Raw genomic sequence first — 144179 nt, forward strand, 5'->3', positions numbered from 1 at the left:
TACGATCGCGCAGTACCGTATGCCTCTCCTCTTTTTCTGCAGCGCAATTTCGGCCAATCCAGTCACCGACCTAATGGCATCCACTGTCGATCTACCTTTGCGAAACCCGTACTGGCTGTCTGATAGCCCCGCGTTGTCCGACCTCTCGGTATAGACCAATAACCTTGACAGAATGATCCGCTCTAGGAGTTTCCCGGCCGTGTCTAGGAGGCAAATTGGTCTATAAGCCGACGGGTCGCCTGGTGGCTTCCCGTGCTTGGGCAGTAGAACCAACTTTTGCCTTTTCCACCTCTCCGGAAACTCGCCTCTATCCAAGCATCTCTGCATAGCCGATCTGACCATGTCAGGGCTAGCCTCGATGGCCGCTTTAATAGCCACCGTCGGAATGCCATCCGGGCCCGGGGCCTTGTTCAGCTTAAGTGATTTCGCAATTGCGGCTAACTCCTCATTCGTCACTGGGGGAACCTCACTCGGACCAGGATGGTCTTGTGGTGTGGGTGCCCATGGTCTCACCTCGTGGTGCGGGAACAACGTTTCCACAATCCTCTGCAGCATCGCGGGAGAGCGTTCCGGTGGTGCAGATGTGCCTTTCGTTTTGCACATGACTACGCGGTACGCATCTCCCCAGGGGGTTGTGTTGGCCGTCTGACAGAGATCGTTGAAGCACGCCCGCTTACGCGCCTTGATCTCTTTGTTCAGTGCCAACTTTGCCGCCCTGTATGCCACCTCTCGCTCCGCTCTCGACTCATCGATCCGGGCTCTCTGCATCCTTCTCCTTTCCCTGTGGCAAGATGCACGGAGCTCCGCGATTTCTTGACACCACCAGTACACCGGTCTTCGTCCATTCCTGGGTATGGATCGCCTCGGCATTGCCGCATCACACGCTCGTCTCAAGGTACCAACTAGACCGTCGCTAGACAAGTAGTCTGTATTCTGCTCCATGAGCATCCGCTCCACAAATGCCGGCTTATCGAAACTCGAGGTTAGCCATCCTCGGTGAGTGTCGCTTATCCTCGACTGCTGCCGTCTACCGCCCTGTTCGATACTGTATCGAATCGCCAGGTGATCACTATGCGTGTACCCGTTATCAACTCTCCAGTCTGAGCTAGGGTTAAGCCCTGGGCTCCAGAAGGTCACATCAATGATGGACTCCGCACCGTTTCTGCTAAAGGTGCTTACACTGCCGACATTCGCGATCTCAACGTTCAATCCCGCCATAGCTTCGAGTAGAGCCCAACCTCTCTCGTTCGTAGAGCGACTGCCCCACTCGACCGCCCACGCGTTAAAGTCCCCACCGATGACCAAGGGGCTCAGTCCAGCTAGAGCGCTTGACAGCGAATCTAGCATGGACGAGAACTGACCTATCGGCCACCTAGGTGGGGCATAGCAGCTGCAGTAGTAGACTCCGCCGATCTTCGCGATCGCGAAGCCCTCGCACGTCGTGGAGATTATCTCCTGGACCGGGTACCGACCGGTCGTACAGATCGCCGCTTTCTTGGCCTTATCCGCAACCCAGTTCCCGTTATTGGGGGGGGATGCGATATGGGTCCGAAAGAAGCGCGATGTCTATACTCGACTCCGAGGCGGATTGCCACAACAGCTGCTGCGCGGCTTCACAGTGATTCAGGTTCAACTGTGTGACTTGCGTCATTTTCGGCCGTTACGTCCACTTATGCTTGGGCACTTAGGCCCACCCGTCACATGGCCCTTGTTCGTCGTGCATATCAGACACTTTGGCGCCGATTTACACTCCCTGACGAAGTGGCCTTCTACTCCGCATCTTCTGCAGAGCTTGCTCCTATCCGGGCCTTTGCATGCCCACGACTTGTGGCCTCGACCGAAACACCTGAAGCACACTTCCGGCGGCTCACATACACTGAGCGGGCACTGCGACCATCCGACTTCAACCATGCCCTTAGCAGTCGCTTTCTTCGCTTCCCCGACTGGAAGCTTGATCGTCGCGATCTGCGTACCTGCTGGGCCTCGCCTCATGCGGATCGATGCGCATGGCGCGTCCACATTACACTGCTGTTTAGGCAAAGCAGAGAGCTCCTCCGCGGTGGTGATCTCATCCAGGTTCTTACACTGGATGGTCATCTCCGGCGTCAGAGCCCTCACCCGCACTTTTTCACCAAGCACCTCTTGTGCTAGAGCCGTGTAGGAAGAGCCCTTGTTAACGGCATTCTTCTTCAGCTCTAGCATCATCTCTCCAGTCCTAGTGCGCCGGATGCTTTTAACATCCGCACCTAGTCCCGAGAGACGATCCTCGCTCCGCATAGCCCGCAGCACATCTGCGTAGCTATTGCCCTCTGCTTTGAGCACCAGTGCGTCGCCTTTCGTACGCTTACGCGCCGGCTTCGCCTTGGTTTTGCTCAAAACCTTCTCTCTTTCTACGCGCCCTCTCTTGCCAACCGTGATCCAAGGGTTCACCTTCCCTTGGACCGGTTGGTCACTGCTACCGCTCTTAGCAGTCTCGCCTCGGGGTTTCGGCTCTTTGCCCCGAGCCCGTTTCGCGACCGGCTTGGCGTTAAGCACACAACTCTTAGCTGGCGGTCTTTGTCATCGTTTGACCCGTGGAAGCATGAGGTAGGAACTTGTGAGGAACAAAGCTATGTTGGACGCTCTCCTTATCGACTCACCGTTTTGCAGCCCATTCACTAACGAATTTATAACATTTACATTTTTTGCAAAATAAGGGACGGCCTATTCCACAGCTTTGCACTGAGAGATTCTTCTGCCAACGATCGTTTTGCATAGCCTCGTGTGGCAGACACGAAGATGTTTGCTATGCCCAAGGAAGTCAAGGGCATTTCCTTTACGAAAATTTCCTGGACCGACCGGGAATCAAACCCTCACTCTCAGCATGGTCAAGCTGGATACCTACACCTTTATAACTGTGGCTATAAGAGCCCCACAAGCCCCCGCCAACCCATTGAGACGTCAACAAAACCTGTCGAAACCTGTTGAAGGCTCCTGAAATCCCCTGAAAAGCCCCAGCAGCCCCTTGAACCTCCCTGGTTTCGAACTCTGTGAACTTTCTGGAAATCACCTAAAGCTCTAACTTAATGTAGGCACAAAACTCAAAAGGTAGCATGAAATTCATTTTGGCACTGTATAACGTGCTGTCAATATTAATTGCTTACGTAGTACTGTTGTACTGGATAATAGAGCTGTAAATTAGGTTGAGAGGTTGAGAATATGGCCCATTCAACCCATGCGGTAAGCACACGGGAATTCAACATCTGAAGATGATGGGTTCGATATCCGGTCAGTCCAGGAACTCCTAAATTACATTTCTTTGACTTCCTTGGGAAAAGGATATCTCCATGTCTGCCACACGGTATTAACATACAAAATGGTCATTGTCAGAGACAGCTCGCAGAGAATAGCTGTGGAAGTGCGCACAGAAAAAGAAACAGGCTTTATCTTACTTAGATCAGAAGGTTACGCCAAATCTATTAGATAAATTTTGATGAGTGTCCTTAAGTTTCCCCAATCATCTTTTTCAAACACAATTCGACGGCTCTCTCCAAACCCCACAATCATAAAAGACAAGAAGCCGAGAAATCTAATAAAATTCATTTCTTAATTGCAAGCGTCTACGCTGCTGCTGCTGCTACGGAAAGGATGACACTTGCACGATAGGGTGGTGCGAGGTGTTTCAATTAGTGTCATGTTTGCAGCTCGATACGCTCGAGAATCCTAGAAGTGCAGAAATGCATTCGCTTCGCTCCGGTAAGTTTACCGCACTTCTTACTATGTATGGGCTGGGCTTCTTCGCCTTCGGAGCCATCTTCCGCATCCGGAACAGTACGGATGTCGCATGCACACATATACATCCGGTTCCGTAACAAGCTGGGAGGTATATAATTTGGGGTGCTGCTGATACAGACGTATCTATATGTGCAGGATCGGTATTCGTGCAATCGTACCGATTGGTGTCCTCCTGCAGCATTGCTTCTGTGGCGATGTGTTTCTCCCTCAGGAACTGCTACCATACCAAGAAGTATCTCGCTTAGTGCCGCACATACTTCCTTCCACGACTAATGAAATTGTAGCAAATTGCAGGTTTCGTTAGCGGCGCAAGCGACATGCCAAACCACAAAGAGCTTCCGCCCCGCCTTGAAGATCTGAAGAGAGGGCATAGAACTAAGCGGTAGATAATGTAGTGCGTGTAGCCTACATTCCTGTGAGGTTAAATATGTCGTCATCAAGAATGAATCATAAATTAGTCTTAGGCTCAATATACGGATTGTAAATGGGCCAAGCATAATATGTATCTCAGAATATGTCGCTGTAGAGTGTGGGTTTTTTCAAGTCCTGAATAAAACTTAAAATGTTTAAATACAGATTTGCAAACATTTATGGTGTAGCACAAGGTTCAGGACTCAAATGCGTTCAGTGAGGACCATCACAACTGAAACGAAATGCTACAGGATTCTATCTTTCAAACGACGTAAAAACCAATGTGTAAATCGTTATGAATTGCCATTTTGCGTAAAAATCATAACTCACCGCTGCGCTGCGAGCAATACAACTCTCATTCTTATCTTTCATTTCGTTCACCTGCGCTGCTGGTCTTCGGCCGAGAGACCGTTTAACAAATGTGAATTTTATTTACGATCTTATTGGCAAGATTTCCCCTCATAAATAATAATTTTCACGTGTTCCCCGTTGGTCCGTTCGTCCGCCTATGCTTACCGTGTGCGCAAACGATTGCGTCGTAGTCGTTAGGATACAGCACTAGCAGGTACCTGTGGCAAATTGAATTGAAAATCATTTGAAAAAATGGCTGTAGCTTTCGAGCCCGGATGCACGGAAGTCGGCGTGAAAGAAATGTGGCTACCGTAAAGTGGGGGTACATTGTGGGTTTCGAATTCAAATGGGAAGCATCGAATGTAAACTAAGTGATGATTAATCAAGAAACGAGGCTTCGAAGACTTCGCCAGCTTTCGCATTGTAATCAAAGTTGCAATCCACCTCCAGTTCACGGTACTTGTACATCACAGCTTCCGGGTGTTCCCTCCGTAGCGCAATTTTCCGTTGTTCACCTATTAGCAAGTACGCCTCCGCGCAGCAAACCGTGTAGATGGCGAAAATTTATGATTCGAATCTCTCGAATGGGGTACGGAATTAAATAAATCAATTCTCGCCCGTTTCTCCCCCTTGGAAACGCTTTCCCATCACCTCCCTTACCATCGTTTTCGCTCCGGTAGGTAAGATCGGTGGGTCCAGCAGACTGATTTGTTTGATTTCGCTTCCGGACCGTTCCGGTCCGGTCCGGCGATATGTCTGGTCCACCGCCATCAGAGCCGCCAGAGGAGATTTTCCGACTTGTTGAAAGTTTTCTGTTTGTTCGCCGGACTAACGTCGACGACGACGACGACGACGAGGGGCATCGGAAAACGGATGGATCCATAATAGGCCGCATAAATTTCGTGGCTTTTCAGCAACAGATTTAGCGACGGCTCTCGTCGTGAAGTCCTATACTTGCTTCGGAGTCATCACACGGCTTCGGTGGTGAGGACGGCGATGGCGAGCTTAGTCCTAGTGCTGATCTGCACCGGCGTGAAGCTTTGTAGTTTGAAGTGCGACAAGATACTATGAGTCAAAAATTGAAATTGAATTGCAAAAACTGGAAAAAATATTTCAAGAAAATTATTTTACGAAACAGACTGACAGACTTTTCCACTGATGGCGTATAGTACCGCAGCATTTATGTTGTTCTTGGGTGATGTTTTCTTGAACGTTTGGAATTACCAGGTCATTTTTGTTGCCCAGCATCAATTATTACTTACCTTACCGGTCAGGCTAAGGCCGGGGTGGCCTCTGCTGTACATAGTAGCCGCCTCCATTCCACTCAGTCCATGACTGTTTGTCTCCAGTTCCGCACTCTGCGTAGGGTCCGCAGATCGTCCTCCACTTGGTCGACCCACCTAGCTCGCTGCGCTCCACGTCTTCTTGTACCGGTCGGATGACTCTCGAGAACCATTTTAGTCGGGTTGCTATCCGACATCCTGATGACGTGACCCGCCCACCGTAGCCTCCCGATTTTCGCGGTATGGACGATGGTTGGTACTCTCAGCAGCTGTTGCAGCTCGTGGTTCATTCGCCTTCTCCAAGTCCCGTCTTCCATCTGTACTCCGCCGTGGATGGTACGCAACACCTTCCGTTCGAAAACTCCAAGGGCGCGTTGGTCCTCTGCGCGTAGGGTCCATGTTTCGTGCCCATAGAGGACGACCGGTCTAATCAGCGTTTTGTAGATGGTTAACTTCGTGTTACGGCAAATTTTATTCGATCGTAGAGTTCTGCGGAGTCCAAAGTAAGAACGATTTCCTGCCACAATGCGCCTCTGAATTTCTCTGCTGGTGTCGTTGTCGGCGGTCACCAGTGAGCCCAAGTACACGAATTCTTCAACCGCCTCGATTTCATCACCGTCGATACGAATTCGAGGTAGCGGGCGCGGTGATTCCTCCCTGGAGCCCTTTGTACATGATGTAACTTTGTCTTCGACACATTAATGACTAATCCGATTCGCCTGGCTTCACTCTTTAGTCGGTTGTACGTTTTCGCCATCGTCTCAAATTTACGAGCAATAATATCAATATCATCGGCGAAACCAAGCAGCTGAACGGACTTCGTGAAAATCGTTCCACTCGTGTTTATCCCCGCTCTCCTTATTACACCCTCTAACGCAATGTTGAACAGCAAGCATGAAAGGCCATCACCTTGTCGTTACCGTCTGCGAGATTCGAAGGGGCTCGAGAGTGTCCCTCGAACTACGCACATCACTTGATCCATCGTCGCCTTGATCAACCGTATCAGTTTATCCGGGAATCCGTATTCGTGCATAATCTGCCATAGCTGTTCTCGATCAATTGTATCATACGCCGATTTGAAATCGATGAACAAGTGATGTGTGGGCACGTTGTATTCGCGGCATTTCTGCAACACCTGGCGGATGGCGAACATCTGTTCCGTTGTAGCGCGTTCACCCATAAATCCAGCCTGATATTGCCCAACGAACTCTCTTGCAATCGGTGAGACGGCGGCAAAAAATTTGAGAGAGTATCTTGTAGGCAGCGCTCAGTAGTGTGATCGCGCGGTAGTTCCCGCAATCCAACTTGTCGCCCTTTTTGTAGATGGGGCACACGATACCTTCCATCCATTCCTCCCGTAATTCTTCCTTCTCCCAAATCTGGGTAATGACCCAGTGTAGTGCTCTCACCAGTGCTTCTCCACCGTATTTTAGAAGCTCGCTTGGTAGTTGATCTGCTCCAGCGGCTTTGTTGTTTTTCAACCGGCCAACCTCCTCCTCAATGTCTTGAAGGTCAGGGGCCGGAAGTCTTTCGTCCTGTGCACATACTCCTAGATCTGTTACCACGCCACCTTCGGAGTTGCGAAGCCTAGTGCTGTAGCCGAGGTACTACCTATGGCGGATCGGATGTCCCTCCAGCCATCTTCAAGTGTAGCTGCGCCAAGCTGCTCTCCCGTTGGTAGGGCCACTGCTAACTGCTGCGCGTAGTCTTGAGCCACTTCTACGTTACTCAGCTGCTCGATGTTGAGCCGTGGCATTCGACTTCGACGCGAGGTGATAACTGTCGAATGCTTTGAGCGCATGCACACAGCAACTAAGTAGTGATCCGAATCTATATTCGTACTGCGGTATGTGTGGACATTCATATCCGAGAGGAATTTACCGTCGATTAGAACGTGGTCGATTTGGTTTTCTGTTTGATGGTCGGGTGATCTCCAGGTGGCTTTGTGGATATCTTTGCGGGGGAGGAAGGTGCTTCGGACTACCATACCACGGGAGGCTGCAAAGTTTACGTATCGCTGGCCGTTATCATTTGATACGGCGTGCAGGCTGTTTCGTCCGATTCGATTACCGGTCTGTACATTTCCTCCTTTACTACCTGCACGCTCATGTCGCAGACAACGATTTCCACGTCACGCGGCGAACAACCATCGTATGTTTAGTGCTGGAAAACCGTGAGTAAAATCGAGTCAGAAGACACAAAAAATTCCATCGCATCGCTATCCACTGTGGAGCGAACTGTTCGTGCTGCTGTGGTACGCGATCGTCCGACAGGAACACGAGCGAGAGGTTCGCATCATTCTGTACTGTGATGCTTTTTTGTTTCAGTGGTTCACGGCAAATATTACTCTAATGAATTAAAATTTTTGTAAACTTTTTCGTTGATGTGATTTATTGGAATGGTAGTTGTCCAATATAATCATAAAACACCAAAATAATTATCGTTAGGGGCAAAGAAAGGCAACGATCCAAGTGTGAGCAAACTGCGATCCTCCTGGCGAACCAACTGCGATCCGGCTCTTTTTACATTAGTTTTGTATTGGTTCTTCGCTTCGGCGAACCGTGAATCGCTCTCGCTTTTTGTGTTCGCGAGCACGAGTACAAAGTTTGTGTTCGATGTAAACCAAAAATCACGTCAAGCACATGATGCTTTCCTTCCCTGCGTATGTTTGCTCTAACTGCGCGTAGAACGCTTTTTTCTCGTCATCAGGTCTACCTTCGTGTGGGCAGTGGACGTTCATGATGTTGTAGTTGAAGCAACCGCCCTTAACTCTTAACATGCACATCCTTGCGTTGATCGGCTGCCACCCGATCACACGTTGTCGCATCCTGCCCAACACTATAAATCCTGTTCCCAGTTCATTGGTGGTGACACAGCTTTGGTAGAAGGTAGCCGCTCGATGCCCGCTTTTCCACACTTTCTGTCCAGTCCAACAAAGTTCCTGCAACGCCACGATGTCGAAGTTGCGGGGATGTAGTTCGTCGTAAATTATCCACATCCTGCGAAACCTAGCGACTTTCAATTCCATGTTCCAAGTTTCCAATCGTAGTCCCTATTTCGTTGGGTCTTTGCCGATTGTAGCGAGTCGTATTTTCTCCTATGTTATTCGCAATGGGGATTTTTACGGTTGGCTTATTAGGCCTACCCCAACAATCCTGTCTCGCCGGAGGACCATCGTGCCAGTTCTGTTTAACTTCCCAACCAACACTGGAACGACCAAGCTGATGGGGCTACCACCTTGGATCTAGCTGGATGCCAGAACAGACGCTGTTTGAGCCGCACCTACTTGGTGAACAGACGCTCGGGTCGTACCTCCTCAATCTAGCTGAAGTCACAAGGACAACACTGTCCAGGCTGCACTACCAGCTAAGCACACAACTCTTAGCTAACGGTCTTTGTCATCGCTTGACCCGTGGAAGCATGAGGTAGGAACTTATGAGGACCAGAGCTATGTTGGACGATTTTCTTATCGACTGTTTGTTTTGCAGCCCAGATCCTGAGATATACATAATCATATAATGAAAAATCTCACCTTTTTCTGCACTATCGGTGCTTTATTTTACAGAATGCTAGTTGGTATTAGTAGTGTTTAATATTACAGTTAATATGAATTATGGCAGTTTTCCTTCATACTGATCCATAGTGCAAAGATTCGCAGAGGGGCCACAGCAACATTCCCACAATTAATGCGAGCCGAACAATAGCGAGACGGATTGTACACATGTCTGGCGATGAAGCCAATTGTGTTGTGCGTTGTTGCTCCTCTAGAGTGCCGGCGGATATACCCTCCTAGATACAACACTCATCCAAACACCAGCATCAGCCAACACCAACTACCAACTGACAAATCTGGTGCTTTGTGTTGCGCTAGAGTAGAGCGCTTTGATTAATGAATTAAATTAAACATGATTAGCTGTGGGAGGTGGGAGCTACGCAGGGCAAGACAACAGCTTGGTGGTTGAATCCGGCCGAAGCGTTCTTGAGTGGTTTCATGCCGGTCGTTTTGGTTGCGAATCCGGAACGCAACAATGAGTCGCGTAACAGTTATGTGGGTAAAATGTGTGACAATTTCTAGCAAACTAATTTAGTATGTTGTGTTAGCGGACCCAAGTAACACACATGTTATATAAAAGTTACGACAGCGCAAGTTTTGGTTGTATAGAAGTTTATTTTACGTTATTTCAACATAATGTTAGAATTACGTAAAATAAACTTCTATACAACCAAAACTTGCGCTGTCGTAACTTTATTATAACATGTGTGTTGCTTGGGGAAATATCCTTGGACGAAGAGTATCTATCTTAGTGCCTACCACACGATATACAAATGCAGGCAGACACATTCAATTGATAAAGAAAGCTTTCAGTTAAAAACTGTGAAACTACTCAAGGAACACTTGGCTGCGAAGCTGTTTCCCAGTTGGGATTTACGCAAGATATATAAAGAAGAATAGTCAGCTGACAAAAGTAATAAAGAGCTGTATTCAGAAGTATGTAGATTCTATCCTAGTTGGATGCGTTCATTTCCATAATACACACATGTAAATGAATTTAAACCACTTTGTCAACATAGGCTATCTAATTCCTACTTATTACGATTATATGGAACAATATTGATTTACCTTTACCATATCGTTCTAATTCCTGCCGAGGTCTCCAACAGTTCATGAATATTCCTACCACATCATCACAACGAAAATCAGGCTTTTCGGAAGAGCCATAAACTTTCAAGTTCATCTCCATCCCCCCTCACCTTCCTCAGCCTTCAAAAAGCTTTGCCTCATAATCAGCCACCAAGCACATGTAAAAGAAATCCTTCCACGACCAGAGGCGCTTGCTTTTTTTTACATATCTCTTCTCCAGCCATCATACCTCCGGCTCCCGGAGATTCCTCTGCCATTATATTCAAAGAAGCTTCCATCTATTCTGGTTCGCTTACCGTGTCGGAATGCCTTTTCTTGTGCCATCTCCCGGATGTCCGTTGTTATGCCTGCCGGCAGCCAGGCGCACCAATGGAACTGAGTGGGAAGATGAAAAGCAACGAAAACACTCGCTCACATAAAAACGCCCACAGACACAGTCAGTCAGTGGGGCTCTCATACCTGTTGTAGGAGCGCCTCTTCGTCGTCCGTCAGTAGTGGAGGATCCACTTTGGTTCGGACTCTGTTGCGGACCGACTACGGAAGACGGAAATGGCCTTTGCTTGGTGGAGAGCTCTCTGCATACAGCCTTGATAATGGCCAGAAGGGTGAAGAGAGCGAACGAACGAGCGCTCCGGATTATGTTCATGATACTGAATGACGAGAAAGTAGATTAGGCCATCCTTTGCGGCAACAGCAGCCGACCGAGCAACCAACCGACGAACCGGTCCTCACGGGGACACTTGGCTTATGTTCTGACAAGTGGCCCCACTCTTTCAGTAGCCCCTCTAAAGATTTGCCATATGGGTGCCTTGATTTTCTTATGTTTAGAGCAGTGGTTTTCAAACTTTTCAAGGCAATACAATAACACTAAATTTTGTTATGGGATGAGAAAAAAAATAACAGGGGTTTGGGATCCTAGCAGTGTCATAGTGAAAGAATTAAAAAAAAAATTGACCGGGCCTTCACAGTTTAAAACTGAAGTTTGTATGGAGAACTTGGGGTGTTCAATTGATATGTGCATTAGAACGCGCTGTGCATATATTTAGGTGTTAGGCAATGACGAAACTAACCCAAATACCGAAAACGCCTAAAAATATGCACGGCACGTTCTAATGTACATATTAATTGAACACCCCAAGTTCTCCATACAAACTTCAGTGAAGGCCCGGTCCAATATTTTTCAAAAATTCTTTCACTATGACACTTCTAGGGTCCCAAACCCCTGTTATTTTTTTTTCTCATCCCATAACACCAAGTTTTGTAAAATTTTGTCGAGCAGTGTAATCATTTCAACGAGTTTGAATGAATCTTCAACAACAGGTTACTCAAAGTTATTTATTCAGTTACCAGCTCTTTCAACGAAAAAAATATGTTTTTAACTCTCAGTTCAAGGATTTTTCAGAAATTACTCGAGATGTTCCTTTAAAAAAATCCCGGTTTTTTTCTACCGAATGTTTTTTAGATATTTTTCCAGGAGTTCCTTCGTGAATTGTTTCCAAATACTTTCCACGAATTTGATTGAACACTTTTTAAAGGGATTATTCAATCAATTCTCCCAAGGATTATTTCAAAAATTTCAGATTGTATTTTTCCGAAAATTTCTCCAGGAATTCTTTTAGAAAATCATTCAGTAACTTATCAAGGGAGTTTCAAAAAGTATTCCAAAAAACCTTCAGATATTCATTGAGTGGTTCCTATAAAAATAACCCAAAGAATGCATAAAAAAACATAAACTTCACCAGAAGTTTTTGAGGAATTTCACAAAGATTTAATCAATCTTGCAAGGATTGCTCAAGAAACCGTATTGAAAATTCCACTTTAAAACAGGGATTCTTGAAAAAAATATCCATGGAAGTCTTCAGAAATTCCTCAAGATTTTCCATCAGAAATTTCTTCATAGTTTACTATAAAAAAAACTCTTCAAAATTCCTTCCGACTTCGGTTTTTCGAAAAATGTTCTAAACATATCTTAATATATTCCTCGAAAGGTTCCTTCAGAAATTTCTGCAAAGATTTATCAGCAAATCCTTCCAGGAGTTCATCCACGGATCCCTTAAAAATCTTCAAAGAATTTAATCGAAAATATATTCCAGGAACTGTTTTAGGAATTCTTCAACATGTTTATTAAGAAAGAACTCCAGTGACTCTTTTAGTACTTCGTCTCGGTATTCATCCAGATTTTGGTCTTAATTTAAAATATTCAGAAATGGCGCCAGGGATTCCATAAGAAAATGCTTTAGAAATTTCTTATGAATTTTCTTAAAAGTTTTCCAAAATTCCCCCAGAAATTCTCCAAGAATTCCTGTGGAATATTGTTAAGGATTCTTTCTATAAATTCTCCAAGAAATTTGATTCATTCCAAAACTTTCCTCAGAAATTCACTCGAGGATGCTTTCAAAAAACTACATTCTCGTTGATATTTATTCCAAAATTCTTTCCAAAACTTTTTTTTTATTATTTATTCTTGGAGTAGGGAAAAGCCCGTGGGAGTGAAGTTCCTGTTACAATTCGAACCTCTTCTCCCATAGGCATAAAACCTACTCTTCTTTTCATATATTTCAAAAAAGTACAAAGTATTTACACTTCCAGTGAGAAGTTATTCTCTTTAAAGGAAGTGTAATTAAATTAATTAACAGAAAATTTACAACTTATTGGCTAATATTAGTATATCACGTACAATAATCGCTTTAATTCATCATGTATTTGGTTAGTAAGCATTCCTAGATCAATAGCGGCAGCTTAGCATCTACAGGAAATAGTACTTTGTACTATTTGGTCACGGCGCAGTCACAATGAAATTGTCGTAGAAACGTTGACCAGACGCAGACCAGGACATCAGTTCCAATAAAACCTCAGTAACAACTGGTAACAATGTGACGGAATGCTGTTGATGTTAGCTGATTTGGTAGCACGGATTTATCGCGCTCGTTATCCAGGACCTCGAAACATTTGAATGATGGGGTTGGTGTAGACAGAAGGTGGGAGGGCTGTAATTGTAAACGAACTTAAACGGGCGCAGTATCACTGGCTTCGGCCAGACGTATACTAATCATGTTACCTGGAAGATAACTGACGCTACTAGCTGACCGAGTCACCAGGTACGGTAAATCGCAGGAATCGGTGATGTTCAAAACTTGAACGGCCGCGAATCGAGTGATGCGGTTGTTGGATGCAAGGGTGGTAGGACTGGAAGATAACTGATGCTACCAGCTGACCGAGTCACCATGTTCGGTGATGTTCGAGGCCCGATACTTGAACGGCCGCGAACCGAGTGATGTGATTGTTGGATGCGGAGGTGGCAAGACAGACTGGAAGACGGACTGGATGATAACTGACCCCATCTTCAGTTGGTAGCGATATGACGGAATATTGATGATGAGACAAAAAAGTGGTTGGTGGTCGACCTATGTATGTTATGATTCTTCATTTTATCAGTGATGCAATCCACTTCTTGAAGTTTCCCATATTCCTCTCGGCTTTTAAATGAGAAGGGAGAGCATTGAATCGAGAACTTCCAAAATACAAGAAAGATTTTTTTCCAGCTTCCGTATTAGGACGGTTGATCGTTAGAACTGCTTGGCTTCTCAGAGGGTATCGGCTTGACGTTCTATGTAGCGGTTGATTGTGTAAGGCACGTGGGTTTGTTAACATATCGTGCATTTTTATCAGACACTCCTTTTCACGGAGGGCCGGGATTTGCAAGATTGATTCCGCTGCTCCGTTGTATAACAACACGGTTGGGAAAAGCCAGGGGCGTTGGTATATTATTTTCAGACAACGATTCTGATTTCAATGCAGTTTTGGTCGCGGCACCGCAAATCGATACCAGGTATTGTAGTTTTGATTGAATGAATGCATGGTAGATATCCAATAGTACCCTTTTTGGCATGAACTTTGATACCTTCCAAAGTATGCCACACATGGCGCTCAATTCACGCTGCAGAACCGAAATATGCTCGCTCCACCGTAGATTTGGATCGAAGGTGAGGCCGAGATACTTGAAGGACGTCACCTTATCAATTTTTATCGAGTTTATGACTAAGTCCATATGTTGAGGAATTTTGAGTTGCAGGGAATGGCACAGCATAAACTTAGTTTTGGAGAGGTTCATTGATAACACATTTTCTGCGAAGTATTCTTGCAGAATCATTAAATCCTTTTTCATTTGCTAAATTATGACATCAGGCCTAGCATTTCTGTATGACAGAGACGTATCATCCGCAAACAATCTGGGGTTTCCATGCAGTCTTAGATTGTCCAGATCATTGATGTATAGAAGGAACAGAAGTGGGCCCACATTGCTTCCCTGAGGAACACCAAAACTCGTGTCACGCTGCATACTGGTCGCTCCGTTTATAGACACATACTGCATCCTTCCAGAGAGATAGCTCTTGAATAACTCATTTGCTACTCCTCTAATACCATAGTATTCCAATTTTCGCAACAGAATACGATAATCAATTGTGTCAAACGCTTTTTTTTAAATCAATGAATAGGACTCCTTGTATGCTCCGCTTATCTAACGCTCCATAGATCTCATCAACCAGTTCACATACCGCGGTCCATGTGCTAGATCCTTCTCTGAACCCATATTGTCGGTTGTATAGTACATCATGTTGTCGTAGGAAATTGGCAACCCTGACTATCAGTAGTTTCTCTAAAACTTTGCTCAAAACTGATAGTATTGAGATTGGGCGGTAATTGTTGACATCCATGGTACTGCCTCCTTTGTGGATAGGAATCACTCGTGCAATTTTCAAAAAATTGGGAAAAGTGCCCATCGAAATACACTCATTGAACAGATCACAAAGAAGAACCGCAAAGATATTGTGGTGATGCTTTACGAATTCAGGTGATATTCCATCAACTCCGCAGCTTTTGGATTTGTCCAGCTCCTTAATTACCAGTATGACTTCCTGCTCAGTGGCTGGTTGCAAATAAATTGAGTCTCTTAGGGGAACCAATGTGTTGAATTTATTTATGTTACGATTACTATGGATAGAAGTGGCAAGCTGGGGTCCAATCGAGCAGAAAAAGCCATTGAAAGCATTCGCAACGGTGGGACCATCACTAGTAACGTGGTTATCAACTGTTAACTTCACAGTATTTGTCGCCTTCTTATCTTTTCCCAGGATTCTGTTTACATTCTTCCAGACATTTCTTTGGCTAGCATTGGCAAACAATTGTTTGAAGTGCTCTTGTTTGGCGTGATTTTTTGCTCTTTGAAGTTTCTTTGATATATGATCCAACAACTCTTTGCAATGATTATTATTCGGATTCCTTTTATAGTTTCTTAAAACATTTTCCTTGATTTCCATTAGTCAAATGACATCCATGGACAAAACCCCTTAACCAGGCCCGTGCACAGAAGTGGCGCCAAGGGAGGGGTTTTTCCCAATTTCTGCAAAAGGCGGAGGGGCGCCTAGTGTATGAAGCGTCGATGATGGGGAGGGTTTAACCCCCAAAACCCCCCCCTTGTGCACGGGCTTGTCCTTAACTTTCGCTTCCACGCTGACGGTTTTTGAAAATTTTTCCTTTAACAATTTGTAGGTGTCCATAGCGAACTGTAGTCGAGTTTTTTTTTTCAGGCATAGCAGACAGAGAATTGCTGTAGGGATTACTCCTGAGGTATATCTCCAGGAATTCCGTTACGGATTCTTTCAAAGAAGGGAGATTTATTCGGAAAATGTCTTCAGGGGTTGCTGTAGAAATTTCTCCAGTAATGTTTTTAGTAATACGTCCAATGATTCTATCAAAGATTCGTCTAGGCATTTATTCCGAAACTCTCCAGTATTTGTTTTAAAAATCTTTAATTTTTTTCAAAAGGTTTTATTAGAAAATCTTTCAAAAAATCCTACAGAAGTTCTTCCTGGAAGTCCTTCAGAAAAGTCACCAACGGCTTTCCCCAGAATTTCTTCTCCGTCAGTCCGTTTCGTAGAGGAAAATTCTTTGACTTACTTGAGCATAGAGTCTGTCACATGATATGAACTTTTAACCCTAGTAGGATGTTAGGGTTAATATGACCCAGACAGGTACGCCGAGTGTGCACTACACCATCGTGGAGCAAAAAACCTGAAGAAATGCTCCACCAAAATAAAAAAGAAACCTCAGAATTTTCTTAACCTTCCGTAACTCGCGCGGTTGGCTACCTGCGTCAGCACCACGCTAACGCTGAGTACAAAAAGCGAGATTTTTTCAACGTGTTGTACAAAATACAACAGCGCGATCGCTCGAGGGTTAAAATTAGAAAAAAAAAACTTTCAAGAAATCCTCCAGGAATTTATTTGGATTTTTTCTAAAATATCTACCAGAAATTCCTCCATGGATTCTTTGAAAATCTTCAAAGTGAAAATGTTCTTCAAATCTTCATGGATTGCATAAGAAGTTTTTCCAAAGATGCTTTCAAAAATGTTACTAGTTTCTTCAGAAATTCTCAGTGTTGTGAATTCAGAAATTCCTTTAGAAAACTTTCCCTTTTTTTCGGTTGGTTTTCAGAATTTTTTTTAAAAATTCCTCAATTGCTACAAAAATTTCTGCAGGGATTTCTCCTAAAATGTCACCTGGATTGCCTTCACAGATTCTGATTACCTTTTGAGGTTGTTTTAGATGTTCCTCCTGCGATGATTCCAGTATTTCACCCAGGGATTTCATCGGAAATTTGTCTAGGTATTCATTCAGACATTTCTCCAGGATTCGTTTAGTAAACTTTTCAAGACTTTTTTTCGAAAGATTTCACAGAAAATCGGTCAGAAATTCTTCTGGTAATTTTTTTGACAATGTCTGTTATGCTTCCCTTAGAAAATCTCACGAATCTGCAACACATTTCAGGGATACGTAAAATCAACAAAATCTCCCACAAAATCCAGATTCAACAAATCCACAAAAATCCCAAAAAACCTCACAAAATCTCCAATGAATTTCACTGGTTCGTAAAAATACAAGGAAGAGACGAACCAGCCAGGTATCAGGTATCAGTAGGTCGGCTCTAGAGGCACGTTCTCCTCCATTTGGGAAATTTGTGCCATCGCCATGAACACGAGCCTATTCATCATTTACCTGACGGAGAAGGGAAGGAAAAAGGATAGGAGATGGGAAAGGGCAGGTAAGGGAATAGGATCGTCATACTCGCAAAAGCGTACCACAATGGGTTCACATAGCGTCCTGAAAAGGACACTGTAATAACGCATAAGCGTGCCACAATGGGTTCGAACAGCGCCCTGAGAAGGGCACTGTGATAATGCATAAAGCGTGAAGAGAGCCTATAGCTCTTTACCACAGCGGGTCAAGAACAACAGAACGTCCTGAAGATTCAGGCTTCTGAAGTCAGTTTCACTTAATAAGTGTTTCCCGAGTACTCGGAAACGCAATTGCGCAAAAGCTGGACAGTTACATATTAAATGATACGAAGTTCCATAATCGGATTCACAGCTATCACATGCAAATGAATCAGCTTGCTGAATATTCGCCATGTGATAACTGAGTCGGCAGTGGCCAGTCAATGCTTTGACCAGCATGCTGCAATTCTGCTTTGACAGATTTGTTAGATACTTTGCCACCCCTAGAGATGGCTCAGTACAATACAATTTTGTTTGACGACATGACTCCAAACTATTCCAGTATTGTTTGTGCTGAGTGGCAGCCCAGGTGTCAATCTGAAGCTTCACCCAACACTTGGATACCGGAATAGCTGGCTCAGGGCCAATGAAGTCATGTGATGCTCCAGTGCGAGCTAACTCATCAGCCAATTCATTTCCAGCGATGGAAGAATGGCCAGGTACCCATACAAGGTGAACAGCGTTTGCTGAATTCAGCTCCTCAATTTGAGTTCGACAAGCGATAACTATCTTCGACCTGGAGTTGGCCGAAGCAAGTGCTTTAATAGCAGCCTGGCTATCTGAACAGAAGTATATTACTTTGCCCATTACGTGCTGCTGAAGTGCTGATTGCACTCCGCACATAAGAGCAAAGATTTCGGCCTGAAAAACGGTGCAGTGTCTGCCAAGTGAATAAGACTGATAAAGCCTTAGCTCACGAGAATAAACACCAGCACCTGCTCGACCTTCTAGAAGGGAGCCATCAGTGTAACATACGATGCCGTCTGAAATACTTCTCTCCAGATAACCAGATGTCCACTCTTCCCGGGAAGGGAATTTCGTGGAAAATGTCCTATATGGAAAATTACAAGCAATTGTAAGATCACTTGGAGCAAGGACAACTTTGTCCCAATTCACCAAAAGTGGAAACAACGAGGTGTGTGTTGAACTGCGGTTCACAGGAGTTTCCTCTAGTAAACCGAGTACCCATAGACGGTAAGTGCAAGAAAGTGCTTCTTGTTTAAGATGAATGTGTAGTGGGACAACGTCAAAGAGAACTTCGAGCGCTGCCGTGGGAGTTGAAGAGAACGCTCCAGACATCGCCATTAAGCACATCCTTTGGAGATGGCCTAACTTTGATTGGACCGTTCTCACTTCGCCCTTTTGCCACCACACAAGACATCCATAGGCCAATATTGGCCGAACAACAGTTGTGTAGATCCATTTGATATACTTGGGTTTTAGACCCCAAGTTGTACCAAAGGTTCGCCGGCATTGCCCGAAGGCCATACAAGCTTTCTTGATTCTGAACTCAACATGAGGTGTCCAGGAAAGCTTGGAATCAAGAATGACTCCAACGTACTTTACCTGTTCAGTCACATTGATTTCAGAATCAAAGAGACGTAAAGTTCGAACACCATTACGGTTTCGCTTTTCCGTGAAAAGAACAATAGATGTTTTAGTCGGATTTACCGAAAGGCCATATTGGCGACACCAACCCTCAACTACCTGAAGAGCGTTTTGCATCAGGTCGAAAAGGGTGCTGATGCACATACCGACTAACAATGTTAGGTAGTCGTCGGCAAAACCATAAGTAGGAAAACCGCTATTATTGAGTTGCCTCAATAGCGTATCTGCTACGAGATTCCATAAAAGTGGTGATAAGACTCCCCCTTGGGGGCATCCACAAACACTCAATTTCCTAATCGCCGCTTGACGCAATGTCGAGAAGAGATGTCGGTTTTTGAGCATTTGGTGAATCCAATTGGAAATCATTGGAGATATACCATGACCCCGTGCGGCTTCCAATATGGCATCGAAAGGCACGTTGTCAAAGGCACCCTCGATATCTAAGAAAACACCCAAGCAGGATTGCTTTTGAGCGAATGCCTTCTCGATATCGTAAACAACTTTGTGTAAAAGAGTCACAGTGGACTTTCCAGATTGGTAAGCATGTTGGTTCACATGAAGAGGCACATTGGCCAGATAAACATCACGGATGTGATGATCCACAATGCGTTCTAAGCATTTCAGAAGAAAAGAGGTCAAACTGATAGGTCTGAAGCTCTTTGCTTCTTCATACGACGCGCGACCCACTTTCGGAATAAACTTCACAGTAATATCCCGCCAGGATTTGGGAATATACCCTGTAGCAAAACTGCAAACAAGTAGTTGTTTCAAAACATGTTTGAAATGATCAAATCCCTTCTGAAGCAAAATAGGATAAATCCCATCTGCCCCAGGAGATTTGAAAGGAGCAAAGCTATTAAGTGCCCATTCAATCGATTCTAAAGTTATGATACTCCGAGCCGAAGCTAAAGAATCATAACTACAAGAAAAGACATCAGGTTCATCCGAAGATGTAATATCCACACATCCGGGGAAGTGTGTACTGAATAAACATTCTAAAACTTCCTCATCAGAGGAAGTGAAATCACCATTTGGTAAACGAAGTTCGTTCACTTGAAAATCCTTAGATTTTGCAAGGATTTTGTTCAATCGACTGGCTTCACTCAGACTGGAAACATTTGTACAAAGGTTTTTCCAGCCGGATCGTTCAGCAGACCGAAGAGCTTTCTGGTAGGCCTTGCGAGCCGACCTGAAAGCCTCCGATCCAGCCGAACGTCGTCTGTTCCAACTCTTTCTACATTGTTTCCTGAGCTTCGCCAGATCGGAGTTCCACCAAGGGGTTCCTCTTGTGGTCTTCACAGACCGCAGAGGGCAGGCTTCTTCAAAAGCTTCCATGATGAAGGCCGTTGTAGTATCAACGGCATCATCTAAATCACTTGAAGTGTCAATTGATGGTGAGTATCCATGAAATTTGGCTGCAACCAAATCGGTAAAGAGATCCCAGTTGGTTGACCGGGGATTCCTGAAACGCAAAGTTTGCGAAGTAAAATTCACATGTTCAAACAAGATGTAACGATGATCAGATAAAGATTCTTCATCTGACACATGCCAATTGGTCAGCTCATGACTAATTCTGCTAGAGCAAAGCGTTATGTCTAACACTTCCTCTCTACCAGATACCATGAAGGTTGGGCGGTTGCCTATGTTAAGTAATCCAAGATCTGTACTACTCAAGTATTCCATCAAACTGGAGCCTCTCAAATTGATGTCTGAGCTGCCCCAGATTATATGGTGAGCATTAGCATCACTACCAACAATTAGCGGAAAGCCTTTTGAAGTGCAGTATGCAATGACTTGCTTGAAAGCATCCGTAGGGGATGGTTCATCATGCGGTAAATAAACCGAACAATAAACGTATATCCTGTTGAGGTTTCCAACAGATACATCGATTGTGATAGCACATACATCTCTGGTAGTTAGTTCAGAGATAACTGTAGCAATGATTGCGTTGTTGACAAGCACACATGCTCGAGGCATGACACGTGAGTTTGCCATTTCATTTTTACTGAAAGTAGCAAACAGCGGATTCACAAGGTTTCCTAGATAGAAATTCCCCTTACGAAAGTAAGGTTCTTGGACTAACGCCACTTGGGCTGTACCATTTTGCATAAGTCTACAAAGATTGATCGTTGCTGTTCTTTTGTGCTGAAGATTGATCTGAGCTATCCTAACCGTAGCCACTACCCAAACTAGGCAAGATTAAACTCTTAACAATCACATCACAAAAAAGAACAGCAACAATAAAGCCAGATCGGTATCGAATTGAGTGCGCCAAAGGCGAGGATGCACAGAATACACTGTGTAAAACGCATAATGCGAAACCATATAGGTGAAAATCTAAACTAATTAATAACATCTTCATAATCCCGCCCTTATTCAGCCTCAAGTATGAGATTGAAGAAGGGCAGCTGATTGTCTCGGAGAAACACAAGGTCCACCGCGCTATTGCTCCGGTTAGCACAGTAAGGGCAAATACTGTGGAGGGTGCCCTGGTACTCCACAGGCTCCGTTTGCGGTTAGGTTTTTATTAGACCCCCCTAGCCATTCATTCCTAGGCACGGTAAGCATAAAGCCGCATAACACCATGAATTAGGGGTCACCTGATAAGTGGATTCCTACCACTGGAACAGGCGGTCCGTAGTGCTATTCTTAGCCAGTTGAACTAACCGCTACCGACACTACACAGCTATCTAGGCTGATCGGGAAAAGAAGTTGATATTGGTGATCAACTTCATACGGGCCCGAAAAGCCGTTAAAAAACTTTAGAAAACTTTCCCTTTTTTTCGGTTGGTTTTCAGAATTTTTTTTAAAAATTCCTCAATTGCTACAAAAATTTCTGCAGGGATTTCTCCTAAAATGTCACCTGGATTGCCTTCACAGATTCTGATTACCTTTTGAGGTTGTTTTAGATGTTCCTCCTGCGATGATTCCAGTATTTCACCCAGGGATTTCATCGGAAATTTGTCTAGGTATTCATTCAGACATTTCTCCAGGATTCGTTTAGTAAACTTTTCAAGACTTTTTTTCGAAAGATTTCACAGAAAATCGGTCAGAAATTCTTCTGGTAATTTTTTTGACAATGTCTGTTATGCTTCCCTTAGAAAATCTCACGAATCTGCAACACATTTCAGGGATACGTAAAATCAACAAAATCTCCCACAAAATCCAGATTCAACAAATCCACAAAAATCCCAAAAAACCTCACAAAATCTCCAATGAATTTCACTGGTTCGTAAAAATACAAGGAAGAGACGAACCAGCCAAGGGCTGAAAGTCTCTATAATAAAGACAAATCAATCAAAATACAAAGACGCATACACTACCCGTCATAAGTACGGACTCACAAAAAGTATTGCAACAATATTGCATCACCCTGACTCACCTCGGTATCTTCAAAACCTGAGGACTTACAAAGATGCTGTCTTCAGCAAAGTTATTCAGGAGCCCAAAAGCAACAACTTTTCTGAAGGCGGCATTTTTGTAACTGATCTGGTTTTAAAGATATAGTGGTGAGTCAGAGTGATGCAATATTGTTGCAATACTTTTTGTGAGTCCGTACTTATGACGGGTAGTGTACATAATTTTCTTCACCGATCCCTACTGTCATTTCTATAGTTATTTTTTCAGGAAATTTTCCAGAGATTCCTTTAACCCTCGAGCGATCGCGCTGTTGTATTTTGTACAACACGTTGAAAAAATCTCGCTTTTTGTACTCAGCATTAGCGTGGTGCTGTCGCAGGTAGTCAACCGCGCGAGTTACGGAAGGTTAAAAAACTTCTGGAGATTCGTCTATATTTTTTTTTCGAGAGGGTTCCCAAAAAATCTTCCTGAAATTCTGCTAGAAACTTCTCCAAGGAGTCCTCTGGAAATTTCTTTAAAGTTTTTTGCAGGATTTTTTTCCAGGAGTTTTCAAATTTTCTTCATGGTTTGGAGCAAAAAATCTCCGATCGGTTTCTATTAAATTTCCACTAGTCATTTCTCCAGAAGTTGTACAAAAAAATATTCCATTAAATCTAGTATGGATTGCTTTAGAAATTATTTCTTCAGGAATTTCACTTTGGATTAATTCAGAAGTTTGTACAGGGCTTAATAATCAATCCAGATATTTATACAGGCATTTCTGAAAAGCTTTCAGTGAATTCAACCAAAAAACTTAAGATAATCTCGCAGGGGTTTTTCACAAAATCTTGTGAGTGTTCCTAAGGAAAATTCCCAAGAGTTTCCTTCCAGAATGTCTTATGGATTCCTTGAAAAACTATTTCGGAATTCAAAAGAAATCGTACTTGAATTGCTTCAGAAAATTCTCTATAAAACTTTTGAAAAACGTTTCACAATTTCGGTTTTGAAATTTCCCTAGAAAGTGTTTTTTTGGTGAACCTTGAAACCTTGAAAAAATCTTTCATGGTTCATTAGCCCTTCAATACAACACATTGGGAAAACCCAGGTAACTATTTGATGCCGTACAAACGTTACTCCCCCTTAAATCAGCCTTTATTTGAACAAAAGCTTAGCACATCATGTAAAAGCCATCATTCAGCTCCTAAACATCTAATTTTGGTGATTTTATTCTACTTTCAGCTGATTAGAGGTACTTTGAAAGGCTGTTTTAAAGCTTAATAGGCACTTAATCAGTAATCAATAAAATTTATCAATTGTGTAGAAATTAAAATAAAAACACTTTCGTGAGACTATTTTTACCATTTGCTGCTTCTTTTTCTATAAAAGATGTTTCGGAATGTATAAATTAACCTGTGGGAGAACTCGGACCTCCTGATTTATAGTCACTCACCTTAGCACCTATACCATACACAATTGTATACGTATCCTCGAAAATAAGAGCATTACTTGTTGTGTCTGAAACGTGAAGTACGTAAGTTGAACTAAGCCTGTATTAAGGCTGAAGAAGCGATGTGAACTTCACGAAAACATGTTTGGATCTGTTGTCAAAAATTGTTTGATTAAAGGTTGAACAACAGATTATTAATAATGTGCATGTTGGTGCTGTTTTAAAGCTGATTACACAGATGAAGAATATACTATTCAACTTGATATTCAGCCATCTATGTATTGCTGATTATAGAGGTTGAACAAGCCATACTTCAGACGAATATTCAGCTTCATTGTGTTCAGCCACTGACACCATTGACCAGCCACTGTTCAGCTAATACTCTCACTGCTCATCATCCATTGTTACTTGGGAATGTCACTTCATGTATACAGCATCATAGTCGGGCTGACGATGGTGATCAGTTGCCTTCATATATTCTTCCAGGGAGTCTTTCGTTACTTTTTTTTTCTTAACCTTTCAGGACGCGCGCCATCAAGCAACCGAAATTGCACCGCGCTCGCGCTGTATACGGCGAGCGAGGTTTTTTGGTAGCTTTGTACTTTTTTACAGCAGCGCGCGTGCTGAAGGGTTAAGAGAATGCTTCTTGAATTCATGTAGGTATATTTTTAAGAAATTCTTCCTGGTGGCTTCTTTTGAAAATACTTACAGAAACTCCTTCAAGAATTCCTTTGAAATTTTCTTCAGGGGTTTGAACATCAAATCCCCAGCAATTCGTTGGCGGACTCCCTCAAAATGTATTTGGAAATTTTCTTCAGGGATTGCAGTGGAAAGTTCTCCAACGGTTCCTATGGAATTTCCAACAGTTATTTCACCAGGGATTTCACAAAAAAATATATAAAATCTTGCGTGAATTGCTTCAATAATTCCTCCATTTTTTTCTAAAACTTTTTTCAGGGATTCTTTCAGAAAAGCGTGAAGGGTTTGATTCAGAAATCCATTAAAAACTTATGCAAACATTTCTTGGGATCATTTTTTCTTGTATTTTTCAGAAAATCTTCCAAAAATCCAATGAAAATTTCGCCAGGAATTCCTTTGGAAAATTTTTCAAAGATTCATTGAGATTTTTTTAAGATCTCTCAAGGCTCCATTCGGAAATTTAGTTCAAGGATCGTTTCAGAAATTCCTTCAGAGACCGCTACAAAAATTCCGCTGAGAAAAAATTTCATTGATTTTTTTTTTTAGAAAATCTTCCTTGGATTGCTTCAGAAACTTCTACGAAAATTTGTGAGGAAATTTTGCCAGGTTTTATGACAGAAATTCCTCGAAGTTTGCCTTAAGAAAACCCAACAATGGATTTCTACAAAAAATCTTCCAGAGAACTGGGAAAATTTCAAGGATTTTTTTCAAAAATTTGATTTAATTTCTTATTTTTCTAGTAGTGTATCCGAGCCACTTGGACAATGGCTGGCATTTTGGGCACTTTTTCGCTATAACTCAGCCAATCTCAAATCTATTGACTTGAAATTTTGAACATGGCTAGATACACTATACGTATCTCACCGCGTCCCAAAAATTATGTTAATTTTTTAATATTTTAAATTAAAATATTTTTAGTTTTTTGACTGAGTCATAGCAGAAAAGTGCCCAAAATAGACGCTTTGCCGAGATGGTTCCACTTCCCTATTTCATCAATCTCCCATGGATTCCTTAATAATTACCTTATGAAGTTTCTCAAGCAATTATTTCACAAAATCTTTAACCCTCTAATACCCAACCCCGCCTTTAGACGGGGTATAGTTTGAGCATTTTTGTATTTTTTGTTTCGTGGGAAATAAAAATATTTATATTTTTGGCTGATACTTAGGACTGTTTTGTATATCTCAAAATGGTTTTTGGTGTATTTTAAAGCGTATTTACATTTTATAAAAATCGTTGAAAAATTGATGTTTTGGTCATCTTTTAGAAGTCATTGTTTATCTTGTATTGAATCGCTACAATTAACATATTTTAAATTTTTGCCCAAACCATTCTATCCTTGTTTATTAGTTTAAGGGGATCGAATACACTCTAAAATTATTTTCCTCAAGATTACACGGAAAATAAAATTTTATTTGAAAAAAAAATTAATATAAAAATATTTCAACAATAATCATAAAATCTAAAAATGTTTTCATCCCAAAAAATCCGTACCCCATATAGGCTTCCAGGAAAAATATAAAAGTGTGGGGATGTTTAAAAATAAAAATTAGAAATATCAAAAACTGAAATTCACGAAATCGAGAATTAAAAAGAATCATCTTCTAAAACATGTCGTCCCCTTAATGCTAGAACTAGGTAACTAGTATTGCGAAATTGTTAGAAATTTGTTTATATTTGAACGTACACCGCAATAAACACAAGTTTGTCAATTGAAAACTCGAAAACAAATATTCATTCAACTTTTAAGACCAACAAAGAGTATGTTTTATACCAGGATAAGTTTTATCAGCAATTTTTATCCGCATTTTCCGGAACGAGTTACCTAGTTCTAGCATTAAGGGGGCGATGTTTAAATCGATTTTAGATGACAAAAAATGATATTTAGATCAAAATCAAAAAATTGGGTATTAGAGGGTTAAAAGATTCATTCGGAAATTTTCTCCAAAAAATCCTTCAAAATTCTTTACCAATATGTTGTTTTTTTTGTAAAATTTTCCGTGTCTCCAGGTTTTTTTCCAGCTGCTATTTATCTGAAAATTTCTGGAACCAGACATTTCTACAAAAAATTATTTAATAAACCGTCCAGAAATTTCTTCAGTACATCCTACATGTTTTTTTCCTGAATATCCTTCACGAATTTCATCAAAAATTCCTCCAGCATTTTCTTCAAGAAAGTTTCCAGGTACCCATAATACATTAAATACATTCCTTCAGGAATTTTTCAATGGTTTTTTTTTTAATAATCTTCCATATATTCCTTTAGCCATCTCTCCAAAGCGTACTTTAGAAATATTTGTAGAGATTGTATAAGATAAGGTCCTAGGAATTATTTCATAAAATCTTCTAAAATAAAATAAAATTTCTAAAATTATTTCATAAATTCTTCAAAGAAAGTCTGGGTTTCTTTTCTGTAAATTTTCCATGAATTCTTATACAGAGATTGTTTTAGAAAATAATGCCATCATAAATTTCTCCAGAAATTCCTTTAATCAGTCATTAAGAAATTCCCCTGGAGATTCTAGAAATTTAATTTCTCCAAGGATTCCTCTGAAAAAGATTCCATGGGCTTCTTCAAAAATTCCGTTGTGGACTCTCTCCAAATCTCTTCGGGATTCTATTGGAAAATCCTCCATGAATTCCTACAGTAAGATCTCCAGAAAGAAGAAAAATAAGATTCCAAAGACATATTACGTTTTATATTGTGGAATCAGATATAATTCTTTCAGAACTTCATGTAGAAGTTCTACCGAGAAAACTCCTGGGATTCATCATAGTATTCCTCCAAGTATTTTATCAGAACTGGAAAATATCCCCAACGGATACCCAGGGCTCGTTCATAAACACACGCAGACTAAGTTGATTTGTCCGAATGATACACTCCATACAAAATTTTGAAAAAATATGTTTGGACAAAAGTCTACGAGTGGGAGGGGTGGCGAGTTTTGAGACGGGGAAAGTTAAGTCTGCATAGTTTATGGACAGTGCCCTGAGAGTTTTCCTACGGATTCATTTTCCCACGAAATATTTTCCTAGGAATTTTTACCGAAATTCCAATTGAAATTTTTAAAGCAACTCCTTTGAGATTTTTTAAAGTAATATTTACTGGGGTTTATCCATTTGTTTGTCCCGATATTCCTCGAGGAACTCCTCCAGAAAAACATTCAGGAATTCAGAGACCAGGAATTGTTCTAAGAATGTCTCTAGGAATAATTTGAGGAATTTCACCAGAGGTTTCTCAAGCAGTTTTTTACATTCTTTCAAGAATTTCTTCTGAAAATTTTCCTTTGTTTCTTTTTATAAATTAGAGAAGGGATTTCTATAATGAATCATATAGAATTTACTTCACGGGTTCCTTCAGAAATTCCTACAAGAATTCCATAAGAAATTGCTGCAGCGCCTATTTCAAGAATATTTGCGGAAAGTGTTTCAGAGATTCCTCCAATCGTTTTAAGAAGCTTTTTCAGTGCAATAACTTTATTAACGACTGTTCTCTTTTTGCTTAAGTACAGACAACGCATCATTGCTATTATATGTAGACCTAGACGTTTAACTTTCGGCTCGATGAGAAATTGTCCCAAAATCTTTGAGTTACCATTAATTTTATCTTATGTGGTGTTTAGGTGGATATAAATATTGTATTGTATTTTTGTCTCCCACCCCTCTTTAAAAATTGTTGGCGGGATTTTGCATGTTGATCCAATGAGTTTTTAATATTTTTCAGATTAAATGCTTTATTATTTCTATCCCCGTCCTTGATCAGTTAAGGGGCCGTTCATAAACCGCGTAGACTTTTTGGGGGGAGGAGGGGTCTGACCAAAGTATACGCTCCATACAAATTTAAAAATTTTTGTATGTACAAAAATGTACAAGGTGGGAGGGCGGGTCTGAGATGACCAAATTTAGGTCTACGTGGTTTATGAACAGCCCCTAAAGAGTGGTGAGATAAAAAGCGAAATAAATATTTGCTCTTATAAGTCGTGAACAAGGAATTTATAAATTTCACGGCCAATTACTAACAATCAAGCAATGTCAGTTCTAGCACTATTTGGCAACCACTGACTGGTTTGGATACTGCTGTTTAGCTATATTTTCACAAGCATGGAAAGGAATGACAACGTCTCAACAAACAACGGCGACAACAACAGCCATATGTCATCATTTGGAAGACATTACGTGCTCCTGACGCTGAGAAGGCATCATTTTTATAGAAATTATATAGCGTTCTTTTGATCTGTGTCATCTTTTTTTTTTATCGTTGCCAGCGATACTACCTAATTAACGTTGTCCTTGTGCGCTGGGACGCACCTGCAGCACCAGAAGCTTAAAGCTCAAACTCGCACTCCGACGATGATGCTTTCACCTATTCAACCGCCTGATACTGTCACAATTCATTCAAGCACGGCTGAGCGTTATTCAACGCGCGCTGGGTGCCTAGGCTACGGGACAGACGTAGGCGGAGGACAGAAGTGGTTTGATAGAGCGGAACTGATTCTAAAACTATACCTATTCTTTCCCTCGGCAGCTTCATTCAAACGCCAACAGAAATGTGCTAATTAATGGCACAAATCTGCTACTAATTACTCTGTAGCATAGCAGAATCAGTGCGCTGCTGAAAATAGTGCCGTGCAGCTCTCCCACGGGCCTGAAAGTCACAGAGGGTGACTTTTGGTGATGCTGCTGCAGTTTGGCGTGGTTTGGATAGAGAGCCCACGCGCGCTTGCCACAGGACTTCAATTCCGGGCACCTCGTTACCGTCAGTAGTCGCAGCGGGCTCAGACGACAGATGAGGGGCCGTTCGTAAACCACGAAGTCCTTTAGAAGGGAGAGGGGAGACTGACAAAAGTCTATGCTTCACACAACTTTAAAAATATATGTGTATGGACGAAAGTCAACGAAAGGGAACTGCCATTCCTAAAGTGTGGTCTACGTGGTTTATTAATGGCCCTTGAACAGTGCATACATGCGCGATTATAATTGAACACACCAGATTTGCCATATTGGGGGGTATGTTAATCGAGTGTGGCAGGTCGGGTGTTCAATGCAGTGTAGGTCCTACTGAACCAGTTGGCTAGCAGATTGAACCGACGCGGCGATGGATGATTTTGTCTACATGCGTCTGGTAGGGGTTCAGTACTTCGAGGATTGATTCCGGAATGGTAATCCGGGTCATTGAACTACGATGCTTGTATTGCATATCTTGACGGTAGAACAGTAGATACTTAAATTTGTTCATTTGGAAAATATACGCACTCAATGAAATCTTTGTGCATGGAATCCGACTGATTAGAACTTTTTGCAAGTAAATATTAAATACTGAGGGACCAGGGTCTAATCCCTGGACTTATCTACTAAATAACATGTATTCACAACTAATGCATATATATTGTACCGTCAATGGGGGTGACAATGGGTCTGGGGGGGTGAGATTGGGTCAAAACGGAGAAACATAAAATTTGAAATAGCTCATCAACTATCGCTAATTTATATTGAAAACTTTATATTATTTCAAAGAGGGGATGTTTTTACACGACATGGTGCAGAATAAGATGTTTAGCAATAATCGTTTTTTTTGTTAAATTTGTGGCTAAACTTATATGATGAAACTTCTAGTAAATCACCCTGAAAAAAATTCTCCTTCGCAATGTTTCACACAAGCACCTAACCATAAATTTTCTTATAAGTAATTAGCTGTAGGTATTGGTTGATGCTATGAAAAAAGAGGGCTGTCAATGCACTTTTTATTTGAAAATTCAATATTTTCGACCTTATGTTTAAATATTAGGAATGGGGGTGACATTGGGTCAAGCATGTTATCGAGTTCACATAACCTTTTAGTTAAGTGTAGTTTAGTTCAACGTGTTATCCAGTACCCATTTGGGGCTGTCCATAAACCACGTGGTCATTTTTTTGGGACTTTCCAACCCCCCCCCCCCCCCCTCCCCCCACGTGGTCATTTGTCCATACAATTTTTTTTATTTGTCCATACAAAATGGTCATTGGCCGAACCCCCCCCCCCCCCTCCCTCATGACCACGTGGTTTATGGACAGCCCCTTTGACGTTAAAGTGGTGCCATGTTTACCGTATGTTCATAAAAGCACACTTTTTTTCCGAAAATATGTCGAAGAAGTGCCAAGCGAATGTGTTCATACGTTTAGTGCCTAAAATCATTTATAACAATAAACTTAGCTCCTCTAATCATCATCTAGCCCAGTGTTTCCCAAACTTTTAGGAGGTTTCGCCCCCTTGGAGCTCACGAAAAACATTTTCGCCCCCCTAAGTGAGATTTATTTTTCCATGGTAAAAGGCTGAAAATTTGCTAAGCGGAAGCCTTTTAAAGCCCAAAAACGTGCGGCTCCGTGGTCGTGCGGCTAGGGTCACCAAGCTCTTAGTCGCATCGTGCTGAGGAGCGCGGGTTCGATTCCCGCCGCAGCTGTCAGGAAAAGTTTTCGGCTGTGCCACTGGGCGTTGCATGCTAGTCCGTTGTCTAGTGTCGTGCTTCCTTAAAAGAGCGAAAAGCTCACTGGAAGCATTGAACGTGTCCGCGTCTTTTTTTTTTTTTTTTTTTAAATTTTGACGCTGCTGTTGCAAATTGGTAATTAATGTATCTCAATTAGTATCGCTCTCGCTTTCAATGAGTTCTTTTCCAAATGCATTGATTGTCTGCATTTGAAAAAAAAACTTTTATTGCATGTAAAAACGAACGCTCGTTAGCCTCTACCAGATGTTTTACTAGTGTTCTAAAAGGGGGTTCTTCAACACCCGAGATGTTTGGCCACAAGTACTCAAACTATACTGGTGGGAAATTGAAGAAAAAAAACAGCAAAGGGGTGTAAGTGACAAAAACACACTTTCGAGTAAATGAGGTTTAAAAAGTTCAACTCAAGAATGTATTGGTGTATTTTTGAATGTAATCAGCTTTGCTCAGTAATTTAAAATGAAATAAATTGACAAGTTTCCTAAAAATTGGAGAACTTTTTAATGTCAAATAAGCAGACATGCATTACATGGCTTTGAAGGAATTCAACACTGGATTTGAGAAAAAAAATCTAAATAGCTTCTAGCAATAAGTTACGTTAGGAATTCCTTCGGGTAGCTTCTCTGAAATATTTCTAAATAATGTATGACGTCTTTCGTCCGTGCTCTAAGATTAATCTTAAATTTCATGTTTTTGGTTGAAATTTTCATAAACAACGAACCACATTAAATTTAAAAAAAAACTTTTTTATAAAGTAAAAATAAACTCTGTTCCATTCATAATTTTTGCAGAAGTGAATCAGGAATTTTTGCCATAGGAGTTTCTTATTGATTAGATCTCCAGAATCACTAGAAATTCTTTCGGAAATTCGTGTAGCAATCGTCTATTTTTCTTAGATTTTTGCCTAAAAGTCCACATAAACATCGAAAATTCTGTTCATTTAATCGTTTTTGAAACAAACATTAATCAAGAATCCTAGAAACAAGAAATCTTGAAAAAATAATACATTTTGGAAACGTTTGATATTCCTCAATTATTTTAACAATCGCCCCCCTTTTTAGTATTTTCGCCCCCGATTTTGGTTTTTCAAATTTTCGCCCCTTTCGACCTGATTTTCGCCCTCTAAGGGGCGATTTCGCCCACTTTGGGAATCACCGAAGCCTTTAGTGTACTGCAATATCGAAAGCTAACAAAATGAACTCAATAGCGTTTTTCTTCTCCACTCATTTTTGAAATTTTAAGGAAATATCGTGGAACTACCAGACGGTAGTGGGATCCAGGAAATACCGGGCCTATAAAACTTTAACCGGTTAACCGGTAACATAGCACAATGGCGGAAAGCGAACGAACGTCGAATTGTGGCATTAGAGATTGCTTATTGCGTACATATTTGACCCGGGAGCGGTCGCGTCGTGTACTGAGTACACGCACCATGAAAAATGCACGCTTGTGATACACAGCGTGAGCGCGGCGTTGCTACAGGTAGTCAAAGACGCGACTGCTCGAGGGTTAACTTGTACTTCATGAATTAAGAGTGCCATATAAGGATCATTCATAAAATACTTAAAATACAAGAGAAAGAAGAATAAGTCTACCGTTGTGCTAGAACTCATATAAAATTTATTTAAAAATCCGTTTAAATGTTATTGCGAGAGAGGGTCTAATAATGTGAAATATTGTGTAACATAATATTTGAACGACACTCTATCTTGAAGTGGAGTGATTTGCTTTGGAAATATAGAGGCCAATGATCATGTACATAGGAGTTTATAACAGAGGGTTTGGTTAAGCAATTCTTATGCAGTAAACTTTTTCAATGTAATCCCCCCCCCCCCCTCCTCTAATGGAGGTTGAAACTTTAAATGAGGATGATTATGGTGGCTAAAAATGGCGATACAACATAAAAACGTTATATTATCGAATTTCAACCATTTTTTTCGGTTGTATTAGCCCTTTTAGGTGAATTAATCATCTTTTAAAATTACCCAAGTTAACACCCGTCAACAAGTCAGGTTTACAAGTTATGATCAATAAAATTAACTTATATTCTTAGATAGGCGACTTCGAATACGTTGACCCAATCTCACCTCCTCTAAGGGGTGAGATTGGGTCAGTTTTCAACCGTTTGTAGTTTAGTAAGCAAATCATATAATGTGATACTTTCTTGCTAAGCTATCATTACCACATAGAAGAGTATACATACCAAATAAAAAGTTATTCCGACTTCAATTGCATTTGTTATTTAACAAACAATTTTTGGGTATCCTTTTTTGACCCATTCTCACCCCCAACGACGGTATACATATGTATGTATGTTTATATCCATCACTAGATGCAAAAACGTGTTGAAAAGCATCCTAAATTCATCTCAATAAATAAATCTGTCATTTTAACGCCTACCAGACGCACCAACTTGGTCTGGTCAATTTTTTTTTATCTAGTTCATCTATTTATGGCTCAATCGCGTGTAACGCTTTACGGAGCCGCAATTCATTATTTGTATTCAGTAACATACAAATTTCTGACTTTCTTAGGTACCGTAAACCGGGGTCAAATTGATCAGCGGGGTGAAATTGATCCATCAGGGACTACATTCTAGCAACTTCTATACGTCGTTATGATCATAATGTTCTTACGTCATTCGGTTCATGGATGCCTAGAGATGAGTGTGCACTTTTCAGTTTTTAGAAAAGGTTAGTCTTACATTACTTTTTTAAAGGTTTTTAAATGTGTTTATTACTTAGATGAAACCGTTGGTTCTAAACAATCAATTGCCACTAGTATTACCTGTGAACTTTTTGTGTGCACATTTTTATGGAATTTTTATTGTGATGTTATGTACATATTGTAGACAAGAATCAGTTATTAAACTATTGTATTTTGTTTAAAAAGTAATTTAATGTGACTGAACTCGCTAATTTCATAGAAAATTACGTACCTTCAGGCGTTTAAGGGTCAATTTCAAAAGTTAATTTAGCTTTTTAACAGCCAAATCCACAAGTTGTAAGAGTTTTGACACGTTATTCGTGTTCAGGAGGCCGAAATTAAGTGGATAAGGCGATTTAGAATTTTAACTGATGTATGCTGATCAATTTCACCCCAATATGGTATTTTCAATTTTTTAGGGTTTGAAGTTATTTAACTTAATGTTAAAATTTATTGAAATAAAATTGTGTCATGCGGTTTTACAGAGGTCCACCCAGTATTGATTTTTCATAAATTCTTTTGATAATATTTGGATTGGTACTTACGTTATCAGCAAAAGGTGTTTTAAAGTGATCAATTTGACCCCGGTTTACGGTACTCAAGGTTAGTAGTGGGAGGAGGCCAGGGTACTTGTGGCTGCTCGAGGTTAGCGGAACACATAATTTTAAGGAAAGGCATGGTGAGGATAAGGTTTCAGGGTTCTCTGTAGCACATCCGGGAGGTATCTTGGCTTTTGGCGTCGCCTCTGGTGTTGGCATGGGCTTGTCACGGATTCTCATCTGCCGGATGGCCAGGAACATATAACACAAAAAAGACAAAACAAAAAGAAAAAAAAACTGAAGCGAAAAAAAAAACAGAAGATTATATCTTTATACAACACATGCGAAGAAACTCATAAATGGACCGCATATAGATTAGATCGCGGGTTCCCAACACATCTCTTACTGGAACAAAGGGTTGTCTATCTCGGGCTTCAAGGGTATCCAATAGTAGCGCTCTGGAGGCGTCATTATCTGGGCCATGATCTGAGCATTACCAAACTACGTGGTCGATGTCATCATAATCGGAACCGCACTTAGTGCAAAGATTGTCGAGCGCAAGATTTATTCAATGCAAATGCACGCCTAGCGAGTAATGGTTGGACATAAGTCTTGACATCACACGTATGAAGTCTTGACCTTCATCCAAACCGTAATGCCACGCTCGCAAAGAAACATTAGGAATAATAAATTGAACAATGTGAGGGACCCATGCAAAGGTAATCTTGTATGATCTTTCGACCAGTGCATACATCTGCTCTCTTATTTTTGTAAGAAAGTTAGATGCATGCTTTACAGGTTTCATCGACCGTAGTGCCTCAATCGAACTAAGGCTATCCGAGAAGATGAAGAAATGGTCTACGGGCATGTTGAAAATCATCCCCAAAGCGAAGTCGATTGCTGCCAGCTCAGCAACATAAACAAAACAAGGTTCTTCAAGTTTTCGGAAGGCGGTCGAGTTTTCATTGAAGACACTGAAGCCTGCGGATCCATTAATTCGAGACCCATCAGTGAAAAATCTCTTACAGGAATCGACATTTTGGTACTTTTAGTTAAAAATGCGAGGAATAGATATACATCGAAGTTGATCTGGTATTCCATGAATAGCTTGTTTCATGGACAGATCGTATTTAACAGACAAACTGTCATTAGTGAAGTGTACACGAGGAGGGTTATAACTTGGTAGGCTTATGTCAGACGACATGTAGAACAGATAGATTCTCATGAATTTTGACTGAGTGTTCAAACTGAGCATTTTTTCAAAGTTTTCAATAACGCGTGTGTTGCTCACTCCACACTTGATAAGTAACCTTAGCGAGAGTTCCCAGAAGCGGTTCTGGAGAGGTTTCACCCCTGTCAGGACCTCTAGGCTCGGCAATACGCAAACAACGATATTGAATTCGTTCCAGCTTTATTAGGTGGCAGTTTGCTGCTGAGTGGAAGCAGAAAGAGCCATACTCTATAACAGAGAGAATAGTCGTTTTGTAAAGTTTTATGAGGACTTCCGGGTGAGCACCCCACCATGTTCCGGTAATTGTGCGTAGGAAGTTAATCCTTTGTTGACATTTTTGCACCAAATACTTGATTTGGGTACCCCAAGTGCCTTTTGAGTCAAACCAGACCCCAAGGTATTTCGAAGTCAAAGACTGGTCGATTTCTATTCCCAAAAGATTGAGTTTCAGTTGGGCTGGGTTCCGCTTTCTAGAAAACACAACCAATTGAGTTTTTTGCGTTGCGTTGCGTTGCGTTGCGTTGTAACGGAGTAATTCGTAGATTGCATACTGAAAGTTGTCATGTTAAAACTTGAATACTCCTATTCTAATTGCTTATGGAATGCTGTTTGGGAAGGAACAGCTATCCAGACATGAAAACTTCCATTGCCGGCCACGCCCATCTTCACCGTTACGAGGAAAGGAAAGGATATGATGATATGACACCTACTTTATGAAAGGCCAGCGACTCACCGGCGCCCCCATAGGTGTCAAGGAGTTGGATATTAGGAATGGGTTGATTGGGGATTCACTATAAGCGAGTGATGCGGCAAGATTCAGATTGTGTAAGTGTATCTGAGTTGATCATGTAGATGTGTTGATGTGAGTGTAAGTGATTTTTTAACACCAACGTTGGGAGTGACATAGCTAAGAAATTTGTCACTCCATGGGCCTTTTTGCTTCCGGGATGGGGCACAGGCATTTGGACCATGTGTCCTGGCTAACAAGCCTAGGCTTAAGCGCCATTGATCGCTCTCTGAAACGATAAGAAACATGTTATGTGGATGGGAGGGGATAATAGGGTTGGGATGATATCTATCTATCGAGATGCCAGCGACTCACCGGCGCTCTCGTAAATAGAAAGGAGAAGGGATTTTGGTACGGGAAAGGTCGGATATGATTAAATTATGGGACTGAATTGTTATGAAATTAATTTAGTGTAGTTATTTGGAAATATACACAAAGAAGAACAGCAAATCAAGGCGTTTAATTGGGACGAGCTCACCAAGTTAAGTCTCCTGCAACTGCTTGACTTGGAAAGCATCAGCCGAACTAGATAAAAACTAATGTGTAAAACTAACAAAGTCAGCTTACAGCTATTTGAAATTGCATTTATCGCACAGAATTGGGTACAAAACAGAAAGTAATATGACAAAAGGAACATTCTCACCGAGTTTCAACGATGAATCACAGCCGCAGCATCGAAAGAAGAATCCTTAATTCAGCAGGTACAAACTTCAATCTTCTCCATCTTTATTTAACGGTAGTCATAAAACAACACTTTCTTTTGTTTTTCTTTCAAATAAGTAACATTTTCACACATATATCACAAGAAGCCTCAGTCAAACAAAATTTGAAACGTATCGCTTGAGGCGAATGGGAAATTTTCCTTTCTACAAAACAACACTGACTTCCCTGGTGGCGTAGTACTGGTGGCCGAAATCACTAGCGGTAACGTCACCAGCCACTTGAAAATGCTGCCATGCATAGCACAGAACGTAACGGAAAACATTCGGAACACACGGTTTAACATTCGGCGGACTCACAAGCGAACGACCCGGAAGGCATAGCACCAGCCCAATCACCGTTCATAACGCGAAACAAAAAGAAATCGGAGCTCGAAAATAAATCACAACCAATTGAGTTTTTTGTGGAGCAAACTCGATCCCCAAATCTCTTGCCCAGATTGACAGATTATTTAGAGAATTTTGCAATGGTCTTTGCCACATTTCTGCATATGGGCCTTTTAGAGAAACCACAGCATCATCTGCAAGTTGTCTTAGCGTGCATTGTCCTTCCAAGCAACTATCAATGTCTGTTACGTAAAAATTATAAAGCAAGGGACTCTAACATGAGCCTCAAAAAAAAAAAAATGATATACCTCCCCGTACAAATTTTATATGTCATTTTTGATAATTTGAATCTTGTTGAAACATCCCAGTTGCTAATTATAATCTTCAGTACTTCACTTTAGATAACTAAATGAGATACTCTTTTTTTATCTACTCGAGATGCTTAGACGATCACATCCGTTATCCAATATAAAGATCCAGTTCACGCTCAGTAGGTGGATTCCCGCTCGTTATATCCTTGTGCATTTTATTGAACGAAATTTCCTACTTTGGGTAATATGTCCGTTTACACTAGATAGTAAACGAAACAGGAAACCATTTTGAACTCCCCAACCGTACTTCAATTCAAAGCCCGAGTTCCCACCAATTCTATGCGGGCCAAATGTTTCCACCGCCGGGAAAACTTTTCAGCTCTGAATAAACGAACGAGAAAGTTCACTATTCTGCATCGGATAAGATTTATAGCTCTACGCAAGAAAGCCGACAGATAACAGGGGAAGTCAACTTGGCGTAGAGCACTGAGAGAGAAAAAAAAAGAATAACGAATCTCTCGACGCACTCTGCAGCAGCATCAGCACAGCGCCGAGTGTACAAGTAGGAAAAGTGAAAACTTTTCCAACCGAGCCGAGCAACAGAGCAGAAACGGTAACCGCGCGCGTCGGAAGCAGACCTCGGCCGATTTGTATGCCATAAATTGTGCGGGCGCTTATCACCAGTTGCCGCCATATCGCATCGCCATCATCATCATCGCCGTCGTCGTCATCGTCGTCGTCATGATTGGTAGCTTCATCGGGTGAAGGCGTGGGTGTGCAAGCGCGGCAGAGTGGCGGCGGCGACACGGATTCCATTCAGTCACGTTGCTGCGGGCGGCTAACATTGATTTGGGACTCTTTCCGCGCGCGCTCTCTCCCGCCGCCGGGTGGTATCGTACGTGAATGTCGAGGACACACGGACAACGATGTCAGATCTTCGACAATTTCCATAGAGATCTACGCAGTTGAGGCGCAGTTCGTGAGAAAATCTGGCAGCATTGCCGGGCGTACGACCGACGACGCAGTGATACGCTGACTGAGAAGCCCATTCCAGGGAGATGGGAATCTGCAAAACACCACCGCATCGCACCGGAACAGTGTTGGTTGAGGGATGGGATGCGATGCCCACAGGCCACCGGCACCGGGGATGGCAGTCAGTCACTTCGGAGAATAGAAGTTGGGCATAATTTTCCTGTGGCTGCCCGGGAGGAAGAGCCAAACTGCCCGGTCTCCAATCTTGTATTGCCTACCTACCATTCTCCGCATCCATGAAGAGTCCTATCTGTACTCGCCAGGAAAGGAAGATTTATCACCAGCTTTGGTTATGAAGAGAAAAGTTTCCGGGATTTGTGTCGAAAGAATGCCCGGAGAAGCTGGAGGCGAATTTCAATGGCGGAAATTTCCTGGGAAGTTGCTCTCGGCGGAGTTGATCGATCGAATTTATTTAGTTGAATTACTCATGCGTGGATACAATGGTGACGCTGTCGTTGGTGTAGATTGATACTTCTATATTTAGAGGTTGAACCAAAACACATGAAAGGCCGAGGTTGTTAATTGATGAACAATCGGAAGATATTGGGGAAGCTTTTGATAGTTTTGGCGCCCGTAGTTGCTATACCAGATCAGCTACACTCACACGTTCCTTGCGACTATAGGGATCGAAGTTATCCGCGATGATAAGTAGGAAGATAGCTCAAGACGCTGTGGCCGAATCATCTCCACCTTCGCTTCCGCATTTCTGTCTCTTCCGACATTGGTGACATCGACGATAGAGCTCCACGTTGGAGATCCCATAATGAGGCCACAATTAACAAATTATACACCACAGGCATCTGTTGATAAAGGCTCGCAGCCATTGAGTGTTCTCCACTGATACATACCAGGTTTCACTGGCGTACAACAGCACAAAGTTCACGTTCGAATTGAAAATTCAGATTTTGGTGCGTCGACTAAACGGGTTGTTTTTCCATACATTTCTTAAACTCGTAAAAGCAGCCTTTTTTCCTTCTTAACCATAGGGGGAAAATTTGCTCGACAGTCACCCGAATAGGAAGTTCCGGGTAGTGTAGGGTTGAGACCGTCTCCTACAACAAAAGTAAAAGCCAGGACTACTCTCTCCTCGACCCACTAAACAACGTCCCTATGGTCGCCAAACCCTTCGTTCCTCCGGAACCACCAAGAAGGCATTGCTTCAGAGAGGGTCTAGTGCACATCGCACTCTCAAGGTTAGCTGCATAGCCTGCAGCAACGAACATAGATGACTAGCTTTTGAGAGTCCATCACGATAGCATGCTGGCGCTTAGCCAATTTCAGGTGTGGTCCTCACCATTCCCTTTGTCCTCGGAAAGTGGGCAGGGTCAACCCCACGCCCACGCTCAAAAACTGATGCCTACATACAACCAGATCTGACCTGCTGAAGGCAAGGGTATCATTACCCTTCAGGCCCTATCAGCTGCACCAGAAGGTTGCTGACAGTAGGGTCTCCACCTGTCGCGGCCCTTACCGGGGAGTCCTTTCCAACCGCGGGCTCGGATGGTCTCTCCGCGGTCACTTAATCTCTGTAAGAGTCGATATCGACCGCAGGGCATTGGTATGACCTACGAAGCCGACTCCGAGCCTCTGAACCACCTCTTGTACTGCATCTGAACTAGCCGTTCTCCGAGTCCACGCGCCACCTGCTCTGCAGCTCCAAGACGATGTGGGTGATAGCCGTTGAAACAGCACTTCAGCCAAACTCATCCCAACATATCCTCTGGTCAAGATTGTCCGAAGTAGTTTTCTCCCCGCACGCATTGTGCGAAGACCCGGACACATTAACAAATGTGTTCCTCTAAAGCACCACAAACCAGATATACGGGAGAACCCGCATGACCGAAATGGTGTAGATACTGTCGGAAGCAGCCATGGCCTGAAAGGACCTGTGTCAGGTGGAATGTTACTTCCCCATGGCGCCTGCTAATCCAACTATCTAGCCTATGGGTCCTCCTTCCTTTGATGAAACTGTCCCACGCGCGCTGCCATTTGACCATGGAGGCCACCCTGGCAGTCCTGTGTATGCCTCTTGTGCGAGCATTTCGAAGCACTCCATGTCCTCTCTGATAAGGATGCCGATAGGCATCATACCAATGATGACGCAGAGCGCGTCGTATGACACGGTACGGTACGCGCTCGCAACCCTCAGGCACATCAGCCTATAAGTACGTTCCAGCTTATCACGGTAGCTTTCGGTGCATAGCGCCGTGTCCCATGCCGGGCCACTATACCTTAGCATGGACGTAGTGACATTGGCCAGAAACTTGCGCTTACTGGCGTACACCGCAGAGCTATTGGATATCATCCGGCACAGTGCCGCAATAGCCGTGGAGGCTCTTTAACAGGCGTAATCCTGAACCTCATCTACGCCTCAACAACCTTGATCGAGTGGGTAGCAGTCAACTCCACTTCTTCGATCGATTCACCATAGGGGCTGTCCATAAACCACGTGGTCATTTTTTTGGGACTTCTCAACCCCCCCCCCCCCGCGTGGTCATTTGTCCATACAAATTTTTTTATATGTCCATACAAAATGGTCATTGGCCAAACCCCCCCCCCCTTATGACCACGTGGTTTATGGACAGCCCCATAGACTTCCAGCGTAATGTCGTCAGCAAACCCGACGATTTAAACCTCCACCGGGAACTCTAATCTCAACACTTCATCGTACATGACATTCAATAACACCAGACTCTGGATGAAACCTTGCAGGACCCTGAGGTTATGTGAAAACACTTCTGATCCACCTCTGTGTCGTAAACCAGTACTCTTGTACTGGTACTTGGGTATCCGCAAACGCAGCTAACTGGCGCTATTGAACGCGTTTCTTACATTTAGAGTCACTACTGCACAGTAAGGAATCCCCCTTCTCTTACGCTGAAGCGCATCGCAGACCTGAACATCTCGGGAGCCTCTGCAATAGCTACCTTCAAGGCCAGGTTCAGACCTCCGTCCGGACCTGGGGCTTTACCCACGCTGAGGGACATTGCTATCCCTGCCAGTTCCACATCGGTGACCCTCTCCTCATCGCCAGCCCCAGTCTCCGGCTGTTTCACGAAAGGAGGCCAAGGACTAGGATCATGACGCGAAAAAAGCCCCTCGATGATCCCCTCCAACATCTCTGGAGATTGCTCTGCAGGAGCCATTACACCTCTCGTGTTTGCCATCACGATCCTATAGATATCACCCCACCGATTCGCATTGGAACTCTGACAGAGGCCCTCAAAGCAGGCCTTTTTGCTTGCACTTACCACGGTCTTCAGCGCGGCTTTTGCAGCGGTGAACACCAACCGCCGTTCGTTTCGCTCTACCTCAGCTTGCTGCCTGCTGTTGTTGTAGTGGATACTGTTGCGAACCGCCAGGTAGTCGCTGTGAGTGTAGCTATCGTCTACTCCCCAGTTCGAACTACTTAGATTAGGACTACAATAACTGCACGTCAATAACTGACTCCGCTCCGTTTCGACTATTGGTACCGATATTAGCCAAGTCGACATCTAAGATGGCCTGTGTCTAGCAGGATCTGACCCCGCTGGTTCGAAAAATGGTTTCCCCATTCCACGGCCCAGGGAGTAAAGTCACCCGCTATTACCATCGGCCTTCGCCCTGTTAGCACGGTCGTTTGCGGTGCAGCATTTGCGTGAACTGCTCGATCGGCCATAGCGAAGGCGCATAACAGCTACAGAAGAAGATTACGTTTAATTTGGCGACCACGAAGCCCTCATAGGTAGCAGACACCAACTCCTGGACGGGGTTTTACCCGTCGTCCATATCGCCGCCATTTTTTTGGACCCAGTTGCCGGCGGGTACTCGGCATGGGTCCGCTATGATGGCGATATCCGTCTCCCACTCAGAAACTGCCTGACAAAGTAGTTGCTGAGCCGCGTCACAGCGGTTCAAGTTCAGCTGCATTACCTGCACTGTGATTTGTTCACTGTGACTTTCTTGTAGGCCGGGCACCTTGGACCACCCGTCGGATGTCTGTTGTTTGCGGATTGCCCGGTACAGATCATACAGATGGGTCCAGCTTTGGGCCTTATGACCTTCAGCGTCTCATCGCCTACACAGTTTGCGCCTGTCGGGGCCTTTGCAGTCCCACGTCTTGTGTCCTAGTTTCAGACACCTAAAGTAAACCTCTGATGGCTCGTGGAATGTTAGCCCATCTTTATCCTACTTTAACCCTTGAGCAATCGCGCTGTTGTATTTTGTACAACACATGGAAAAAAATTCGCTTTTTGTATTCAGTATAAGCGTGGTGCTGGCGGTGCTAGCCAACCGCGCAAGTTACGGAAGGTTAACGGAATTTTTGACGACCGGCACAGGTAGCTGAACTCAAGCTATCTATGCCTCTGCTGGCCCCTTCCGTAGCCTAACGGCTGCGGCGCTCACCTGCACATCTTACTGTTGCTGCAGCGCCGTGACGAGCTCTTCCACTTCGGTGATCTCGTCAACTTCTTTGATCTTCAGAGCCGCCTGATGTATAAGAGCCCTCACCTTTACTCCATCACCAAGGACCTCTTCTGCCAGCCTCTTGTAGGCGGCGCCATTGTAATGCTTCTCGTACTTCAGCTCCAGGATCAATTCGCCCGGATGAGTACGTCTAATACTGTGTACGTCGGCTCCCAGACCCTCAAGCTTGGCGTCGCTTCTCATCGCCTTCAAGACGTCCGAGTACTTGGACTGTTCCATCTTGATGACGAGCGCGTCGCCTTTCTCGCCAAAAGCAGCCCTTGCCTTCTTGATCAGTGCAGCTACGTCGATCTTGATGACGCCATTTGGCTACCAATATATTCAAAGCTTCCAACATTATCCACTGCTTGCTCAGCTACCGTAAAGCTGGGCGGGTTGACCGAGTTTACATCCATGTTGTCTGGAGTGTGAATCATTGTATGTAATATTGAAGTATCGGTAATAAAGTGTATACAAATAATGAAAACAGTTGTTGAATAATCATTACAGAGAAATATTCTCACGATACGACCTGTCGCCGAGAAACGATCGGCAAGATCATCGAGCCAACACTGCATATCAGAACACCGTTGGGCTAAGAGAGCAACGCCATTAGTCATATTGAAGTCATTTCGGTACTCCATGGTAATGGGTAACCACTGCAACCTACGATTCGGTTCACGGTCAATCTCACCTACAAGGATCGTATCGATAACAATGAAGAACAATAGCCGTGATAGTATACAACCTTCCATCGCTCCATTGACGAGCCGGATTGGAGCGGATTGTGCAATACTCCGCACAGTTATGCCGTGTACTGTGCTTCAATGAGGCCAATAATTTGTCAGAGACACTGTTGCGCCTGAGGCTTCTCCACATGTTTTCGTGATTGAGATGGTTGAAAGCTTTTTCATAATCTATGAGCATCAGGTAGAGAAACTCTTGGAATTCATTGATTGGACGCAAAATATTACGGAGCGTGACAAAATGGTCCACCCAGGAACGTCCGCAACGGAATGCTGATTGATGGTACGTATGGCGTGATTTGTCGGCTTCGTCCATTCCGAACAGCCTAGTCTACATAAATGCTCGACGAATGCAGAAGAAGTATTCACTGAAAACCTAGCCTTATCCCTCAGAAGGCCGGCTCGAGAGGCACGTTATCCTCCATTAGGGACATTTGTGCCTAATCCCTAATGAAATTTACAAAAAAATACTGATGAAAAAACAAGATGAAGTGCTTGCTGGAAAAAAAAGTTTTGAATTCCGATAGTTCCTTCTAAAGATCTCAGAAGGAATGGCAGGAAAAATATTTAGCTGAATCCTTACAGCAGGCACTGGAAGATAATATCGAGAAATTCCAGGAGGAATTTCAAAATAAGGGCTGAAAAAATACAGAAACAGGTGCGCAGTTGTGCATTAGCTAGACTTATAATTGAGAGACACGCTTGCATTACTGGTAATCCTATACACACCTGGACAATAAGGTTACAACTGTATCATTCAACAATCCGCAGCAATGTCATCATTATCTGTCTAAATACCTGCATTTAGCACCGAGCGATGCACATTTATGATTGATACTAACTATCATTCAAAATAGAAATAACCCAGGAAATCCAGTGCTCGTTGTGGCGTGGCCATACCTGGAATTACCGCAGAACAAAGCTTGTTCCAAATAGTAATCGACCCCGTTCGGCGTTGCTTGTTACATCGGTAGTGACACATAGTGTTTAGGTGAGCTGCTGCTAACTGCTAGGAAATACCGGTCATTTAATATATACTGATAATCAAATGGTGCTGATTCCATCCGTTTCGGTGAGAACGTGGCTACTGTTGGTGTAATTTGCGGTTGACAGCAGAAGTGCTTTGGAAGGCACAACCGTTGCACAGTTATGGATCACTCACAATTGTGGATCAATTCAATTGCCTAATTGAGACAGAGTGCCATATAATTGTGCGATGAGTGTTCACGATGTTTAATTTAGCATTGAAGCACGACCAGTTACGCGGGTTTCCTCCATTTGAACGAGAAGGGGTGGGGTTCTATATTGCAGCAATTATTATTATCAACGCTCCTTTGGATGGATAGTTGCTAGCCAAGATCGACGTGATTTTAATTGGAATTGATTGAGGTTAGGGATATCCTGGTGCCTGCTGTTCCACGCATAACTATCCCTTGTAGGTGGATAGGCTCATAAACTATGGGGCAATTGTGCGTATAGACAGAAAAGCACAGTATAATACAGTGCACAATGGGTCCAGAGCCGTATTTACGAAGACAAAAATGTTTGTGTCCAAACCATAAGTTTTAGATACATGGTGTCTTTTGGAAAGTTTCTTCTGGTGGTCCCTCTAGTTTAGCTGATCCAAACATCTGCTTCTTAATAGTTTTATGTACATTTACAAAATGTTCTACAAAGTTGTAAAACAACTTATTTGGAGCAAATTTGCCGAAGAAACCATTATTCTATCTCTTATGGTTCTCAACTTCTATTTTTTTAAGAGATTCATGTTAGAGTGATCCATGAAATTCAGTTTTCTTGAAATAACTTTCAATTCGTTCGTTTCTCGTAAAAACTTTGTTCCGAGCACTTTTAGAACTATCAACGACGCATATTTTTTCCAAAGAGCTCAATGTTCTAACTCTTAAGGTTAAAAATATATTGGTATTTTTCTTTGATAAATCACTTTTTTTTTCAAAAAGTCATATCTCAAAAAGGAGCAAATGGATTTTCAATCTCTCGATTGCATTGAAAAGATAGTACTACTTTCTATTTATGGTGAAAAAACTGCACGTACCTTTTTTGTTTGAAGCTTTTTATTGAATTTTGAAAATACCTTTTTTTTTTGAAAAAAAGCAGTTCTCGCGTTTAGTATCATACAGTGTAGCAAGTACGCTTTATCATTTAAGATGTTCCATGGAAAATTTAAGATTATTTATAATACTCGTTATTTTGTGATTTGTTTTCCGTTAATTTATTAAATATCAATGTTTATTCGTTTTTCATATTTAATTTAAAATGTAATCACCGCCAAAAGCACTCCGTAAGAATATTCGACTGAGTTACCGACGCCTAAATATGAGTACCTTGAGTTCCCTTCGAATCAGCTACCAAGAAAGCGCGTGGCTTGGCATGCCTTTTTCGCGCCATGATGCCGCCCGTTCGTCGCTTGGGTCACGGCCAACGACCCGCATGCAAATTAATTGAAGATGCGTTGACCTTTCTTGTTTCGGCATTCCACGCCTGTCACGAACCTTGGAGGGGAAGTTGACTGGAGGATTTGAATAGGCCGTTGGAAAGAGATGCACGACTTCGGATTCGCAAACTTGACCTTCGGTTAGGTTCGCGAAGTCGTGGGACAAAGCCCAGAAATTTCGCGGTATCTGAGGATTCTCCCAGCTCTGACTCGTTCACTTTGTTCCGTTTCGTGGAAGAGGCAAGAACGGTCAATTTTTGTACCGTGCCGTAGTGTCATTGTGAAGGTGAATAGTGACATAGTTCCTTGGTAGATTGTTAGCTAATGTATGTTCTTAATGTCCCTCTAGTTTAGCCAGTTAGCAAAAGTGCTGAAGTTTTCGTTACCAGTAGAATTGTGTGTGCGTTGGTTTGTGCAGAAAAAGGTAATTTGCTAAGTGAAGGTACGGAAGCGTGATTTCCCTATTGACCAGGAGAACATGTGGCTTGTTTCTGAATAGGTTCGCGGCAAGACAGGTAGCCGACACACTACACCAAGTTCAAGACCGTTTTTTGACCCCACGCGACGGCTTCAAAGAGTCCCGGGGTACACGTGGCCGGAGAAGGACGCGATCGTTAAAATCGCGCAAGCCCGTCGATAGTCAGCGTCATCCGTGGTGAACATCTTTTCGAGCTAACAACCACGCCGTCCAGCAAGCAACCGTTGCGCAGCAGTTTCCACGCGCCGACGGCGCCTTAACGGTTTTCCGCGCCAGCTGCAGGACGGGAGAGCGTTTGTACCGCGCTCAGACGCAAGCCCGCGTTCCGGTGTGGGAGACACCCATCGTCACCGTCGTCGTCGTTTTCATCAATCGCCTCCCGAGGCGAGAGCCCCCGGCAAAGGCCGGGCGTGAGCTCCCTATCCAGCGTCGACTCCCCACCCACAGATAAAACCCTAGGTGAAACCGTGAGTAGTACTATTGCATGCATATTTGTTAGTGTCGTCCATGGCCATGTGACCCGTTAGAGGCACAACAAATTTATGCTAGACCGCCCACATTATTTTCGGTGGCTCTCAACCGGCGGAGATCGAGTGGATGAGATCGCCGTCGCCCAGTCGGAAATTTGCGTACCGAGAGTGAGAACTGTACGTGTCGGAGTTCGGAAGTGAAGAGCGGAGAGTTTGGTTGCGCAGAAGAGGAGAGAGTCGCGCATGCGCAGGAATATAGAACGGAATTGAGCACGCACACATGTAGACTCTAGAGGGAAGATAGAGGGAATGCGAGTAGCCTAGGCCTAGGAAATGAAAGTGAAAGTTCAGAATAAATCCATGTATCTTTGTAAACAGAGTCTCTTGTAGTTTGGTATCCCATGTATGTTGTCCCATGAGCAAGGTCGGAAGGTCGAACGTTATAATTGTTGCCGACCGAAATTTTGTACTTTGAGCCGAGACACGGTGAGAAATGCTCTATGTAGTTTAAGGCTCTATTGAGAATGGAAAATGTTCCAGATCTAAAAAAGCACTTTTTCTCAAAATGATCAACAAATCAAAGAAAATAAGAATGTCCGATTGTTTATTTTGTCAATTATGACAATCGGACACGCTGGTTTTGTTCGCTTTTTCGTCATTCTGGAGAAAAGTGCTTTTTCAGTTTTGGACAATTTGTGATTCTCATTTGAGCCTTAATGTACTTTAGTTGATGTTTATTAAGGATATATGTTGCTTCGCGTTCGTTTTGTAGAGTTTTTGAATATTTTGTGTAGTTTATTGGGTAGTCGGCCCGAATCCGATTTTGGACCGTTCTCTAGTCTTCCGTGGACTGGGACAGGTAAACTTTTTGGACTGGGCCCGTGAAGAAAACCCCCGCATTGGTGGCTTGTTCCCGGCCGAATATTGGAGGGATTTATTCGTAATTTTCTTCGGAGTTCGTCGTATCCACTCGGTAACGAGAAGTACGACGACCTTATTAGAGTCAGCCAGTCAGCTTACCCATCAAGAAAACTGACCCTTCCCTTAAGAAGGTCTCAAGCCGGGCAACGCTATCTTTGTTGGATGGTCTCCTAAAGGAGTGGCGCATAAGCCATCCAATCGTTAACGGAAGCGCGACAGGCTGGCCCCGTTATAACAGGCGTAACTACAATGATCGATTTCTCTCCGTCGATTTTCTCTTCGGATTATTCCGGAAAATACGACCAATATTCGAATGATCTCTCGGTGTATTTCGGTGAAGGACGACTAGGACTAGCATCTAACACAACAAAAACAACCAAAAATGATTTCCAGGCCAAATTATAAGCCGAAGAGAAAATCGATGAAGAGAAATCGATCATTGTAGATACGCCCGTATGATACTGAGCGCGGGAGTTTTTTTTTTATTCTTAATCACTTAACCTAATTTACAGCTCTATTGTCCACTGGGGCACTACGTGAGCAATTACAATTGACAGCTGCACTTACATTTTGTACAGCGCCTATTCTATTTTACTTTATCGAACTGGTTGCCTTTCTGCTGCTTTCACTTTTTCTACTTTATACCTAGTAGAATGATGAGCACAAGGATGATGATGGATGGCCGTTGTTCCTTTCCAGTCCGATTGGGGGTCCATTATGAGTAGCAGTTCGCCGATGTCCAGGTATCCGGGTCCGTTTGAGCCATGGGGCTCAGAAGAGGGTCAGTGTCAGTTGCTCTCGGGGAAAAGCAACTGACGAAAAATTGCAAGTACCGGGGCTGGGAATCAAACCCATGACCATCCGCATATGAAGCGAACGTGTGACCAACTACGCCACGGGCCCCGGCTGCGCGAGAGTTGTACTTTGAAAATCGATGAGGTACAAACTTGGCGTCTTCGACAAAATTGTGAGTTTTTGGCTGCTCTAAAAGTGCTCAAAACAAAGTATTGCAAAAAAAATCAACACATTAAATTATATTGAATAAAAACAGAATTTCATAAGGAAAGCAGAAAAAATTTAAGCAAATTCAACTCGTCTTTGTTAGATAGATCGAAGTAACCATGTCAAAAATGTTTAAATTTGTTTATATTCCATATTTTGTCAATGAACTCTATTTAAAATATAATTTTGAGCTGATTTCCATCAATTTAATTTCAATTTATCACTTCAATGTATGGATAGCGAAAATGTCAATCACTAGTATATGTTGATTTCAACGTAAAAGCCTATCAAAGTTACATGATTCACAATATCTTATCAACATTGTGCCTCAATGGTGATGACAGTATAAATAAACATTGGTTCCAATGAAATGGATGACCATTTACCAAGTTACTTTGATCTATCTAACAAAGACGAGTTGAATTTGCGTGAAGTGTATCGTTTTTCATATGAAAATCTGTTTTTACTCAATATAATTTTATGAGTTGATTTTTTCGCAATACTTTGTTCTTGGCACTTTTAGGGCAACCAAAAACTCACAATTTTGTCGAAGACGCCAAGTTTGTATCTCATCGATTTTCAAAGTTACAACTGCTTTTCCATGAAAAAAAATCGTGTTTTTAAAATTTAATAAAATGCTTCAAACAAAAAAGGTACCTGCAGTTTTTTTACCATAAATAGAACAGAGTACGATCTTTCCAATGCAACCGAGAGATTGAAAATCAATTTGCTCCTTTTTGAGATATGACTTTTTGAAAAAAAGTGATTTTTCAAAGAAAAATACCAATATTTTTTAAACCTTGAGAGTTAGAACATTGAGCTCTTTGGAAAAAAATATGCGTCGTTGATAGTTCTAAAAGTGCTCGGAACAAAGTTTTTACGAGAAACGAACGAATCAAAAGTTATTTCAAGAAAACTGAATTTCATGGATCACCCTAACATGAATCTTTTAAAAAAATATATAAGTTAGGAACCATAAGAGATAGAATAATGGTTTCTTCGGCAAACTTACTCCAAATAAGTTGTTTTACAACTTTGTGGAACATTTTGTAAATATACATAAAACTATCAAAAAGCAGATGTTTGGATCAGCTAAACTAGAGGGACCACCCTAATTTCACAATAATGAGAAAAAAGGTCGAAAAATAAGAAGAAACCTTCCCAAAGATACCATGTATCTAAAACTTATGGTTTGGGCACAAACATTTTTGTCTTCGTAAATACGGCTCTGGACTTTCCTTGACTTCCTTGGGCATAGAGTATCTTCGTGCCTGCCACACAATATACACATGCAAAATGGTCATTGGCAGAGGAAGCTCTCAGTTAAAAACTGTGGAAGTGCTCATTGAACACTAAGCTGAGAAGCAGGCTTTGTCCCAGTGAGAGGACGTTACGCCAAGAAGAGTAAGAGGAGAGGAAATACGGCTCTGGACCCATTGTGCAGTGGCAGTGTACATATTTCAGGCAATTTAAGAAGCATTTTAGAGGAACCGTGGCTGAGACGACACCGAAGATCATGCACCTAGATTTTAGTGGCTATGCGAATAGGGTTGAGGTAGACTTCTACTGAATCTTCTGGGAGCTTCCTTTTGGAAGACGGACAGGGTGTGTTGTGTTTGAAAGGTGGAAGCAGCAGTTCTATGAACATCTGCATTGCACCAAGATCTTAGCTAAACTCATCGTGTTGGGTTCGTAAAGAATGTGCATCTGTTTGTTGTACTGGCTGATAGTCGAGATCTAGTAAACCAAACAGCTATCGGTAGAGTGGAAGGAAAGAATAACCTTCCCATCGACAAAAAAGATGAACATTTGATATTAAAATTCCCAACGAATACCTTTTCTTCATTTTTTTTAAATAGTTCCAAGTTTCATTATTCATCTTAAACTAACATTTTTGGAAAGACTTTTGTACTTGACTTACAGCAATACGGTAGCATTTTTGGTAGTAATGTTGAAACAATCTACAAATAGATATACATAAAAAAAAGAGGTCAAAACTCTATCCCGAATCTCTTGCCCTTCACAATGACCTATTTCGCCAATTACAGAACTCTGAAGTATTAAAGCCATAAGAAACTGAACCTTTTTTCCTGCAGTCAGTGTTAATGAACATTGAATTTCATTCCAATTATCTCTTCCATAATGTCACCATCAAACCTAAACTGCCATCTCCTTATGCACCAACGCAGCTAATAGGATAGAGAGACAGGCCAATAGGCGAGTAACTGCATTCAAATGGACTGAAGCACAAATCAATTGACCGATTTTGCGGAGCAGTAATTTTAAATGATCCAATTAGAAAAGTAGCGCACAGAGCAGAGTCATTCATGTACGTACACACATGATTGGAAGCTCCATCCAACCATCATCGAACGCAACGCGACGCGGCACAATCAACCCACAGAGGCTCATTAGGGACCGGAACCTACCTACCTAGAACCATCGCATCGCCGGATGATGGTGGACCCACACACTTTATGCGGCCAAATGATGATTGTAACCTGATTGGATATGCACCTGAGTAGAGGTACACGTCATCGAAGGCCCACCACGATGATAAATTATGTTAACTAGAAACAATGGGTTTTAATTATCTAAGCGGGTCGATATGCGCTTATGTAAATTGTTCGTGTTTTTTTGGGCAAATAGGATTTACACGTCGTTTGTTCATGTTACCTACCTGCCCGGTTGTGCGATTTTCGGTGACCTGGAATGTTCCTACGTGTTAGTTGATGGAACCCTTCCTGTTTGGTCTGGTGGAGCTTAGATGAGGATGATGGGGATAAGTTGCAGAGTGGGAATCATTATGAACGGACATCGATTTGCATAAATCTCAGTGGCTTTGATCGTCATTTAACATGAACGTTAGCCTGGTACACGGTTTATATGGGAAAATATAAAAAATGGAAAAACTCCAACTCCTGTATAATTTTTGAGCTCCATTTTGGTCCCATATCAACTGTGCAAAATTTCAGATCGATCGAAGGAACTATATTTTAGCGCCCGCCATTCTTAGTTTTTCATACGATTTACTATGGGGAAAACTTACCTCTTCAAAGAAAAATCGCTTGAGGTCAACCATTGATCCCTAAAAATAAGTCATTGAATGATTTCTGTAGATAACTTCACGAGGAATCAGACCACCGAAGACCGCGAAGCGATGCGACATTTGTGGAAAAAGTTATTAAGCATTACCCGATCGATAAAATGACGAGATTTTATTATTTATTGTTATTCCTTACGTGTTAAACAGCGTGGGCATGTCATTCGGTTTTCAGTCAATAACTTTTTCCACATGCCTTCGATCGCTTTGCGGTCTTCAGAGGGTTTGTTCCTCGTAAAATTTCCAACAGAAATCATTCATCGATATATTTTTAGGGGTTAAGGGGCAACCTGTGGTGATTTTTCTTTGGAAAAGTGATTTTCCCCATAGTAAATCGTATGAAAATTTAAAACGGCTGGCGCTAAAATATAGTTTCTCCGATCGAGCTGAAATTTTGCACAGTTGATATGGGGCCAAAATGGAGCTCAAAAAGTGTACAGGAGTAAAATGTATTTTGGTGTCCCACACTAATGAACGTGTTGTGGTAGCCTGCTAAGGCCATTAGAACCAATTATGTACGTGTGGCGGAAACTCAGCTGTGGGTTTTGCTGAAAGTTTACAATAAATCAAACACATCCCCAAGCAGTTTTGTAAAACAAGGAATCTGGCACCGCATCCAAAAATGCTTTAACCCTTGGGCACATCAAGTACGATGTCAGTAATTTATCATAATCTGGAATTCGAATTACGGGTTTAACGCACTTGTTCTATCAACAGAGATACACACTTAACCCTAGTCGGCCACATGGTCGGGCGTATAGGTTAATATGATGCAGGAACTCACGCTAGGCGTGAACTACGTCAGCGTCGTGAGCGTCAGCTACTGCACGAAGAAGATTAAATATCGAACATAAGATGAGATGGTAGCGACGGCAATCCATCCTCTGGATGGATGGATGGATGGGGTGATTATCCTTAACCGATCGGATAACATTGACCTGAAACACCGGGTGGATCAATTTCGACGCCGACTTCCGTCCCGTAAGACCGTAGCGAGGCCTAACAGCAACTAAGTGGAAGCAAGTAACTAGTAAATAACCACTAGGATCACTGGAGGATCACTATTTCGTTTGCAGAAAGGGATAGCGTCTTTAACCTTCCGTAACTCGCGCGGTTGACTACCTGCGTCAGCACCACGCTAATGCTGAGTACAAAAAGCGAGATTTTTTCAACGTGTTGTACAAAATACAACAGCGCGATCGCTCGTGGGTTAAGAGGGTCCCAACAGACATGAAGATATCTAATCTAGAAGTGAAAGTGAGCGGAGAGGCCTTGAGAGATCGCAACAATGAATGGTAAGGCAGGAAACTGAAGAACCTCCCATCGACCAGTCTGGTGGAGCACAAACGGAGGAAGTGCAATTAGGTGTCATAGCCCTCACCGGGGCAACTTGATGTGCTGGTATACCAGCGGAAGAAGCAACATAATCAAAGGCCTGAACAGACCGTAAGAATAGAAAGAATAGAGCATGGTTGACACGCACAAGAAGAGAGAAACACCCAAACGAACAGCTCAATGAAGCCATGGAGGCGAAAGGGCAAACTGCTCTATGGCTCGAGCCTTGAAACAGATGAAACACCCTGGTGTCGAAGCGCAGCAGGCTCTCCAGCAGACGACGACAGACCGTCCAATGGGAAGGCGGTAGCCAGGAACACACCATATGAGCCATTACGGATGAAAATCGGCTCTCGTCGCTGAGTGTAGATGGGAAAAGCATCCGGTCTTGCGACCAAAATCGGAACTGGTGAAGCTTCGTCCAAATCGGCAGTAGATGCGTGGAACGCTCTGGAAAAGTGACTGGTCACCATTTCGTACTGCCGGAGGAGTACGAGACGTTGGGCACCGCTCTTGAAGCATGAGCGGAGGAAGATTGGACTCAATGATACAAGTTAAGCTCATCGACGAGAGGACAGAAATGCAGCTGCGCAACAATGACGGATATAATTCCGAGACCGTTCTTTAAACCGCTTAAAAATCCGAAAAGGATCGTTTTTTTGTCTTTCAAAAAGTTTGGCCACCAGAAGACTAGCTGCAAGGTTTATAATGCTTCTCAAAACCTCTGTAGGACTAATTCGTCATCAAAATGTTACTTGGGAGGTAAGCTCGGAAGGCCATTAAGGTCTGAGGTCACGCTCCTCGTGAGAGAGAGAGGATTCTTCGATTTTCGGAACTTCAATCGTAATATCTCGAATATGAAGCCAAATATTACAATTTCCACAAGACAATCTCTTCAAAATATATTTTAGAATATTCAGTTAAAATTTCATGATCTTAGACTTAGCCAAATTTGAATTTATTAGAAAAGAGTAAACTGTTGTCAAAAGCTGTTTTCGCCACCTTGACACTTGTTTCTAATATTTGAAGTAATTAGAGGCATTTGATCGCAAAATCGTCCCGACAATCTCTGAGGATATTTCTTATGATCATTTTAGTCCAAAAAAAAGTACGCTAACTATGGTACATTTTTAGTAGTCTACATTTCATTTCAGTAAAAATCTAAAAAGTGTTATGAAACTTCTCTCATATGAGAGAAATTATTTTCTCATTTTCTCCGCTCGTAACAGACAAACAAGAGCACATTGAATTGTGGTGGGGTTCAGGGTTACCAGGATTGGTCATGCGCATAACACGCAGAGTTGCATTTCTAACAATAATATTTACATATTACATATAGTTATTTATTTCGCTTTAGAATATTTTTCATCTTTCTAAAGTAACGACCAAAATGGAACTGAGCCTGCTTTAGTTTTCTATGAGAACTTCCTCGGTTATTGGTTGAGAGCTTACTTTGCCAATCGATCATTTTTCGTTTGTGAGGAATTCACTCTATAACCAAGGAAGTCCAGAATATATTATCCAATGAGAAAAGATCCTGGATCGACCGAAAAAAGTTCTATTCCAATCTCGTACTTCGTTTAGCCAAAGATGGCAACCCTATGTTGCTCACAATGATGATCCTCTGTATGTTGCTCTGCGTTTGCTCCCACGGTGCGTTTAGTGGAACACGCTTTGACTGCTCGAATATATACCAAATGCACAACTTACTAATACTAAATAATATATCAAGTTCGTTGGAAGTCAATTCACTTATGACTTTCCTGTTCAGATACACTGAGCAATACCCTAAATTTATGCCCCATGGTATGTGGCCACTTCCAAATGTTAACCGAATTTTGTCATGCGTCAATCAATTTGGATAATATTTGAGTTCACAGAGCTTGCTCGAGGATTCTTGAAAAGTTTGAGAGCATTCATCGATTTTTTGTGATTAATTAGGAATTCTCAATATTTGAGTTTGCTGAGCTTATTCGAGCATTCTTGAAGAGTTTTAGAGTATTCCTCGATATGTTGTTATTATTTGGGAATTCTAATGAATATTTGAGTTTGCTGAGCTTATTCGAGGATACTTGAAGAGTTTTAGAGTATTCCTCGATATTTTGTGATTATTTGGGAATTCTAATGAATATTTGAGTTTGCTGAGCTTATTCGAGGATTCTTGAAGAGTTTTAGAGTATTCCTCGATTTGTTGTTATTATTTAGGAATTCTAATGAATATTTGAGTTTGCTGAGGTCATTCGAGGATTCTTGAAGAGTTTTAGAATCTTCCTCGATAGTTTATGATTATTTGGGAATTCTAATGAATATTTGAGTTTGCTGAGCTAATTCGAGGATTCTTGAAGAGTTTTAGAGTATTCCTCGATTTGTTGTTATTATTTAGGAATTCTAAAGAATATTTGAGTTTGCTGAGCTTATTCGAGGATTCTTGAAGAGTTTTAGAGTATTCCTCGATTTGTTGTTATTATTTAGGAATTCTAAAGAATATTTGAGTTTGCTGAGCTTATTCGAGGATTCTTGAAGAGTTTTAGAGTATTCCTCGATATTTTGTGATTATTTGGGAATTCTAATGAATATTTGAGTTTGCTGAGCTTATTCGAGGATTCTTGAAGAGTTTTAGAGTATTCCTCGATATTTTGTGATTATTTGGGAATTCTAATGAATATTTGAGTTTGCTGAGCTTATTCGAGGATTCTTAAAGAGTTTTAGAGTATTCCTCGATTTGTTGTTATTATTTAGGAATTCTAATGAATATTTGAGTTTGCTGAGCTTATTCGAGGATTCTTGAAGAGTTTTAGAGTATTCCTCGATATTTTGTGATTATTTGGGAATTCTAATGAATATTTGAGTTTGCTGAGCTTATTCGAGGATTCTTGAAGAGTTTTAGAGTATTCCTCGATTTGTTGTTATTATTTAGGAATTCTAATGAATATTTGAGTTTGCTGAGCTTATTCGAGGATTCTTGAAGAGTTTTAGAGTATTCTTCGATATTTTGTGATTATTTGGGAATTCTAATGAATATTTGAGTTTGCTGAGCTTATTCGATGATTCTTGAAGAGTTTTAGAGTATTCCTCGATATTTTGTGATTATTTGGGAATTCTAATGAATATTTGAGTTTGCTGAGCTTATTCGAGGATTCTTGAAGAGTTTTAGAGTATTCCTCGATATTTTGTGATTATTTGGGAATTCTAATGAATATTTGAGTTTGCTGAGCTTATTCGAGGATTCTTGAAGAGTTTTAGAGTATTCCTCGATTTGTTGTTATTATTTAGGAATTCTAATGAATATTTGAGTTTGCTGAGCTTATTCGAGGATTCTTGAAGAGTTTTAGAGTATTCTTCGATATTTTGTGATTATTTGGGAATTCTAATGAATATTTGAGTTTGCTGAGCTTATTCGATGATTCTTGAAGAGTTTTAGAGTATTCCTCGATTTGTTGTTATTATTTAGGAATTCTAATGAATATTTGAGTTTGCTGAGCTTATTCGAGGATTCTTGAAGGATTTTAGAGTATTCCTCGATATTTTGTGATTATTTGGAAATTCTAATGAATATTTGAGTTTGCTGAGCTTATTCGAAGATTCTTGAAGAGTTTTAGAGTATTCCTCGATATTTTGTGATTATTTGGGAATTCTAATGAATATTTGAGTTTGCTGAGCTTATTCGAAGATTCTTGAAGAGTTTTAGAGTATTCCTCGATATTTTGTGATTATTTGGGAATTCTAATGAATATTTGAGTTTGCTGAGCTTATTCGATGATTCTTGAAGAGTTTTAGAGTATTCCTCGATTTGTTGTTATTATTTGGGAATTCTAATGAATATTTGAGTTTGCTGAGCTTATTCGAGGATACTTGAAGAGTTTTAGAGTATTCCTCGATTTGTTGTTATTATTTAGGAATTCTAAAGAATATTTGAGTTTGCTGAGCTTATTCGAGGATTCTTGAAGAGTTTTAGAGTATTCCTCGATTTGTTGTTATTATTTAGGAATTCTAAAGAATATTTGAGTTTGCTGAGCTTATTCGAGGATTCTTGAAGAGTTTTAGAGTATTCCTCGATTTGTTGTTATTATTTAGGAATTCTAAAGAATATTTGAGTTTGCTGAGCTAATTCGAGGATTCTTGAAGAGTTTTAGAGTATTCCTCGATTTGTTGTTATTATTTAGGAATTCTAAAGAATATTTGAGTTTGCTGAGCTTATTCGAGGATTCTTGAAGAGTTTTAGAGTATTCCTCGATATTTTGTGATTATTTGGGAATTCTAATGAATATTTGAGTTTGCTGAGCTTATTCGAAGATTCTTGAAGAGTTTTAGAGTATTCCTCGATATTTTGTGATTATTTGGGAATTCTAATGAATATTTGAGTTTGCTGAGCTTATTCGAGGATTCTTAAAGAGTTTTAGAGTATTCCTCGATTTGTTGTTATTATTTAGGAATTCTAATGAATATTTGAGTTTGCTGAGCTTATTCGAAGATTCTTGAAGAGTTTTAGAGTATTCCTCGATATTTTGTGATTATTTGGGAATTCTAATGAATATTTGAGTTTGCTGAGCTTATTCGAAGATTCTTGAAGAGTTTTAGAGTATTCCTCGATATTTTGTGATTATTTGGGAATTCTAATGAATATTTGAGTTTGCTGAGCTTATTCGAGGATTCTTAAAGAGTTTTAGAGTATTCCTCGATTTGTTGTTATTATTTAGGAATTCTAATGAATATTTGAGTTTGCTGAGCTTATTCGAAGATTCTTGAAGAGTTTTAGAGTATTCCTCGATATTTTGTGATTATTTGGGAATTCTAATGAATATTTGAGTTTGCTGAGCTTATTCGAGGATTCTTGAAGAGTTTTAGAGTATTCCTCGATATTTTGTGATTATTTGGGAATTCTAATGAATATTTGAGTTTGCTGAGCTTATTCGAAGATTCTTGAAGAGTTTTAGAGTATTCCTCGATATTTTGTGATTATTTGGGAATTCTAATGAATATTTGAGTTTGCTGAGCTTATTCGAGGATTCTTGAAGAGTTTTAGAGTATTCCTCGATTTGTTGTTATTATTTAGGAATTCTAATGAATATTTGAGTTTGCTGAGCTTATTCGAGGATTCTTGAAGAGTTTTAGAGTATTCTTCGATATTTTGTGATTATTTGGGAATTCTAAAGAATATTTGAGTTTGCTGAGCTTATTCGACGATTCTTGAAGAGTTTTAGAGTATTCCTCGATATTTTGTGATTATTTGGGAATTCTAATGAATATTTGAGTTTGCTGAGCTTATTCGAAGATTCTTGAAGAGTTTTAGAGTATTCCTCGAATTGTTGTTATTATTTAGGAATTCTAATGAATATTCGAGTTTGCTGAGCTTAGTCGAGGATTCTTGAAGAGTTTTAGAGTATTCCTCGATATTTTGTGATTATTTGGGAATTCTAATGAATATTTGAGTTTGCTGAGCTTGTTTGATGATTCTTGAAGAGTTTTAGAGTATTCCTCGAATTGTTGTTATTATTTAGGAATTCTAATGAATATTCGAGTTTGCTGAGCTTATTCGAGGATTCTTGAAGAGTTTTAGAGTATTCCTCGATATTTTTTGATTATTTGGGAATTCTAATGAATATTTGAGTTTGCTGAGCTTATTTGATGATTCTTGAAGAGTTTTAGAGTATTCCTCGAATTGTTGTTATTATTTAGGAATTCTAATGAATATTCGAGTTTGCTGAGCTTATTCGAGGATTCTTGAAGAGTTTTAGAGTATTCCTCGATTTTTTGTGATTAATTAGCAATTCTAATGAATATTTGAGTTTGCTGAGCTTATTCGAGGATTCTTGAAGAGTTTTAGAGTATTCCTCGATATTTTGTGATTATTTGGGAATTCTAATGAATATTTGAGGCTAGAATTCGTCGGGTACAGCGAGATATCGACGGGATATCTGGTCGATAAAGCAACAGGAAAGGTACTTGCGGGTTCGCTCTAGGCCCCGTGGAGGAAAATCTGCGGACAGACCACGATGAAGTGTTCGCGCCTGTGGTTAGTCACACGACTTTCCGTGCTTTGATGTCCGTCTCTGTCAAGAAAAAGATGTGTGTTAATCAATTCGACGTCAAAATGGTGTTATTAAACGGCAATCTTGAAAAGGAGACTTTGGCGAAGCAGCCTCTGGTGTTAGTCGTCAGCGGAAAGGAAAGCAGAGTATGCCGTTTGACGATCCTTGTACTGGCTAAAGCAAGTGGCTCGTGCTTGGATTCAGTGTCTTCGCAAAGTTCTGGTAGTGGATGGATTCGAGCGTTGTGAGATCCCTGTCTGTATAGAAAGCGAGTTCATGGCACGAGGGTACGTTCTCGTCTACGTTGATGACCTTAGGTATAGGGGCTAGTGACGATGAGCGCATCGTAGGTGTGTCGAAGCGAGTACTGCAGAAGAGTTTAAGATCGATACCAAAGCGGAGACTTCTTCATCAGCAAGCGAAAGTATATCGAAAGTGTTGTTCAATCGGCAGATCTTCGGCCACAGCGTCAAGTGTGTCTATTGATATTATTATATGAATATTATATGATATTATTATATGAAATCAACCAGAGCTGAACTGAAGAATACTGGACGCTGAAAAGTTGAGTAACCACGCGAAACATAATTTGACCAAATTTTATTACGCCGGTCGAATCTATGGCCAGACTGAACGTTGTTGTCACGAACTACAGCAGGAATGGTACAGAGTCCATCATCGATGTGACTTTTTGCAGCCCGGGTCGAAACTCTTTAACTAATGGGGCCTCCCCCTATCCGGCATCAATGAGACCCCCTTCTTCACTGCCTCAAGGTCGGCATATGCGCGTGACCAGTCGCGACCAAGAAAACACTTGAGTACGGAATTGCAAACACACTTTCCCACTTTATTCGATATTCGTGCACACAGGTACCTTTTTCTTCCCACTTCCTTACAGCCTATCTCCTACCTTATCTATCACTTTTTTCTTCTTCTGGCGGGACCCCTACTCCGTTCCGCAGCCACTCCTTTCCACCTTCCTTCTTCGTCGCTGGCTCGCTCCTCTCGACCGGCGACGCTACGTCGGCTTCACTTCCTCCTCTCTCGCTTGATTCCCTTCCGTTGGCTTTACGGTGCCGAGCGTTCGCGGTCTTTGGCTTGACGATGCCGCGAAGCTCCGGGCAAAATGGCGGCACTCACAGCTGGTAACGGCACTGTGGTGGGCGGTACTCTCCCGTCAGGGTTGCGTCCTGCGTTCGCAGTTTCGGGTCGAGAATTGCGCTTGACTGGGAGCCGGTAGGTCCACGCAATGACTTTCGGGTCACTCTACACGGACTCCAAGGACTACACCAAGAAACCAAGGGGTCCTGCGGGCGGTTTGGAAACGGGTTTTTTTTTTTTTTTAATCATTTATTTGAAGGCTCATGCGCCATTAGGCATAACGGAGCCAAGTTCATTTGAAATTCTTTTTTTTACAATTTCGTGTTGTTTTCTTATACATTATGTTAGTTTTGGGGAACCGTAAAACTCGCGGTTTGGTCGAGGTTAGGGGTAACAAAAATTGTTTTGGAAGGGATGGGATTATAGGTAATTCCGTTGACATTCAGCAGCGTAGAGTTTAGGCGTTCGCTGCTGGTCAAAGGAAGAGTGGACAAACGACCTGTAACGATACAAACAAACGGGTTTCGAGGGGGGGAACGAGGTGGACAACCAAAGCGATGACAAGGGATCAAACAACTACATCAATTTTCCTTAAATACTCGTAAACGAGCTTCATGTATTCTAGGTCCAGCTTACCCAAAACATCTCTAATGTCTTCCTTTTCTGGTTTCCCTTGGGCCCTTAGGGATGCATATAAATCGGATCTGGCAATACCGTATTCGGGACATTCCCACACAACATGGTTGATATCCTGATAGCCTGCACCACAGCTACAACGATTGCTATCTGTGAACCCTATTCGATAGAAATGCGAGCCAAGAGAGTAGTGGTTGGACATAAGCCGACACATTACCTTGATAAAATCTCGACCTATGTCCAAACCCTTAAACCACGGTTTCTTCGACACCTGCGGGAGAATGGAATGTAACCACCTGCCCAAATCTCCACCATCCCATTTTTGTTGCCAACTGATCAAGGCTTGTTGACGAGCAATAGAGAAAAATTCTTCAAAGGCGATTTGTCGGTCATAAATATCGCCTTCCATAGCGCCCACCTTGGCAAGCGAGTCCGCCTTCTCATTGCCCGGAATCGAGCAATGCGAAGGGACCCAAACCAAGGTGATATTATATGATTGATTCGATAAAGCACTCAGAATTGATCGTATTTCATTTAGGAAATACGGGGAGTGCTTCACCGGCCTCATTGAACGAATAGCCTCTATGGAGCTGAGGCTATCCGTAAAAATGAAGTATTGATCAGAGGGAAGAGAGGCAATTCGCTCTAATGCATAGTGTATAGCCGCCAATTCTGCGACATATACTGAGCAAGGACTTTGAAGTTTATGGGCGGCGCTATGAAACTCATTAAATACACCAAATCCAGTGGAATCATTTGTTTTTGACCCGTCCGTGAAAAACCTTTTGTCGCAACTGACCTGGCCAAATTTGCTTGCAAAAATTTTTGGAATGTGCTCTGATCGGAGCTGATCTGGGATTCCACGGATTTCGTGCTTCATGGACAGATCAAAAACTATAGTGGAATTGGAGAAGTCGTGGAAGCAACTATGATTGGGAATGTTAAAAGAAGGGTTAACCTCCAGAGTCATGTACGAGTAGTACAGTGTCATAAATTTGGTTTGATGAATTCGTTCGATTAGCTTTTCAAAATTTGCTATTACCAATGGGTTTTGCACCTCACAGCGGATGAGGGACCTTAACGACAATTCCGCGAAGCGATCTGATAAAGGCAATACTCCTGCTAGTACCTCCAAACTCATTGTGTGAGTCGAGTTCATGCAGCCTAACGCGATCCGAATACAGCGATACTAGATACGCTCTAGCTTTAGTATGTGTGTTTTCGCGGCGGACTGAAAGCAAAAGCTACCGTATTCGAGAACCGATAATATTGTTGTTCGATATAGCTTTAACAGATCTTCCGGGTGGGCTCCCCACCATGTTCCGGTGAGTGTGCGCATGAAGTTGATTCGTTGTTGGCACTTCTGATACAGATAGTTAATGTGCTTTCCCCAGGTGCCTTTAGAGTCGAACCAGACCCCTAGATACATATGTGAAAGAGCTTGAGTTAGTTCCTTACCCAAGAATTGAAGCTCTAGATCAGCTGGATCACGCTTCCTAGAAAAGACAACTAACTCAGTTTTCTCCGGAGAGAATTCGATACCCAGCTTTACAGCCCAAGCAGACAAATTGTCTAAGGTATCTTGCAGTGGTCCTTGCAGATCTTCCGCCTCTGGTCCGGTGATAGAGACCACGGCGTCGTCCGCAAGCTGTCGTAGCGAGCAATTTTCCATGAGACATTCGTCGATGTCTCTGACGTAAAAATTGTAAAGAAGGGGGCTTAAGCATGAGCCCTGGGGGAGACCCATGTAACTAATTCGTGAAGTTGCCGAGGTTCCATGAGAGAAAAACATGTGCTTCTCAGACAACAAATTGTACAAGTAGTTGTTTAAAATCGGAGAAAGCCCACACTCGTGGAGTTTGTCTGAAAGGACATCAACGCAAACTGCATCAAAAGCCCCCTTAATATCCAAAAATACTGAGCCCATTTGCTCTTTTTGAGCGTAGGCCAGTTGAATCTCTGTAGAAAGCAGCGCCAGACAATCGCTCGTTCCCTTGCCTCTGCGGAAACCAAATTGCGTATCTGAAAGAAGGCCATTCGATTCAACCCATGTGTCGAGCCGATGGAGAATCATCTTCTCTAGCAGCTTCCGTAAGCACGACAACATCGCAATTGGACGGTACGAGTTGTGATCCGACGCGGGCTTCCCGGGCTTTTGGATGGCAATAACCCTCACTCGTCTCCAGTCATCCGGAACAGTGTTGCTCTCCAAGAATAGATTAAACAAATTCAACAAGCGCCTCTTCGCGACGTCTGGGAGGCTTTTGAGCAAGTTAAACTTTATTCTATCCATTCCTGGGGCAGAGTTGTTACATGACAGAAGCGCGAGTGAGAATTCTAGCATCGAAAAGGGTGCATCCATCGCATTCCTTTCGGGAGGATATCGACGAATATTCGCTTGTACTTGGACCGAATCCGGACAGACTTTCTTTGCGAAATCGAAAATCCATCGAGGCGAGCTTTCTCGATCCTCATTTACCGATACCGCGTTGCGCATTCTCCTTCCGACCGTCCAGAGAGTCCGCATTGACGTCTCCCGCGATAAACCGTTGACGAAATTCCTCCAATAACCACGTTTCTTCGCCTTCACGAGGTTTGTGAATTTGTCGTGAAGAGAGGAATACCGCTCGTAATTCTCCCGTGTACCACGCTTCCGGTATTTTTTAAACGCGGCGGATCTTTCGCGATAAACTCCGGTACATTCTTCATCCCACCACAGTGTGGGAGGTCTTCGCCGTATCGAAGTTCCCGGAACCGGTCGACGCTGCGCTTGAAGAGCAGTTTCGACGATTAACCCGGATAAGAATTTGTATTCTTCCTGCGGCGGAAGAACGTCGACTGACTGTTCGCCTTCGGTGACCAACTCAGCCTATTTACCCCAGTCAATATGCTTCGTGAGGTCATACGCGACGTCGATCTGGCGAGCCTGACACGAATCATTGGTAACTGAAATTTTGATCGGCAGATGATCACTACCATGGGGATCCTGAATTACATTCCACGTGCAATCCAATGATAGTGAATTCGAACATATTGAGAGGTCTAACATGCTTGGAGGATCTGGAGGTTTAATTCGCGTTGCTTCCCCGGAGTTCAAAATTGTCAAATTGAAATAGTCGCAGAAGTCATATATCAGGGTTGCGCGATTGTCGTCCTTGGATGACCCCCAGGCTGTTCCGTGTGCATTAAAATCTCCCAGGATCAACCATGGCGCTGGCATAGCACAGCATATAGCCGCAAGGTCTCTTCGAGATACTTTTGTACTGGGCGGTATATATACACTGGCTATGCTGAAACTTTTACCTTGTATAGTAACATGACATGCAACTATTTCAGTGCCGTTCATCGGGGGGAAATCAATTCTATAAAAGGAATGGAGCTTATTGATCCCCAAGATCACCCCTCCATATCCATCCCCTCGATCACGACGAATAATATTAAAATCATGGAAAGGGACATCTTTATCGGAAGTTAACCATGTTTCACTAAGTGCAAATATGTCACAGCGTGTGCTGTGAACCAAAAATTTGAACGCATCCATATTCTTAATAAGACTTCTGCAATTCCACTGTAGAACTTCAATCATATCTCCGACCTCATTGGACAAATTATCCATCGAAAGATATGAAAGAATCAAGGATCGGCCATTTTGAAGCCAGTTGCTTCAGAAAAGGTTTTACAAAAGGAAGTGCCATGTGTATCAAACTTCTTATTGCGGGTGAGACATCCAACGTTTCGAAGATGAAATCCACTAACCCAGAAAGAGTCAATTTTCCGGAATGATCGGCTGGATTCTGTCGATGTTCTTGTTGACTCGTTTGTTGGATTTCTGGGCGAAAAACTGGGGCAACTGGGGTTTTAGATGCTCCCGGAAGTGACGGAAAATCTCCAGCCGAAAATTTAAAGCCTGGAGGTGATACCTTTTTGGTGTTTCCGCCACTTCTTGATTTTACCAAAGGGCCTCGAAGGGTAGACTGACTAACAGGAACGTTTTGTGAAGCGCGCTGTTGCATGTGCCGTTTTGCAACTGTTCGCTTCCTTTTCGTTCCTGTCTCAATTATATTGTACTCTTCGCCACCCTCAGAGTCAGAACCTTGATCATCATCCGGCAGGGAAGCAAAGATGTTATTACTACTAGCAGGTTGGGCTGATGGAACAGCACCGGAAGCGATCTTTTTCACCATTTCTGCATAAGATCGCCTCGAACGCTGTTTTAAAGAGTTGATATTTTTTTTCTCCCGCTCTACGTACTTCGGGCATGCACTGAGCTCGTGAGGAGGAGATTCGCCACAAGTGGCGCATTTTGGCTCCATATTGCAGGAGCCCTCCGCATGTTGTTCACCGCACATACTGCAACGTGGTTTATTGCTACAGTAAAGTGCGGTGTGGCCCAACTGCTGGCATTTTGCGCAGTGCATTACCTTTGGTTCGTAGAGACGAACAGGTAGTCGAAGAAGCCCAATCTTGAGAACGCTTGGAAGAGCGGAGCCGGAAAAGGTCACCCGGAAAGAGTTGGAAGGCTGTTTTGAGCCGTCCGGCTGTACTTTGTTCATTTGGATGGCTTCGAGTACTGGAACCAGTGGGACGGCACGATTTTTAAACCCACCAGCTCCAGACATGATCGCAGCAGAAGTTAAATCATCGTCGGAGACCACTCCGTAGCACTCTACCTCAAGACTAGGCAAGTAGACTTTATATTCCCGCAAAAAGAGTTCAAAGTTAGCAATCTTGTTTGCTTGGTCGCGGTCATTTACCGTAACACGTAGTTTGTCGCGGCTGGGCGAGTCTATCTCCAGAACCCCTCGAAACGATTTTGCTAGATCTTTTTCGATTTGTAACTTGTTTAGCTTTTTTCCATTCGGTTTGGGCCGAAAGAAAACCAGAAAGGGACCCTTAGATCCGGGTGGATAAGCTTTCGGGCGGGGGGTCGCCGAGATGGGAGAAGAACCTGAGGTAGATGGGAGTACAGGGGGTTGGATGGAATTGCCAGGCAGATCAAATTTAGAATTCAACGTGTTTTGCGCCAAGGATCGTGTTTCGCTCACCGGAGAAATAATTGGCCATTTTCCAGGAGGGACGGTGCTTGACGGTACTTGAGGAACCACTGGTGTAAGAGAAGTAGGATTATTTTCGTTCTCACCAGTATCCATGGCATCAGCATTCTGAATTTGTACTATTTGGTCAGAGGAGTGCCCTAGCGCTGGCTCATCATCAGAAGAAAAAACAAATTCCGGCGACTCCCCGCCGGTATCGTGCGGCTCCATTGCTTAACCAAGTTATCATACACAACGACACAGACAAACTGCAATAATTGTTGCGTGACCAATTTGCTCACTTCTACACGCAACGCACACTACTTAATTCAATGTCACTTTTAATTATTTACAGGGAAAATAAGGGGGAAAATATTTACAAAAAAATATATATACAATAATACTACTAATTCAGGTGAAAAAAGTGGAAAAAAATCAACAAAATATAGTTTATAAAGTACTCCTATGCAACAATTTTGCTAGAGAATCTTTTTGAGAGGAAATGCTAATAATTGGGAACCACTAGCCTATCAAAAGAAGAGACCGAAGAGATAGCGAAACCAATCAATTTGCATACTTACAGCACCACCTCGATGCAGCCTTTGTTGCGTCGTTGAACTGCTTCAGTTAGCGAGCCCGAAACAATGGTCGTCTGGATGGCTTATTTTGTAGGTAGGGTAAACAGGTATAATATGCCCCCCCTAAGCAGAAATGGCAATATATCTAAAACTGGCGCCTAATTTCATCTATTGTCCACTGCAAATCGTTGTTCCTAAAGTCAGTGAAGTGTTGCATGCAAACTGTGCCTTTGGAGGGGCGGCTTTGGAAGCTTTGAAACGTTTTTCGAAAACGTTCAAAAATTGCCTTATCAAAACAAACGGGGCAATACGCCCCACCAAAAGAAAAACGCCCAGCCCCGTGATAAAATTGTCCCAGGGAATAATTCCACTACATGCTTATCCTAGGAGGGTCTTTTAACAAGTGTTTAACTGCTTAAAAGTTGCAAAATAACACAAGCGAACAGAGCTAGCTTCGTTTACAATGAAGTCAGTTTACAAGAGGTAAAATATTACGCCAAAAGCCTCGATTTCAGACTTTTTGATAGTTTTGTTGCATTTCTGTACCAATTCACTAATGGATCAGCTTGATGGCAATTGTTCTTCAATATTCAAGATTTCTAATCGCTCACGCATGCGAAAAGCCCTTGAATCGTTAGAAAATGAAGGGGGGCGTTTTGCTCCGGTGGGGCGTATTATACCCTTTTACCCTATAAAACAGCAGCCGCACGCCGGCGGCCTGATGGTGTGGCTATGTATGTAGCTATAGCAGCTCTTGCCGTGGACGAAATCGACGACGACGACGACGACGACGATGTTGGTGCCGGTTGTTTGATGGGAAGCCGGCTCGCGTGATTAAAGATGCACAGTCCTACCGGTGTGGGGAAATGATCTTCTACTGGTCCGCCTCCACCAGTAAGCTGCTTCCTTCGAAATGCGCGGTCATCTGAGCACAATCACTGCGCGATTCAGCGAAGAATAATCGGTTAAAAACCCTCCGCGGGAGAAAAAATACTCGACTACGTGCCGTATGACGGAGATAGGGAACTTTTCGACCTACTCGTGTAAGCGCACAACAAGGAATCCTTTGGAAACGGGTTGATGGCGCATTACTGATGGGGACGATTAGGACTCTGGTCGAGGGTTTCTTACCTGGATATTTCAATTGGTCTGCTTCTTCCACAATCTAACACTCAAAACATGCTCCTTTAAAGCTCCTTCTGATTTCTGATAGTTCTTTTGAACTTACTACGATCTTCACTTTTTAGCTTGCGCTTAGTTTTTGTATCACGTCTATCTCTATCGAGTTTTGGCTTGCCAATGATCGGGGAGCAATGGCGCAACGTCTATTCAGAACCCCCTTCGACCACGAGTTCCCGCTATCCTGCAATTCGCCCCATCATGGCTCCTTAAACGCCACCCCGCAACCGAGGGTTATCGGTTGCCATACAATATTGTTGATCGGGTATTTACGGGGGCATGTACAAGTGGAAATCCGTGTATAAGTTTTAGAGAAAATGAAAGATTAACCAAGTTGCAAAATAAGTTAGCTACACACCTCCCCCCCCACCCCTCCTCTCTTCTAAGAGCATGAGTCATACGAGAAGTCTATAGCATTGCACTAAGGGCTCAATCGTTAACCCTAAAAGGGATACCTGGGGTCCATTGGACCCCAGGCACCTTTCAGAGCTCGTTTTTGATGGAACACACTCAGCGAGGTGACGAAACTGAGGCCTTGAAGGTATCCCTTTTAGGGTTAAACACGTTTCAAAACTAGGGGTTTTAAGGGGCTTCACAGGCTTTTTAGTGAGCTTCACGCGGGTTTCAGAGGCGTTTCAATGCGTTCCAAAAGGTTTAGTGGGCTTTACAGAGAGCCAGACACATTTCAAGGTGTTTCAGTACAACTGAAGATTTTTTACTGCGTTTCAGTAAATTTAAGAGGGCACCGGCTCTTAGAAAAACTTTAAGGCCGATTTACAAGGGTCTTTAGGGCTTCACAGACTCTCGGGTGAGTTTCAGAGTCGTTTCAAGGCGTTTAGGAGGTTTTGGAGGGGCTTTACAGTCTCTCAGGTGAATTTCGTTGAAGCTTCGAGACATTTCCAAGCGTTACCATATGATTCAAAAGGTTTCGGCTGGCTTTAAGGGGGTTTTGCAGGTTATCTGGTGTGTTACAAGGGGATTTGAGGAGGATTTCAGAGGCAGTTCAATACGTTAGAGAGGTAACAATGCGTTTCAAGGGATTTCAGAGACTTTTAGAAGGTCTTTAGATGGGTCTTTGAGGGCTTCGCAGGCTCTTGGTGGGCTTCTGGGGGTTTCAGAGGCGTTTCTAGGCGTTAAAGTGCATTTTAGGGTGTTTCACGAAGTTTCAGAGTGGCTGTAGAAGGCTTCACAGTTAGCTTCATGGGATTTCAGTAGATTTCAGAGGCGCTTCAAGACGTTTACTGTCATTTCGCGTGAAATTGATCGACGCGAGGAGCATTTTTATTTGTCAAAAATTATGCTCTAAACATGAAACAATATGTGCGAAATGACCATATTCTGGCTCAAGGGTCATTGAATGACGAGTTTACATGTTTTATAGCCAGTTAGTCACATATTTCTGTATTAAATCGAAGACGGCTAATAACAAGACAGACATGTCTCGAATCTCCCCATATACACGGTAAACTTCATGTATTGTGGCGCCCCCGAACGACTTCCAGGAACATTACCTTGAATATGTGTGTGTACAGCAATGTAGGCTGCGACGAGTGTATGTGTGTTTTCATATGCGCGAGAGAAACGTCAAGCATCAAAACAAACATTTGCGCACAATTTTTACGATTAGCATTTTGTTGGAATTAGCAACATATTTTACCTGGTAAATAAAGTTCTTTTGATAAAATAGTTACCGATTAACCAAAACTACTTTGTGGTAAAAGTGCTTGGTTGTGAGTGCAAAAATTCCACCGTAAACTACTGCCAATAAACGAAGACAGCTGCTGGCTGGATGTGTGGCAAGGATTCGCATGTTTTTCGGTAGTTTGGCTGTACTTAGTAGCTGGCAAAAAGTGATTAATCAAAAAAGTGATTTGCATTACAGATGCAGATGTGCTCCGAATACCGTTATCAACACAGTCGAACGGGACCACGAGGCTGATAGAGCGAGTGAAGTAGCTAAAAAATCCACACATGATGTCTCCAGTATGAAACCACGATTAGGAACACCGTTTGGGAAGTTGAACCATCGACGTTTGCACAGGATCCGGTCTTAGATGGATACCTCCTGATGACGTGGAATTGTACCTATGAACCATCATCATCCATACCAAACCAAGAGTGCGCAAAAACACCGAGGAGTTGATAGTTTGTCCCAGAAAGTGCACCACCGAAACCGCGATACCTGAAATGGGGGAAACTGCACAAAGGGGTCTTTCACAAACCACGTAGACGTTTCAGAAGGATGGGGTCTGTCAAAAGAATATACGCTCCATACAAATTTCAAATTTGTGTATGGAGAGAAGCCTTTTGTAGGGGGGGGGGTCGTGTGTGGTGGTTGATGGTTTGTATGAAATGGTCAAAATTTGATCTATGTGGTTTATGAATGGCCCTAAGAGGCTCTAAGCAGATCGAGGACAATTGGTCATATACGATGATTATGATGATGATTGTAGAATTAAAATAAGTTAGATAGATATTTAGCATGCTTAATGGGATTTGTGAATGCTTTTATTATCTAGGGTGACTTTGGGTATTATCGGCAGGTTTGTTCTCTTCGACATGGGGGGGTTTTTATCTGCCAAATTGCCTGAAACTTGGTCGTATAATTCAGCTTGGTTGAGAAAGATTTGAGATCAGCATTGAGTTCAACATGTTTCAAAAAACCATGGCGAAGAGAACAAAACGGCCGAGAATACATAAAGTTCCCATATATCACTGTTACATCTTTCATTGTAAAACGAGAAATCACACGCAAAGAGAAATTTTCAAGATCAATAATGATGTATTTATTTGAATGGAAATTATAAAAAATTTCATATGCTTGTTTGTATTTCAAATGTGAACAATGATTTGCCAAGTAGATGTTTTTCGGGAGAAATAATTCGCATTACAGCTGTGTAGATCATACTATACCTACTTCTGCAAATGAACATGAGTTTGTATTTCTCTAAATAATAATTAATTATTTTACCTTTTTCAAACCCTATTTCTTTTTAACATCTTTTCCCGCGTTATTTGAAGCCATCAGTGTAGACAATTTAGCAATATTTAGTTTTTTCGCTTTCTCACTTTTCTTTGTTTGCTCTCGCTTTTGAATGAGTTGTTCATGGCCCCAAGTCTGCATGCAATGAGCATATTAATATACTTATTCGTAATAATCAGGGCACAAGACTCGCATAATACATCCATTATGAGTTTTTGATGCTCTTCGATGTCACAGTTTTCGTCGATCATTTCGTATGCTACAACGCTTGGGAAATCAAACAGAGCCTGAATGATATCGATCAGTTCTCTTTTCACACCTCGTACATCAAGAGAAAGTAGGTCCATGAAGTGTGTTTCGAATACTTTACAAACTCCTTTAAAGTATTCCAAAACTTTTTCGCCAGGCATTACGAGTCTTGAAGAAGCACGATATTTTTTTCAACTGGGTGACGATTGATACATCAGCCTGGTCATCCACTGGATCGTTAACTGCCGAAGTGACCCGTTCAATGCAAGCTTTGTGGTTTAGCTTACTGCACACCCACCCTGTCGTATAATGAATGTTCGCAAGTTTATTCATATCGAACGTTTCAAGCGGATCGATAGGTTCGTCGGAAACATTTTCCAGATATTCTGGTCGTTTATACTCTGGTTTTACGACCTGAATTTTGATAGCTCCTCTCGGTTTACTATGTATTTGCTCAAGTCCGCTTGAACATTTCCGACTTTGAAACGAATTTATAGTTGATTAGAAGTTCTTTTTTTAAATAAACCGCATACTACCAATGACAAATCATTGCATTCCCTGTCAATGAACCGCATTGCTTTGAGACGCAGGACCATTTGGTCTAAAAAGCTCCAATGTACCGAATCAACCTGCAATGGTCGCATGTATGCCTAGAATGAAAAAAAAAACATGATAAATTATTGAAAAAGTATTGAATTTATTCAGATTTAGGGGTAGGCGGGGCAATATGGACACCCTAAGGTTTTTGCCAACTTTACCTAGCAAGATGTCAAAAAAGTTTAGTTTCATGATACATGTATCCTTTTAAAGTCTATTTAGCATCTATTGCATAAGAATGCTCACGAAGAAAAATGATTTATCCACTACAAAAAATGTTATGAAAAATGTTAGTTTTTCATGACCGTCTTCAATCATACGGGGCAGAATGGACACCCCCATGGGGCAATATGGACACCATGAGACTTTTACTAATTTCGTAAATTATTTACACCTATAAAGTCATTTCATTACAAAACAACTATTATGGATAAATAATACGCCGAAGTAGTTCATTTTCGTCCAGTTAATTTAAATTCAGGCTGTTTTGGATAAAGCTTCGTTTTTGTCGGCATATACAGCTGTGTCTAGACCAACTATTTTCCACTGCTGTCGTTTTGGACCAATTTGTTTCACCCTATGTCTACTATAGTGAACATATAACCGAAAATATACTGAAATCGAAGAATTTGGTTGGTTTGTGATTTAGGTTATATTTTTCCCTTGCCGCTTATTTCAAAAAGATGAGTGTCCATTTTGCCCCGGCAACAGAAGATATTTCCAAACTTGATTTTTGATATAATAGAGAAGAAAATATAAACATGTTAAGCATGTAGATACAGCAAAACTACTTGCATGTGTTCTAGAAATATCAGGTTTTAGTCGACCTGCAATAAATTAATCACTAAATCTTATTATAGATGGTGTGAAAATTATAATTTCCATGCACAAAAAACGGAGGACGCAACTTTTTCGTGTAAAATCAAGTATAATTTCAAATTCGAATGTTTTTTTCCTGAAACTACGTTTTAGACAAATGGACTATATTCTCCATTCATTAAAAGTTCAAAAAAGTTCGCATATTTCAAAATATTGAGGGTGTCCATTCTGCCCCGGGTGTCCATAATGCCCCGCCTACCCCTACCTTTTTCGAATTGAAGTTGGAAGCATTTGCACAATCAAACAATTTATCAAAATCTTCGCAATATGCGGCGGTAGCTAACGATGATTCCGGAAGTTTTTCAGTGTGCACGTAGGCTCTGATTCCAACTGCTACAGACCAGCTTAGTGTCTGCGCAGCTAAGCTCACATTCATCTCCGAGAATTGCGACAAATTTATGTGATTATACGTTAAATTTGGTACAGTGCGAGGTGTGTGCTGGATGTCTTCCCAATAAAGTTTTACGACGTCATCAAAACTGCAGACTTGACCATCGTAAACTGCGTTGTGCTTCAGAAGATTATTTCTGGCAGATTTATACAGATGTGGTGCATCATACATGCAGTATATGCGATAGCTTTTCTCCTTGACTGTTCTATTGAAATAGGGCTGTTCCTCCGTTATTCCGTATTCCTTAAGAAACAAAGCGCGATTAACGGAGTTCTGATCACAGACCAATACTTTAGGGACAAGTCCAGCTTCAAATACCAATTTGATTGATTCATCGATAATAGTTTTGAGGTCATTGCTTTTCAGATCATGGCAAAAAAAATAACCAATGGCCTGCTTAAAGCCCGATTTTATGGATTTTACCATCAAAACCAAAACTGATTTGGCCCGTGAACTGATATCTACCTAATTTGCACCAGGTAACCTCGTTTTAAATCCTGTGAAATAGTCCGGTTGGGCATTCCCAAAGTAGGAAATTCTGTCCGTGATAGCCATTTCGTCGAAAAATATCGAAACGAGCTTCTCGTCTTCCGGAAGGGATTTTGCTTTTATCTTCAATGGATTAAGCACAGTCGTGGAGAAGCCTTCGTGAACATCTACTCTAGCCAGCCAGTTCCGCAATGTACTGATGGACGGCAAAGCAAACACCTGACGCATTTGTTTATATGCCTTTTTTGAACAGTACTGCAATACGAGAGCCAAATTTTTCATATTGTCCGAATATCGAGCACCTCCGCGTTTCCTCAACTTATTTGCCTGAATTTCCAGGAGAACAGGATCCACTAAACCTTCCTCCTTATTTTGACAGAAAGCACTTTTAAGTTTCTTCAGCTCATTTCGAAGGTTCCGGATTATCGACTTCTGTTTCGACATTCCTTGGTTTTTCTTCCGCAGTTCCTTTTTCAGCCTGATGATTTCTTCCTCTTGATCTAGCATTTTTTCAGCTTTCATTATGCATCGTCCTGGATTGTGGAGGTAATCGTGATCGTTATTGACAGCATGTGTGACCGCCACACACTGGGGCAGGATTGAAAATACACGGAAAAAACCTCTAGCTCGTCGAGATGTCGAGATACGTACTTGGTGTCTTCAGAGAAAATATTTCTATGAACAAGGTCGATATTCTGAACGGTAGCATATTTTTCTTACGTTATTCGCATAAAAGTCCTATAAGTCATTTTGGCCATCTTTCATTTTAGCGGTATGGTGTCTTAGGCAAAGTTGTTCGGCTATTTATGCTAAAAAAGTTTGCCGAAGACGTCAAATTTCCAAAGCCTACTGTTCTTGAGATATTAGTCGTTTTATAAAATACCTACCTAAAATCGAGTTTTTTTCATTAAATTACGTTTGTAAACAAATTTAATGTCCGTTTTCGAGTTATAATAATGAAAAATACTAAAATAAAACATATGTAAAAAAAATTAGTTGGAAAAAACAAAATATGCATTGATTTTTCATAGAAAGTTTCTGAAAATCACGCAAAATGTATATAGGACGTTCTTGCAGTCGGGCAAGTTCGGGCAAGTTTTTTCATCGGCGATCACCTAAAAAATACATATGCTTTCATGTAAATTTTTTTCACCGACATGATATTTGATGATTTTTTTTAAATAGCGTTCAAAGTTTACTGTTTTGTGTGAATTAGTGCAACATTTTTGCACATATTTTACCATGTTGTATGTTGCCAAGTGAACCATGAGAAGTATAAATGCAATCTAGTTACAGGTTTAGTCATATTTAAGCTCTAAACAAATTGTAAAACACAAAAATGTCCTAAACACGCCATTTTGCCTTGGTTTTACCATTATCTTATATAATTTTATTTAATAGAAATATTTTTGTGTGTTCAATGATCTAAAAACTCACTTTTATTGGCGTTTCGGACATTTTTGTGTTTTACAATTTGTTTGGAGCTTAAATATGACTAAACCTGTAACAAGATTGCATTTATACTTCTCATGGTTCACTTGGCAACATACAACATGGTAAAATATGTGCAAAAATGTTGCACTAATTCACACAAAACAGTAAACTTTGAACGCTATTTAAAAAAAATCATCAAATATCATGTCGGTGAAAAAAATTTACATGAAAGCTTATGTATTTTTTAGGTGATCGCCGATGAAAAAACTTGCCCGAACTTGCCCGACTGCAAGAACGTCCTATATACATTTTGCGTGATTTTCAGGAACTTTCTATGAAAAATCAATGCATATTTTGTTTTTTCCAACTAATTATTTTTACATATGTTTTATTTTAGTATTTTTCATTATTATAACTCGAAAACGGACATTAAATTTGTTTACAAACGTAATTTAATAAAAAAAAACTCGATTTTAGGTAGGTATTTTATAAAACGACTAATATCTCAAGAACAGTAGGCTTTGGAAATTTGACGTCTTCGGCAAACTTTTTTAGCATAAATAGCCGAACAACTTTGCCGAAGACACCATACCGCTAAAATGAAAGATGGCCAAAATGACTTATAGGACTTTTATGCGAATAACGTAAGAAAAATATGCTACCGTTCAGAATATCGACCTTGTTCATAGAAATATTTTCTCTGAAGACACCAAGTGCATATCTCGACATCTCGACGAGCTAGAGGTTTTTTCCGTGTATTTTCAATCCTGCCCCAGTGTGCGCCAGGTAAACCTTATCAGTCGATACAGTCTCTTGACGCAGATCGGGCGAACAGCTCGACTCAATTTCTAGCTCCGCTGCCACTTCCATAGCATCTCCTGTTTCAGAAAAGCTATCATTTTCTTGCGCGTAACAATTGCTTTCGAAGTCCATTGAATCATTTTCAGTGACATCCGCGAGACAAACTCCTCGGAGGCACGGTACAGCATTCCGTCGTAACCTATAACAATAATGGGAATTGCATTGTCGAATCGTCTGCATAAATTATTGGATTTTCTAATTACCCCTGGCTTTTGTTCGATGCGTTGATGAAGTCCTCGATTGCAAAGTGATCTTCACAAATAACACTGCTTTCCGGTAGGTTTGCGACATTGCAAAATCGTTTCCAGGCAGCCGTATCTCTGTGTTGAAATATTGTAGGTTACATGATAAGTTGTTGAGTTGAATAAAATAATAACGGGGTGATTACCTGTGTGTTTCTACGATTTGAAAAAAAGACTTCCTTCCGGCGGTGGAAGTGCTGAAACATCCCGGCACACAACAAGTTTTACGTCCCATTTTTATCACCGCACGATCAAATAGCCAACCAGCAGAATCAATTTCTGTTTATATTTACAGATGATCGACCACGAGTGCACCCAGCCCAGTGCATGCGCTGTCAAAACAAACACCCCAAGTAACACAACTTGTTATAATAATGTATATATTACATGCATCATACAAACGTCTTTGTTTAGTTCTGAATATGGAAAACTTATTTTCGTACACTTATATCACCGAAAAAGCGCAAAAAATGGCGGCTTATAAAACATCTTTTATGTTACAAAAGATGTTTTTAAATACATTCTTATAACATAACATTAAGTATCGAATATGTTTTCAGCAACTTCGTACATACATATTTCTTGAAAGCAGAAGCGTCATGATTTATCAAACGAACACTGCAAATAAATGTGACTTCTCTCATGTGCTAGTTAATAATGGCTGAAAATAATGTTCAAGCCTTACATTTTATTTGAAATTAAACATCTCGATGTTTGGTCACTATGACTTTATTTCATGTGCCATTCAAAATTTATGGTGCAATTCACCTATTATGAATTCATTCGCTTCCCATCAGATTGATAACAAGAAGGAAGGTTTTTGTCTTTTCTCTAATTTTTGTGAGGTTTTTGAACAAATTTTCAGACATGCAACATGGTGGCTTCTTGTCAGAGTGCCGTCTGGAAGTTTTGGAATGCTATTTTTTATTTAATGTACATAAGATGTGATTTTAGACTGTAGAATTTGTATTCATTACACAAAAGAAAACTAAGTCAATTCATTGAATTTCTGAACTGCCCCAGAAAAATAATTATTCGGATAAAAATCTGTTAATCAACAGACGGCTAAACAGTTATTAGTGTGAACCTTTATAGCAGGTACTGTAATCCCTCTCACCTGAAAGGGAGGAATCCAGAAGATTAGAATTACGTTTGAATAACATCGGTTGTACATCGCAATAACATGTTCGTCGAATACTACTTAAATCGGTTGAAATGCATTAGAATAACATCATAATAACGTATTTACAACATCCTTTCCAAAGTAGCATACAACAAGGTGATTGATGTTTTTTGATACCTGTTTTTAACATAAGTAAAACAATAACAAAATTGGAGTGCAGTTTATGATTCCAATCTAAATAAGTTGATTTCTTGTTGATTCTTGTGTTTCGTAGAATTAAAAATAGTGTTTCTAAGTCAGATTTAGCCCTCACGTAAGTACCCAAAGTGATTTTAGATGGCATTTAAGGCCTGCCATTTAAGTGAAGTACAATGGTGTCTTTCTTCTGCTGACCCATTAGGTCCAAAGTGACTACCACAATCGTCAAGCATTATAATATTCATACCGGTCAGCAAATTCGGAGCCTAGACGACAGCAAAATATCAAATCCTGACCATAAACAATCGCAAAGCATAACAAATTAGTGTTGGATCAGTTAGAAAGTTTTAAGTGTTGATGATATTTCATAGATAATGTTCAAGTGAGTGAGGAGAGACAGCGATTTGATAAACTTTTATACCAACGTATTGAATACGTAAATTAAACATATTCGTAACATACTTGAGCCCAAAGGTTATAACTATGTGCTGCTGATGTATTTCATACCATCTCGAATGGGAGGAAGATAATGATACACAATTCAAGTGCAATCAACGTTAAATTTACGTTACCTTAACTTGTGGAGAGGTTGATAAGATTTTTCAGTGACTTGTTATTGCCAGACATAGTTAACACAGGATTCTAACATAAGATGTGTTCAGATACGATTATAGCACTGTACAACAACATCTTTTTCGAAGTTAATGTTCAAAGATGTTTTCTGTGTTACTTGGGACGGCAAAACACACTCACACATTCGTTTTTAATGTTCCCGGAACTCGCTGAGGGCGCTTCGACCTTGTCGCTCGTTCCAGGGTGGGAGCTGTCTGTCTTGTTATTAGCCGTCTTCGATTAAATTCAATATTTTCCTAAAATGCATGCTAGGCTAAGTTCAAAAACACTTTCAAACTTTTGTTACCGTAACAGTACCGCGCATGTAATGATTACACTGCTCGACAAAATTTTACAAAATTTGGTGTTATGGGATGAGGGATGAGAAAAACAAGAACAGGGGTTTGGTACCCTAGAAGTGTTATGAATTGGTGTATTTAGTGCTAACGCAAGGGGCTGTCCATAAACCACGTGGTCATTTTTTTGGGACTTTTCAACCCCCCCCGCGTGGTCATCAGTCTCAAAATTTGTTATTTATCCATACAAAATGGTCATTGGCCGAACCCCCCCTCATGACCACGTGGTTTATGGACAGCCCCTAAGAACAATCACGACATTCACGAAACGCGACGCGAGACAAGACACGACACGTACGGTTCTTACAATCGTTAAAATAATTTAAAAATTACCTTAATGCCGACCGGTTTCGGGCTCGATGCAGCCCATCTCAGTCAGTCAGTCGTACATTGCCCCGTAGATGGGCTGCATCGAGCCCGAAACCGGTCGGCATTAAGGTAATTTTTCAATTATTTTGACGATTGTAAGAACCATACGTGTCGTGTCTTGTCTCGCGTCGCGTTTCGTGAAACATCGCATTTTAGATCATAAATTTGCAACTGTCAAGGTAAGCACCTTTTTGCGCACTATGCTGCACATTTAAACCGAAATTGCTAGAAAACGCTAAGAGCTAGAAGTTTGGTGTTAAAGAGCGAATTGTAGAGTGGAGCAGGGGCCACAATTTTGGCCAAAGAAAGAATTTTAATTTATTACGCATTTTTCAAAGATAATTTACAAAAACTAAATTAAACACACTACTTTTGAGCTATTTGCTCTAGAAAACTTAGTTATTTAACTAAACCAATCGATTCAAAGATGCCATTTGATAGAAATAAGGGCAAAAAAAAACTGCGTTTGACCATTTCAAAGTTAAAGCCAGTTAAGGCAATAATAATCGATAACATGGAAAGTTCAATAACTACGTAACGCTTGAGATTTGACCGTATGCGTAAAACAATGTTTTCACCATTTATGGTCCTCTATCGCCCTTTAAAAAGTTTGCACTCACGAACCTAACACCCTGTATAAGCTTGAAAGTATATTCACCGTATACTCTAAGTTCAATGTTGTGAGAAACGGGCGACTATTTTCGCGAGTCGGTTGGTTTTCTTGGTAGGGCGATGAGGACGCGAATAATGAATGCGGAATCAGAATCGCGCGATAACTTTCGTCTGAAAGTCGGGTTTCACGGTTAAGTAAACGATCAATGCGGTAACGCATTTAATATTGAACGATTGTTGACGTATGACCATTACCCTTACTATCGCGACCAAATAAATCATAATCGGGATGAAGACCGTGTCGTGTATTTCCATATAACTGGTGATACCAAAGGTGGCTCCAAGATCCACACCTTACCCTACCCTACCAACAAATACTCCTTCCCGAGACAACTGTGGGGATGCTGTGGATTCCACGGTTTGTAGTAACAACGGTTGTCGAACTAACATTCCTTCCCCTTTCCCGATGACCTAAGGACGTGCCCGGCGCCGTTATTGACTTTAAAATATTGAACTCTCGAATTGTGCACATTGAGAGTGTGTGACTAGTGCAACTGCGATTGTTCTGGTCAATCACGGAGTAGCAACTACGATGCTTGCTTTGCTTTGCTTGCTTTGCTTGCTTTGCTTGCTTTGCTTGCTTTGCTTGCTTTGCTTGCTTTGCTTGCTTTGCTTGCTTTGCTTGCTTTGCTTGCTTTGCTTGCTTTGCTTGCTTTGCTTGCTTTGCTTGCTTTGCTTGCTTTGCTTGCTTTGCTTGCTTTGCTTGCTTTGCTTGCTTTGCTTGCTTTGCTTGCTTTGCTTGCTTTGCTTGCTTTGCTTTGTTTGTGGCAGTAATCAATTAGTTACTATAATCGAATGCTGTTCCAGGTGGCTGCGGGTTTCACTAAGGCCCGGACAGAACCTACCGTAAGAACCACATGCCCGTCCAGCCAACCTATCAACATGAGCAATCGAGGGTTAATTATGGCGGCACGTGTGCACCACCGACAAATGATCCTGCAAACAGGTCGCCACTTCTTCCAAGTTATATCTACTCGCGCGAAAATGACCATTAGTGTGTGCCGCCATATGTGCCACCACCACCGATGCTCGCTCCGCTCGTTCGTCCTTGTCGGTAGGCAGGCATTCTCGCTCGTTTTGGGAGCACAAATTAATACACACCACCGTCGTCGGTTGGTCAGTGGATTTTCGGGCCGAATTTTGCTGAATGAATTCATGGCTACGGCTTATCACTTCAAGCTGCTGTGCGATATGCGTGAAGGTTGCTAAGACCACGATGGACGAAGAGGGTGCGAGATGGCGTTTATATTATCGCCCCCAAGGACGGTCCAGGTTGGTGACAGCTGCCAGTGATATTAATTATGACGGACGAGCGGCCTCAGGGGGACCCCGGTCAACGGAGACGATGCGATGTGACCGAGTTTGTTGCGTTGAAGTGAGCGAGCGAACGTTGGATACCCTTGCCAGAAGTTGGGCGAACTTTGCGCTAGATTGACTGCCATTTTGGTTGGGTTGGTTAGTATACTGGATGGAAGTTTATAAATGAATTTACTACGTGGGAGTGTGGCAGAAAAATGGCATGAGGATATCCGAGGAAACTGTGTAGCAAGGAAGAGTTATTACTGTGTTATCAATTAACCATACGGGATTCTGTCTACATTCGGTAGGCTATAGTTACTTTAAAATTGAAGCATATATTATTGAATTTATTATTTTTGATTGAAGTCAAAGTCTGTATGATATAGCTGATGGAGTGTGATGAACACCTCGTTATAAATATATCTTGATTAAAAGGGAACTTTGAATTAGCATACCTCCCTTGCCATGTACCTTGCATATGTTTTTTCCCCTTTTGTTATACATACACACATGATCATAAGTAAATACGTTTCGCTAGAGATCGGCCGCGTTTTTCTATTGCAGTTGTCCGAAACCTTTACCGTTCGCTCCGTTTGTTCTCCGGTTCTGCGCACCTGCTGGTCGTTCCAATCCATCAGGTTATGGGCGCCAGGTTCTCGGGAGTGTAATTCGGAAAGTGTCTCGGTGGAAAACTGGTGTTCCGGGAGGATCCGGCGTTGGATTCCCGAAGAGATTTTGTGCGGCGCGATTGCGAGTGCGGTAGTGAAAAGACAAAATGGCCGACGGCTGGAAAGCATCGTTTGCGAAGCTCGGCAATGGGAACTATGCCTCTTGGAAGTTTCGCATGCGTTCATTGCTGGAACGAGAGGACTTGTGGAACGCGATTGAACAGGCGAAGCCCGAAGAAAACGATGATGGTTATGACGATTGGCGGAAAAGTGATGTGAAAGCGAGAGCGACGATCGCTCTCTTCGTCGAAGACAGCCAACTCCGTTTCGTGAAAAAGTGTGAAACAGCTCGCCAAATGTGGGAAAATTTGAGAGTGTATCATGAAAAGGCCACAATAGGAAACCAGGTTATGTTGCTGCAACAGTTGTGCTCGAAGAACTTGTGCGAGGGCGGGGATGTAGAAAAGCACCTCGAAGAATTTGAGTGTTTGTATGAGCGCCTCGACAACGCGGGGGTGGAACTAAGTGAACTGTTGCGAATAATAATGATGCTGCGCAGCCTACCATCGTCGTACAGCAGCTTTGTGACGTCGTTGGAGAATCGGCCACAGGAAGATCTCACAATGGATTTGGTGGTGGCGCGGCTGCGTGACGAGTACCAAAAGCGGGCCGGACTCGGTGATAACAGTGAGAGTGCGTTGAGGGCTTTTGATAGAGGCAGAAGTGAGAAAAAGTGCTTCTACTGTTCGAAGCCAGGGCACTTTAAGAAAAACTGCCGAAAGTTTCTCGCGGAAAAGGGCGGTGAAAGTGCTAGCGATTCGCGTAAATCGGCTGGTTCGAATCAGCTAGTGAAGCAAAAAGCAAAACAAGCCCAAGCAGAAAACGGCGGCGCTGATCGGTCGAAGCAAGTCGTAGCGGATAGTGTGGTCTGTGGTGCGGTATGTTTTATGGCCGGTGATGTTATTCCGGGAGCGTGGACGATCGACAGTGGCTGTACATGCCACATGACGAATGACCGTGGATTTTTCGTGGAACTCAAACACGGTGTCGTTGTGGATGTAACTCTCGCGGACGGTACGAAGACAAAATCCACCGCTGTGGGAAGTGGCGTGATTATGGGCGTAAATGGCAAGGGCGAACGCATTGCCATCACTCTCGAAAACGTGTTGTTGGTTCCCTCGCTCGAAGGTGGGTTGATATCCGTTCGAAAACTTGCAACGAAGGGTCTCACAGTGGTCTTCGGAGCAACAGGCTGTTCCATCAAAGCAGCGAATGATAGTGTTCTGGCTGTTGGCGAGCTAGTTGACAACCAGTACAAGTTAAAGTTGGCGGAACAGTGCTTGGCAGTTGCGGGCAGCCATGGTGTGAACTGTCAGCACACATGGCACCGGCGAATGGGTCATCGTGACATCAGCGTTGTGAATGCCATTGTGACGCAAGGATTAGCCAGCGGAATCAAGGTGACGGACTGCGGAGAACGGATCGTGTGTGAGTGCTGCTTACGGGGTAAGTTGGTTCGAAAGCCATTTCCACAGGTACAGGAGCGGAAGTCGAAGCGATCGCTGGACATTATACACACCGATCTCTGTGGACCGATGGAGCATCCAACCCCAAGCGGAAACAGGTACTTCATCACTCTAATCGACGACTATAGTCGGTTTTGCGTGGTGTTCCTGTTAAAGTCGAAGGACGAGGCAGCCGAGAAGATTATGGAATATGTCCGGTGGGTGGAAAACATCTTCAATAGGAAACCCTGCGTGCTGCGATCTGATGGAGGAGGAGAGTATATCGGTGAGAGGCTGAAGCAGTTCTGCAGATCAGAGGGCATACAGCAGCAGTTCTCAACTCCCTACTCACCCCAGTCGAATGGAGTAGCGGAGCGGAAGAACCGGTCGCTCCAAGAAATGGCCAGCTGTATGCTATTGGATGCTAACCTTCCCAAACGCTATTGGGGAGAAGCGATTCTCACGGCTACGTTCATCCAAAACCGACTTCCATCCAGAGCAGTGGATAAGACGCCCTTCGAATTGTGGACAGGCAGTCAACCGAACCTGAAGGATCTTCGCATCTTCGGATGTGAAGCGTATGTTCGTGTACCAGACGCCAAGCGCAAGAAATTCGATCCTCGTTCGAAAAAGCTTGTGTTCGTGGGCTATTCCGGCTGCCACAAGGGATATCGTTTTCTCGACGTCGAAACCGATCGCATCATCGTCAGCCGAGATGCGGAATTCTTGGAACTTGTGAACGGATCCGAGCAGAAGGAAGAAGCGAGCGCTCTTCCGGAAATGCAGCGTGAGGAGCAACGTGTTCCGGATGATTCAGCGGCGGAGAGTGAAGAAACCCCAGTGGTAGTGTACGAACATAGTGAAGACGACGTGATGCAACCAGAAGAGCATCATTCGGTGTACGAAGATGCTGAAGATACCATTGAAAGTGACTTTCCTGACATTGAAGAACTGAGTGGAGAACTGGAACTACCAGATGAACCAGTGTTGAACCGCCAAGATCGGCGAACGCGTGGCGTGTTACCGAACAGGTATGAAGACTATATTGTTGGACAAGTGCTACATGGTGAAGAACCGAATGACTTTCGTGATGCTTTGAGTGTACCTGTTTGGCAACGCGCAATGCGAGAAGAAATTGAAGCGCACAAAGTGAACAGTACGTGGGAACTGGCGGATCTTCCTCCGGGTAAGAAAGCCATAGGTGCGAAGTGGGTATTTAAGATAAAACGGGACGAGACGGGCAGTGTAGTGAAGCATAAAGCTCGTATCGTCGCCCAAGGATACTCTCAGTGCTTCGGGGTTGATTTTACGGAAGTGTACGCGCCAGTCACGCGGCAGGCAACGCTGCGTGTGCTGCTGGCGATCGCTGGGAAGAAGCAGTTCATCTTGAAGCAGTACGATGTGCGAACGGCCTACCTCAACGGTACAGTTGATGAAGAGCTGTATATGCAGCAACCCCCAGGATTCGCGGTTCCGGGTCACGAGCATAAGGTATGTAAACTTCGCAAAAGTATATATGGTTTGCGCCAATCTGCCAGGTGCTGGAACAAAGCATTGCACGCGGCCCTCCTTGAACTGAAGTTCAAACCCAGCACAGCAGATCCATGTCTCTACATACGATACGAAGAACCGACTGTCGTCATACTGGTCTACGTAGACGACTTGTTGATTGGTAGCGTGGTAGAATCCGAAATAGACAAGGTATTCGAAGGTCTCCGTAAGAAATTTGACGTTACTTCGCTGGGATCCGTACGACATTTCCTGGGTTACGAGATTGAGAAACAGGGTCGCTACTACACATTGAGGTTGTCAGCCTACATTGACACCTTGCTAGGCAAGTTCAACATGGAGAACTGTCGGCCTTCCAAGACCCCGATGGATCCTGGGTATACATCAACCAACGAAGACAGTAAGCGGTTTGATGACCCGACGCTGTACCGTAGCCTCGTAGGGGCGTTACTGTACCTGGCCGTCAACGCTCGGCCGGATCTATCTTTGAGTGTCGGATTACTTGGGAGAAAGGTAAGCGAGCCTAACAATATGGACTGGTGTGCCGCTAAACGCGTTCTACAATACTTGAGAGCGACAAGGGATTGGCGATTGGTATTCGGACCTGGTGAAGGATGGCGTCTCAGAGGATTTTCCGACTCTGACTGGGCCGGCGATCGCCGAACAAGAAAGTCGACAACAGGGTTTATCTTTTTCTACGGAAGTGGCGCAATCAGCTGGGTTAGCAAAGGTCAAAGCTCCGTGGCTCTCTCATCTCTCGAAGCCGAATATAACGCCCTATCGTTGACCTGCCAGGAGACCGTTTGGCTTAGGCGATTGCTGCTCGAGCTTGGAGAACCAGAAGGCGCTGCAACCGTTGTCTTCGAAGACAACCAGGGGTGTCTCAGCTTTGCGACGTCCGAAAGAACCAGCGGCCGTGTGAAGCACATAGACACGAAGAGACACTACATACGAGAGTTAGCTGAGAAGGAAGTCATAAAGCTGGTGTATTGCCCGACCACTGAAATGGTCGCCGATGCACTAACTAAACCATTGGGACCAACGGCAATGCAGAAGTTCATCAAGCAAGTTGGACTGAAGCCCTAGACTCGGTGATCATCCAGGAGGAGTGATGGAGTGTGATGAACACCTCGTTATAAATATATCTTGATTAAAAGGGAACTTTGAATTAGCATACCTCCCTTGCCATGTACCTTGAATATGTTTTTCCCCTTTTGTTATACATACACACATGATCATAAGTAAATACGTTTCGCTAGAGATCGGCCGCGTTTTTCTATTGCAGTTGTCCGAAACCTTTACCGTTCGCTCCGTTTGTTCTCCGGTTCTGCGCACCTGCTGGTCGTTCCAATCCATCAATAGCGTGTACGCGATCATACACGCACAGGTGTATTAACTGATATGTTGCTCCTTTATCTGCCGTATTAAACGCATGAACAAATGATGAGACTCAAATTATTCTACCAATATTTGGCTAGAACGATCCATTAGAAAAATACCAATAGCGACTTACCTGCGATCCTGATAACGACTATGCACGAGAAAACTTCAATGTTTATTGTCGGTCGTAGCATTGGCGCAGTTTTGCGCAATACGCAATTGGTAGAAAAATAAAACCTCCGCATATTGTTTCGATCCATACTTCCCTGCATTTCAGCCATGACACTCTCGTTGTGTTGTCTTTACTAGCTACCACCGTTTCCTACTGACTGTAACTGCTTGAGTAGTGCCCTTATTAATTTCGAATGTATGAGCTGCTGAAATAGCAGTTGAGACAAGGCGGATAAAAAATGCTGTTCATTGGCAACGCTTCCCATAAAACAAAAACAGGAAACTTTTGGAAAAAATGCATCCAAATGCCGCTATTAATTACAAATTTAATTTAATCAAGGTTGGGTAGTGTCGTACAGCTGGCAATATAGCGTCTCGTTGAAATCGTTTCTGTCAGCCACATTACGCAAACTCCACATAATTCTATTCGTCCCCAAAAATCGCCCACGGTTCAACCTCCGCAGCATCCCAACCCGCAACTCCAAGATAAATTAACTTTATCACAGAAATTTCATCCCGATTGAATCAAACTTTGCGATAATGGTAACACTTTTTGCCCTTATCTTACTTACACTTACAGACAGACAACGTCCATTCCGAGCCGGTGCTGCTGGTAGTGGAGGTGGCCGTCCGTTGCAGTTCATGTCGCAGCACTGACCAGCCAGCCAGCAGCAGGACCAACCAAACGACCGAACGACCATCACAATAGCCAGAGACGGCCAAGGGCGATGGTGGTGGTGGTGGTGGTGGTGGTGATGACCGAACGGCTCTCATCCTAGGCGACCACGGCGACGGAGAAAGGAGAAACTTTTTAATGGAAACGCCAAGTGCAACTTTATCGTTCAACTATGTTTAATCGCCAAAATGATACAGTTCTGCTTAACAGGTGAGTTTTTTCTTCATTCAGAATTAAGGGGAAACTGAGGTTTTGAATCAAACTTGAGTTAGTTAAAAAAAGTCAGTAGCGCACAAAATTCAATGGAACATGTAAATAAGTCCAATAAGTCCAACAAAATGCAAAGATTTGGATCCTATTTAGGTATTTTATTTGAAAAGATTATTACATTGATTTTGATTTAAAAAAATAACAATGCAAATACTTCCAATTAAGTTTTCAACTTGTAGATAAAATTCTAATACACCAATATGTACTACATTATCTCAATTGATGATAAAGGTCACATAATATAAAAATAAGTTAACAAAACAAATATCTGTTGATTAGAGTAAAGTGGGGCAAAAGTTCGAGTGGGGCAAGAGTTTCTTTTGAAGTTTTTGAGCTCAATTCAAATTATTTATTCCGGGTGTCAAGGTTGTTCGAACCCTTTTTGAAAAAGAGTCTTTCACTCCAAAAATTATGAAAATTGATCTTAATTTCGAAAAGTTATGACAAAATGTTGGTTTTTGATCAAAAAATCATAACATGCAATGGTCCTTCCAACGCATGCAATGGATTTGTAATGAAATCGACTACGATATTTTATTTTGGGGCGTAACTAGGTTTATTTTGAAGATGCTTTAGCATGTATAACTTTTTGCAAAAAAGATTTGGAAACCATATTTTACACATAGTGGGGCAAAAGTTTGAATTGTGGGGCAAAAATTCGAGTCATGTGGCAACTTTAGGTAAAAACCTAAAATTCTGCAAAATGTACATAGTATCTCTAAGAGTGATGGAATTAGTAAGAAAATTCGATTAAAGTTGAGAAAAGATGTTGTTTTGTCTGAATTTGACGGAAAATCACTAATTTTTGGTGTAGTAAATTTAACCCTGATTTGGGTAAAATCCAGATCAAACTTTAAAGTGTTTTCCAGTTCCAACATCAAATATCAAGTGGTTTCAGGTACTCTTATTACCAAACTGTCAAAATAGTGTGCTACGGCTAGCGAAATTCCACAAACACTAAATTCGAACTTTTGCCCCAGTGGTGGGGCAAGAGTTCGAATAAAACACACATATACAAAAAGTGTTGTAACTCAAAATTGAAAAGACATTTGGCGCATCTTTGTTCAGCAAAATTTTAGCTCATGGATGATAGAATCACCACACGGTATTTCTTTATTTTTATCCGCTTCGATTTTTTGAAATAAGTTGAATTTTCATCTAGGGTCGAACTTTTGCCCCACCTTACTCTATTTGTTCTACTCAAGATTAGATGTGTTGGAAGCGATGCGACTGGAAAACTCTAGTAGGCTATGATTAGTCGATATGTCATTAATTATATACGTAAAATAAAAATGTATTCATTGTGTTCTTGCCCTCTGTAGAAGAAGGTTTTTCACTACTACGACTAAGGCCCTCCTCCCATAGGTTATGTGCCCAGGGAAGATCACAAGGTCAAGGTCGACATATTGTTAATCCGGGAGAATTTGTGGAAGCTCGTGTCGGAGGCCGCCCCTACCCATCCGACGGACGCTTGGAAGGAAGGTGATGCGAAGGCCCGGGCTACAATCGCCCTTCTGGTGGACGATTGCCAACATCCGCTGATTAGAAACTGCAAGACCGCGAAGGCTACGTGGGGTGAAATGAAGAAGAACCATTAGAAAACGACAATGACGAAAGGTATCCCTGTTGAAGAAACTTTGCAAGGCGAAGAACAACGAAAACGTGGACATGGAAGGCCACTTGTTCCTGATGGAAGAACTTTTCTCCAGTCTGGCGAACTTGATCACGGCGATGGAGACCCGTGAAGACAAGGACCTGACCATGGAGCTAATTAAGGGTAAATTACTGGACGTAGCGCAAAAGAGAATGGAGAAGACCCGTCAAGGCGAAGCCATCCTGCGTGTCGGTACCGAGGAGACGCCCATCGTCTGCCATCAAGGTCGGAAGTCAGGCCACATGAAGCGTGACTGTCCGATGGTGATGAAGAAAGAAGGTTCGTCCACGTTTGCATGACGAGGAGGTACTCATCAGAAGCCCAAGCCGAAGGGGAAGACAGCATAAACCACACCGTTTGCGTTCACGGCATCCTAAAACCGAAAGCAGTTGAAGACGTGGATAATCGTTTCCGGTGCTACTGCCCATATGTGTTGCGATCAATCGTTTTTCAAGGACCTGAAGCAAAGTTCTGGCGTGACCATCGCTCTAGCTGACGGCAACGAAACGGATGTCCAGGGAGTAGGAATCGGTCGTCTGTTCTGCTACGATGACAACTGAGACTAACAAGAAATCATCCTCCGCAATGTCTTCTATGTTCCAGAATAGGACACAACCAGTGAAGTACTAGATTGAAAGTAGTGAGCTGGATTTTTGTATGGTGAGATGATCAATTCTTCATTTCTGTGATAAAACGATGCAAACAGCGTGGGTTATATGATTTCTTCGCTTATTTGATGCTGTTTGAGCAAAAGTTTGGGTAACTGTGTTGTTGTATTATTCATTTCTTGCAACTAGAACAACACAGTTACTCAAACTTTTGCTCTAACATCATCAAATTATCCAAGAAATCGTATAACCCACGCTGTTTGCACCATTTTATCACAGAAATGAAGAATTGATTATTTCGTCATACAGAAATACAGCTCACAACTTTCAATCTAGTACTTCACTGATAACGTCCTATTGGAATCTAACTTGGTGTCTGTCGGAAGCCTAGTCAACAAGGGAGCAGAAGTGACGTTCACGAAATCTCGAGGCTGCGTGATTCAGTATGGAAGCGTTGTTGCGTCAGTAGCGCACAAGGTTGGAGGATTATACCAACTGAAGACCTGTATCGAGCGAAGCATGAAGGTTGCACATCATACGAAGGATTGCATTCATTCGTGGCATCGTAAACTAGGACATCGGGATCCGGAAGCGATCCAACGAGTTGTTCGTGAAGGTTTGGCGAAGGGCGTATTCTTCAAGAAATGTGACGTCTACCAGACCTGTGAGTACTGCGCTGAAGGGAAGATCGCACGGAAGCCGTACCCGAGAAAGACGGAGCGACAATCGAAGAAGATTCTGGAGCTGGGACCGATGAATACTGTGACGCCGGGCGGATCAAGATATCTCCTGACACTCATAGACGATTACAGCCGCTATAGGGGAGCCTGAGGAGACTTGATCCCTGTGGAGACTTGTTCCCCCCATATTTGCTTGGAATCAAAAACATTTTTCTTCTAGCATAATTTTTCCAAAACTACTCCTGGACAAACGACTATATTTTGGCTATAAGTGATTTCGATTGTACATTGCATTATTTTTTAACGGCTGTGGTTTGTTTTCAGTCCTTCAGAAATCTTTTAGGCGATTCCGAAAAATCTCAATAACTTTGTGAAAATTGAACCAAATCGTGTCAAAATTTCACAGCACATAGTTTGAATAAAGTACTTTCAAACTTATTTATTCAAATAAGGCTGTTGTTAACACATTTTAATTAATTCAGCTTAGTATACACAACAGTGACATGGGGAGACTTGATCCCTCGATTATTACACACTTTATACATGTGAAAAATAAAATTCTATTCGGAAGCTTCTATTTACTTGGAATTCTAGTATATTCAACGATAAAATGTGTCAGATAATTATAACTTTGGTACAAACCAAGAAAAGGGGGATCAAGTCTCCCCATTTTGAAAATACGGCATATCCTTAAAAATTTAAGGAAATCTTACAATTTCAAACACTTCATCGAAAATACAAGAAAACTCGAAAAGAAAATGAATAGGAAGACTCTGGAATTATTTTCCCTTTAAATAAACCATGTGCTCAAAGGGGGATCAAGTGTCACCCATTTTTGAAAAATGCATCATAAGACATGCCTTAATGAGCACACAGTTTTGAAAACTTTAACAATAATTCAAAGGCCTTCTGTTGTGTATTAACTTGCAATAGATGTTTACCTGCCATTTTGTACGGAAATCGGATCTAGTTTTGTGTTTCAAGATCCGCGAAGTTCAGATAAAGTACCAAACGGAACTTTCTGGCTGCTTAAGAGGCTAACGATGAGCCTTGCTGGAACTTCGGGCACAAGTTCCGGCAGGGCTCATTTTTAGCCTCTTAAGCAGCCAGAAAGTTCAATTCAGAACTTTATCTGAGCTTCGCAGAACTTTAAAGCTGCTTAAGATGCTACTCGGAACTTTGTCGGAACTTTCAAGTTCATAGAAGTTCAGTTGTTTTGAAACACATTTGTGTTTCTGCATGAATTTTGTCAAAGTTCTGTCAGAAGCTGCTTAGAAGGCTATCCAGCCTACTAGCGTAGGCGGAACCGAACATGGCCGGATCCATCTGGATACATAGTAATATTTTACGATAGATAGGAATACCTTCTAGGTGGTGGAGGAATTCGTCTACTTCGGATCCTTACTGACGGCTGACAACAACGTGAGACGTGAAATTCGAAGGCGCATCATCAACGGAAGTCGAGCCTACTACGGGCTCCACAAGAAGCTGCGGTTTAAAAAAAAATCACCCACGCATCAAATGCACCATGTTCAAAACGCTGATAAGACCGGTGGTCCTCTATGGACACGAGACACGAGACAATCTTCGGCGGTGTGCAGGAAAACGGTGTGTGGCGGAGAAGGATGAACCACGAGCTCGCTGCACTTTACGGCGAACCCAGCATCCAGAAGGTGGCCAAAGCCGGAAGGATACGATGAGTAGGGCATGTTGCAAGAATGTTGGACAACAACCCTGCAAAGCTGGTGTTCGCGACAGATCCGGTTGGCGTGGAGCACAGAAAGCATGATGGACGGATCAGGTGGAGCGTGACTTGGCGAGCATCGGGCGTGACTAAAGATGCAGAACGGCAGCCATGAACCGTGTATTATGGAGAAATATTGTTGATTCAGTTTTAAATTTGAATTAAATCTTGAATTTTATGTAATACTTAATAAATGAAAAAATGTATAAACTCAATTTGCTAATTCCATGGAACTCCACTCATTTAGCTCAACTCTCCTCTACATCCTGTCCATTCCGGGCTCTGCATTGTCATTTCCCATCGGTTCTTAGCGAAGCAAAAGTTTTCATCCTGCCAGACCGGCCGGCGATGGTCCGGTGCGGTCCAGTCCGATCCGCAGCGCCGGACTAAGGCTTCCACCACCCTTCCACCGAAGTATTGCACACGAAATGGCATCTCAATGTGACACTTGGTCGGATGTCTTTCCTTTCTTGTGAAAAATTTTTCATTCATGCTCGGAAACGGGTGACGTCAAGTCAACCAACAACGCTACGGTCCGGTCGTCGTCGCCGGACAGGATGAACAGATTACACGCTTTTCCCTAGGGAAGGCATGGGACATTGAATGTGCATGTATGTGCGGGTATGGTGTTTGCCCAGAATTGATGAAAGTAAATCTCCGATAAGGCGGATTTGATTTCAAAGTAGCAGGATGATCTGTGACAGAGAAAACGGCGGAACTGGGTGCACGGTCTGGAACCTTGTGCACTGCGAAAGTTTTCACTTCATTGAATAAGTTATTAGATGTAAAGCCGCTGATGGCATTCTTTTGCGATACTGGATGTAGTAAAAGATGAAAAGATTTCGCTTGTTAGCGGATTAATTCAAACATTATTTCTGCTCTCTCGTATTTGACTTCGATAAGTAATAATCTCTCTCTATTTTTTTCCCATTCCAGTGCTACTTTTCCTAGTCTCACCGGTGCTCAGTGTTGACTGGACGGCGAGCTGTCCGGCCAGTTGCATCTGCAAGTGGTCCAGCGGAAAGAAATCGGCCCTCTGCAACAATCTCACCATTTCATCGATCCCGGCGAACCTGTCCACCGAGCTGCAGGTGCTGGTGCTGAACGACAACAACATCGCGTACCTCAACCGGGAAGAGTTCACCAGCTTGGGCTTGGTGAACCTGCAGAAGATCCACCTGAAGCACTCCCGGGTGAAGTACGTTCACCGGGAGGCTTTCACCAATCTGAAGATCCTGATCGAGGTGGATCTGAGCGAGAATGAGATCGAATCGTTGGATAAGCAAACCTTCGCCGGTAACAATAGGTTAAGGATAATTTATTTGTACAGTAATCCGTTAAAGCACTTGGTGTCGGATCAGTTCCCAGTGTTACCATATCTGAGGAACATCGATCTGCACAATTGTCAGCTGAATAGCATAGCCGAAACGGCATTCTCCAACTTGGAGTTGTTGGAATTCCTGGACTTGACGAAGAATCAGCTGGAATATTTGCCGCACTACGTGTTCAACCATATGAAGAACCTGAAGACGCTGCTGCTGGAGGAGAATCCTTGGAACTGTGACTGCCACCTGCGAGATTTCCGAGGGTGGTATTTGAACAATTCACTAAACAGGAGAAGCTTACAGTGCCATCGACCGTTCAGTTTGAAGGGCCTAACGTGGGAGTCGGTGGAGACGGACCAATTCGGGTGCGTTCCACACGTGGAGGTGTTCCGAGATAATGCCGATGACATTGAGGATTTGGGGGCGAACATTACCTATCGCTGCTTGGTTTATGGGGATCCGGAGCCATCAGCGACGTGGGATCTCAACGGGAAGATAGTGGATCAGGAGCTGGTGGAAACGGAGCGGGTCACAAGGATCGGTGAGCAGACGATCATATGGAGTAATCTGACGATACTGAACATCACCAGTAACGATTCGGGGTACTACACGTGCACTGCCAGCAACAAGATCGGATTCGAAAGCAAGAACTTCAGTTTGATACTGCCGGAGGTGGTGGAACGGGTGATCATCAAGACACCGGAGACATTTTGGTACTTTGGGTTGATTCTGGGAATTTTCGGGACGATATTTGGATTGCTTTCGTTGTCCGTGGTGATCTGCTTATGTAAGAGAAAGTTCCGAACACGGCGAAGAAAGAAGAATATCAAAAGTAGCGTAAGTTTCAACGACCAAGAGAAGAAACTGCTCGATTTGAGTATAACGACCAACGAGCGACAGGAGTTCAGTGCGAGTGACGTGATGACTCCTTCGACGAAGACGGATTCCACGATAGCGATGGAACCGGTGCAGATAACCATCGAGTCGATAGCGGCTAAACGGGAAGAATTCCCGCTAAACGTGGGGGTATTTCCACCGCCGCCGGAGTTTTGCTCCCAGATGGTCCCGAATCCAGCGTACGGCAACATCTTCATTTCCGTATCGGTGACGCAGGATGCGTTGGACAATCCCGATCTGAACATGTATCCCGATTTATTGAACATTCCAAATCGAGCGAAAGGAAAGCTGATTCCGGTGAATGTGTCTTCGTATGCGACGCTGCCTCGGAAGAACCGACCAGCTCTGACGGCGTCATCTTCCGCCTGTAGTAGTCAACCGCCCTCGCTAACGGCGGTTGCTCCTCCAACGATTCCAACGCAACATTCCACCGCGTCGACCAGTGGTGTGATAGCGCCGGTGGAAACCCTCCAGCTGCAGGACAGTATCGTCAATTACTCGAACATCGAAGAGTCGTGCGAGATCACCGGTCTCAACAACAATCCGGCTGCCATGTGCCAGGAGTGCAGCAAACTTATCAACTCCTCCGCCAAAATGAACGTCAGGTTCAGCAAAGCTGAGCTGGTCAACAGGTGCGAAAACAGCTTCCCATGCTTGAAGTACGACAACATGGGCCGACGGTACACTGCGAGTGGTAACTCCACAATGTCCCTACCGGAGGAGAATCGCCAGGTTGTGCTGGAGCAGGAGAGTATATTCATCAAGCAGGAGATTGAACCGATCAAGGAAATCCCGACGCCTCCGCTAGCACCAGCGACTCCGACCGGTTCGGGACTCAGCCCTGGACCTTCCGGACTCGGCCCGGCCGCTGTATTCGTGACAGGAAACGATTTTGTCTCGCTGTAGTGCCCCTCCCAAATCCACGCGATAGTACAAACTTCATCATCCCCTCAGAACCCATCCTCCCCACAAGCGTATGCATGGATCCTAAGTTGACAACGCAGACGGAACCGGTGGTGCAGCCTAGAAAAGAAATAAGGGCAATGCCCTTTGGAAGCGATCGCCTGTTTTATAGATGCCACAGAGAGTAAAAAAACATAAACGAACCACAAAGTGTGATATAACGAACCTAATTACAGTTAAGGTACACCATAATCAATATGAACTACGAGCTATAGAGAAAAAGAGTCGCATTTTTTCCTTCCTACAGAAAAAAAACATTTAGCTAAAACAAACACACTCACTCTAGCTGACAACAGGTACTCGAAACTATAGAAATCCACAAAATTGAACTACTACCACTATACGGAAACCATAGCGCCTACCGCGAATCAAACTGGGAAAAGTTAACCGAAATAGTCAATCGAAACAGATAGTTCAATTGATGACAGAAAAAAAACACATGCATACACATTTCCATACATTTCAGGTGGCTTGTGCAACAGAATATTTCATTTGTAAGAAAGAATTAGTGAGACAAGTATGAGTAGGAGTTTATCACATTTTCTGGCATTGCATTTCCGGGGATCCGATTTCCCGAGAAGAAGGAAACACTTCCTATGCTGTTGAACTATTGAAATTGCTTGAACTATTGGAATCAGAGATGGCTCATTCCAGAAAACAAATTTTAAGGAATGATACTATCATTAAGTCACATTGCATATTTCTGATAAATATGTATACTTTGTAGAGGATTCTGAGCGATAGAAGATTGCGGTTTCAGGTAGCGAAAAGAAATTCACCACTTGGTAGATCGGATGCCAATCTAGGTAAAAATTCAGAGAGCATTAGGCAGATTTTTCAGCAGGGTTGTGCAATTTCAGGATTGCTAATGCCTAACGACACTCACTCTGATTCTCACTTCAAACGACAAACACCGTCCATCAAAACAGAATCAAACTATGCCAAAGCAATTCAAGCTAACACCGACAAAATCCATCAGCAATGATCGTTTCTTCTGCTCTAAGCACACGATAAAACACGAAACTTTGTCTGCTTGATTTTTTTCTTTTACGACTTATATTCATATTTTTCTCTCGTTTGTCGGATGAAGATCACCGCGTCTAGATTTTAGAACTATTGTGATATTCCCTTTTGCTGTGGTAACATGTTTGTCCTGAGATACCTTGGTATCAACTGAACTCAAGGCTACCTATTATGTATTGATGAACAGAGATCCTGAGTTACAGTATGTGATTCCCCCATTCTGGCTAGATTATAAAGTCAACCACGTCCTTGGGAGACAAGAGCATCCATATTTATCAGGTATCAGGTATCATAAGGCCGGCTCCAGAGGCACGTTATCCTCCATTTGGGACATTCGTGCCATCGCCATACATGTTAGCCTATTTCATCATTTACTTGAGGGAGAAAGGGACAAGGAATGGAATGGGATTAGGAAAGGGTACCCTTCCCGATCAGCCTAGATAGCTGTGTAGTGTCTGTAGCGGTTAGTTTAACTGGCTAAGAATAGCACTACGGACCGCCTGTTCCAGTGGTAGGAATCCACTAATCAGTTGACCCCTAATTCATGGTGTTATGCGGCTTTACGCTTACCGTGCCTAGGAATGAATGGTTAGGGGGGTCTTATAAAAACCTAATCGCAAACGGAGCCTGTGGAGTACCAGGGCGCCCTCCACAGTATTTGCCCTTACTGTGCTAACCGGAGCAATAGCGTGGTGGACCTTGTGTTTCTCCGAGACAATCAGCTGCCCTTCTTCAATATCATACTTGAGGCTGAATAAGGGCGGGATTATGAAGATGTTATTAATTAGTTTAAATTTTCACCTATATGGTTTCGCATTATGCGTTTTACACAGTGTATCCTGTGCATCCTCGCCTTTGGCGCACTCAAATCGATACCGATCTGGCTTTATTGTTGCTGTGATTGTTAAGAGTTTAATCTTGCCTAGTTTGGGTAGTGGCTACGGTTAGGATAGCTCAGATCAATCTTCAGCACAAAAGAACAGCAACGATTAATCTTTGTAGACTTATGCAAAATGGTACAGCCCAAGTGGCGTTAGTCCAAGAACCTTACTTTCGTAAGGGGAATTTCTATCTAGGAAACCTTGTGAATCCGCTGTTTGCTACTTTCAGTAAAAATGAAATGGCAAACACACGTGTCATGCCTCGAGCATGTGTGCTTGTCAACAACGCAATCATTGCTACAGTTATCTCTGAACTAACTACCAGAGATGTATGTGCTATCACAATCGATGTATCTGTTGGAAACCTCAACAGGATATACGTTTATTGTTCGGTTTATTTACCGCATGATGAACCATCCCCTACGGATGCTTTCAAGTAAGTCATTGCATACTGCAGTTCAAAAGGCCTTCCGCTAATTGCACTAGTTTACAGCATTTTTGAACTCGGTAAGCTGATGATCGTTTTTGATATAGAATCGTGCCCTGAGCTCGAAAACCCAAAGGGAAAAAAATACAGTAGAGCGGATTTTTTTTCGACTTTCCATACAAGGTTGATGATTTTAAATCGATTTTTGTTCTATTTTTAAGCAAAGTCGCTCACTTCACACATCTCATTCTCCGTAATCAATGCTCCGATTGAGCTGAATTTTTTACTGTAACTCGCCTACATATGATATGTCAAATAAACGTTGACAAAGAATTTTTTAAATATTTTTTTCTTATCGAAAAAAACACATTTCTTCATATATTTTTGGAAAATTTGCTAAAGTTTAAGGAGAACGTCCCCAAAACTCGCCAATATCTTGAATTTCGTCAATCTGACGCAAAACCTGCTTTCAGATGATCGAATGGTACTATATTCAGCTTTTAATTTATGGAAAAAGATTTAAAATTGGTTGAATAAAACGCAAGATATTTTAATTTATTAAATTCCATATTTTAAAAAGCTGTAACACTCGATATTGAGCTAAAACTCAAAAACTGATCTACTTTTAATTTTTCAAAGCACATTTCCAAATCAGCGCTAAATTATGCTTCAAAAATTTTGGCCATTGACAGAAGTTCACGACTTTCGTTTTATTTTGAAAACTAGTGTTGTTGATAGTGATGCTAATGCTCACCATATAATCTGGGGCAGCTCAGACATTAATTTGAGAGGCTCCAGTTTGATGGAATACTTAAGTAGTACAGATCTTGGATTACTTAACATAGGCAACCGCCCAACCTTCATGGTATCTGGTAGAGAAGAAGTGTTAGACATAACGCTTTGCTCTAGCAGAATTAGTCTTGAGCTGACCAATTGGCATGTGTCAGATGAAGAATCTTTATCTGACCATCGCTACATCTTTTTTGAATATCCAAATGTTACTTCGCAAACATTGCGTTTCAGGAATCCCCGGTCAACAAACTGGGATCTTTTTACTGATTTGGTTGCGACTAAGGCACTCTAAGGATTTCCGAGTGAACGAACTTCGTTTGTCAAATGGCGATCAGACTTCCTCTGATGAGGAAGCTCTGGGATGCTTATTCAGCACACACTTCCCTGGATGTGTGGATATTACATCTTCGGATGAACCTGATGTCTTTTCTTGTAGTTATGATTCTTTAGCTTTGGCTAGGGGTATTGTAACTATAGAATCGATTGAGTGGGCTCTTAATAGCTTTGCTCCTTTCAAATCTCCTGGGGCAGATGGGATTTATCCTATTATGCTTCAGAAGGGATTTGATCATTTAAAACATGTTTTGAAAAAAATACTTGTTTGCAGTTTTGCTACAGGGTATATTCCCAAATCCTGGCGGGATATTACTGTGAAGTTTATTCCGAAAGTGGGTTGTCGTATGAAGAAGCAAAGAGCTTCAGACCTATCAGCTTGATCTCTTTTCTTCTGAAATGCTTAGAACGCATGTGGATCATCACATCCGTGATGTTCATCTGGCCAACGTGCCTCTTCATGTGAACCAACATGCCTACCAATCTGGTAAGTCCACTGTGACTCTTTTACACAAGGTTGTTTACGATATCGAGAAAGCATTCGCTCAAAAGCAATCTTGTTTGGGTGTTTACTTAGATATCGAGGGTGCCTTTGACAATGTGCCTTTCGATGCCATATTGGAAGCCGCACGGAGTCATGGTATATCTCCAATGATTTCCAATTAGATTCATCAAATGCTCAAAAACCGATATCTCTTCTCGACATTGCGTCTAGCAGGGATTAGGAAATTGAGTGTTTGTGGATGCCCCCAAGGGGGAGTCTTGTCTCCGCTTTTGTGGAATCTCGTAGCAGATACGCTATTGAGGTAACTCAATAATAGCGGTTTTCATACTTATGGTTTTGCCGACGACTATCTAGCATTGTTAGGGGACCGTTCATCAACCACGTAGACTTTTTGGGCAGAGGGGGGGGGTCTTGTCAAAGTCTACGCTCCATACAAATTTTAAAATTTTTGTATGGACGAAAGTCTACGAGGGGGGAGGGGAGGGGTCTGAGATGGTCAAAATTTGGTCTACGTGGTTTATGAACAGCCCCTAGTTGGGATGTGTATCACCACCCTTTTCGACCTGATGCAAAGCGCCCTTCAGTTGAGGGTTGGTGTCGCCAATATGGTCTTTCGGTTAATCCGAGTAAAACATCTATTGTTTTTACGAAAAGGCGACACCGTAATGGCGTTCGACCTTTGCGTCTCTTTGATTCTGAAATCGATGTGACTGAACAGGTAAAGTACTTTGGAGTCATTCTTGATTCCAAGCTTTCCTGGACACCTCACATTGAGTTCAGAATCAAGAAAGTTTGTATGGCCTTCGGGCAATGCCGGCGAACCTTTTGTTACAACTTGGGGTCTGAAACCCAAGTATATCAAATGGATCTACACAACTGTTGTTCGGCCAATATTGGCCTATGGATATCTTGTGTGGTGGCAATAGGGCGAAATGAGAACGATCCAATCAAAGTTAGGCCATCTGCAAAGGATGTGTTTAATGGCGATGTCTGGAGCGTTCTTCTTCAACTCCCACGGCAGCGCTCGAAGTTCTCTTTGACGTTGCTCCACTACACATTCATCTCAAACAAGAAGCACTTTCTTGCACTTACCGTCTACGGGTACTCGGTCTACTAGAGGAAACTCCTGTGAACCGCACATTAACACACACCTCGTTGTTTCCACTTTTGGTGAATTGGGACAAAATTGTTCTTGCTCCAAGTGATCTTACAATTGCTTGTAATTTTCCATATAGGACATATTCCACGAAATTCTCTTCCCGGGAAGAGTGGACATCTGGATATCTGGAAAGAAGTATTTCAGACGGCATCGTATGTTACACTGATGGCTCCCTTCTCGAAGGTCGAGCAGGTGCTGGTGTTTATTCTCGTGAGCTAAGGCTGTAACTGTCTTACTCACTTGATAGACAATGCACCGTTTTTCGGGCCGAAATCTTTGCTCTTATGTGCGGAGTGCAATCAGAACTTCAGCAGCACGTAATGGGCAAAGTAATATACCTACTTCTTGTGAGATATAAGATGTACTGCATAAAGCTGTGGAAAGGAGATTGATCACAGCAGGCGATATAGCGCATTTGAATGTGATGCGAACTGTCAAGCGGACAATGTTAGCATCCCTGCTTGCGTAGCAACAACTCCAGGCGTCACCCAACCGCGTTCACTCTTGCCACTTGCGAACCGACGTCAGCCTGGGTAAGTTGTGTGTGCTGCACGTGAGGGGTGATTCCATCCCAGTGAAATACCAAACTCCACACTTCTGTTCAGATAGCCAGGCTTCTATTAGAGCACTTGCTTCGGCCAACTTTAGGTCGAAGATAGTTATCGCTTGTCGAACTCAAATCGATGACCTGAATTCAGCAAACGCTGTTCACCTTCTATGGGTACCTGGTCATTCTTCCATCGCTGGAAATGAATTGGCTGATGAGTTAGCTCGCACTGGAGCATCACATAACTTCATTGGCCCTGAGCCAGCTATTCCGATATCGAAGTGTTGGGTAAAGCTTCAGATTCACACCTAGGCTGCTACTCAACACAGACAATATTGGAATAGTTTGGAGTCATGTCGTCAAACCAAATTGTATTGTACTGAGTCATCTCCAAGGGTGGCGAAGTATCTTACAAATCTGTCAAATCAGAATTGCAGCATTCTGGTCAAAGCATTGACTGGCCACTGCCGACTCAGCTACCACATGGCGAATATTCAGCAAGCTGATTCATTTGCATGTGATAGCTGTGAATCCGATTATGGAACTTCGTATCATATGATATGTAACTGTCCAGTTTTTGCGCAACTGCGTTTCCGAGTATTCGGAAAACACTTAGTGAAACTGACTTCCGAGACCTGAATATTCAGGATATTCTGTTGTTCCTAACCCGCTGTGGTAAAGAGCTATAGGCTCTCTTTCGCTTTATGCGTCATTACAGTGCCCTTTTCAGGGCGCTGTTTGAACCCATTGTGGTACGCTTATGCGTTAGTATCCTCTTCCAAGGTACTTTTCCTATTTTCCCTACCTGTCTTTATCCCCATCCTCATCCTTATTTCCTTCCTTTTCCCTCAAGTTGACGATGAAATAGGCTATTATTTTAGCGATTGCACAAATGTCCCAAATGGAGGATAACGTGCCTCTGGAGCCGGCCTTCTGATACCTGATACCTGATGAAACCGAAATGATTTGCATTACGAATTATAATACAACTGATTATTTTTTGGTAAAAAGTAGGCCATTGAGAAATTGAAACGGCTGGTACAAAGTGCGGATTTGGACAAAAAAAAAGTTTGCCAATGAATAGCTCGGATTCCTCCAAGGACATTGTATCACCCTCCAACTATACCACAAGGCAGTATATTGAGTCCAATTAACAAAAATATCAGTTGGCGGAAAAAATACCCCTCAGTTAAATACTGAGGTTGTGCTGATACTGCTGAAACAGTCAGGTTCAAGACATGCTTCACCTCAGCTGGTGCGTAAGCACAAAAGCAAAAAATAATGATATCCAAAAACCTCCTGAAGCCAAAAGTCTTACAATCGCAAAAAAATCCCCACCTACCACAAAACAACATCATCTTCTATATGCTTCAAGATCACAAGACAATCACGTTTCCGACGCTGACTAAACTCCTTTTTGATAGACACCCGCAACCCACTCTTCCCCAACTAACCGCGTCCCAAACTTTTGATAAGAAGAGTCTCCTCGTTCATACAAAAGAAGCATCATTGTCGATTCGATACGGCCATCGTATCTACTACCACCAATCGTCAAACGATCAGCCCGAGCAACCATCATTGCTGTTGCGGTGCGGTGGTGGTGATGCTTGGTTTTCCATTCACTCCACATCCACTTACATTATGTCGAGTGGGGCGTGGGCGGGAAGAAAAAAAAAACTTTTGCCATAGCGAGTTGTTGCTTCCACACAATAGGAGGGACCCTACAAACCCGTTGTTGGTAGGTAGGTATGTTCATGTGTGTTCGATAAAAACCGAAAGTGCTTTCGTGCCCAAAAAAGTGAGACGAAAAAGTTTCAAATGGTTCCGGTGCGTAAGGGAATGATGATTATTCGATGGGTGCAGAGAGACAGAAATCGATTTTGGATGGAATGGTGCTCAGTGGTAGGGGTCTCCAATTAGCCAAGTGGATAAGGCTATGAATCGCCAATCGGGAGACGGCGGGTTCGATTCCCGTTTCGGTCGGGAAAATTTGCTCGACTTCCTGGGCATAGTGTATCATTGTGCTTGCCTCACAATATACAAATTCATGCATTGGCAGGCAAAGAAAGCCATTCAATTAATAACTGTGGAAGTGCTCAAGGAACACTAAGAAGCGAGGTAGGCCAAGTCCCAGTAGGGACGTAGAGCCATGAAGAACAAGAAAAAGGTGTTCAGTGGTGTAGCCGGTAACCACTGAGTAGGAAGTTAAGGAAAACCGGTGTGTCATGCATCGAGTATGTGTGCTTGGCTACAACACAAATCTTAGTTACTCTCGCCGCTGAACTAATTACCAGTGAAATAGTATATGTATTGGTTAGACTGCGTTGTTACAGTGCTCTCATTTTCATCTTTCTTAAAACAAGAATTGAAACACAATCTCAACAGAAAATACATCTACATATTTGGTTTGTTCACCGCATGGCGAACCAATTTATTGCCTTTACCGTACACTAAGTGTATACTGGAAAGACTATATGTTCACTCCAAAAATGACTATTTGATTGATGGCCCGGAGAGTCGAGTCACATATACCAATCAACTCAGCCCGTCGAATTGAGGTGATATCTGTGTGTGTATGTGTGTGTATGTATGTGTATGTGTACAAACAAACTCACGTCACTTTTTGGCAGTAAATCTCAACCGATTTTAATGACCGATGGTTCATTCGACGGGTAACCTAGTCCTATTGTTGCCTATTGAAAATCGGTTACGATCGGACCAACCATTCCGGAGTTATGGCCATTTAGGTGTTCCGGACCGGTACCCCAGGAAGCGGTCAGATATGAAAATGCAACAATCCCATGCATGCGACACATCAAACCACGGCATTTTAATAACCCAATGAACAGTAAGCAAGAAAATATTCGCAGACCATATCTGAACCGGTAGTGTTCCGGAACCGGTTCAAGGTGTCCCGCCGGAAGTGGCCAAATATAAAAGTGAACCAAACCCATGTAAGCGACACATCAAACTGCGGCTTTTTCTATAACCTGATGAACGGAAAGCGGGAAAATAGTTTCAGACCACATCTGAACCGCTTGTGTTCCAGAACCGGTTCCGGGTGTCCCGCCGGGAGTGGCCAAATGTAAAAGTGAACCAAATCCATGTATGCGACACATCAAATCGCGACTTTTCCGATAACCTGATGAACGGTAAGAAGAAAAATAGTCCCAGACCGTATCTGAACCGGTATTGTTTCGAAACCGGTTCCGGGTGTTCCGCCGGAAGTGGCCAAATATAAAGTGAACCAAACCCATGTATGCGACACATCAAACTCGGCAAGCCTCGTTGGATAAATGTACGACTCGTGCTGAAAAAATCAACTTTTTGCAACTCGTTACATAAATAAATATTATCTGTACTAAAACAAGTCAAATAATGAAAATTTACACATTCTGTTATATTTATTAGAATTTTTTGAGCAATCAAGGGAGATAATATGCAAGTTTTGATAATTGTACTGTTGATGCAGCAATAATCCTGTTTGCTTTACATCCCCCAATCCACAAGCCCAAAATTGGCTTAATCGTAATTATCTTTTCCACTTGGCTCGCATTCATCAAATATTAGACGATTTTCTTAACTAAATTTTCTTTCGCGTATGTAAATTCCGATTCTACGTAGACAAACATGAGTTTTAATTACCATATTAAGCCGTAATCGTTTTCCCGACAGCTCATCGCTGAAGATTGTTCGTAATTTACTCAGGCTCGCCCTGGTCGTAGGCTCATCATTCCGATTCAGTATTGACAGCGTGGGGGTAACCGTACGGCTGGAAAGCGTCCAACTGTAACAAAATTTTAAAATTATGAAACCCGACAGCATACCGGAAAATGAGCTGAAATTAGAAGTTAAACACCAAAATGTGTCGACAACGGGAGCCCTAGTTTAGTCTCCAGTAGTGTGGAATGCAACTGGCTGGCATTTGATACGACGACCGTGCGAGCGTAAAACGATGTGCAATCGTTCCGGTCGAATAGCAGAAACACCCATCCTTTCTGGTTTTCTGCGTTATAATTTCCAGTGGTAGGTATCGTTAAACAAGCGCGGAGCGCAGCACGCATTGTTGGAAGTTGGAACAGCCGCGGCGATGAGAGTTTTGATACCATCATCCTGTGTAGCTACATAACCACAAAACAGCATAATCGCTACTATCACTACCGCTGATGCTGCTACTGCGTTAGTCTCCCGACATTCACAGCACACCCCACTCTTTCGGGCATAACTCATCATGGCACGGTGGGTGGTGGCGGTTGGTACCGATTCTCTGTGGCGTGGTATGTGTGTAATTAAAAGTGGTGAACATTTTGCTCCATGTTGGTATATGCTGTGCAGATAGTTTAACTTGTGGTGCAAAAAGTGGCACCATAAGTTGAGTTTTGTTCTATTTTTAAGCAAATGCTTGCTGTCGCGATGCAGAAATGGAGTGCTTCCTAGGACGACCTTTGCTATGTTTGAGAGATGAAAATATCTAGCAGAATGGCAAGAAAAACTTGTTGAAAATAAATGTATCTTAATAATGCAAATAAATAAGCACACATGGACATTGAGGTGGACTCAATAGAAAATAATGTGATCTAGATATAAACAGGCTTGACAGAAACTCCCTCGCGAGAAAATGAGGAAGCGGTTTCGGCGATTTTCTGAGGAGAACAAATCAAGCCGAACATGTCTAAAGGTCCAATCTGCAGAAGAGAGGCTCTCTTCGGTTTCCCTCTCTTTCGTTAATATCGCAGCTGTTTATTTGTATTATGATGTCTCCTTGCATTGAACGATGGTCAAAGCAATCGTCTTGTGATTTGTACTGGAAAAATAGTTGAAAAGTGTGCCATTACAGGCCAAACATGTCTAAAGGTCCTATCTGCAGAAGAGAGACTCTCTTTGGTTTCCCTCTCTTTCGTTAATATCTCAGCTGTTTATTTGTATTATGATTACCTCCTTGCATTGGTCAAAACGATGGTCAAAACAATCGTCTTTTGATTTGTACTGCAGAAATAGTTGAAAAATGTACCATTACATTGCAATAATTGAAAGAGAAAGTGAACAAAGAGAACCTCTCAAATGCAGATAGGACCTATTGAAATGTTTGGCCTGAAATAAAACTCAGAAATCACAATACGAATACTCAACAGCACCGAGCGTAAGCTTGTCGCGCAGCCAGGAGTTTGTCCAACACTCAAAACTGCTTGTTGTGTTTCTCACGTCCACTCGCACTCAAAAAGCTCTCGCGAGTTTCACTCCCATTCAAGGAAAGACTCTCGAGGCAAAAATCGCACTCTTTTATCGCTCCCTCGCAACGAGCTAGAAGCAAAACACCGCTCTAAAGCATGTTGCAAAATTCTTTTAATGTTGAAGTGAATTATCAAGCCTGGAAATAAACATTTAATTATATTTTCATTATGTCCATACTAGCCATGATTGGGAAAGCAGTGTTGCCAAAAATCCTTCGAAAGCGTGTACGATTGACATTCTCATTCATCTGCCGGGCGCGTAGATCAACAGCTTTAACTTGTGGTTACGCTTGCAATTCAAACACTTGAATTGACTTGTTTCTTCTTCCGCTGGACAAACGCTCTTGGCGTGGGAAAAACTACCATATCCATTGAGCATCCACGTGGTAATGTCTTGATCCACGACCCTACCCTTGGAACTTGCACTGTACTGTCATGGAGAAATCATAACCCAAACTTTGGCTGGTTGCCAAACTTTGGCCCAGTTCATTTTTGGACTTCTCACATCTTCTCCATACCATATATGTCCATATTGCATGGTTCTAGGGCCTAACACTTCTTAAAACAATCACCATGTTGAATTTTGACTGCCATCTTAGATTTTAGACCGCCATCTAGGATATTCTGGTCGCCATTTTTGAACTTCAGACATCTCCCCCATACCAAATATTCCCATATTGCACCACGCTTTAAAACAATCGCCTTTTTAATAGTGGTCGATATCTTGGATTTTATGTCGCCATTTTGAATTTCAGGCAGGCATAGTGGATTTTCTGGTCTCCATTGATGATCTCTACAAAAAAAATCGCACAAAAATTCTTCAACAATGCTGAAGGTTTCAAAAACTAGCACATTTGATGGGGTTTGGAACAGTTTTATATACCATCAGATCCACCGGTGCTTTTCCGGATAACTAAAATGGTCATAACTCGGGATCGCCTTGACCGATCTGGCCCATTTTCAGTATCAAACAATGCGATGAAATTCAGGCTCGACTCGTGCTAAAATCCGTAAAATCCGGTCAATGGGATGTGTCTTCAATGTGAGCGAACTTTTCTGCGCACAGACATACAAACATACACACATACAGACATCACCTCAACTCATCGAACTGAGTTGATTTGTATATGCGACTTGATTCTTCGAGCTTTCTGACAAAAAAAAAATCGTTTTTGGAGTGAATATATAGCCTTTCCAGTACACTTAGCGTATGAGAAATCAGTCTAAGTTTTCTATCATCATAAGAAAGACTTTATTTCCTGAAGTACGGTCTTTAAGCAATGCAGAAGCAGAACTTAAGGGAGACTGAGGAGACTTGATCCCTGGGGAGACTTGTTCCCCCATATTTTCTCGGAATCAAAAACAGTTTTCTTCCAGTATATTTTTTTCCAAAACGACATCTGGACAGACGAAAATATTTTGGCTACAATTGATTTTAGTTGTGTATTGCATTATTTTTTAATGGCTGATGGTTTGTTTTCAGTCTAAAATTTCACAGTACATAGTATAAATAAAGTACTATCAAACGTATTTATTCAAATAAGGCTGTTATATAAATATTTCAATTAATGTAGCGTAGTGTATACAACAGTGACATGGGGAGACTTGATCCCTCGAGGATGACACACACATTATACATGTGAAAAATAAAACTCAATTTGGAAGCCTCTATTTACTCGGAATTCTAGTATATTCAATGATAAAACGTGTCAGATAATTATTATTTTAGTACAAACCATGAAAAGGGGGATCAAGTTTCCCCATTTTCAAGATACGGCATATCCTTAACAATTTAAGGAAATCTTATAATTTAAAATACAAAGTATGCATCAAAAATGCAAGAATACTTGAAAAGAAAATGAATAGGAAGCTTCTGGAGTTATTTTCCCTTTAAATTAATCATGTGCTCAAAAGAGGATCAATTTTGACCCATTGTTGAAAAATACATCATAAGACATGCCTCCATAAAAACACAGTTTTGAAAACTTTAACAATAATTTAAAGTCCTTCTGTTGTGTATAAACTTGCAATAGATGTTTACCTGCTATTCTGTGCGAAAAATGGATCTAGTTTTGTGTGTGTTTTTTTTAAGTTACAGGCAAGAAAAAGGGATCAAGTCTCTCCAACTCTTATGGGCACCTTGACGCATAATATGAGTGTTTAAAAAGTGAAACATTCGAGCTTCATCATAATTCTCATACAAAATGAATTTCAGAAAATTCAGATTCAGATTATATATTGCCTTATGGAAATCTCTGGAAAAGCTCTTACAGGAATTCATGCAGTCACATATGGGTAACTCTCGCTGAGACCGTCCTACTATTTACATTATGTCTTTAAAAATCTTTAAGGTGGTGATTTTCTGAAAGTCCTCCTCAAAAAAGTAAGAAAAATGCATTTGGTTAATCAATTTGATGGACCCCCCGTTAGTTAGAGCCACAACCATTTTTGCGGACCCCTCGATTTTGATCAATTGTTGGCTCATTTAAACCGTTATAACTCAAAAGTTTCTATAAAAACCACCTCATAACAAAAGGTTGTTGAAAAGAGGAAGGATAGAGCTACTATTTACAGTTATAAAACATGGGTCGGCCACTTGGTCGGCCACATTGATTTTGGCCGCCATCTTGGATTTATATACCAAAACTGTTTTTTCACCATGTTGGCAACCACCGATTTTCAAAACTTTTGCGTCAATCGAAAGCGGGGACACTTTTACACAACATACTAAAAAATTAGAGATGTATCTTTTTCCTATCAAAAGATATTTGCACTTTTGTTAATCATGACTCGTTTTCTTCATACATTTCCATGCGCACCGGCAACGGCACCCAACAGCATCAGAGAATACGCCTGCATGTATACACAGTGGCACCTGCAGCCAAATTAGGGAAAATTGGAGGTTCATTCCCGTTTTAACTGTTTCTCAATGATGCGGACATTGATTTTTAAAGTTTTTTTGGTGTTTTGAAAAGCTGAAACTTTCAACTTTTCATTAGAAGATTCAGATTTCACATACAGTATCGGACAATAAAAACGCACCAAAGCCGTTTTCCCATACAAACTAGTCAACTTTAGATTACCATATCTCAGTTACTTCTGAACCGATTGTTTTCATTTTTCTGTGACGAACTACAAAACATTTCAATTTTCAAAAACTATTGAAAATGTTCAGTGATAACTGTTGTTACAAAAGTTACAGATAGGTTGAATTTTGACAATAAAAATGCACCAAGACAAAAAATTGTATAGCAAAAAATGTTGAAGTCAAATCTTGTTGGTCTGTTCAGCAAACTTATTCCTCATCACACAAGAAACATATTTGCCGAAGACACCATAATGATATGACGTAACCATTTTTTGCTATATCATTTTTTGTCTTGGTGCATTCTTATTGTCAAAATTCAACCTATCTGTAACTTTTGTAACAATAGTTATCACTGAACTTTTTCAATAGTTTTTGAAAATTGAAATGTTTTGTAGTTCGTCACAGAAAAATGAAAAAAATCGGTTGAGAAGTTACTGAGATATGGTAATCTAAAGTTGACTAGTTTGTATGGGAAAACGGCTCTGGTGCATTTTTATTGTCCGATACTGTACATGTTCGTAAATACTGTGAAATAACGCTGCATTTATGTAAACAACCGGCACCCGGCCCAGTGCGCTAAAGTGTCAGGATTTACAAAAGTGCAGATAACTTTTGAAAGGAAAAAGATACATCTCTAAATTTTTGATATGTTGTGTAAAAGTGTCCCCGCTTTCGATTGACGCAAAAATTTTGAAAATCGGTGGTTGCCAACATGGTGAAAAAACAGTTTTGGTATATAAATCCAAGATGGCGGCCAAAATCAATATGGCCGACCCAACTTTTTGTAACTGTAAATAGTAGCCCTATCTTTTCTGTTTTCAACAACATTTTGTTATTAGATGGTTTTTGGAGAAACTTTTGAGTTACAACGGTTTAAATGAGCCAACAATTGATCAAAATGGAGGGGTCCGCAAAAATGGTTGTGGCTCTAATTAACGAGGGGTCCATCAAATTGATTAACCAAATGCATTTTTCTTACTTTTTGGGGGGGGGGGGGACTTTCAGAAAATCACCACCTTCAACATTTTTGAAGACATGGTGTAAATAGTGGGACGGTCTCAGCGAGAGTTACCCATATTCCTTTGACAGTTCTTCAGCAATTAAAGGAGAATATTCTGATGAAATTCATAGAGAAGAACCTGGTACACAGGGAAAAATTTCTACTCAGTGGTTGAGTTGGTCTTACTCAGAAATCGAAAAATCCTTTGTTTTCTTACTCAGTTTCCGTTAAAAGTGGGACAACCCATTGCCAATGGGTTGTCCCACTTTTAGCCGAAACTGAGTAAGAAAACAAAGGATTTTTCGATTTCTGAGTAAGGCCAACTCAGTCATTGAGTAGAAATTTTTCTCGGTGTAGAAGATCGTTGTAGAATCCCTTGTGGAATTGCTAAAAAATCTAATCAGATATTTTTAGAAGCTTAACTGGTCAAACGTCTTAATAATTTTCAAGACGACTTTATGTGAGAATGAGGATATATAAATGAAAACCCCAAAAACTAGTTGTGGGAAAAACTTTTAAAAAATTTATAAAAAAAAGTTCCAAGGAAATATTTTTGAAGAAATGTGTGAACAAATTACTGAAATAAATCGAGGTGAATTTTGCAGAGGTATCCTTGGAGGAAATCCTGGAGTAATTGCTATGTGTATGTACCTGGTGTCTCTGGAGTCTCTGGAGGAATCCTCAAAAAACCCCTAGAGACATTATTTCGAAAATTTCCAATCTAATCCCTGGAGAATTCCCTGAAGGAATCCTTGAAATAGTGTCTGCAGAAATCACAGGAAAAATTTCTGAGGAAACCTATAGTTTAATTTCTGAAGGAATCCCTGAAGAAATTTTTGAAAAAAAATCCCTTGATCCGAAGGACCTAGAAGAAATTTCTAAAGAAATTTTTGAAACAACATTTGAAGGAACCGCTGTTGAAATTTTATCCAATCAAAAACTCCTATAGCGGTTTTTTTTCAAAGATTTTTCCAGGAATTCCTTTAGTAATGTTTTAAAGAATGGTTTGAAGTAATTCCTGAAGTAATCCGTAGCATTTTTGAATGGAATTACAAGGTATTTTAAAGAAATCCTTAGAAAACACTTCCAAGATTTTCAAAAAAAATTTCTGAAACACAACATGAATGCATGAATTTCAAAAGCATTCATTAGGAAAATTTATGAAGAAAAAAGTATTTAAAGTATATCTGATTTTTTGATTTTCTGAAGGAATCGCTAGCAGAATATCCGAAAAGTATTACTGAAAAAAAATCTGTGGAGGAATTTCTAACGAATTTCATAGAAAATTTTGTAGAGGAATCTTTGTAGAAATTTCCAGTAGAATCTCTAGAGGGATTTCTGAAGAAACTGCTTTAGAAAACTTGTAAACAGGGATGGGAACACTCACTTGCAAAGATTTACACTCACTTGCTATTTTCTTAGCTCTGAAGCGTGCAATCAAGAAACGATGTATGAACGACTTTTGCCGAATAGAGTAGGGATCGCAAACGCATATCAAAGTTGTGACAGAGCTGTGAAAGCAACTCTCCACGAGGTCTTTGCAACTCCCTCACGTCTTCGGTATGCGTGTGCGACCCTTACTCTATTCGGCAACCTTTTAGACAAAACCACAAGACAAAAAACGTCCATACATCGTTTCTTTATAGCACGCTTCTGAGGCGAGAAAACAGCAAGTGAGTGTAACTCTTTGCAAATGAGTGTTCCCATCATTGCTTGCAAATGTATCATAGGAAAAAAATTTAGGAAAAATCCTTGATAAAATTTCCAATGGAATTCTAGAAAAATGTTCTAGCATAGCATAGCATGAATACTTGCACAAATCTTGGATCGAGTTGCAAAGTTGAATTTCCATTGACATTGCTGATGTCGCTACTATCTACAATGTCATAGATTCACTCAGCTCCACACACCTGGCCAAGTCCTTGCAAGCATTTATAAATCCCTTCATCAACTTAGAAAGAGCCCAGAACTGAAGCATCTTCCAATAGATGAAAGGATGTTGAAAATAGCGAATTTTCAACTTATATGCAGTTATAAAGTAAATATACTGAAGTAGAATTTTTTATAAATAAATAAATAATATTGGAAAGATCTCACCAATTGTTGTGGGGTTTTTGTGGTTCAATGCTGATCATCTAATTGTCTTGATTAATGTTCTTCTCTGTAAAGAACAACACAATACTCAGCGAAGAACAACACAATACTGAACACTTAACACCCGCGCATCTATTGTTTTGATTTTCACTCGAGACAATAGCGAACGCGATCGATTATGCTGCCATATTCACCCCTTACAGGAGCGATGCATGCACAGCAAAGAACAACACCATGGAATTCTAGAAAGATGTTCTAATACACAAAATTCATTATTCTCAATTATAAACAAATCCATGGAATGCTTTCTAAAAGCCTTTCGAGACAAATTTCTAGGAAAAAAAGTGTTTTAGAGAACACTTTCGAGGAATTTCCGAAAAAAATCTTGAAGAAACTTCTAAAGGAATCCCTGAGCCAAAAAGAATTAAAGAATGCCAGGAAAAAAAATGTGAAAGAATTGTTGGAGAAATTTTTGATTTATAAATATAAGATTTAATAAAGGATTTTTTGGAGTAACTTCAGAAGTGATTGGTGGAAGAATTTCAGAACGAATATCAGGAGGAATACTTAAAGGAATCCATGAAACAATTTAAGAGGAAATTCATGGAAATTTTTATAGGGATTTTTCAAAAATATTCCGCAACAATGTCTAGAAGAATCTTTAAGACAATCCCAAGAACAATCCTAAGAGGAACGTAGAAAGTAATCCCTGGAATAATTTATGAAAAAAAAGAACTATGGAAATCTTTCTCGAATTATTTAGAATTTCCGATATTCTCAAGAGATTGTTGGGGGTATTCCTGAATGAATTCGTTTCAGATTTTCAAAAAAAAAAAATACGTTGAGGAATTTCTTATGAAATCCATGGATGGTTTTCCTGATGAATGCATGGAAAAGCTTATGGAGGAATCTCTAGAATAATTAATGAACGAACCTCTAGAGAAATTTTTGAAGAAATTCCTGAAGCATTGTTCCAAATGAACCATAGAATAATAAAAAAACAAATCCGAGAGGAATTCCCAAAAAAAATCCCAAACAAATTCTAATAAAATTGCACTTTTTTACTTTTTTAAGCAAATACCAGGAATACTTCCCAAAAGCATATCAATGATAATTTCTGGGGAAAAAATCCCTGCAGGATTCAAAAGATAAAAATCTTAGGAGTAATTTCTGAAGAAACATGTGGATGAATATTTAAAGACATCATTCAGGATATGTCAGGAAAATTTCTGGAAAAGAAACCTCTGGAGCGGCGAAGCAATCCACGCAATATTTATTTTAGGAATTTCTGAAAAAAATGTCTAGTCCGATTCTTGTAGAAACTCTTAAGAGAATTCTACCTTTATCAAATTAAAGGAGGATATTCTGGATTATATGGAAAAGTACATGAAGAAAATCCTTAAGAGAACCTGGTTGAATTCTCAAGATTTTTAGAAACCTTGCAGGACAAACGTCTTAATGAAATATCTGGATGATTTTATGAAGAGCAATATATGGAAAGACAAATGGATAAACTCTTTAAAAAAAACTCGAAAAATCTTCAGGGAATTTTTAAAAGGAATTTCTAGAGAAAGTTTCTGAACAAATTTCGTTATGATTCCTGATAGAAAAAAATTCCAAGAGGTATCCTTGGAGAAAACCCTGGAGGAATTTCTAAGATACTATGTAATTTCTTATGCATGTCCCAAAGAATTCCGGAGGATTTAAGGGGACTTCCTGATGGAGTCGCTGAAAACAATCATGTTACAGTCTCAAGAGCAATCCTCGAAAAAAAAAATCCTGGTGACATACTTTTGGAAATTTCCCATGTAATAGCTGGAAAAATCCGTGAAGGAATCCATCAAAGAGTATGAGGAGGTATCCTTAGGAAAAATCTAAGGAAATCTTTAGAAGATTGTCAGAAGGCAACCCAGCAGGATTTTTTAAGGAATCTATTGAAAACTTATCAAAGCACCTCAGAGAAATAAATAAATAAATTATTGAGGAAACATCTGAAAGAACCCCGCAGAAATTTATAAAAGAATCCATGGGAAAATCTTAGAAAGAACCGCTGGAGAAATTGCGGAATAAATACTTGGAAGATTTTATAAAGTATTTTTGAAGTAATTTCTGAAGCAATCCGTGTAAGATTTTCTGAAAAAAAAATCCCAGGAGAAAAATCTGAAGAAGAAATTCGTGAAGGTACAAGAAACTTTGGAAGGAATAAGGAAAGGCTTTTCAAATCCTTATTTAAAAAAAAATCAATGACAAAACTTTCTGAATTTCTGAAGGAATCCATGGAAGAATTTATGTAGGAAGCTGAGCAGAGTGTTTTTAAAATGTTTTGATTGAATTATTGTTTGAAGTAATCGCTGGGGGAATTTTTGAAGGAATAAATGGCATGTTTCCCGAAAAAATCCACTAAATATTACTGAAAAATGATGGAAGAATTTCTACAGGAATACATGGAAAATTTTCTAGACAGATCTTTGAAGAAATTGCTAAAGAAGTTTGTAGAAGAATTTGTGAATAAAATTAAAAATTTCTTCAAGAGACTCGTCCTAGAGAAATTTTTGGAGGAATTCCCGAAAAAATCCCTGGCGAAAGCTTCTACGTGAATCTCAAGAAGTTTTTTTTTAATGATCCCATAGAAACTTTTGAAGGAATTTCTGGAAGATCTAGTATATAATGCATAGACATTTCGAGCGGAACTCCTCAGACTTGTTCAAATAAAAATCCCTGGAATGATTCCTGAAAGCCTATCTAGAGGGATATCTGAAAAAGTTTAGATACATTTTTGGAGAAATTTCTGAAGAAATCCGCGGAATTTTTTATAAAGGCATTCTTCAAGATATTTGAGAAAGAATCTCTAGAAGTACATCTAAAAGAATTACAGGAGAAATTCCTGAAGGAACTCATGAATGAACTTTGGCAGCAATGCACACGAGATCGTTTTAAAGTTTTTTTTTGACAAATTCTCGGAAAATTTCCGATTGGGAACTCTGGAAGAATTTCATAAGAAATTCCTGAAGAAAATTTCCAAATGAACTCTTGGAGGATTTTCTTACATAATCCATGAGGAAATACATGTAGAGTTGCCTGAAATTTTCAGAGGATTTTCTGAAAAGATATTTAAAGATCTTTTGTTGGAATTCTGGGGAAATTAATGAATGAATATACAAAGAGAATTTATTTGAGGAATACCTGGGTGAATTTTTCAAAAATGTCTTGGAGGAATTTGGGAAAAAAACTCATGAAATAGTGAATTTTAAGAAGAAAACCAAGAAGAAACTATAAGAGTTATACTGTCGTTCTACGATCAATTGTCCCATGTTATATGGGAATCCCATATAACATGGGACAATTATGCGTAGAACGGCAGTATAAGAGTAATAAAAATTAATAAATGAATCCTTGGAAGACTTTTTGAAGTATTCATAAAGAAACTTCTGTGGGAGTTTCAGTAGGAATCTTCGGAAAGAAATTCCAAAGAAATTCCTAAAGAAAAAGATGGAATATTTTCTGCAACACTCCTTAACTTATCTCTGAAAAATCTGAAAACAGTGGAGGAATTGCTAAAGGAATTCATGGATAATTTCATCTATGGATCCTTAGAGAAATTTCTGGATAAATTTTCGGAAGAATTTGTGAAGGAAATTGCTTCAGAACTACTTCAAGAGATTCTTCTTAGAGGAGTTCCTGAAGGCATTTCCGAAAAAAAACCTTGGAGAAGACTTCTTAATAAATCTCATGATTATTTTTAAATAATTCCAGTTATAATTTTCCCAAGAATTTCTGAAAGATTTTGTGATATAATACATGGCAGAATGTTGGAGGGAAATCCTCAGACTTATTTTAGAATAAATACTTCCTGAAGTCTTTCTAGAAAAAAAAATCTAAAAAAATCCATGTAGCGGTTTTAAGGATTTTTTGGGAATATTACTTAAGAAATTCACAGAATGTTTTATAAAATATTTCTTATGAATATTTTAGGAGGAGTCTCAAGAAAAACATCTAAAGGAATCCCTGGAGGAATTTCTGAAGAAACTCAGTGACTTCCGACAATTTGTCGGAGGATTTCCTAGCGGAAACTCTAGAATAATTTCTTAATCAATTCCTGAAAAAAATCGGAATGAATCCTTGAGTGATTTTCTTAAGAATCCATGCAGAGATTTAAATGAAGATTATTGAAAGAATCCTTTACGCTTTCAGGAGATGTTCTGGAAGAAAATCTTCGAAAAAATATATAAAGAGATTTTATTTGAGGTATATGTACCTGGATAAATATCCCAAAAAAAATGGCGGAATTTGTTAGAAAAAAAATAAAATACAAAAAAATTCTGCAGCAATCCGTGTAATATTATCGGATACCTTTTGAAATTTCTTGAGGCATTCTAGTGAAATTTTAGAAGAATACCCTGAAAGAATTTCTAGAGATAACCCACAATACAATTGATGAATGAATCCTGGAACACTTTTTGAAAACATTCATGAGGAAATCCTCTGGGAATTTCCGGAAGAACTTTGGAAAATTTTCCAGAATGAATATTTAAACATTTTCCAAAAACTCCCAGAAGAATTCTTGGAGTATCTCTATACATTTTTTTAAAGGAAACGCCTGATAGAGTTTATAAAAAAATCCCAGAAGGAATTTTTGAAATAAATGTGGAAACATTACTAGAAGAATCCCTGCAATAATTTCCCCCTTTAGAGGAATTTGTCCGATCAATTATGAGCTCCCAGGAAAAATATGCAGAGAAATTCATGAAATAGCACTAGAAGAAGTTCATGGAAAATACTCTCGAAGGATTTCTACAGGAATTACTAAATTAATCCTTACAGGAATTCTTAAAGGATTTTTTGGAAAAAATGAGAAAAAAAACTTTAGAATTTTCTTAAACAACTTTGATTTTCTGAATCGATTTTGGAATTGCTAAAGATATTATATGGGAAATATTCCAAAAACTATTACTGAAAAAATCCTTAGACGAATTTCTGATGAAATTCAAATAAGCTTTTCCAGATAAATTCTCAGAAAGGATTTTTTGGAAAAAATGAGAAAAAAAACTTTAGAATTTTCTTAAACAACTTTGATTTTCTGAATCGATTTTGGAATTGCTAAAGATATTATATGGGAAATATTCCAAAAACTATTACTGAAAAAATCCTTAGACGAATTTCTGATGAAATTCAAATAAGCTTTTCCAGATAAATTCTCAGAAAAAAAATCTGAGGGAATTTTTAAAGTAATTTCTGAAGCAACCCTTAGAGGAAATTCCAAGTGAATCTCTGGAAGATTCCCTAAATTATTCGCTGTTGAAAACTTCCAAATGATTCTCAGAAAAAGTTTTAAGAAAGAGTCCTTGGAGCAATTTCCGTAGGAATTCCTGTATGATTTTCTGCTTAAACACTTTTTTGGAAGAATCCGTAGACTAAGACAAATCTCAGGAATACTTTCTGAATGCCTCACTAAAATAATTTCTAAAAAAAAATCACTGTTCGATTTTTATGGGAACCTTTAGACAAATTTCCGAAGAAACTCAAGGAAAGCTTTCAAGGAAGGCTTCCTTCAAAAAAATTCTGGAGATCTCTGAAAGAACATCTGAAAGTAACAAGACGAATTTCTGAATAAAGTCTTGGGCAAATTTCTGAAGGAATCCACGCAAGATTTTCGTACAAATAATTTTTGACAAATTACTGGAGGACTTCCTTTTGGAGTTTCTGGTGAGATTTCGGTAGCTATGCCTCAACAAAGTTTCCAAATGAATCCATGGAGATTTTTTCGAATGAACCTATAAACGACTTTCTGAAGGTTTCTGGGAGTTTTTGAAAGAAGCCTGAACATTATTGAAAGATTTATTGAAAGACTTTTTTTAAACGTCTTAAGAAGTCCATTGATAAATTGGCTAATAATTATACAAAGATAATATATTTAAATCTCCTAGGATGTTAGGTCAAGAGCACCACGTTGGCGTAGAACATGTCAAGCGTGCTTGTCTGGGTCATATTGATTTCATCATCTTACTAGGGTTAAGGATTGCCTGGATAAAATTCATCAAAAATCCTTGGAGGAAGTTGGGAAAAAAAACTGTCCCATAATTTCTTCAGCAATTGGTGCAATAGTTTTCAACATACTTTTATGCGAATTTTATTAGAATATCCTGGAGGAAATTCTAAAGATAATCCAGAAGAAAATAACAAATCATACCTTAAAAGGCTTTTTGAAAGAATCTATAAAAAAATCCTGTGGAAATTTGCGGAGAAATCTTTGGAAAAATGTCCAAAATAATCCCTGAAGGATTTTTGTTGAAATATTTTCTGAAAATTCTTCGGAATAGGTAATTCTAAGATATCCTTAAAAGATTTTCTAAAGGAATTGGCTGATAAATTTCTGAATATAGATTTTAATCAAGGTTTTTGAAAAACAATTCCTGGAAGGAAAATATATTTATCCGAAATTATTCAAAACCATTCAAACAATATGTTTTATGCGGCTCGCATATATTGTCAACAGAATCTCACACCAACATTGGTGAGTATGTTCTTGACCGAATTTGCACAACAATCACGAGCAATCAAGCAGCAAACAATTCAAAAATTAATTCATACAAAGCCCAATCAGAGCACATTCGGTCAGCCCCCAAAACATGGAACAAAACTGACGAATGCAAAAAAGGACCATACGACTCGTCCATAAACTACGTAGGCTTTTAGAATAAAAAGTTAGTTTGCCAATTGTTACGGGTTACGTTTTTTGGGGAAAAACTTTGGAGAAGGAGAGGGGGTTCCCAATTAATCAAAGAAAAGTCTACGTTGTTCATGAACAGCGCCCAACCTGACTCGTCTCACCAAACATTCCTCTATCGAAAACACTACAAATCAGTCTGCACAAGGCACTTGAAAAAGTTGGATTTATTAGTTTCATTTTTTTGTTGTTGTTGTTGAATGGACTCAAACTTACTTTGATGTTCCTCCCGGTCCCGGAAATGGAATCAGATAAAAACCACTGCACGGAAACCGAACGGCTATACGAATTTCAAATCCCCAACTAGCAGCATCCCGTCAGTAACGGAAAATCACAGCCAAAGAGCTGTGGTGACAACAGACACGTTTGTATGTACACATACACACATACATACACACATACATACATACATACAAACAGACACACTCATCTATATATAAGTACTCTCTAGGAATGTAGAATGCGAACTGCGAGAGTGAAGTGTGGCGACACGCAAAAGCGAAACAAACAAAAAAAAATCAAATCTAGTTAGAGCAAATTGAATTATGTTGATCGTGCGAAGGGAAATTCTCATACTGAACATAGAATCAAATAAATCAAATCAAATCCCTCACTACATCACTAGCATTTGAAGTAGGTTCGACGATGAAGTGGATCATGTTATGCGAGAAATGAATAAAAAAAATCAGAACTTGAATATACATTTAATAGCAACCGAACGAAATCGAGCGATATCGCAGAGCTGATGTCCAAATCTTAGGTGAAAATTAGGTTTAAAAGTGAAGAGAAATCAAAAATGCACACACATACACTCACACTGTAACAGTGCGTTTTGAGTGGATCGAAAAACTAAGGATGAAAAAATCAAAATCAACTGTACATAGTTAACTTAACAAGAAAGCAAAATCATATTCCAATCAAAATCAACACACATCAGTTGAAATAAAAAGAAAACAAATAATGGGAGACGCCGAAACGAGAAAACCTGTACCAACCAGATAAACTCGATTAAACAGAAATGCATAAAAAAACCAAAAAAAAAATCCCCGCGTTGGTAGAAGTTTAAATGAAAATCCTTAAAGAATTTCGACCCTTGTATATGACAGAAAATCCCCCCTCATCCCACAATTTGAAAATAATAAAATGATGGAAGAAAAATAACGAAATGATGAAATATTGAATGGTGTGGCCTCTTACTCGGACTAGGACGTATCCGAAATCCCAGGGTGTATGTGATTAGTCGATGTGTATTCTATTTCTAGCGGGAATTTGCTAACCAAATCTACTGGACAACTGTGGTCGGAAGAAATGAAAGTTGACATGTGAAGCAGTAAAGATATTCTGGCATGCAGGTAAGTTAAATTTCGGCCGATTTTGGAGAACTAAACATAAATCTCGGATTGACGCGAACTAGCTCCTAAATTATCTGAAAGAATTCCTGCGGACATTATCTTTGGGAAATGCTGAAATAAATCCTGGAGGAATCTCCAGGACTTTTTTGATGAAATTCCTGGAGAAACTCATACGAAAATTCTTGGAGGAATCCTGGACATTTTTGCAACAATTCGTAGAGGAATTTCTGAAATTATTCTCAGGAAAATTCCAGAATGATTTCCTGGGGAAATTCTGTAGGAACTCCTGGAAACTGCCTAGTTAAATTCCTGGAAAAATTCTACAGAAAACTCCTGGAGGATTTCTGGGAAAATTTTTGAAAAAAAATTGTTGAGAAATTATGGCAATCCTGGAAAAAATCCTGAGGAAATTCCTGGCGACATTACAAGATTAATTACTGAAAAAAAATCAGGAGGATTTTTGTAACAATTCCTGGGGAAATTTGCTAAGAAATCCCTGAAGAAATTTTCAGATGAAATTCCTACGGAAATTATTGAAAAAAAGACATGGAATTGCTTATCGAATTTTTGGGCCAGTTTCTTGAAAAATAATGGAAGACATCATAAAGGAATTCCTGAGATGATTTCTGAAAGCATTTCTTTTTCAATTTCCTGACGAAATACCTTGGGAATACCATAGAGGAATTCCTGGAGCAATTCCTGAAGGTTTTTTTGCGTTAATTCATGGTGAAATTTTTGGAGGAATATTGTGAGAATCTCGTTCTAAATTCCTTACGATAACCTGGTCAAATTCCTGGAGAAATCTTGAAGGAACTTCTGAGGATATATTTGGACCAATTTCAGGGAAAATTTGGGAAATAATTCCTAGACGAAATACTGGAATATTTCTCACAGGATTTCCTGGGAAAATCCTGTGGAGTTCCTGGAGAAGTTATTGTATTCTGGAAACGATTTTTTATGGAGTTCATGGTAAATTTCTTAAAAAATTCCTGGAAAAACTTATATGGAAATCTTTACAAAATGGGGGGACGGATTTTTGGAGGAAATTTGGGTAAATATCTGAGTAAATTGCTAGGGGAAGAAATTGTAGTGGAAACTTATAAAGAAAGTCATTGGAAAATTTCTTAGTGGAATTCCTAAAAAAATCCTAGACAAACTCATGGGAAAATTAATGGAATTGCGGAAATTCCTGATGAAATTCGTGGATAAATTCCTGGGATAATTTGAAAAAGAATTCCTTCTGATATTCGCAAGGAAAATTCTGAAGAAATTCCCAGAATAATTATCCTAAAGAAATTTCAGGAAAATTTAGTAAAAGAATTACTTTTGAAATTCGTAATGGAAATCCTGGAGATTTCCTAGAATATCTACTGAATAAATTTCTGAAGAAGTATTTGGAGACATTCCCAGAGGAATTTTAGGTAAAAAATCTAGAGGAATTCTTGGGGAAATTTCAGGGTAATTTCCAGGCAAGTTTTCAAAATTTGGTCCAGCGAAACTTTTTGTAGGAATTTCTAGACTTTCCTGGGGGATTTTCTGGAGAAATTCCTGAAAGAATTTCTTGGGAAATATCTGAAGGTTTGGTAATTTGTTCAAATAGAAATCCTGAGAATATTCCTGGAGGAATTTTGGAAGAACTCTTGAAGGAATTTCTGGAAAAATTCCTAAAGAAATTAGTTGGAGGAATTCCTGAAAAACTTCCTGAAAGAATTACTAAAGAATCTCAGAAAGAACTACTCTTCAGGTTGCCAAACAAAGCCGCGGGCTGAAAATCTGTCTATGAAAGACACCTAACCTAGCAAAAAAAATCCTTAGGATATTGTTGATGAAGTCTCTGGGGAATACTTGAAGGCATTTCTGGGAAAATTCCTGAAAAAAATTCCGACAAAATTCCTTAAAAAAAGATATGGAGGTGCTGAAAGATTTTTTAGGAAAATTATCAGAGAAACTCCTGAGTAAATTTATGCAAAAATGTCTGAAAAATCCCTAATGGAAATGCTTGGAAAATTCCAGGGGAAATTTTTCAAAGAGATCATGAGGAAACTTCTGGAGATGACATATTTTTAGAAGCTTCTGGGAAAATTTTTGAAAGAAATCCTGGGGAAATTGCTGGAGGAATCCGCGGAAAACTCTTGAAGATATTTCTGAGAAACTGCATAGAGGAATTCCTGGAAAATTTCTTGGTTGAATTTCTGAAAAAAAAATCCTGAAATAATTTCGAGAAAAAATTAGAACGAATTCCTCTTGAAACAATCAATAGATATCCTAAGAAAATTAAAGAAAAAATCCTGAGAAAATTTCTAGGGGAACTATTAAGGAAATTTCTTAAGTAGTTCCTAGGAAAATTCCTGGAACAATTCCTGAAAAGTTCTCAGAGGATAATCTGGGAGTATTTCTGAAAATAATTTTGGAGAATTTCCTGAATTCATTACTGCAAATACTTGGAAATAGCTGCAGGAATCCATAAGGAACACTTGAAGCCATTCTGAGGAAGATGAACTCCTGTAGAAATTCTTGGAAGAGCTCGTGGGTAAATTTCTGGAACATTTGCTGAAGAAATTGCTTGAACCCTACAGGGAAATTCCTGACATGACTGTACAATCCTGCCTCTGAAAATTACCTTTCGGATGAATTCTTGAAGAAATTTTTTAAGAAATTTTTCGGGGGATGCGTTAGAAAAATATCCTTAGTTTTGTTTTGGTCAAAAAAATCCAGGAGTAACCATTCCCAGTCAACCAGTTATCGTATAGGATGTTGTATAAGATGTTAAAGTGGAGGCGTTATGCGTACATTTTACATGCGCCTAAATGGAGGCATGCACCCATATGGCCTCCACTTTATCATCTTATGCAACTTCTTATACGATGACTGGTTGTCTGGGTTAGCTACCATCCCTGAGAATCCAAGAAGAACTTTTGAGAAACTTATGTAACAATCCATGAGAAAGTTTTTGAAAATAGTTTGGAGATACATTTTGAGGATTTGGATAAATTCCAATGCTTTCTATAACAAATTCCACTAGGAACCCTATAAGAAGTATCTGCGTGAAGATGTAGGAATCCATGAAAAAAAACTTAAATGCATCCCATATGAAATCTGGGAACAATTGAAAATCTAGGACGATTACTAGAAGAAATAATCCGATAATCCGATAAGAGATTCCTAGATAAGTCCTGCAGAAATCCCTAGAAAACATCCTGAAAATACCGGAAGGAATTCTTAGAGGTATCTCAGAAGAAGATCTTGGAGGAATTCCTGAAAAGAAAATCCCAGGGAACATCCCAGAAGAAATTCTGAAAAAATCCAGAAGATTTGCAGAAGGTATTCTTAGTTCGAACTCAGAAGAATTTGTTAAAGAAATACAGGAGAAATTCCTCCAACGTTTGCTCTGGGTGTACCTCCACGTTTTTTCTATGAGTTTCTACATGGATTTCTCCTAAAGCTCCTAAAATCCATCTGGGCATTCTCAAGGAGTTCCTTCACGGGTTGTTCAAGGATTTTCTTCAGGAATTCCTCAAGGAGCTTCTTCAGGTATTTCTAATAAAGTTCTTGTTGGTATTTTTCCAGAAAATATTTTAGTTATTTTTCTAGGAAAATCTTCCGTAAGTTCCTGGAGTACTTTCAGTGGTTTTGTATTCCTCCAGGAGTTTCTTCAGGGATTCACTTGTAAAAGTTCGTTCACCGATACTTTCAGCCATTTTCAAGAAGTTCCTACAGGAATTCCAAGAGTATTTTCTTCTACAAATAATTCAAGAATTTCTTCTGAAATAACTCTGGGCGTTCCTTCAGTTATTCTTCTAGGAGTTCCTTAAGAATTCTTGTGAGAGGTCTTTCTGGACTTCACGAATGAAACTGCTCCAGCAGCAACTCCTGGAGAAATTTCTGAATGTACCCCTGCAGGAACTTCTGGAGAAATTTCTGCAAGAATTCCTGGAGGAATCGCTGAAGAAACTCCTGGATCCCTAGGTGAATCCTTGAATACATTCCTGAAGAAATTTCTGAAGATTGATTGATTGATTTATCTTTATTATAGAGACTTTTTTCTGAAGATATTCTTGGAGTAATTCCTGGAGGTATCCTAAAGGCAGTCTTGAAAATCAAACGAATTCTGGCGTTCGATTTGAATAGGTCTTAACTTTGCTATGCAAATTCGGCCTATTCAAATCGAACCCCAGAATTGTTTTATTTTGCCCACTGTTTTGGCCATAATATGTGGTCCTTTTCAAGAAAAAAAAACTTTGTTTAAGATGGTTAAAGAAATAGGGCTTTAGTTGGTAGTAATACCACTTATGTGGTTCTTAAACTTGTCTATTGTTTCCCTTCTAATTTGCCTGATTTGTGGTTGTCGGTTGGTCATAATAAAGGCACAGAGAAACAGACGTAACATTTCATTGAATAACTTCGTTACGAAATCACAACCGCCCAATGCTAATCGTACTGTAATTGGCCGGATTACCACTAGGTGGCGGTAGTGAGCAAACGTCAAACAGGAGCAAAAACGATACCAGCGTTGTGAGTGGTCAATTTGAATCAACCGTTGAAAAGGTGTTCGATGGGAGGTTTCAACCAAAAAATCTTTGGAAAACTCAATTCACATTCTGTGATAACACAAAGAGAGGCTCGATGAAGAGAACTCGAAAATGTCAGTTAGGCCCAAATGAAAAATCAGTGTCGAAATGTTAGCGATTAAGGATTAGTAAAGGAAACGTTTGCGTTCGATAGACGATGGTGGGGCCCATTGCGGACAAACTAATGAAAAGCTGAGCTCCGGGAGACATACCTTAACGCTTGGAACCGGTGCCCACTTGATGGCATGGAATGGGATCGGGGTCGGCACTTTCCGGTCACAGATGAGTTGCTCCGGGCCCGCGTTCTGACTCCGTCCCAGGTCACAGAGTGGGTTGCCGGAGATGGTGCGCTTGCCGGGGTCCACTTGTAGGCGTGGATGGGGGATCTTAAGGTACGTCCCGTCGGGAACGTTGGCCGCTTCACTTAGGGTCTCAGCGAAGCATTTGTGCACGGCCAAGGGTCGGGTAGCCGGGTGGATTGGCCGGGAGGGCTGGCGTTCACTTGGCGATGCCTTGGACTGGTCTCGATTAGAAAATCCGGTTGGAACAATATGCTCGGGTAACCAGAAGGACCGACCTGATGGCTTGGAATGGTGCCGCGGATGGATGATTCCGGACGGAAGGGTTTACCCCGACGCTTCGGGTCTCCACAACGCCTCGGATCGGGTAGCCAGTTAGGCCGACCTGGAGCTGATATTCATTTGATGTTTTGATATAGATTGAAATCGAATCGATCGGTAAAGTAGTTCCTGGATGGAAGACGATTTGCCACGATTTGGCACTGACCCTCTTCTGAGCCCATGGCTCAAACGGACCCGGATACATGGACATCGGCGAACGGAATCTCATAATGTACTTCCCAGTCGGACTAGAAAAAGAAACAACCAACAGCCATACATCAACATTCTCGTGGTCATCATTCTACCATGATAGGGTAGACAGTGAAAACAGCGCAACGGCAACCAGCTTGATAAAGTAGTAGAATTAGAATGGAATACATTAAGGCGCTGTACAAAGTGCAAGTACAGCTTCCAATTGGAATCGCTCACGCAGTGCTCTAGTGGACAAAAGAGCTGTAACTTAAAAATAATTGAAGAATAAAAGTAACAGTTAGATTTTTTTAATGTTATTTATGTTGAGAAACAAACCATAGGTTAATTAGTTAGTACACTCTTAGAAAAAATCATGTAAATTCAAGTTCTCTTGGATGCACATAAAAGGAGCGGTCCGTTTGACACAAATTCACGTCTTCTATCACAAATAAAATCGAGCTAGCAATCGCTAAAACCAAATCGACCGATGAATCATATCAAAGTAAAATATTCAACTGAATTCGAACACTAGTCCGCTGAGAGAGGCACGAACTGTACCTCTCAGCCATATCACCTAGTTGCAGGGCAAGTGATAAATGTAAAACTGTTTCTACCTACTTGGTCAGATAGGTTTATTGACATCCTGTGCAATCAACTCGAACTTACATGATGGATGTAAAGTTCAGTCAAATTTGCCATTCAGTCATGAAATGTTTACATACGTTGATGGTTTACGTCACGTGTAAATTCCAAGTTTTTTAAGAGTGAAGGCTTTGATAATTGTTACTAGACTATATAAATACCCTCCCGGACCCGAATGACTTCCATTCAGTTAAAGGGTCCTTAAAATAAATTAATAATAATAAATACCCTCCCATTCCATGTATCGTCCTCTTTTGTCAATAAACCATTGCTGTAGTAACACCTCTGCTCATCAGGTTATCGGCCCACGAGCTAGATCCAGCCGTCCGATGGAGTTGGTACACACCGACGTTTGTGGGCCATTCAAGCCAGCCGCTTGGAATGGCGGAAAAATGTTCGTGAGCTTCATCGACGATTTCACCCACTTCACGGCGGTGTACGTGATAAAGGCGAAGAGTGACTGTAGGGGGAAATGATTCAATGTGATATATTCTTTTCAATAATTTATTTCAGAATGGTCCTCTAATGTCATTTGTCCTAGTCAAAGCCTACTTCTTCTAGATCTATTCACCACAGCCTACTACAGTGACGTTCTGGAGATGTTCAAGAAATACTCGGCGATGGCAGAAGCACATTTGGAGCGCAGGAGAGCACGGATACGCTGTGACAACGGTGATGAGTACGTCAATGAAGATTTCACCAAATTCTGCGAAACCAAGTGGATTGTGATGGAGACTATCGCGCCCTATACACCACTGCAAAATTGTGTTGCGGAGCGCATGAATCGCACCATCATGGAACGATCCCGTGCGATGTTGGACGACTCTGGATTCAAACGGCACATGTGGAACGAAGCGGTGCAGGCTGCGGTATACGTGATCAACCGAAGTCCCACGTCAGCTTTGCAGGAATCGGTAACCCCTTTCGAGAAATGGTATGGACATAAGCCAAATGTGTCCAAAATGCGTGTGTTTGGCAGCAAGGCGTTCACTCACATCCCGAAGGAGAAGAGAAGCAAGCTGGACGACAAAATCAAGGTGTGTTATTTCGTCGGTAATGCTGTGAACGGGCCCATATAGCCGAGGCGGTAAACGCACGGGTATTCAGCATGACCATGCTGAGGGTGACGGGTTCGATTCCCGGTCGGTCCAGGATCTTTTCGTAAAGGAAATTTCCTTGACTTCCTTGGGCATAAAGTATCTTCGTGCCTGCCACACGATATACACATGCAAAATGGTCATTGGCAGAGGAAGCTCTCAGTTAATAACTGTGGAAGTGCTCATAGAACACTAAGCTGAGAAGCATGCTTTGTCCCAGTGAGGACGTTACGCCAAGAAGAGGAGAGGATAGCTGTGAACGGCTACAGACTGTGGGATCCAGAAAAGCGAAAAGTTGTCGTTTCTCGAGACGTCTTGGTGGAAGAACCGAAGCCCAAAAGTTTGCCGGAAAAGTTTGCCGACTATCGTTTGCGTTGAATGCCGAAAACTACATCCAGAATCTCCTTGAGACCATCGACGAAGCGAAGAAACGAAACGACTGGCCAGAATGGCAGCTGGTGATCAATGACGAACTCAAATCCCTGGAGGAGAACCGCACCTGGGACTTGGTGGACCTGCCGGATGGCTGTCGTGTGAATATTACGCAACTCACTATAACAACCCGTTTCCGATATTCTTAGCAAACTACAGAATTATCACTTGGCATGATACGGGACTTCGTAATACAGGCGACAGGCTCCGCCAAAGCTCTACTCCTCAATGAGGCAGCATGATGATTGCTGTCACCGATGCTTACAAGGGGAAGGACACGCAGGGGGAATATCACTAATCATTATTCACACCCCACAAGTTGCAAAAGGGTGCTCTCAACGGTACGGACTGGACTACCAAGAAACCTACTTTCCGGTGGTTCGGATGAGCACAGTTCGAACGCTACTGCCTGTTGCTGGCCAGCGAAAACTGCATCTACACCAAATGGATGTACGAACGGCGTTTTTGAAAGGGGACCTGCAGGAAACGGTTTTTATGAAGCAACCGCCAGGATTTGAGAGGGGGAAGAATGTCTGCAAACTCAACAAATCGCTGTACGGATTGAAGCAGGCCCCTCGGAGCTGGAATGAGAGGTTCCACAAGTTTATGGTGAAGCTTGGTTTCCAACGATCAAAATATGATAGCTGTCTCTACACGTGCACGAGGAAAAGGTTCAACTCTACGTCGTCCTATATGTGGACGATATTATTCTGGCGTCGGACTCGTTGGAAGAACTGGAACGAATCAAGAGGATGTTAGCTGCAGAATTCGATATGGTTGACCTTCAAGAGCTAAACCATTTTCTGGGCCTGCGGATTGAGCACAATAGAAAGGAAGGTACGTTGAGCATCAATCAAACTAAATATGTGCTTGATCTCTTGAAGCGTTTCGGAATGGAATCGTGCAAACCGGTTTCGACCCCACTGGAGCCAAGCACCAAGCTGGTCCAACTACAAGATGGCCAGGAACCATGGAAGTGTCCCTACCGTGAACTAACGGGTTGTCTCACGTATTTCATGCTGTCATCTCGTCCGGATATATGTGCGGCAGTGAATCTCCTCAGCCGCTTCCAGAATGCACCAACCGAAGAACACCTTCCACCTGAAACGAGTCGTGCGGTATCTTCAAGGGACGAAGGACTTCTCACTCGTCTACAGTCGCAGCAAGGACGATCCACTAATCGGCTACGCGGATGCAGATTGGGGCAGCGATGTAAACGATAGGAGATCCACATCGGGTTTCTGTTTCAAGATATTCGACAACACTGTAACCTGGGTTACGCGAAAGCAGTCAACGGTATCATTATCCTTAACCGAGGCGGAATACGTGTCGCTGAGCCAAGCGGCATGTGAAGCAATTTGGCTACGGAATTCGGAGTGGACCAGGATTCACCAGTAGTCATCTTCCAGTCCTGTATCCAAATAGCCAAGGAACCAAGGGATCAAAAACGGCTCAAGCACATCGATATTCGATATAACTTTGTACGAGAACGCATTGAAGAACACGAAATCGAAGTGCAGTATATTCCAACCGGAAATCAAGTTGCTGATCTACTCACCAAAGGCCTACCGACGGATCGTTCACCTGTTTACACAGGTGGAGACGCGGTGGAATATTACCATCGACTCCTAATACCCTGGTATTGAAAGTGTTCAGGTATGTTGAAAAAAAAAAAAGATAACACACGCGATTACGTCGGTGGATTCCTGCTGCTGGAGAACGCAGCGCTACTATAAGCGGTATGCAACAAAAAAGAAAATTCCCAAGTAAAAATACGGAATGGCTGAGTGACCGATCACTTCGGGTACTCAACGCGATCTGATTAATTTGGTGACTTCGTCCAGGTGCATCGGGAATTATTAAACGAATGGTCCTCCTTCCACTGAATTGACAAGTACAACAGCATCTTGAAGATCATCCTGGATTGAGGCATAGTTTGGATTGAAAACTTTAGTTGCGTTTTCGTCAGGACGGATCGATGTTGAACTTCTTGTAAAACAGGGCATCTTTTGATCGATGATGACTTTCTTATCGAAGGAAAAAAATATGCTCTACTTGTGAAAGTTATAGTGAACAGTCTACAATGATTGATGATTGGGAACAGCATGCCTTTATTTGACAATGATTTCCAAGCTTGTCCTAATCCCTACGGCTACTTCAACAGAAACGGAAATAATCCACGTACTTGATGAGCACGCTACTTATACAATATTCAGGATCAAAAGTTACTTTTTTTTTAAATTTATTTAAATTTGTTGAACACAATTCTGTAAAGTAGTTTTATGAAGATCCACCCGGTGCCTATTTTTTGGCAATTTTGAATTGCCACCAACTTTGTCCGCAAAACTTGTATTCAAGTGACCGGATAAGGGTAATTTAAAAAGCGTTTCCCAATTAAAATGTTTTTGTCAACATGAAACATGAAGTTTTTCTTTAAAGTTATTTCAGCTGAAAAAATACACAGAGTAGCTATCCAGTTGAAGTTTGAATTAATACATGGTTTGCCACTTGCTCCTGTTGCATACTATTCTGTAGGCAACATTTTCACAAAAAAACGGAAAAAACTTTACACGGATGCCACCCTCCGACAAAAGACAACTTTTCAGTCTCTTTTTTCCGGGTGGAATACTGATTGCGAAAGCTTTCGCCTCTGGTGGTCAGTCAGTAAACTTTCGGTTGCCGGGGCAGCTCGGCTGTTGCTGAGCAGTTGCCGTCCCGTCATCGAGGCAAACCTGTGAAAATCAGTCTTTGCTTCAGTTCGTCATTGAGGCTGACGTGTAGAGTAAAGTGAGGTGGATGTTTGAGTAGGGTGGAAGTTTTAAAGTTCAAAGCAGAAAATGCATCTGGTGGGTGGAAAAGTAAGCCGAATCTCAGCAACGATACGTCTTATTTTCAATCCTTACAAAGTTCATTGAACAACTAAAAGAGTATAAGATTTCCAAAAAATCATATCAATAAATTGAACTATGATGCCTTTGAAACAAAAAAACAATCTGCAATCATGACTTTAGTCAGCTAAATAAATATAGTCTCGAATGGTCTATTGTCATGTTTTTGTAAATAGTGTTCATACAAGGTCAAACTTTTGCCCCACCTTCCACTAGTGTGTGGGCTGTGGGTGCATGCACACTTCTATTTCAAAGCATGATCAGGAAAAGTTTTAAAATCTGATGTCTTTGTTCCGTAGTCCCCATCCTGATCCTGATGAATGTGAACCCGCGGTAGAAATTTTTCGATTGTTCCTGAATAGGTTGTTCAATTCGGACAATGTATGTAAAATCAATAGGTCAAAAAAACGAAGTTGCACTGGGACCTGCACGTAGTTTTCAGATGTAGCGTCATAAAAGTTCAAAAAAAGCTTTGACAAGTTATACAGATCATACACTTAATCATGTTTCAGAATCATCCATTGCTGTGTGGCAAAACCAAATGAGGCTTTTATCATCTTCGCATCCAGTGCGATTCGTCGTATTATTTGATTTCGTCTCGAAAGGCGCGAAAAAGTTCTGATTGACTTACAATTGGATTTACGCCAGATTTGCTTATTCAATATCGGAAGGTAATAATGCAAATGTAGGTACGACGAGTGAGTGCGTAAGAGTGCTTTCCAATTCTACCTGTTGGTGCCAGGAGGCATATGCATAAATCTTGATCCGTCACCTCGTAATAGCGATCCTGGGTAGGAGGGTTTGTTTAACGAGATGGCAACTGAATTGGTTCTGAAAAAAAAAATGCGTTCAACTTCTCTTTTTGTCATATGGTGAATGAGAAGTAAGGGTGGATGTACAAATTATGAACCTGTAATAGTAGATAATTAATGGCAATGCTAAATTCACCGCAGTGTAACATTAAAAGAAGGATTATCCTTAAGTTACATGAATTGAAATATAAATAAATAAATAAATAAATAATAATGTTGTTGTTATTATTTATCCGCAAACAAACCTGAAATCTACGAAAGAATTATTTGAATTTTTTTTTGTTCTTTATATGGTTAAACACCGAAAAAGGAAATGTGACCCTATATGTATTCAAATATGTGATTTACATACGCTATTCGTCTTTTTTATTTATGTATCGTGGGACTATGTGAAGAATGGTTCGTTGTGGATGCGATGCTTTATAGTCAAACGAATAAATTTAACCATTTTTAACTTATGCATTCCCATAATATTTGTCTGCTACCAGTTGAAATGGCAGTTAAATAAGTGCATATTTGAAATTAACTACGTTGCCTTGGTAAAACTTTATCGCAATCACAACAGCCGATACATATAAGTGTAATACAGATTAAGGGTGTATAGCCAGGTTTTTGGTCAGGGAGGAGGGGTGCTCGACCATTAGCAAATTTTACTTTCTAACGTTTATAACTAAACGCAACACGATGAAGTTGAATATAAAAACACTATATTACGGCTTTGGGACAGAAGGTCGAAGGACAAATGGTCGAAGGACAAAAGGTCGAAGGACAAAAGGTCGAATGGACAAAAGGTCGAATGGACAAAAGGTCGAATGGATAAAAGGTCGAATGGGACAAAAGGTCGTATGAACAAAAATTTCAGTTGACCAATTTACCAGTTGGTATGTCTCACTTATAAGACAATTTTTTTTATCTTTGTCGCCGCTCATTGAGAGAAACATTGTAGTGCTGTTACAGAAAGCATATGCATTTCAGCCACTTACATTAGGCTTAGGCTTTCCTCTAGAAATTATGCATTTATAAATTTAGGCATTTCCTGTATAATTTTTCCTTCTTTTGTTTTTAGGCTGTTCTTTCAAGTTGTGTTAATGTAGTATTTATTTAATGACAATTTAGTTTGATTTTTTGTTCAGGATGTTTCCTTCTTAAATTTAAGGCTGTTCTTTTAACTTTTGTTACTGAAATAATTATTGACTCCTCAGGGATTTATTTTTCAATCAGAAAGCTTGCCATCTTTTTTCCAATAGCTGTTCTTTCTAACAGTACTGCAGAAATATTCATTGACTACTTGTGGTAGGTAGATCCTAATAATTATACTGTATAAGTAAAGGGTGAGTCGATAATTATTGTGCCATTTTCAAACTATCGTAACTTTTTTCCTACTTCACCAAAATCAACCAAATTTTGCACAGTTTCTCCTTATAGCCTATTGTTTACATATAATGAATTGAGAAGTTATCAGTGAGATTCCGGTCGATATAGAATAAATTTAGTTAACAGTTCTAAAAAAGGTTTTGTACAATCACATGCTAAAATTGAAAATCATGGTATCGCGCCTTGGAACAATTAATGATTATAAATTATCGGATCATCTTAATGTTCGTCAATAGGCTTCAGGAACGGTTGTCAGTGAAACATAAGCTTGGAGCTGGGTGAAAACCAGGCACGATGCACATAAACAAACCAGAGAGCTTCAATTATTTGTTTCAAGTGGAGCCTTAACATGTCCACATGGAGGACATGTCGTGAATTTCACTAAAACGCATCCTAAATTTGAACCTATACCAAAAAGTTGAAATACATACATATACTAAACTACTGTAAAATTTTTTTTTTTCATTTCGTTAACTGTAGACAATTTGCGAATCAGTTGAAGGAAGGGTGGCACAATAATTAACGACTCACCCTTTAAACAATTTCATTTTATTTGCTCATGCAGGCGTTACGCCAAAAATTGAGAATTTTCAATCGCCCTCCCCCAGTTATATACTAAAGCCTGTATCCGCAATAATCGGGACACAGAAGTACGTCAGTAGCTCTGTAATGAATCTGTAAAATTGGCCAAATAATTGACTGAGAACTCTTTGGTGTATGTTTATTATTTGTGCCAAATTTCATAAAAATCGATACATTACTTTTAACTGTGGATGAAAAACAAACAGACGTGGTTTAAAGCATTTTGTACAATCATGACGAATTTTCATTCGCATAGTAGATGGTTCTTTTGCGCTACAGTTCAAAGATCTGTGATGATAATTATGAAATTTCGTTAGCAGTTATGATACTTATAGAGACACTTTCCTGCAAAATTTCATCAACTTTGACCAATTGGTTTGAAAGCTACTGGTGTTGATAGGGGTGAGTGTTAGTGAAAATTTTTCGTGTTTTTCATGTGCGATTTTTCCCTATTCATAACTTTTGAATTTCTCTGCCTATTTTCATGAAATTTTCACAGAAGCTAGTTTATTATGTGTATATTATGCCTGCAAAATTTGATGATTTTTGGTATAGTTCTTTCAATAGTACAATCGAAACAATAAAGGGTGCTGACTAATTGCTGTCTGAGAGGCTAAAATCACGTTCAGTCCCAAAACATATTTTGACTACAAAATTGTTGATAGTGCATCGATTTTTTTGAAATTTTGCCCATACAACAAATGGAGATGGAGAGGTTTATGCTCAATATTTCAGCCATTTCGTTTGCCAAATTCAAAAGTTACAGCGCTAACAAGCAAAACTAGGGGCTGTACAAAATTCAATGGCGCACATTTTACTCTTTCGTTGCTACAACAAAAAGTACTGCACCGATTCACATGAAATTTTGTGGGTGAAATGAACACATCTTAAGATGTTATTAGACAAAATTTGAGCAATTTTAATGTATCTATTGCAAAGTTACAGCTGTGTTTCCGTGTCCCGAATATTGCGGATACAGGCTTTAAATATATTGCTTGTTACACTTTTGCAAACACCCCTCCCCCCTGTAATCGTGACGTACTTCATGGATCACCCCCATAATACCCAGAGATTTGTTCTTTTTCTTCATTATAGTCTGGTTGGCTTTATTTAAGCGCTGTAGTAATGATTGGAGTTTCAAATGATAATATTCCGATCTATGATTCATCCTTCTTCAACCCATAGGCTGTTCTTTCAAGTAATATTGTTTTCCATATTAAACCTTCATGGAGAACATCACTTTCCATCATTTATGGGCATTGCAAGTTTTAGTAGACACTTTCCTATCTTCTAATAATGATTGTTTTGAAGTTGTTGAAAAATTTTGGTATCACTGGTTCTATTTTCAATCGTCGTTTTTCTGTCGAATTCTGATCATTTTTTCGTGTCTTCCAATTTATCTATAGACTACTTAACCTTTTTGCCCTTTTCGACCTTTTGTTCCATTCGACCTTTTGTCCCATTCGACCTTTTGTCCATTCATCTTTTGTCCCATTCGACCTTTTGTCCATTCGACCTTTTGTCCATTCGACCTTTTGTTCATTCGACCTTTTGTCCATTCGACCTTTTGTCCATTCGACCTTTTGTCCTTCGACCTTTTGTCCTTCGACCTTATGTCTTTCGGCCTTTTGTCATAGATTCCTATATTACATAGGCATAAATTAACCCTTTGGCAGTCATGCTGTTGTATTCAATTCTGCGTGATGCTGGTAACGGTGGCCAATTTCAGGAAAATTAACAAAACATACAACACTTTCGTAAGAAATCATAGCTATATTTCTTTTGGAAATTACGAAGTCTCTTTTACAAACTTCCTTCATGATGTGCTTCAACATTTTCAGTTGTAGAACATAATAAAACCCGTCCAAAGATCGATTTTTTTTGAAAATGTCTACATAATGTTTTCCATGACTAATTGGAGTTATTTCTGTATTTAATCATTCAGTTTGTCTTTGCTCATTAGCAATCTTGGGATGTCCTGGATCAGTAAAACCTTCAGCTGTACATCTTTGTCAGGATTTCCCAAAAAACAGTTTTATATACTTGTATAACCAGAAGGATCTCTGTAAGAATTCATGAAGGCAATCTTTGGAGAAATCATTGAAAAACTTCTAGAGGTATTTACGGAGAACTCACAAGTAATGAAATTCTTGAAAAAATCCCGAAGGAATTCCTGGACAAATTGTTAGAATGAATACAAAAAGAAATGTCTGGAGGGATCTAAAAAAAGGAATTTTTAGAGGTATTCGTGGTACCTTTCATGAGGAAAATCTGGGGAATTCGGAAACAGTTTTTCCTGTATAAATTCCTGAACAATTCCCTGAAAAAAATGTTGAAGAGCGCTTCTAACATGTAAGTAGTTATATTTTAAAAGTAAGTCACAGTGACTTCTGCGCAAACAAAACCTTCGCTGCTGTCACTCTTCTGTGACATGTGTGTTGCTTGGAAGAATCTCTGTAAGACTTATACTAAGAATATCTGATGAAATCTCTTTTTTTTTTTATCTGTATTAACGAGATTTTTAGCCCCTGGCTAGTTCATCTCGGGACCCACGGTTTACTTCCCTTCCGAAGGAAGAACTCACTTTTTGCGAGTTTGTCGGGAGTGGGATTCGATCCCAGGTCCTCGGCGTGATAGTCAAGTGTTCTAACCATCACACCAGGTCCGCTCCTCTGATGAAATCTCTAAGTAAACTCCTGGAGAAACTGCTAGAGGAATTCCTGAAGGAATCTCTTGAAAATTTTTAGACAACTTCTTGGAGGAATTCCTAGTCAAATTTCTGGAGAAACCCCTACTCAAAATTTGGAAAGAATTCAAGTATAAGTCCTAAAACAATCGTTGGAGGAAACAATTGAGGCATTTTCGGTGGAATTGCTGACAAGTTTTTGGAAAAATCCTTGAAGGACTTACTGAAGGAATATCTTCAAAACATATCTGGAAAAATTCCTAGAGGAATCTCTGGAAGAGTTCCTGAAAAAAAAAACAATGGATAACTTCTTGTAGGGATTCTTGGAGAAAAAAAAGAATCACAGGATACGTTATTGAAAGAATTTCTGAAAGAAATCCTACAGAACGTTTCCTTGAAGGAAATCACGGAAAGATTTCTGAATGAATCCGTGGATATACTCCTAAAAGATTGTTTGGAGATGTTTGTGAAAGAATTCCTGTATAACTTTTTAGGGAAAAGCCCTTGAATAAAAAAAAATCTTCAGACAATCCTGGAGAAAATCATGGGTGTATCCCTGGAAAATATCCCGAGAGCAGAGGATTCCTGGAGAAATCCCTGGTAAAAGTCCCTGTTCAATTCATTGAAGATCCCTGGAGAATCTCCGGGAGGAATTCCTAGAAAAGTTTCTGAAAGTATACCTGGTGGAATCCTCTTATAAATTCCCTCTAAATTTACTCTTAAATTCCCATGAAATATCCTTTCAGATTCTCTTTGGAATAGCCGTAGAGCTTTTATTGATATTGGAATATCCTTTGAAATCCCACAGGAGGAATCACTGAAAAAAATCTGGAGAAATCCCTGGAAGAATTCCTGGAGGAATCTCTAGAGCAATTCTGGGAGGAAACCCCGGAGAAATTTCTGAAGACATCTCTTAAGGAATTCCGGGAGGTATTCCTAGACAAACTGGAATGGCTGAAGGAATCCCTGAAGAAATTCCTGTACGAATTCCTGGAGCAATCCCTCGAAAAATTCTTGGAGAAATCCCTGGAGGAAACCCCAAAGTAATTCTGGAAGGAATCCTTGGAAGTATCCACAGATCTATCCCTAGATCAATTCATGGGAAAACCCCTGTAGGAATTCTTGAACGAATCCGTCGAGGAATTCCTACAAAACAACCATGAAGAAACCCTGGAGGAGTTCCAGGAGAATGTTTTGAAAATAAACCTGAAGAAACTCCTGGATGAATTCCTGGAGCAATCCCTGGAAGAAAACCTGAAGGAATCCCTGGATGAACTATGGGAGAAATTTCTAAAAAAAATGCTTGAAGAATTTCTAGAGGAATCCTTGAAAAAATTTCTGCAGGAATTTTTAGAGGAATCTCTGTAGGAGTTCCTTTGAAGCATTTTCTGGAAAAATCTCAAGAGGAAATCCTGGATATGACCCTAGAGGACTCGCTTGAGGAGTTCCTGGAGAAATCTCTACAGGAGTGCTTGAAGAAATCTCTGGGAGAATGTCTGGAGGAATTCCTGAAAGAGTTTCTGGTGGAATACCTTAAGTAATTCCTGGAGGAAAATTCGTAAAGAAATTCTGACGAATTGTCTGGAAGATTTCTCGAAAGAATTTCTGGAGGAATGTTTGCAGGAATACCTGGAGGAATCCCTAGAAAAATCTCTGGAGGAATTAATTGAGGAATCCCTGGGGGAATCCCTGGAGGAATTCCCGGAGGAATTCCTGGATTAGGGATTCCTGGAGAAAATTATTATGGAATTCTTGGAGACATACCTGGAAAAAATCCGGGGGTAATTCCTGGAAAATTTCTTAGAGGAATTCTGGAGAAGTCCCCGAAATTCCTCGATGAAATCCTGGAGGAATACCTGGAGGAATGCCTGGAGGGATTCCTGGAGGTATGCCTAAAAGAACTCTTGAAGAAATCCCCGGAGAAACCCCCAGAGAAATCCATAGAGAAAGCCCTTGAGGAATTTCTAGAAAAACTCATGAAAGAGCTTCTAGAGGAATACCTGGAGAAAAGTCTGAAGGAATACCTGGAGGAATTCCTGTAGATATTGATGTAGCAATTTCTGTAGGGATTCCTGGACGAATTCCTAAAGAAACCCCAAAAGGAATTAATAGAGGAATCTTTGGGGGAATTCTTGAAGGAATCTCAGGAATAATTTTCCTGGGGGAGTTTCTGAAGGAATCCCTGGATGAATTCCTGAATGAACTCCTGTGGGGATTCCCGCGGAGGAGACTCTGGAGGAATGCCTGAAGGTATTCCTGGAGCAGTACCTGGAGGAATACCCGGAGCATTAGCTGGAGCAATTCCTGGATAAACCTACAGATGAATTACTGGGGGAATCTCTAAAGGAATTCCTGGAGGATTCTCTGCGTAAATTCTCTGTAGAACCCTTGAAGAGTTTTTTTAAGGAATCCTTGTAGGAATCTCTGAAACAATTGCTGGAAGGATCCCTGGAGGAATTCCAAAAGAAATCCCTGGAGAAATTCTTAGAGGAACTCTTTGAAGAAGCACTGGTACACTTCCGGTAAGAATTCCTGGAAATATTCCTAGAGAAATTCCTGGAGGAATGCCTGTAGGAATTCTTGGATGAAATCCTAGAGCAATCTCCAGAGGAATTCCTGGAGGAGTCCCTGCAGAAACTCCCGGAAGAATCCCTTGGAAGAATATTTAGAGGAATCTTTCCAGGAATTCACAGAGAAATTCCTGATGAAAATTCAGGAGGAATTCTTAGAAGAATTGCTGGTGAAATTCCTGGCGCAATCCCTTAAGGAATCGCTTAAGGAATTCCAGGATGAATCTCGAGAGGAACTCCTGGAGAAATCTCTAGAGGAATTCCTGGAAGATGGAATCTCTACAGGAATTGCAAAAATTGGAGAAATTCCCCGAGTAATTCCTGTAGAAATTTTACGGATGAATTCCTTGAGAAATTCCTGGAGAAATCCCGGTAAGAATTTCTAAAGAAATCCCAGGAGAATATACTGAAGAAATCCCAGAAGGAATTATTGAAGAAATCCTGAAGGAAAGAATCCTAGGAAAAGTTCGTAGAGGAACTCCTGGAGGAATCTCTGTAGCAGTTCCCGAAAAAATCGCTGGAAGAATTACTGAAGAAACCCCAGAGGGAATCCCGGCAGCAATCCCGAGAGGAATTCCTACATGGTAACAGAACTCACTCATTTTCGAGCTAATGTGAAACAACACAAAAAGTGAGTAAAGTGTGTGAATCTTGCTCATTTTGGAGTAACATTTTGTAAGGGAATCTCTAAACAATTCTTAAAGGAAGTCTTGGATTACTTCCTGAAAGCATTCCATGAAAAATTCCTGAAGGAATCCCAAAAAGAGTTCCTCCAGCAATTTTTACAATAATTTCTGAAGTTGTAGCTGGTAAAATCACAGAAGGAATTGCCGAGTGATTCTCTGAAGGATTTCCTGAAGAAATCCCAAAAGGAATCCAGGCAACAATCCCATGAGGAAATCCTTAGTAAATCCCAGAAGAGCTTCGTGAATTCCTGGAAAATTTCTCAAGAAATCCCTGGAAAAAATAGGAAGAAATCCATGTCAGCAGTAACTTCTGGACAAATCATTGAAGAAATCCTTGACCATTAAAGAATTCCTAAGGTTTGTATAAAATTTTTAAGGAATTCCTGGATTTGGTAAATTTTATTAATAAGGCTGATACAAATTTAATTTGGCTTTTTGTCCCACACCCCCCCCCCTCCAAAAATTTTTGGCTGGATTTGGCATTTTGAGGGGGCAGATAAAAAGATATTTATCAAAATATCGGGTCTTGCCAAAATATCTTTAACAAATCCGATGAGTTTTTAATATTTTTCAAATTAAATGCTTTATTATTTTTATCCCCCCCCCCCTCGACCAGCCAAAGAGTGGTGGGACAAAAAGTGAAATAAATATTTGTAACGGCCTAATCTCTGCTAAAATTTTCCGAAAGAATTCGTGGAAGAAATTACTTAAGAAACACTTTGAATAGTTCCAGATGAAGTTATTGAAGTTAATTTCTAGCGGAGTTATTTAAGGAATGTATTTAGGAATCTCCGAAGAAATCTATAAAGAAATGCCTTCAGAAATACCTTAAAGGATCTCTGGAGAAATTCCTAAAGGAATCCTTGAAAAAAAGTGCTGAAACAATCAATGGAGGAGCCTCTAAAGATATCACAGGAGGATTCCATGGTGAAATCTCTGAAGGAAGCTGTGGGAAAATTCCTGGAGAAATTCGTGGATGCATCCTTGCTGAAGTACCTATTAAAAATTCTGAAGGAATCGAGGGAGGAATACCTGGGAAGTTCTTGCGAAACCACGCCACCATTTACATAAATTCTGGGATTTTCAATTTTTCTTGAAGTTTTGTTACAACATGAACTTTCCAAATATTTCACGATAAATTAGGTACAATTTCATGAAAAATCGTCATTTTTGTCATCCTGTCAGCCCATTGGCATGCAAGGGGTTCATCAATTTAACCCAACCAAAGTGCTTTTCATCCTTTTCAACCGTTTTCTAGCGAATAAGCAACGAAAATTAAAATCCTAGACTTTATGTAAATGGCGACCTGGTTTCAGCGAGAATAACCCACCGGTAGCATTTCTTGAAACAAGCCCTGAAACAATTAATATCTGGAACCCCGCAAGACGTCTATGGAGGAATTCACAAAGGAAAAAATCCTGGAGAAGTCCCTTGAGGAATTCCTGAAGGAATTTCTAGAGATAATAATTAGGAAATACCCGGAGCAGTTTCTGAAGGTGTCGCTGGAAAAATTCATAAAGAAATCTTAATGCATCTTTGCACTTAGCATGACTTTATTTACTTGTGATAATTTGTGAATTTTGAGCTTTATACTACACTCTATAGTAGGATATGGTTCTAGTAGAAAGTCCTTTTATTTCTCTTGCCGAAACGATTGGAATGTAGTGTTTGTATTGCATGCCACGGCCCAGGCCCGTGAACAAAACTGGCAAAAGGCGGAGGGGCGCCTAGTGTACGAAGCGTCTTTAAGGGGTGGGGAGGGTCGGGGTTGTTTAACAACCAAACCCCCCCTCCCCTGTACACGGGCTTGCCACAACCCCCCCCCCCCCCCCTTCGCCCCTCTGGCTACGCCCATGATATAGACCAACTTACAGATCGTAGTTGTTACTCCACTCGTTGATTGACCAGAACACTCGAAATTTCACAGAGAACCCAACAGAGAGTCCACCATTTGAAAACCTAATAATGACACCGGACACCTTTACAGTCATCAGGAAAGTCAATTAATTCTAGTTAGTCAAACATCGCTACAAGAGACCGGGGAGTTCTCTGTTTCTTCACAATTGTCTCGGGAAGGAGTGTTAGTTACTAGGGTGGGCAAAATTCTGATCTAAGAGTCATCTATACGTGATACGACATAGCTAGCATTTCTTGCCAGTTGGTATGAAGTTTATCTCATCAAAGTACATATTCTCGCAGCCACTTTAAGAAACGCTTCAAACGAAATACTAAATTCATCTAAACTCGTTGCCGTTGCGAGGTAAGGCAGTCCAATCGCATGATCGTTGTTCAACCCCACTTTAAGACGCTCCAAACCCAACCACATAATGTAAATTCTTTACTTTTGTTTCATGAATTTTTCAGCAAACCCCAAGCAATTTTCCTTTCTTGATATCAGTCGAGCACATCCCGGTTTCTGCGAGCATAAATCGCCCGAAGCCACAGGTTCGTCTTTGTAGTAGGAAAGCTTCGCTACTCTCAAACAAACCAAGGCATGCCTGCCTGCCTGCCTACACTGAAAGCCGTGAAAATTAATCCCATCTTTATGATGCATATTCTTGTTGCTTCTTCGCCTTTTCCAGCTGACTGCCCCTTTCCCGTACATTTAGACACACGTGGCTCACCACCATACGCACCCACCACTCACTGCTCCTTGGATATACAGTGTGCGTTGCGTACCTACAGAGATGGGGAGTCACCACGCACCGTTTCGATGGTGTTGATGACGACAATCACTTCCTACCACGTGCACTCACGTCGTCGTCGTCGGTGTCGTTTCGGTAGGCGCCTTTGTGGAAGCCTTCTACGCACCGGGCCACCCGGTTTCATCTCCAGCAGCACTAATGATGCCATTCAATCATACACACAAATCTTCCTCTTTGGCAGCATTATCATCTTCTTTGCACCACCGGTCGTAACGCAGATCCTGCCGCGCGCCGTTTAGGCGATGGTTCATTTCCACGCGTATTGCGCCACTACTGGACGACGATGCATTGTGGGATATTTGATCAGTTTAACTGGTCAAAAATGGCTTGCTGCCCATTACTACTTTCTGTAGCTTTTTTGATGAAATCTGAGAGTCCAAAGCAATTATTCTTGTACAGGTATTCTTCGACATAGTGTACAATCCATCCCGATGCCTGCTATTGATGTAGTCGAAACTGAATCGAACCGCCAGGTGATCGCTATGAGTGTTGCCATCATCTACCCTCCAGTTCGAACAAAAACAAAAAGTAACATCGATAATCGACTCCGCTCCGTTCCGACTAAAGTTACACTTGGTTCCGACATTAGCCAGATCGACATCTAGCATAGCCAGTGTCTCTAGTAGGATCTGAACTCGCTGGTTCGTGAAACGGCTTCCCTGTTCCTCGGCGCAGGCCTAGAAGTCCCTTGTTATTACAACCGGTCTTCGCCCTGACATTATGGTCATCATCTGCTTGAACTGCTCGATCGACCACCGCAAAGGCGCATAGCAGCTACAGGAGAAGACCACGTTTACCTTGGTGACCCCGAAGCCCTCATAAGTAGTAGACACCAACCCCTATACGCGGTACTTACCCGTCGTTCATATAGCCGCCATTTTTCCGGACCCACTCGGTATGGTTCCGCTAAGCTGGCGAAATCCGTCCTTCACTCAGAAACTCTGACAAAATAGTTACTGGTCTGCGTCACAGTGCTGTGGTTCAAGTTCAGTTGCGCAGTTAACCGCACTGTGACTTATCAACTGTTGCTGTTCTGAGAATCGGGTACCTTGGACCTCCCGTTGGGTGCCTGCTGTTCGTGAATTCCCCGGAACAAATCAAATACGTGGATGGACTCGTGCAGCCTTCTGCCCTCCTGTCAGGGCCTTTAGAGTCATATGACTTCTGTCCTGGTTCGAGGCACCTGAAGCCTCCGGTGGCTAATGTAGCGTCAATTCGTATATTGACCAAGCCATCTTGAGGACTTGTTAGCGTCCGGGCCCTTCTGTAGCCGAACGGCTGCGTTGGCCACCTACACCTCGCACTGTTGCCGCAGTGCCGTAACAAACTGTTCCACTTCAGTGATCTCGTCAAATTCCTTCAAATCCACTGATCCCTTCAATCCGGGACGGGCCGGCCTTTTCAGGCCCACCCTTCCCAGCTTTCCGGGTCGCTTAACTGGGGTCCGACTTACCGGCATTACTGCCAGCTTTTGGGGTTAATAACTGCCTAGTCTTGCGGGTGCCGCCCGGTAGTTCCTGACCTGACGGCTGCCTTACGCGTTTCAGCGAATGCTTGTTAACAGCAGAAGCATCTGCCGCACTCTTTGGGCTATCCGCGAAAGCGAAAGCCTTCATCTGGGTAGACTTCGGAATTCTCGAAGTCGCGGATTCTGCCCACCACTGCCGTAGTTGCCACAGGCATTTTGTGGTTCTATCTGACCGCCTTCATTGACATACGAAGTGTAATAAGGGCATCAACTTATTAAAATTAGACTTCACTGACGCAAGGTCATTGCTGCGCAGTCACCTCCATCGTAGAGAGCCCATCTAGATTATTGTTTATGGCCATCATTAACCACGTTCCATCCCATACCTCAGCTAACCAACTATCTGGGGAGGAATTTGGGTTGCAGGCGCTGGCATAACGTGTACAGCTCCATGCTCCTCCATCTGCTCTCCTTAACAGAGACCTAGTCAAACCGCTTATTGCGAAGGGGTTAAACTCGCACTACCCCTACCTCCTTGTCACTGGCGTAGCGGTGGGGGGGGGGGGGGTTCAGGGTTAAACCCCC

General features: G+C 41.2%; 2 protein-coding genes across 2 annotated transcripts; one reads left to right on the forward strand and one right to left on the reverse strand.

Moving 5' to 3' along the window:
- Positions 1–73876: 73876 nt before the first annotated feature.
- LOC134289406 (uncharacterized) lies at positions 73877–76744 on the reverse strand. The gene is made up of 4 exons (XM_062855191.1): positions 76584–76744; positions 76399–76515; positions 76106–76334; positions 73877–74023 (listed from the first exon to the last, which is right to left on the reverse strand). The coding sequence occupies exons 1-4, from the start codon at positions 76670–76672 to the stop codon at positions 73877–73879; spliced, it is 582 nt and encodes a 193-aa protein (XP_062711175.1). The 5' UTR covers positions 76673–76744.
- A 10047-nt stretch (positions 76745–86791) lies between these two features.
- Positions 86792–99434, forward strand: LOC109403544 (uncharacterized). The gene is made up of 2 exons (XM_029864913.2): positions 86792–87185; positions 92868–99434. The coding sequence occupies exons 1-2, from the start codon at positions 87164–87166 to the stop codon at positions 95057–95059; spliced, it is 2214 nt and encodes a 737-aa protein (XP_029720773.2). The 5' UTR covers positions 86792–87163; the 3' UTR covers positions 95060–99434.
- Positions 99435–144179: the final 44745 nt, after the last annotated feature.

Source organism: Aedes albopictus, chromosome 1, assembly GCF_035046485.1.
Source record: "Aedes albopictus strain Foshan chromosome 1, AalbF5, whole genome shotgun sequence".
Classification (NCBI taxonomy): domain Eukaryota; kingdom Metazoa; phylum Arthropoda; class Insecta; order Diptera; family Culicidae; genus Aedes; species Aedes albopictus.

Bases quoted from the DNA above. Each gene is read 5' to 3' on its own strand.
- LOC134289406 (XM_062855191.1), bottom strand. From the start codon at position 76,672: ATGGGACGTAAAACTTGTTGTGTGCCGGGATGTTTCAGCACTTCCACC. The intron at 76,335-76,398 runs GTAATTAGAAAA...TTATTGTTATAG, and splicing joins GCATCGAACAAAAGCCAGGG to GTTACGACGGAATGCTGTAC. The intron at 74,024-76,105 runs GCAGGATTGAAA...AATCCATTGAAG, and splicing joins TTTACCTGGCGCACACTGGG to ATAAAAGCAAAATCCCTTCC.
- LOC109403544 (XM_029864913.2), top strand. From the start codon at position 87,164: ATGATACAGTTCTGCTTAACAG. The intron at 87,186-92,867 runs GTGAGTTTTTTC...TTCCCATTCCAG, and splicing joins GATACAGTTCTGCTTAACAG to TGCTACTTTTCCTAGTCTCA.